The following is a 134,944-nucleotide window of genomic DNA, read 5'->3' on the forward strand; positions in this document are numbered from 1 at the left end:
CGGTCCTGTACATCATCTACCAATCAAACTTGTAACTCTTTACTTCACCCCTCCCTCCTGCCAGTTTCACTTATCACATTGTGGTTCTTCCTCCCCTCCCCTGCCCCACTATTTTTAATATTCTGAGTCATTTTCTTTTCCAGTCGGCCGTGCTCTTTTCCTTCAATGCTGCCTGCCTGGCCTGCTGAGTTCCTCCAACACTTTGTGTGTGTTGCTTGGATTTCCAGCGTTTGCAGATTGTCTCTTATTTGTAGCCCTTTATTGTTCAATATTACAATTAATGATATATTCTCTTAGACAAGTACTGGGGTGGGTAAATCACCTTTTGCAGATGATGGAGCTTTATGGCGGTGGCAATTTTAATTTAGCTGTATATAGGATACAATTAGTAATTAATAAGGTCGAACAGTGGGCAAATAGATGGGGTATTAAACTTTCAGTAGCTAAAACACAAGTTATGTGTTTTACAAAGAGGATCAGTAGACCTGCACTTCATTTGAAATGACATGGTAAACTCTTCAAGCATCAGTGGTAAGATATCTCAGCCTGTAGCTGGATAATAAGCTGATATGGAAGCACCATGTCAGTAAAATAATTGACAAATGTTGAAGGACCAATAAATATTGTGATGTACTGGGTGGGGGTATAGTCAACTCTTTGAGTGATTATGCAGGAAGTTTGAAGTTAATAACTCATCTCCTTCTACCTTAGGCCACGAACATCAATCACCCCTGTTGTGGACACTTCCTGGAGGCCCAAGATCCGTATGCTCCACGACTGCTGGATTAAGTGTGTAAATGTAGGAGGGGACATTGTTGGAAAATAAATGTGCTAGGTTTTCTAAAATTGACTCCTTCTACTTTAGGCCACGAACTTATCAATTATCCCTCGTATATACAGCATAACTGGTTGCCATCATTTTGGCCTTACAGTGGGTGGAGGAAATCTGTCTTTGCAAAGTTATAATTTGTTCATTTTATTTCAGTTTTGACCAGTCTTGAAATGGGTCAGAGTTACTGCTGGAAGCTCTTTAAACTCTATTTCGTATCCAAAGTATTGGTTTGCATGTCCTCTTCTTATGGGTCCTTGCACATAGAGGTGCTGAGGGATTCAGCGGATTGATTGTTTGGCCAAAAGAAGCTGTTAAAATTTAATCTGTGGAAATGGACCTTCCATTCAGCAAATCAGAAGCTAAGCGTTTGGTGAGGCTAGGAATTAGGGGATTATGGTAAGACTTGTGGGATAATGGGAGACACTTTTACAGAAAACATAAAACATACAACTGTTGGATTGATGGGAGAAGGGGGTAAACAAGAAGAGAAGGAATAATATTGACTCGAAGTAAAAATACTATGCTTAATTAATCCTGATAACTTGTTGGAGAACATCACTCTGGGGTGTGTCATCGTTATGAAACAGTTGAACATATTTTACGATGTGAAGCATATAAGGTTGAAAGAAAGGAAATGCAGGCTGCACTACTAGCTTTGTAGTTGATAGTTTTCATTTTAAAAATTACTAAGTTATGGAAGTGATTTTAATGTAATTCACAATATTGTCTTTCATTATTTACAATTTAGTGTTTTGGGGGTAATATTTAGCGTTCATTGGATAAAGGACAGTCCAGTAGGTGGCGGTAAAGGGGCATTTGAGTCGGTGAAGAGGAAGCAGTAATGGAGGATGCAATGTTTGGGTTGCACTTGTCGCAGTACCCCGGACCGTGGAAACGATTTGACTTTGGCGTCCTGAGTTACCTGATGTTGTTGCTCCCTCATCTTCTGCTGCAGCGGGAACCGCATTGTGTGTTTGGTGCGGAAGGTAGGTCGCCGCCACTAGGGGATTCATCGTAGTAAACAACGAGCGCTGTTGTGTTTCAGCTCGGAATTTTTCCAAATAGGGTCAATTGTTCCAGGAAAACTGTTGACGCCGGATAAGCTTCCTGCGATTACTACCGGGAGTGCAGTCAAATTCCGTGTTACAACGCTCAGAATTGTGGTCACCGAGAAAGCTACTCGGGACGTTTATGGAGGGGAGGCGGGGACAATGTAGTTGTTTACATTTGGTCGGTCGGGCTCGCTATCACGCAGTTGCTTTCCCTTCTTCCCCACACACTCAACCCATGGACTCTCCTCTCCTTCTTTCTTCATCAGGTTGCTGTCCTATCCCAGACAGGTGTCATTGTCTCCACGTAACCCCATCTGCCCACAAACCATGTCACACCTGGCTGCACCGCTCATTTACCAGCTCATGAAACCTCTTTATAACTGGCAATTTCCCCTTTACACCCTGTCTTGACAGAGGGTTACAACCGTAGAACATTACAGCACAGAAACAGGCCTTTTGGCCCTTCTTGGCTGGGCCAAAACATTTTTCTGCCTCGTCCCACTGACCTGCACCCGGACCATATCCTTCCAAACCCCTCTCATCCATGTACCTGTCCAAGTTTTTCTTAAATGTTAAAAGTGAGCTCGCATTTACAACTTCATCTGGCAGTTCATTCCACACTCCCACCACTCTGGGTGAAGACAACCCCCCCCCATGCTCCCTTTAAACTTTTCCCCCTTCACCCATGTCCTCTGGTTTTTTTCCCTCCCCTCACCTCAGTGGAAAAAGTATGCTTGCATTCACTCTATCGAGACCCATCATAATTTTATACACCTCTATCAAATCTCCCCTCATTTTCCTATGCTCCAGGGAATAAAGTCCTAACCTGTTCAACCTTTCTCTGTAACTCAGTTTCTCAAGTCCCAGCAAAATCCTTGCAAACCTTCTCTGCACTCTTTCAACTTTATTGTGGAGCATCAGTGCCCCACAAGGCTGTGTACTCAGCCCCCTGCTGTACTCACCCATGATTGTGTAGCCAAGTTTCCATCAAATGACACCACAATTGTAGGCCGTCTCTTGCGTAATGATGAGTTTGAGTACAGAGAGGAAATTAAGAACCTGGCGGCATGGTGCGAAGACAATAACCTATCCCTCAATGTCAGCAAGACGAAGGAATTGGTTGTTGACTTCAGAAGGAGTAGTGGACCGAATGACCCCATCTACATCGGTGGTGCGCAGGTGGAACAGGTCAAAGCTTTAAGTTCTCCGGGGTGAATATCACAAATGACCTGACTTGGTCTAACCAAGCAGAGTCCACTGCCAAGAAGCCCCACCAGCGCCTTTACTTCCTGAGAAAGCTGAAGAACTTTGGCCTGTCCCCTAAAACCCTAATATTTACAGGTGCACTGTAGAAAGCATTCTTCTAGGGTGCATCACAACCTGGTATGGAAGTTGTCCTGTCCAAGACCGGAAGAAGCTGCAGAAGATCGTGAACATAGCCCAGCACATCCCACAAACCAATCTTCCAACCTTGGACACACTTTACACCACACGCTGTCGGAGCAGTGCTGCCAAGATAGTCAAGGACAAGACCCACCCAGCCAACACACTTTTTGTCCCACTTCCCTCTGGGAGAAGGTACAGGAGCATGAAGATTAGTATGGCCAGATTTGGGAACAGCTTCTTTCCAACTGTGATAAGACCGATCCTGTCCCAGATCTAGGCCGTACCTTCAAAATATCTGGACCTGACTTGCACTACCTTACTTTCCCTTTTCTATTTTCTAATTATGATTTATAATTTAAATTTTTATTATATTTATTTTGATTTGTACTTCAGGGAGCACGAAGCGCAGGAACATATCACTGTGATGATTGTACGCTCTAGTATCAATTGGTGACAATAAAGTATAATATCCTTCCTGTGATTCGGTGACCAGAACTGCACAGAATACTCCAAATTTGGCCTCATCAATGTCTTATACAATCTCACCATGACATTCCAACTCTTACACTCAATACTTTGATTTATAATGGCCAATGTACCAAAAGCTCTCTTTACTACCCTATCTACATGTGACACCACTTTTAGGAAATTTTGTATCTGTATTCCCAGATCCCTCTACTCTACTGAACTTCTCAATGCCCTACCATTTCCCTTGTATGTTCTACCTTGGTTTTTCCTTCCAAAGTGCAATACCTCACACTTGTCTGTATTAATCTGCCATATTTCCAGCTGGTCCAAATCCCTCTGCAAGCTTTGAAAACCATCCTCACTGTCCACACTTCCAATCTTTGTATCATCAGCAAATTTGCTGATCCAATTTACCACATTATCATCCAGATCACTGATATACAGGTGCCCCCTCCCTTTTACAAAGGTAGACCATTCCGATGAAACCTTTCTTAAGCCAAAGTGGCGTAAAGCAAAGAACCATTAATTTATACGGGAAAAATTTTTGTAAAAGCAAAAATCCTCTAATGCGAAAACAGGCTACTAATGTAGGTCTTTTGTAAAAGCGACGTGGCGTAAAGCGGGGGACACCTGTAGATTACAAATAACAATGGACCCAGCACAGATCCCTGTAGCACACCATTAGTCACAGGCCTCCACTCAGAGTAGCAATCCTCCACTACCGCTCTCTGACTTCTCCCATTGAGCCAATGTCTAATCCAATTTACTACCTCACCATGTATACCTAGTGACTGAATCTTCCTAACTAACCTCCCATGTGGGACCTTATCAAAGGCCTTACTGAAGTCCATGTAGACAACATCCACTGCTTTCATCCAGTTTCCTTGTAACATCCTCAAAAAACTCTTAATAGATCTGTTAAACATGACCTACCACACACAAAGCTGTGTTGACTCTCCCTAATAAGTCCTTGTCTATCTAAATACTTGTAGATCCTATCTCTTAGTACTTACTCCTTCCAATAATTTACCTACTACCGATGTCAAACTTACCAGCCTATAATTTCCCGGATTACTTTTAGAACCTTTTTTTGAAACAACTGAACAACATGAGCTATCCTCCAATCCTCCAGCACCTCACCCATGGATACCGACATTTTAAATATATCTGCCAGGGCCCCTGCAATTTCAACACTAGTCTCTCTCAAGGTCTGAGGGAATATCCTGTCAGGTCCTGGGGATTTATCTACTCTGATTTGCCTCAAGATAGTTAGCACCTCCTCCTCTTCAATCTGTATAGGTTCCACGACCTCACTACCTGTTTGCCTTATTTCCATTGACTCCATGCCTGTTTACTTAGTAAATACGGACACAAAAAAAAAACCATTTAAGATCTCCCCCATTTCTTTTGGTTCCATATATAGCCAACCACTCTGATCTTCAAGAGGACCAATTTTATTCCTTACTCACTTATCCCTTACTTTTGCTCTTAATATACCTGTATTTCATTTCATTTTTCCATCATTTTATTGATTTCCAATAAAAAACAAATCAGAGGAGAAGTTTAGCAAACAGATAATGTTAACAGCATACAAACAGCAATAAAGAAAAGTATATATTGTCAAAATCAAATAGGTATAATGTTACGCTGTTATATATAGAGTATAATCAAAAAAGCCACAACTCCTCTTAACAGATCGTAAAAAAATACAAATTTTATTTATACAAGGGAAAAAACCCACTAAACTAAATAAGAACAAAGAAAAAAAAAGGGAAAAAAAAGAAAAGAAAGATTGGGCAGTCCATTTGAGGAACAAATCTTTTAAAAATGGAAAAAGAACATTCTTCCGGTCACCTCCGAACCTTCACGGATAAGGATTTTCCCCAAAGAGAATTAAGAAAAATAAATAAATTAAAATAAATTAAATCATATGAAAATATTGAATAAAGGGTCGCCAAACTTGCTCAAAATTTAAAGGTCTGGCTTCTAATTTTCTCCAAGCTTAAACATGAGATAATGGAGGAGAGCCAATAAGAAATCAGTAGGCGGATTAGATTCTTTCCAGTATAACAAGACAGCTCTCCTAGCTAGTAAAGTTGGAAAGTAGTAAAGAAGCAGATACTCTACCTACTTCCTTTGGGATAATCCCAAAAATTGCCATTAAGTAAATTGGGTTCAACATCCACATCTTTAACTTTAGATAGTGTTCTAAATACATCTCTCCAAAGATTATCTAAAATTACACAGGACCAAAACATATGAGTTAGAGTAGTCACCTCTATGTTACATCTGTCACAAATTAGAAAAATATTAGAAAAATATTAGAAAAATATGCGCCAATTTATCTTTAAACACTTGGGCCCTATGTACTATCTTAAACTGAATTAAGGAATGGCATGTGCAGATAGATGAATTATTAACTAAATTTTATGCCATTGATCATCCGAAAGTGAATGTTGAAGTTCTGTTTCCCAAGTGCGTTGAACCTTATCATTAGACAACATGCGAGCATTCATTAACTCTTTATAAATGATAGCTATTAATAGTTTTTGAAATGGTTCCAGCTGAAAGATAACATAGGTAAAAATCTGAGGAATAGGCCAAGGGATAATCCGGTAAAAAATTACCTAAAAAATTTCTAACCTGTAAATATCTAAAAAAAAATGTTAGAGATGTCATATTTATCCATTAACTGGGAAAAAGACATTAAACAATCCTGTTAGAACAAATCTAAAAAAGTTTTTATTCCCTTAGATTTCCATATTAAAAAAGCCTTATCCAGAATTGATGGTTTAAAAAAATTGGAATAAATATTACTAGAAAGTAAAAAAATACTTTCTCGCCCGACCGACCCGACCCCTCCCATCCCGCGGCTCCTCGCCCGACCGACCCGACCCCTCCCATCCCGCGGCTCCTCGCCCGACCGACCCGACCCCTACCATCCAGCGGCTCCTCGCCCGACCCGACCCGACCCGACCCCTCCCATCCCGCGGCTCCTCGCCCGACCGACCCGACCCCTCCCATCCCGCGGCTCCTCGCCCGACCGACCCGACCCCTCCCATCCCGCAGCTCCTCGCCCGACCGACCCGACCCCTCCCATCCAGCGGCTCCTCGCCCGACCGAACCGACCCCTCCCATCCCGCGGCTCCTCGCCCGACCGACCCGACCCCTCCCATCCCGCGGCTCCACACCCGACCGACCCACCCGACCCCTCCCATCCCGCGGCTCCTCGCCCGACCGACCCGACCCCTCCCATCCCGCGGCTCCTCGCCCGACCGACCCGACCCCTCCCATCCCGCGGCTCCTCACCCGACCGACCCGACCCCTCCCATCCCGCGGCTCCTCGCCCGACCGACCCGACCCCTCCCATCCCGCGGCTCCTCGCCCGACCGACCCGACCCCTCCCATCCCGCGGCTCCTCGCCCGACCGACCCGACCCCTCCCATCCCGCGGTTCCTCGCCCGACCGACCGACCCGACCCCTCCCATCCCGCGGCTCCTCACCCGACCGACCCGACCCCTCCCATCCCGCGGCTCCTCGCCCGACCGACCCGACCCCTCCCATCCCGCGGCTCCTCGCCCGACCGACCCGACCCCTCCCATCCCGCGGCTCCTCGCCCGACCGACCGACCCGACCCCTCCCATCCCGCGGCTCCTCACCCGACCGACCCGACCCCTCCCATCCCGCGGCTCCTCGCCCGACCGACCCGACCCCTCCCATCCCGCGGCTCCTCGCCCGACCGACCCGACCCCTCCCATCCCGCGGCTCCTCGCCCGACCGACCCGACCCCTCCCATCCCGCGGCTCCTCGCCCGACCGACCCGACCCCTCCCATCCCGCGGCTCCTCGCCCGACCGACCCGACCCCTCCCATCCCGCGGCTCCTCGCCCGACCGACCCGACCCCTCCCATCCCGCGGCTCCTCACCCGACCGACCCGACCCCTCCCATCCCGCGGCTCCTCGCCCGACCGACCCGACCCCTCCCATCCCGCAGCTCCTCACCCGACCGACCCGACCCCTCCCATCCCGCAGCTCCTCGCCCGACCGACCCGACCCCTCCCATCCCGCGGCTCCTCGCCCGACCGACCCGACCCCTCCCATCCCGCGGCTCCTCGCCCGACCGACCGACCGGACGCCTCCCATCCCGCGGCTCCTCACCCGACCGACCCGACCCCTCCCATCCCGCGGCTCCTCGCCCGACCGACCCGACCCCTCCCATCCCGCAGCTCCTCGCCCGACCGACCCGACCCCTCCCATCCAGCGGCTCCTCGCCCGACCGACCCGACCCCTCCCATCACGCGGCTCCTCGCCCGACCGACCCGACCCCTCCCATCCCGCGGCTCCTCGCCCGACCGACCCGACCCCTCCCATCCAGCGGCTCTTCGCCCGACCGACCCGACCCCTCCCATCCCGCGTCTCCTCGCCCGACCGACCCGACCCCTCCCATCCCGCGGCTCCTCACCCGACCGACCCGACCCGGCCCCTCCCATCCCGCGGCTCCACACCCGACCGACCCACCCGACCCCTCCCATCCCGCGGCTCCTCGCCCGACCGACCCGACCCCTCCCATCCCGCGTCTCCTCGCCCGACCGACCCGACCCCTCCCATCCCGCGGCTCCTCACCCGACCGACCCGACCCGGCCCCTCCCATCCCGCGGCTCCACACCCGACCGACCCACCCGACCCCTCCCATCCCGCGGCTCCTCGCCCGACCGACCCGACCCCTCCCATCCCGCGGCTCCTCACCCTACCGACCGACCCGACCCCTCCCATCCCGCGGCTCCTCACCCGACCGACCGACCCGACCCCTCCCATCCCGCGGCTCCTCACCCGACAGACCCGACCCGAACCCTCCCATCCCGCGGCTCCTCACCCGACCGACCCGACCCCTCCCATCCCGCGGCTCCTCACCCGACCGACCCGACCCCTCCCATCCCGCGGCTCCTCACCCGACCGACCCGACCCCTCCCATCCCGCGGCTCCTCACCCGACCGACCGACCCGACCCCTCCCATCCCGCGGCTCCTCACCCGAACGACCCGACCCCTCCCATCCCGCGGCTCCTCACCCGACCGACCCGACCCCTCCCATCCCGCGGCTCCTCACCCGACCGACCCGACCCCTCACATCCCGCGGCTCCTCACCCGAACGACCCGACCCCTCCCATCCCGCGGCTCCTCACCCGAGCGACCCGACCCGACCCGACCCCTCCCATCCCGCGGCTCCTCGCCCGAACGACCCGACCCCTCCCATCCCGCGGCTCCTCACCCGACCGACCCGACCCCTCCCATCCCGCGGCTCCTCACCCGACCGACCCGACCCCTCACATCCCGCGGCTCCTCACCCGAACGACCCGACCCCTCCCATCCCGCGGCTCCTCACCCGAGCGACCCGACCCGACCCGACCCCTCCCATCCCGCGGCTCCTCGCCCGACCGACCCGACCCCTCCCATCCCGCGGCTCCTCGCCCGATCGAACCAACCCCTCCCATCCCGCGGCTCCTCACCCGACCGACCCGACCCCTCCCATCCCGCGGCTCCTCACCCGACCGACCCGACCCCTCCCATCCCGCGGCTCCTCGCCCGACCGACCGACCCGACCCCTCCCATCCCGCGGCTCCTCACCCGACCGACCCGACCCCTCCCATCCCGCGGCTCCTCACCCGACCCGAGCCCTCCCATCCCGTGGCTCCTCACCCGACCCGACCCCTCCCATCCCGCGGCTCCTCACCCGAACGACCCGACGCCTCCCATCCCGCGGCTCCTCACCCGACCGACCCGACCCCTCCCATCCCGCGTCTACTCACCCGACCGACCCGACCTCTCCCATCCCGCGGCTCCTCACCCTACCTGACCCGACCCCTCCCATCCCGCGGCTCCTCGCCCGACCGATCCGACCCCTCCCATCCCGCGGCTCCTCGCCCGATGGACCCGACCCCTCCCATCCCGCGGCTCCTCACCCGTCCCGACCCCTCCCATCCCGCGGCTCCTCACCCGACCGACCCGACCCCTCCCATCCCACGGCTCCTCACCCGACCCGACCCCTCCCATCCCGCGGCTCCTCGCCCGACCGACCCGACCCGACCCCTCCCATCCCGCGGCTCCTCACCCGACCGACCCGACCCGACCCCTCCCATCCCGCGGCTCCTCACCCGACCGACCGACCCGACCCCTCCCATCCCGCGGCTCCTCACCCGACCGACCCGACCCCTCCCATCCCGCGGCTCCTCGCCCGACCGACCCGACCCCTCCCATCCCGCGGCTCCTCGCCCGACCGACCGACCCGACGCCTCCCATCCCGCGGCTCCTCACCCGACCGACCCGACCCCTCCCATCCCGCGGCTCCTCGCCCGACCGACCCGACCCCTCCCATCCCGCAGCTCCTCGCCCGACCGACCCGACCCCTCCCATCCAGCGGCTCCTCGCCCGACCGACCCGACCCCTCCCATCCCGCGGCTCCTCACCCGACCGACCCGACCCCTCCCATCCCGCGGCTCCTCACCCGACCGACCCGACCCCTCCCATCCCGCGGCTCCTCACCCGACCGACCGACCCGACCCCTCCCATCCCGCGGCTCCTCACCCGAACGACCCGACCCCTCCCATCCCGCGGCTCCTCACCCGACCGAACCGACCCCTCCCATCCCGCGGCTCCTCACCCGACCGACCCGACCCCTCACATCCCGCGGCTCCTCGCCCGAACGACCCGACCCCTCCCATCCCGCGGCTCCTCGCCCGACCGACCCGACCCCTCCCATCCCGCGGCTCCTCGCCCGACCGACCCGACCCCTCCCATCCCGCGGCTCCTCACCCGACCGACCCGACCCCTCACATCCCGCGGCTCCTCACCCGAACGACCCGACCCCTCCCATCCCGCGGCTCCTCACCCGAGCGACCCGACCCGACCCGACCCCTCCCATCCCGCGGCTCCTCGCCCGACCGACCCGACCCCTCCCATCCCGCGGCTCCTCGCCCGATCGAACCGACCCCTCCCATCCCGCGGCTCCTCACCCGACCGACCCGACCCCTCCCATCCCGCGGCTCCTCGCCCGACCGACCGACCCGACCCCTCCCATCCCGCGGCTCCTCACCCGACCGACCCGACCCCTCCCATCCCGCGGCTCCTCACCCGACCCGAGCCCTCCCATCCCGTGGCTCCTCACCCGACCCGACCCCTCCCATCCCGCGGCTCCTCACCCGACCGACCGACCCGACGCCTCCCATCCCGCGGCTCCTCACCCGACCGACCCGACCCCTCCCATCCCGCGTCTACTCACCCGACCGACCCGACCTCTCCCATCCCGCGGCTCCTCACCCTACCTGACCCGACCCCTCCCATCCCGCGGCTCCTCGCCCGACCGATCCGACCCCTCCCATCCCGCGGCTCCTCGCCCGATGGACCCGACCCCTCCCATCCCGCGGCTCCTCACCCGTCCCGACCCCTCCCATCCCGCGGCTCCTCACCCGACCGACCCGACCCCTCCCATCCCACGGCTCCTCACCCGACCCGACCCCTCCCATCCCGCGGCTCCTCGCCCGACCGACCCGACCCGACCCCTCCCATCCCGCGGCTCCTCACCCGACCGACCGACCCGACCCCTCCCATCCCGCGGCTCCTCACCCGACCGACCCGACCCGACCCCTCCCATCCCGCGGCTCCTCACCCGACCGACCCGACCCCTCCCATCCCGCGGCTCCTCGCCCGACCGACCCGACCCCTCCCATCCCGCGGCTCCTCGCCCGACCGACGGACCCGACGCCTCCCATCCCGCGGCTCCTCACCCGACCGACCCGACCCCTCCCATCCCGCGGCTCCTCGCCCGACCGATCCGACCCCTCCCATCCCGCGGTTCCTCGCCCGACGGACCCGACCCCTCCCATCCCGCGGCTCCTCACCCGACCCGACCCCTCCCATCCCGCGGCTCCTCACCCGACCGACCCGACCCCTCCCATCCCACGGCTCCTCACCCGACCCGACCCCTCCCATCCCGCGGCTCCTCGCCCGACCGACCCGACCCGACCCCTCCCATCCCGCGGCTCCTCACCCGACCGACCCGACCCGACCCCTCCCATCCCGCGGCTCCTCACCCGACCGACCGACCCGACCCCTCCCATCCCGCGGCTCCTCACCCGACCGACCCGACCCGACCCCTCCCATCCCGCGGCTCCTCACCCGACCGACCCGACCCCTCCCATCCAGCGGCTCCTCGCCCGACCGACCCGACCCCTCCCATCCCGCGGCTCCTCACCCGACCGACCCGACCCCTCCCATCCCGCGGCTCCTCGCCCGACCGATCCGACCCCTCCCATCCCGCGGCTCCTCGCCCGACGGACCCGACCCCTCCCATCCCGCGGCTCCACACCCGACCCGACCCCTCCCATCCCGCGGCTCCTCACCCGACCGACCCGACCCCTCCCATCCCACGGCTCCTCACCCGACCCGACCCCTCCCATCCCGCGTCTCCTCACCCGACCGACCCGACCCCTCCCATCCCGCGGCTCCTCACCCGACCGACCCGACCCCTCCCATCCCACGGCTCCTCACCCGACCCGACCCCTCCCATCCCACAGCTCCTCACCCGACCCGACCCCTCCCATCCCGCGGCTCCTCGCCCGACCGGGTTGACTACACCGGCGGCCTAGCTCCTCTCTCGGCGGCCCGACCGGGTTGACTACACCGGCGGCCTAGCTCCTCTCTCGGCGGCCCGACCGGGTTGACTACACCGGCGGCCTAGCTCCTCTCTCGGCGGCCCGACCGGGTTGACTACACCGGCGGCCTAGCTCCTCTCTCGGCGGCCCGACCGGGTTGACTACACCGGCGGCCTAGCTCCTCTCTCGGCGGCCCGACCGGGTTGACTACACCGGCGGCCTAGCTCCTCTCTCGGCGGCCCGACCGGGTTGACTACACCGGCGGCCTAGCTCCTCTCTCGGCGGCCCGACCGGGTTGACTACACCGGCGGCCTAGCTCCTCTCTCGGCGGCCCGACCGGGTTGACTACACCGGCGGCCTAGCTCCTCTCTCGGCGGCCCGACCGGGTTGACTACACCGGCGGCCTAGCTCCTCTCTCGGCGGCCCGACCGGGTTGACTACACCGGCGGCCTAGCTCCTCTCTCGGCGGCCCGACCGGGTTGACTACTCCGGCGGCCTAGCTCCTCTCTCGGCGGCCCGACCGGGTTGACTACACCGGCGGCCTAGCTCCTCTCTCGTCGGCCCGACCGGGTTGACTACACCGGCGGCCTAGCTCCTCTCTCGGCGGCCCGACCGGGTTGACTACACCGGCGGCCTAGCTCCTCTCTCGGCGGCCCGACCGGGTTGACTACACCGGCGGCCTAGCTCCTCTCTCGGCGGCCCGACCGGGTTGACTACACCGGCGGCCTAGCTCCTCTCTCGGCGGCCCGACCGGGTTGACTACACCGGCGGCCTAGCTCCTCTCTCGGCGGCCCGACCGGGTTGACTACACCGCCGGCCTAGCTCCTCTCTCGGCGGCCCGACCGGGTTGACTACACCGGCGGCCTAGCTCCTCTCTCGGCGGCCCGACCGGGTTGACTACACCGCCGGCCTAGCTCCTCTCTCGGCGGCCCGACCGGGTTGACTACACCGGCGGCCTAGCTCCTCTCTCGGCGGCCTAGCTCCTCTCTCGGCGGCCCGACCGGGTTGACTACACCGGCGGCCTAGCTCCTCTCTCGGCGGCCTAGCTCCTCTCTCGGCGGCCCGACCGGGTTGACTACACCGGCGGCCTAGCTCCTCTCTCGGCGGCCTAGCTCCTCTCTCGGCGGCCCGACCGGGTTGACTACACCGCCGGCCTAGCTCCTCTCTCGGCGGCCCGACCGGGTTGACTACACCGGCGGCCTAGCTCCTCTCTCGGCGGCCCGACCGGGTTGACTACACCGCCGGCCTAGCTCCTCTCTCGGCGGCCCGACCGGGTTGACTACACCGGCGGCCTAGCTCCTCTCTCGGCGGCCTAGCTCCTCTCTCGGCGGCCCGACCGGGTTGACTACACCGGCGGCCTAGCTCCTCTCTCGGCGGCCTAGCTCCTCTCTCGGCGGCCCGACCGGGTTGACTACACCGGCGGCCTAGCTCCTCTCTCGGCGGCCTAGCTCCTCTCTCGGCGGCCCGACCGGGTTGACTACACCGGCGGCCTAGCTCCTCTCTCGGCGGCCCGACCGGGTTGACTACACCAGCGGCCTAGCTCCTCTCTCGGCGGCCCGACCGGGTTGACTACACCGGCGGCCTAGCTCCTCTCTCGGCGGCCCGACCGGGTTGACTACACCGGCGGCCTAGCTCCTCTCTCGGCGGCCCGACCGGGTTGACTACACCGGCGGCCTAGCTCCTCTCTCGGTGCCCGACCGGGTTGACTACACCGGCGGCCTAGCTCCTCTCTCGGCGGCCCGACCAGGTTGACTACACTGGCGGCCTAGCTCCTCTCTCGGCGCCCGACCGGGTTGACTACACTGGCGGCCTAGCTCCTCTCTCGGCGGCCCGAGCCCGCCTTCCCACTCGCTGCTGATTGGCACATTCATTCTAGGCTGCAGGCACACAGCTAATACAAGAGCTCGGATTCAGATTTATTTACCAACAAAGACAACCAATAGATGTGCTGAGGCAGCCAGCCAAATGTCACCAGACTCTCCAGCACTAATAGAATACTCAGCAGAAGAACACAGCAGGACTGGGCCTCTGATTTCCCTAGGGGACTTCAGACTTTTATAAAGCCTTGACATCGGATTTTGACTTAAGGACTTCCAATTCCTGAGTCGGGAAAATGAATCTTTAAGTGATTTCGGGATGAAGTAAAGCAGTCATGAGTAGCTTTGGCTGTAACACAAAATGGTGTGACCTTTGCATCTTTCTAACAGTTTAGCTTGGATTGTGTTGTTATATAATTTATAAAGATAGTTTGTCTATATGAAGTTTATATACTACAGTCTGCTCTCACATAGCCAGTGTGTCACTTCACAGTGCTTTTCCTAGTAATGTATACTGACTAGCTTTTCATTTCCTTTTTCTTTTTAAAGCTTTCTGACTGTCACCAGTTTAAATGGTTACATTTTCTCTTCTTACCTTAATCAGACAAAGAATTGGTCGGAGCCCTTGGTTCATCAGTTTTACTGGATCCTAAAGTCAGAGTTGATCTCAACAAAAGTGAAATTCTTTGGATATTCGTTGCCAGCCACAGAAGCCCTCTCACCATTTTACATCACATCCCACATTACGCGAGGTGGGCAGAACCCAGTGAACAGTTCGAGTCCCGTTTGCAGTTTAATCCGTCTAACGGCTCTCTGATAGTGAACAGATTAGACGCCAGAGACGAGGGAGCTTACAGCTTCACTGTGGATAGACAAAGGCTGAAAGTAATCCAATTGCTCCTCTTTGGTGAGTATTGCACTTGTTTGTGATGACGCAATGTATCGTTCACAACAGGATATGTGGTTGTTTCTGGGTTGCTTCGCCCGGTAGAATGTCAGCCACCATAGCTGTGATATACCCTACCATCCCATGGAATAGACTGCTCAGGTTCATTAATGACTGGCCCCAGTGGTACTGGTGAGATGAGGGAAGGAGTGCTGTCTATCATACCCAAGGATTGGGATTTCCTTGTGACAGAGTAAGGCACTGTTACAGTGTGTAAGGAAGTGGAGGGTCAGAATCAGGAGTGAAGGGGACAGAGGATTGTCTTTACCAATCAACTGGACTCTTGAGATCTCACATTTGTTCTTCAGTCACGCTTCATCTACTTGTGCATAAGGGAAACAGCATCATCAAATTTTCTGAAGTCTGAACGAAGAAATGCCATTTTTGTACACAATTGACTTACAGTTACAGATATTGACCATTTGTAAACTCTGTATGTTCAAAATCCTTACTTGCAAGATCAATCACTATTCACAATGAAAAGTTAATAGAAGCTTCAAGCTAACAACCAGTGCTGCATTGGAGTTAGTAAAATAATTGTCCCCTCGTCTCATCTCCTGATACACCCTTATCCGGCCCCCAGCTGTATAAAGGCTCTTCAAAGGCCCCTCTTGCCTGGGTTGCCTGCACACTGTCCATAAAATCTCCTTGCCTAGATATTATCTTAACCCTTGCCTTGCTGCAATTTCCACATATTGAAGGTAAAAAGAGGGAGGCATGGAAGATTTGAGATAAGTTTGGGAAAGTGGAGCAAAAAATAATGATTGGAGCGTTTTCAATCCTCTGTTCTAAATGCATGTCACCAATTCCACTCCCTGCCTACAATTAGTTAAGTCAGCAATGCCTTAGAATAAACTTTTCCATTTGAGATAGCGACTTTCATTGTTGAAATAGAGGTTGGAATTTTGGGAAGGCACCCACGTATTAAGGTTGGTATCTCTGCATTATATTTTAGAAGTCCACGCACTCTAACTCTTTAGTAGCACCTGTGGAAATATATCTGTTACCTGAAGGCTTTATGACTTTATCACTTCTGTCAACTATAATATGACAAAATGCAACCTGTGTGATCCCAGAGTACTTTGCTAGTGTGAAGTTTTTTAGTTTGCAAGTAGGATGCTGTAACGTTCTCCTTCGGGTGTAACAAAACGCCGAATTTAACGTCCGGATAAACCACAGCCAATGCAAACCAGATCGCAGTAAGATTAACCATTTACTGTTCACTCTTCACATTAACATATGGTGAAAACTGTTGATAAAACAATACAAGATTGATACAGTATTTGTTCCTTCCTTAATATCACATTTCAAGTGTAAATACTTGCAAAGGTGACTATAACTACATTACACTAAGGTGCAGTATACAGGGAGAGTTTACCTGCTCCATTGACTACTTTAAATACACTTCCATGCAAACTATCCGCGACTCTTTAACTAACGAAAGCATAAACATTATCTACCGTCGTTACCTCTAACAGGATCAGCATTAACATCTTAGTTCAATATATCGATTATCTATTAACTTACAGCGTTGCTCTCACTGTGATTTCTCATGCCTGCAAAACTGCTTGTGCTCAGGTGAGCCTCGTGGAAAGCCCCCACCCTCGCGCTAATTTCAAACCGGTGTTTTCCCACAAGACGCGGCGAAACCGGATGTGACGTCATCGCATGCCGATATATTTTACATGCAATGAATACACTTTAAACACTTCTAATTCTAACTAGAAAATACTATTGAATGAATTACTAAGCGAAAATATTATAAACTAAATAACTGTCGTAAAGACAGCACACTCCCCGCTTGACCTTCGTAAGGTCACAATGAGCAGAGTACAAAACTTAGTCTCTTAATCAGTCATTGGGTAGAAGTAGAATAACTTCTGTAACTGGCCCTTGGTAAATTTTCACATCGCCTTGGTCGGTAGTCTTCAATTCGATCTTCCTGACATGTCCATCCCCGCTAGGGAATGTAACAGTGATTCTGGCCATTGGCCAGCTGTTGCGGGTGGCTTGCTTGTCCCTGAGCAGGACTAAGTCTTCAACTTGAAGATTCCTTCGGGGTTCTGTCCACTTTCGTCTCTGTTGCAACGAGGGTAGATATTTCTGTCTCCAGCGGGACCAGAACTGATTTGCCAGAGCCTGGACTTGTCTCCATTGCTTTGTGTACAAATCCTTGTCTGAGAAGTCTCCTGGTGGAGGAGGTGCTCCTGCCTTCTGCGTAAGGAGCGTTGATGGCGAAAGTATAAAGGGGTTTTCTGGGTCAGAAGACACAGGTAGGAATGATTGTGCGTTTATAATGGCTGTGACCTCTGCCATTAGGGTGCACAGTACCTCGTGGGCCAATCGGGTGCGTTGCTGCATCTCAGGTTTCCTTTTCCGGGTTTTCCGTAAGGACGTGAACCGTTTGACTGCTTGCTCTTTGTTATCTGGTGAGCGCTGGCGTGGTTCTCTGATTGGCAATGGGGCAACCCCATTATTTGCTTCATCTCTGAAGACCTTGGTGTCTTTGGTTTTTAAAGAAATGGTATCTTGAGCTGATTGTGCAAGTTTGTTGTCATACTTCGTTAGAGCGAAGACTGACTGGCCCAATGACTCATCGCTTGCCTCGCGCTTGTTAACGCCTTGTTGTGCTTCCTTGATGCACGGGACACTCGGGCAGGGTTGAAAGATTGAATGGCGGCCACTCTCTAGCACATTGGTCTTGAGTGTGTTAACCATCGGTTTGTGTACGTCACCGAGACACACCTCTCCTATCACCACCCAGCCCAGATCCAGACGTTGCGCGAAGGGGGCGTCGAGTGGTCCATTGACCTGCTGCCTAACCTTGTGTACCTGGATAACATCTCTTCCTAATAGCAGGAGTATTTCCGCTTTCGGATCCAGTTCTGGGATGTGTTTGGCGATGTGGTGGAGATGCGGCTGGTGTAGCACCGCACTTGGTGTCGGGATCCCAGCGCGGTTATTCATGATTTCATTGCACTCTAAGAGCGGAGGGAGACAGATGACGACTTTACCATCCAGGGACTCGATCTGGATGCCTTCTGCCTTCCTTCCTTGGGTTTCCATGTTGCCTGAGCAAGTTTTGAGGTAGTATGGGAACCGCTCACTCTCAATGTTGAACAATTTAAAGAACTCTGGACTGACTAGCGAACGATTGCTCTGATCGTCCAGAATCACATAGGCTTTGATGGCCTTGTCTTTGGCTCTTTTAGGGTACACCTTAGTGAGGCAGATCTTGGAACAAGAACGACTTGACTGAGCTTGACCGCAAACTTCTGTACAGTTCGTGCTGACAGCTATTGACCTAGAGTGAGCCTCTCCCTCCCCGCCGTCCTGTTGTGGGGGTGAAGGAGCGCTCTCGGTTTGTGGTGACAGGTCGGGATGCATGGCCTCGACGTGATCTGGGCTGCCACATTCCGGACTCTTCACGGCGATCGTACACTCTCTGGCGAGGTGAGAGGTTGAGGAACAGCATCTAAAACATATTCTTTTCTCCTTGAGAAGAGCCGTCCTCTCTTCAAGGGGTTTTTCCCTAAACATTCTGCATGCTTTCAGGGGGTGAGGTTTGTTATGCAATGGACAATACTTGCCAGGGTCGTTGTTAGTCGTAAGGGCTTCGGTCTTGAGCACTGACACGGGTTTATCAATGTTGAAAACATTCGAAACGGATCTGCCTGGCTTGGTGTAAATCGAACTGCTTCCTGGACCTACAAGGCTAGGGTCGTTTCGCCTCTTCGCCTCCTTGCACACAAACCTAGTGAGGAGCTCAAAGGGAGGAAATCGACCATCGTGGTCTTCCTTGTACTCTGAGGCAACAGTCAGCCACTTGTCCTGCAGCCCAAATGGAAGTTTGTCCACAATTGGTCTAATCCCGGATGGAGTATCTAGGAATACTAGACCAGCTGAATAGCCATCTTCTTTGGCGCCTTGGATCTCCATGAGTAAATCTCCGAATTCTCTTAACTTAAAGTGATCTTTGGCTGACACCTTAGGAAAGTTTTCCAGACGTCGATATAGCGCCCCTTCAATAATGTCGGGGGACCCATATCTCTCCCAAAGTCTCTCCCACGCTTCGCTTAAGGCTAGCTCAGGTTTGTTGATGTACACTGAACGCATGCGTCTCACCTGGTCGCGTGATTCTTTCCCCAGCCATTTCGCCATAAGGTCCAACCTTTGGGTTGCACTGAGCTGGACCCCGTCAATCACGTTGGTGAATGTGGAGAGCCAAGCACGGTAATTTTCGGGTTTATCGTCAAACTGGTACAGTCCCGAAGTGACGAGATCCCGTCGTGCTAAATACTGCAGCGTGGGATCGGCTGCAAGCGGCATGCGGGCTGGAGAAGTACGTTGGCGCCCATATGACTGAGAACGCACGTTTCTCATGGAATTTGCCATCCTGGATTCAACCTCCGCGTCTCTTCGCATCGAACTTTCTAACTTTGGTGTCAAAGTATATCGGTTGTCAGCTCTTTCATTCTTGACTTCATCGCGGGGCCGCGAGGGTAAATTCTCTTCCTCGTAGCTGGGGAAGTTATCGAATAGGTATGGAGAGGGGAGACGAGCCTGCCTGTCTGCTTGATATTGTACATAGTCGCTCGTGCGTTCCAGTCTGGTCCTTTCCAAAGCAGAACTTGTTTCGGTCAGATCACGCGACCCTTCAGCTTCTTCTATGTACTCTGCTTCCACCCTGGCAGCTTCTCCTTCTCCTTCTAGCTGCAGCACATGCAACTCTGTCGATATTTTTGTCATTTCCAACTGGGTTTCGGCTTCTCTGGCGGCCCTTTCTTTCTGGATTTCGGCTTCTCTGGCAGCCTCTTCTCTTTGTCTGGCGGCCCTTTCGGCTTCTTTGGTGGCCAGTTTCATTTTCAAAACTGCCTCTTGTTTGGCGTAATGCAGTCGCACCTTGGCGGCTTCTGCCTTGGCTCTTGCCTGTGTGGACTTACTTGATGTCGTTCTACTGCCCTTGTCGCTGGGCGCCATCGACTTGATCCCGGATCGAGCTGACATTGCAGCACTTGGAACACCTGATAACGCCTGGGTGGGCTTACTTGATGTCGGTTTACTGCCCTTGTCGCTGGGCGGCGTCGACTTGATGCTGGATTGAGCTGACATTGCAGCACTTGAAACACCTGATAATGCCGCTTTTTCACTGTAACGTTCTCCTTCGGGTGTAACGAAACGCCGAATTTAACGTCCGGATAAACCACAGCCAATGCAAACCAGATCGCAGTAAGATTAACCATTTACTGTTCACTCTTCACATTAACATATGGTGAAAACTGTTGATAAAACAATACAAGATTGATACAGTATTTGTTCCTTCCTTAATATCACATTTCAAGTGTAAATACTTGCAAAGGTGACTATAACTACATTACACTAAGGTGCAGTATACAGGGAGAGTTTACCTGCTCCATTGACTACTTTAAATACACTTCCATGCAAACTATCCGCGACTCTTTAACTAACGAAAGCATAAACATTATCTACCGTCGTTACCTCTAACAGGATCAGCATTGACATCTTAGTTCAATATATCGATTATCTATTAACTTACAGCGTTGCTCTCACTGTGATTTCTCATGCCTGCAAAACTGCTTGTGCTCAGGTGAGCCTCGTGGAAAGCCCCCACCCTCGCGCTAATTTCAAACCGGTGTTTTCCCACAAGACGCGGCGAAACCGGATGTGACGTCATCGCATGCCGATATATTTTACATGCAATGAATACACTTTAAACACTTCTAATTCTAACTAGAAAATACTATTGAATGAATTACTAAGCGAAAATATTATAAACTAAATAACTGTCGTAAAGACAGCACAGATGCATTTTTAAAGCAGGATGTAAGTTTATGGCAGGTAATGTTTTGAAAACGAGAAAAATGGGACACAGCTGTTGTGGGGGTGGGGGTGAGGGGAGAGAAGCTTCAAAAAGACAAATGGACTCATTTAAAATGGATGGAGATAAGGAAGGAATGCAATTATGGGATGAACAACCCCAAAGACATGAAGTGATGAATTACTGGACTCTGAAAATGTGTAAAAATCTTCTGTTTTGAGCTGTAAGATTGAAGCTACCGACTAATGATTTAACATACAGAGGTAGACTTTCCCTTGTAAGTAATAAACATGCATATGATTTGATCCACTCTGATTTGGTTGGAGTTTGTTATTGTATATTAATTAGAAGCCCTAGCTGGACGGTGCACAACAGAATTTGGAGTTTCCACCAAGATTTGCTTATCTAGGGGCAACAGCAACTCAGAATTGTGAGGGCGGGACTGCCTAAGGCAGGCATGGGCAAACTACGGCCCGGGGGCCATATGCGGCCCGTTAAGCTTTTTAATCCGGCCCGCAGAACTTGATGAAATTATATTAATAAACCTTGTTAATGTTTTTTCCCCGCAATTCTGGCGTTTTCCCAATAGATGACGCACTCTATATACACTTGTGGCGACCCATTTCCTGGCACATCCGAACCGGCTCACAATTAGCTAGCGTTCCGGCTAAGGGAGATAGCCTGCGGGGATTTGCGAGCACAGAGTTTTGGAGCCTCTGCGCCACGGGGGGCAGGTTGAGGGAGGCTTAAAAGTGAGGCTGGGGATTTCGAATAAAGTTTTTTTCTTCGACTGCAGTTACCGACTCCGTGTCGTAATTTTAGCGCTGCATGTAGCACACTTGTTGAGGTGCAGCGTATTACTCCACATTTGCGCTTTACTCTTTGTTCGGCTCGACCTATTTGTGTGAACAGGCGTTCAGCATCATGAACATCAACAAAGCCAGCCACGGACCAGTTAACTGACCAACTCCTCAGATCCATCCTGAGAATCGCCACAACAAAACTAAATCCAGACTTTGATGCGCTGGCTAAAAAGGGAGACCAACAACACTGTTCCCACTGAAATTAAAAATAAGTTTCTTCGTTGTGTTATGTAAAAAATGCATTTGAAAATATTTTTTTCAATAAGCCTTACATGTTACATGTCATTTCTGTTAAGTGATGGACATGAGTAGTGCGCAGGTGCACGTACGTTCTCAAAATAAAAAATGCGCTCCAGGTCAAAAAACACGCTCTACATACTGGCGCGCTGTCACTGTTCTGTCTTTGTGCTGGTCGTTGTTGAGTTTTGGCACAGGGGACAATTGAATAAGAAGGAGCAGGACAAGTAGACCTGCATCTCCTACCGTTTTTGAAATAAAGACAGGCAGGAGGAGAGTGATGATGATAATATCTTGAAGGATAACAGAATTTTCAGTGCTTTAAAATGATAACTGTTACTATTAAAAAAAGCTGTATTTTATTCATTTAATTTTCAGTGTTTTAAAAGTCATTTCAATAAATAGCTAAATACCATGGGACTTCAAAGACAGATATTTTGTTGTAATGCATTTGTTCATTTTCAATTGAAATTTAAGCATATGTTTTCTACATATCCCATGATATTTTATTTTCTCTTATGAGGTGTATTACCAAAACACTCCGTCCATCTGCTCCTGGTCCAGCCCCCCTGTCAAATTTTAGAACCCTTTGTGGCCCACAAGTCAAAAAGTTTGCCAACCCCTGGCCTAAGGGAAACTCCTTGGCAGCAGCAACTGCTGGAAAGTAAGTTTCCTTTCACACCTACGGATGTTCCCCCTTGACAGTCAGTCTTCGGATTTTGACTCGCTTTTGCCCTACGCGTTGCGATCAATGGTTTGGTCTTGAGTGGATCAGTTTCTCTCGTCACGATTCTGACACATTCAGCATGATGACAGAAATTTCGAGTGATAAAAGATGAACAGTTCTACAGGTTGACCTAGCTTCTGGGACACATGACAGAGGAGAGTAAAGGAGTTGGATGGCTCAGCATCAGGGAATCATACGGACCTGTGTCGAGGACACGTGAAATTTTACTGAGATAATATGAGAAAGGACATTTTTCAAACATCCGATAATGAAAGGTTGTCAGGGACACTGGGTGCTGAAACTAAATTCTGAAAAATTTATTAAACTCTACAGGGATGGTGTAGTGAAAACAGGTAAGTTGAAAGAATATAGGTGAACATAAATGGCAAAAAAATGAAGTAAAATGTGGGGCAAGCTGCAGCTTTCCTTGATCCAGAAAGAGAAATTTACTGACTTACAGATGCGGAGAAGTATGGATTCAACTCGTATGTACCAGTTTCAGTTACAATGTATAAAGCTGGTTTAAGAAAAGACTAAACAGGAGGAAGCAGACTGCACCTGAATATCTGCAATGTGCTTGGATCTGAACGTACACTCCTTTTTGCCCGAAGCACAGCAACATGCTAGGGCAAGGGTCGGCAACCCGCGGCTCCGGAGCCGCATGCGGCTCTTTGATGTCTGTGCTGCGGCTCCCTGTAGTTTGTTAGTTTTTGAAATGTAATTCGAAATTTGAAGATTATGGTGATCTTGTACAATCTAAAAACGTTGTGGAGACCCCATTTCCTGGCACATCCGAACCAGCTCACAATTAGCCACCATTCCGGCTAAGGGACATAGCCTACGGGGGTTTGTGAGTACGTGTCTTTTGGAGCATCCGCGCCCACGGGGACGGGTTGAGGGAGGCTTTAAATCAAGGCTGTTTAGTTCGAATAAAGTTACCTTTGACTGCAGCGTCTTTATTTTAGCGCTGCGTGTAGCACACCGCTACAACGTGTTTTTTGTCGCTATTAATATACATCACCACTGCCAATGCCTGACACCCGCCAGTGCGCGCTTTCTTTTAATTCTTCGATCCAAGGTAGGCTACCTATGGAGTAACTTTCAACCCAACGTCTTTTTTTCGGAGTTCAAGATGTTTTTGTTGCATGCAGAAATGTAATTTTGTTTTCTCTGCAGAAGTTCATCAATTTCATAAATGCAACACATTATAGTTTGTTTATACATAGCATAAAGGCAAAAAAAACCGTTGTATGCAGTGTTATTTCATTTTAAATGTCAAACGGGTTTTGTGGCTCCCAGTGTTTTCTTTTCTGTGGGAAATGGGTCCATATTGGCTCTTTCAGTGGTAAACGTTGCCGACCCCTGTGCTAGGGAACAAATGATAAGAGTGCAATATTGACTGTTGTGGGCCTTAACAAAGGGGATCTACACTCACGATCCTAATGTTGCCAGAGAAAAGGAGAATACCCCACTGAATTTGTGTCCTGTTTATGGATGATGTTCCAAGGAGTGGAGTATTTGGATTAACATTAAATCAGAGACTGGGGTAGCAGAAGGGTCAGAATATGTTGGAATTATTGTTAATGTGGGGATGTTACACTTTAAACTTGTGAAGTGATTACATGATGGGGTATAATGAATAACTTCCAACATTCCTTTGTTTTAACGTATTAAGGAAACACTTTTCTTCAATTTTAAAACATAAAATCATAGTAAGACTAGAATTAGGCCATTTGGTACTTTGAGTCTGCTCCAACATTCAATCATGGCTGATCCTTTTTCCCCTCCTCAGCCCCCCTCCGTGGCATTCTCCCTGTAACCTTTGATGCCATGTCCAGTCAAGAACCTGTCAACCTCTGCCTTAAATACACCCAGCGTTCTGGCCTCCATAGCTGCACGTGGCAACAATTCCACAAATTCAACAACCTCTGGCTAAATAAATTTCTCCGCATCTCTGTTTTAAATGTAAGCCCCTCTATCCTGAGCCTGTGCCTTCTTGTTCTAGATATCCTCCCTCGCCCCATGGGAAACATCCTTTCTACATCTACTCTGTCTAGGCCTTTCAACATTTGAAAGGTTTCAAAGAGATCACCCCTCATCCTGAATACTGAATTCCAGCAAGTACAGACCCAGGGCCATCAAACATACCTCGTATAACCCTTTCATTCCCAGAATCATCCTTGTAAACCTCGTCTGAACCCCCTCCAATGCCAGCACATCTTTTCTAAGATGCGGAGCCCAAAACTGTTCACAATACTCAAGATGAGGCCTCACCAGTGCCTTATAAAGCCTCAGCATCCCATCCTGCTCTTGTATTCCAGACCTCTTGAAATGAATGCTAACATTGCATTTGCCTTCCTCACCACCAACTCGACCTGCAAGTTAACCTTCAGGGTGTTCTGCACAAGGACTCCCAAGTCCCTTTGCATCTCAGATGCTTGGATTTTCTCCACATTTAGAAAATAGTCCGCACATTTATTTCTACTACCAAAGTGCATGACCATGCATTTTCTCAGCAGGCCAGGCAGCATCTATGGAGGAAAGTAGATTTTCCAACATTGTATTTCATTTGCCACTTTCTTGCCCATTCTCCTGTTTTGTCTAAGTCGTTCTGCAACCTACCTGTTTCCTTCAACACTACCTGCCACTCAACCAAACTTCGTATAATGTGCAAACTTGGGAAAAAAACCTATTCCATCATCTAAATCATAAATGTACAGCATACCAATCCCCGTAGAACACTACTACTCTCTGGCAGCCTTCCAGACAAGGATCCTTTTATTCCCACTCTCTGCCTCCTACCAATTAGCCAATGCTCTAACCATGCCAGTAACTTTCCTGTGATACCATTGGCTCTTAACTTTGTAAGCAGCCTCACATGTGGCACCTTGTCAAAGGCCTTCTGAAGGTCCAAATATACAACATCCACTGCATCCCCCCTTATCTATCCTATTTGTAATCTCCTTAAAGAATTCCAACAAGTATGTCACGGAAGATTTTCCCTTAAGGAAACCGTACTGTCTTTGTCCTATTTTGCCCTGTGTCACTCCATAACCTCATCCTTAATAATTGACTCCAGCGTTTTCCCAACCACTGAGGTCAGGCTAACTGGTCTATAATTTCCTCTCAGCGGCCTCCATCCTTTCTTAATGAGTGTAGTGACTTTTGCAGTTTTCCAATCCTCTGGCACCATGCCAGGGTCCAATGATATTTGAAGATTATTACTAATGTCTCCACAATTTCTACCACCAACTCTTTCAGAACCCTAGGGTGCAGTTCATCTGGTCCAGGTGACTTATATACACTTATGTCTCTCAGCTATTTGAATACCTTCTCTGTAATATTAACTGCACTCACTTCTCTTCCCTCACACCCTTCAATATCTGGCACATTGTTAGTGTCTTCCACAGTGAAGACTGATGAAAAATGCTCATTTAGTTCATCTGCCGTCTCCTTGTCCGGTTATTATTTCTCCAGCTACATTTTCTAGTGGTCCCATATCTGCTGTAATCACTCGTTAATTTTTCATTGTTATTTATTCATTGCTATTAATAAAATATTTGTAAATATCAATCAAATTCTATTAATAAAATAATATTACTTAGTTTTTTAAATTCTAACTGAATATTTTGGCAATGGTTTAACCGTTAGGAACAAGAGATTTTCTGACATGGTGTAAAGTGTGGATGGTTTGCACCTTTTAATTGTGTGAAGAGTGGACGCATGCGAGTTCACAAAAGAGGGAGCGAGGGCAAAGGCTGTTCTGTGTTTGCTCAGACGATACTGGGAGGAAGTTTTAATTAATCTTGTGCTTCAGTTCAAAAGGTGATCAAGTGAAATATTTCACTCTGGAGTAAATTTGCTTTTGTGTTTTACAATATGTTAATGTGTCAGGGCCCCATGTAGCAGCTCCGCCACAGCTTTGGTTCTTTGTAAAATGTGTGAAAGCTTTTCACAGTGAGAATTAACTGTTTATTTAGTTTTGCAGTTACTTGTAGAGTTCTGAAGGAAGAACAGTAAAAAGATGGATTTTTTTGTTCTGTCTGTGCATTTTGGTTCGTGTTTCTTTATTTGCTTTCCACGTAATTGATTTTGCAGAAACCCGGGTTCCGGACTGGTTATGTGGAATTTGGGTTAAGGAATTGGAAATCCGTACATCTGTGTTTCGGATGTGTGTTGCCCTCATTTCAGAGTGAAATGGACATTTGGGAAATTGATCTTTGATAGACAGTTAAATTGAAAATCTGAAATTAACAATTTTGGAAAGATTGGATTATTTTGGGCGCAACCCTAAAAGTTGCTTTACTAACAGGACTGCTTTCTCTTATAGAGCATAAGTGACACTACTCAAAACTTTTGACATTGATTTTGCATTTGAGATTCCTTGGAAAATAATTTTGATGCAATCAGTATTTTGTCATGTAAATTGCAAATGGAAGAAGGTAAGGAGTTTTTGGGTGTTCTATTGTAATGGAGTACGTGGATGGCCTCCTGTTGACCTCCCCAAGCAAGGAAACTTGGGACCAGTACTGCCTCTACCTTCTACATAAACTAGCTAAGAAAGGTCATAAAGTATCAAAGTAGAAACTACAGATCGTACAACCAGAAGTGACTTATCTGGGACATGCCCTATACCAGGATACAAGGTCAATGGTCAATTGAAGTAATAGTCAAAGCACTGCTACCATTAACTGAGAGGGAAATGGAGCACTTCCTGGGGATGGCCAGGTATTGTAGAGAATGGATTTTAGATTATGCCTCTATTGTAAGGCCCCTCCAGAATATATTTCTTCCCAGACATTCAGATCTGTTATGCTGGACCCCGTAAGCTGAGCAGGGATTTGAATATATAAAAGAAGCAATAATATTTGCCCCAGCTTTCGACATCTCTGACTATAGTAAGGAATTTCTCTTTTTCGTTCATGATAAGAATGATTTTGCTCAGTCCGTTTTGACTCAGGACCACGAGGAAAGACAAAGGCAGATTGCTTATTTCCGTTCTCAGTTAGACCCAATAACCAGAGGTCTACTGGGTTGTCTTCCAGCACAGCACATGACTCCCAATCGCCTCACTCATGTCCATGACTCACATTCAGTGGAAGCGTTACGGACTCGCTGTGCACACAACACCCTACCCCCACTAGACAAACTAAGTTATTCACAAATCCAAATGTTAGAATTACTCAAAGTGTAACTCTTAACCTGGTCACTCTTCTCCCCACTGCTGTGAAACTGTTACATGAGAAGTAGTAAAACCCCGTGTGGACCTTACTGATACTCCTATTGTTAATGCCGATTAAATTTTCTTTGTTGATGGCTGGGCTTTTCATAATGATATGGGAAAACCATGGGCAGGATATGCAATTGTTTCCCTCACCCATGTTGTGTAGGCAGCAGCCTGCTTAACCATATAACAATTACAGCACGGAAACAGGCCATTTCGGCCCTTCCAGTCCATGCCGATGCCTACACTCACCTAGTCCTACTGACCCGCACTCAGCCCATAACCCCCCATTCCTTTCCTGTCCATATACCTATCCAATTTTACTTTAAACGACAATACTGAACCTGCCTCTACCACTTCTACTGGAAGCTCGTTCCACACAGCTACCACTCTCTGAGTAAAGAAACTCCCCCTCGTGCTACACTTAAACTTTTGCCACTTAACTCTCAAATCATGTCCTCTTGTTCGAATCTCCCCTACTGTCAATGGAAAAAGCCTATCCACATCAACTCTATCTATCCACATCATTATTTTAAATATCTCTATCAAGTCCCCCCTCAACCTTCTATGCTCCAAAGAATAAAGACCTAACTTGTTCAGCCTTTCCCTGTAACTTAGGTGCTGAAACCCAGGTAACATTCTAGTAAATCTTCTCTGTACTCTCTCTATTTTGTTGATATCTTTCCTATAATTCGGTGACCAGAACTGTACACAATACTCCAAATTCGGCCTTACTAATGCCTTGTACAATTTTAACATTACATCCCAACTCCTGTACTCAATGCTCTGATTTATAAAGGCCAGCATACCAAAAGCTTTCTTCACCACCCTATCCACATGAGATTCCACCTTCAGGGAACTATGCACCATTATTCCTAGATCACTGTGTTCCACTGCATTCTTCAACGCCCTACCATTTACCATGTATGTCCTAATTGGATTATTCCTACCAAAATGTAGCACCTCACATTTATCAGCATTAAACTCCATCAGCCATCATTCAGCCCACTCTTCTAACTGGCCTAAATCTCTCAGCAAGCTTTGAAAACCTACTTCATTATCCACAACGCCACCTACCTTAGTATTGTCTGCATACTTACTAATCCAATTTACCACCCCATCATCCAGATCATTAATGTATATGACAAACAACATTGGACCCAGTACAGATCCCTGAGGCACACCACTAGTCACTGGCCTCCAACCTGACAAACAATTATCCACTACTACTCTTTGGCTGCTCCCATCTAGCCAGTGTTGAATCCATTTTACTACTTCAATATTAATACCTAACGATTGAACCTTCCTAACTAACCTTCCGTGCAGAACCTTGTCAAAGGCCTTACTGAAGTCTATATAGACAACATCCACTGCTTTACCCTTGTCAATTTTCCTTGTAACCGCTGCAAAAAATTCAATAAGATTTGTCAAACATGACCTTCCACGCAGAAATCCATGCTGACTATTCCTAATCAGACCCTGTCTATCCAGATAATTATATATACCATCTCTAAGAATACTTTCCATTAATTTACCCACCACTGACGTCAAACTGACAGGCCTATATTTGCTAGGTTTACTCTTGGAACCCTTTTTAAACAATGGAACCACATGAGCAATATGCCAATCCTCTGGCACCATCCCCATTTCTAATGACATTTGAAATATTTCTGTCAGAGCCCCTGCTATTTCTACACCAACTTCCTTCAAGGTCCTAGGGAATATCCTGTCAGGACCTGGAGATTTATCCACTTTTATATTCCTTAAAAGTGCCAGTACTTCCTCCTCTTTAATTATCATAGTTTCCATAACTTCCCTACTTGTTTCCCTTACCTTACACAATTCAATATCCTTCTCTTTAACGAATACTGAAGAAAAGAAAACTCCCCCATCTCTTTCGGCTCCACACATAGCTGTCCACTCTGATTCTCTAAGGGACCAATTTTATCCCTCCCTCACCTTTTGCTATTAATATAACTAGAAACCCGTTGGATTTATTTTCACCTTACTTGCCAAAGCAACCTCGTACTTCCTGCACAACAAGCAGAGATCTTTAAACTCACTAGGGTTTGTATACTTGCTGGAGGCCAGACTGCCAATATTTATACTGACTTGTGTTACACCCTGGAAATGTGGGGATTTTTGACCTGGAGGGTGGGTTCCCTATCAAAAAATTCAGTGCACATATGAAACTTATTTGTAGCATTCCATGAGCCTAAATAGGTTGTGATTATTAAGTGTGCAGCTCCTACTGGACAAATGGATGAGTTTTCTAAGTGCAATAAAGTGATGGGTTGTACTGCAAAAGAAGCAGCAAATAGGCTTGTTGTGCTAGAAACAAGCACCCCCTGATGAAACCTCACTCTTTGGAGGACATACAAGCATACTGGTCCACTGCTGCATCGGACCACAGGGCAAAGTTGAAAAAGCTGTTTTTATTTTCAGCACAATGGTATGTGGCTTCACCCAGTGGATGTATTGTAGCTCCAGGTAATCTGGTACCGTGGTCTGCCCAATGTGTTCACAAGTTCACATACATGGGCACGAGGGGAATGATTGATCAAATAAACCAAACTTGGTGTGCCCCTGAAGATACATCTATAGTCAATGTAAGATAAGTGCCTTGCAGAACTCAGGGAAACGGGTACAAGTAACGGGGGTCATACGGGGGTCAAATGTTTTCCTTTACACTTACTGATGGACTTTATTGAATTGCCTCAATGTGAAGGGTATGTATTCGTCATTATTGAGCTGTTTGCACGATGGGTTGAAGCATTTCTTTGTAGAAAGCATGATGCAGTTACAATGACAAACTGTTTGTTAAAGGAAATAATCCACGATTTGGGATCCCCTGGAAACTACCTTGCGACGATTATTTCACTGGTAAGGTCAATAAAAAAGTACGCACAGCCTCACAGGTGGATCAACAAAAAAAGAGTCCTTTCAGTTCAAAGTGGCGTTCCTGAAGATGGGTGACAGCTCACTGGTGGTTCATAAAGCTGGAAACACAGCTATCTATCTATATACTACTAAAACTCTCACGCTGCCTGTTTGTGGCCTTCAATTAGCGCAAACAGTGCATTACAGCAGCACTATTTTTGGCTACGTCGACTTAAAATGTGCTAACTTACGGAAAGCAGGCAAAGTTCAAGGTTATATTTTCGTATAAAATTGTTCATTCCCCAAAATCAGCTGCCCCGATTTCACCCAAGAGCCGATGTCAGCCATGATGGAAATCGGGACGCGACACCACGATGCATGCGCACGGCCAGCCTCAGCAGCGACACCAACTGGAGCAAAAGGGCAGGGCAGCTCTGTTTCGAGTGGCACATACCACCATCAGCATGTGCAGGATTGGGACAGATCTAACTGCCACCCATCGATAAGAGATAAATAAATCTTTTTGTCATGACGTTCTTCTCTTTCAATATTTTTTATCAGTTTCTGCATAAACGAATACAGGGTACAAGAAGATATATATTATAAGTTAAAAAAAAAGTACCAAATACATTGTATTAAAAATACAGTTACAATCACAAAAATCTGTATTCATAAAAATTAAATCAAATCGTAATATTGAAATATAATAACATTGTTATACAGAAAAATAATCTAAACCCACTACCAAAGTCAGAGCTGTTAGGAAAAGCAAGAAAGGGGGAGGGGGGAGACCTTATCATATAATAAAATATATTATTAGCCACCATCTGTACTTTTACAACAAATCAAAGGTTTTGAAAATAACCCAATAATGGTCCCCACAATGTAATCTAGTCTTGACTAGATTAAAAAACTGAACATTGGATCTTCTCTAAATTTCAGCATGACGTAACATCCCCTAACCCGTAATGACGTACTTCGAAACACCCATAAAACCCTTTGCTGCAGTCAAAGACAGCGCTGACTATATCACGTCCATTTAGGAGAGCACCAACCAGATCATCAAGAATAATCAGCTTCCTTTGGTATTAACTGCTTCGTATCTTCCATCCAGCATTAGGGTAAAAAAAAATGCTCAGCCTAATTATGCCATATGGAAAGAGAAGGGTGACATTATGGTCAAGAGATGATGCCAAACATTGTCAGGAAGCTGCAAAGAGAGGGAGAGAACAAGAATTGGATGAGGCCAGGGCCACAGGACTCCAGGATTAAAGAGTCAGGACAAAAATGATGAGAGAGAAGAGACAGGAGGAGAGGCATGCATGTCTCCAAAATGACAATAGGCACAGGAGGAGGAGGAGAGAGGAAGAGACAAGGAGCTGAGAAAAGCACGTCTCTAAGATCAGAGACCAAGAACAAACTGCAGAAGAGATGCAGAGACCGGGCATGAAAGGATTGCACGTCTCTAGGATGACAACAAGAGACACAAGGTTGGCAGATCAATCAGAAATGTTGCCAGCAGAAGGGCCCTTCATTAAACAAGGAGGAGTATTTGCCTTGTTACACGTCTTTCTTCTTCAATTTCCAAAGCAAAGCAATACTAGTAGCATTCAGGAAAATTTAATGTTCATCCTGGTCACATCAGACTGCACTACAATGCAGTCAACCCATTGTCTAATATATTTTATCGATGACACTTTTTCTGTGGAAAATTGTGATAAATGATCACCACAAACAACAAAGAGGCAAGTGAGGATGAGGCTGACCTGAGGGTGCAAGGCTGAGTCGGGGTGAGGTCGAGGTACGTTTGAGGAGAAGTGGTCGGAGTGAAGTTGAGATGCGTTCAAGGTGGCGTCGGTGCGTGTAAAGCTAAGAAAAGTCAGAGTGGAGGAGTTTCGGAACCAATCCACCAAATTCGAGAGCGAGGCTGGACAGGTCAGATAAGGCCAGAACGTGGTGGTGAGGTCCAGTCCCAGAGTGTTTCAAAGCAACCAGGCCTAAATCCTAGTTCAAGGGATGACCCAGTGCTGGAGAATTTAAACACGAGACTTGATGGATTGCAAAGGCCGGGTGCCAGGGGGCGGAGGACAGGGTCCAGCCGGTTCTGCTCACTGCTCTGTGATTTACTCCAGTCGTCACAGTACTGAGGCTGTGGACTGCGTCGTGGTTTATGTCTGCGAGCTTTGTGACAGTTTGCCCTGCTGTGTGATGAACTGAGGCTGAGAAGGTGGGCTTGTCTGGCTTCATTCTGAATGCTGTTGTTTGCTTTTATTGTTTGAACAATTTATGTTTTTTTTCTCTATGCATTAGGTGTTTGCTGGTATTTTTTTAGAGTTTTTTTTTGCATTTCTTGTACTGTGGCTGCGTGTAAGGAGACAAATCACAAGGTTGTATAATTTCTACATACTTCGATAATAAATGTACTTTGAGCATTTCTGTTGTAGCTACCACCCTCAGTCAGCTAGTGGAAAGGATGAATAGAACTATTTAAGAATAAACTCAAAGACTTCTATAGTGGAGAGCATTCTGACAGGCTGCATCACTGTCTGGTATGGAGGGGATTCTGCACAGGACCGAAAAAAGCTGCAGAGGGTTGTAAATCTAGTCAGCTCCATCTTGGCACTTGCCTACAAATTACCCAGGACATCTTTTGGGAGCGTTGTCTCAGAAAGGCAGTGTCCATTATTAAGGACCTCCAGCACCCAGGCCATGCCCATTTCTCACTGCTACCATCAGGTCGGAGGTACAGAAGCCTGAAGGCACACACTCAGCGATTCAGGAACAGCTTCTTCCCCTCTGCCATCCGATTCCTGAATGGACATTGAAGCTTTGGACACTACCTCACTTTGTAATATACAGTATTTCTGTTTTTGCACAATTTTTAATAATCTATTCAATATACATAATTGATTTATTTGTCTATTTACTATTATGTTTTATTATTATTATCATTTTTTTTCTCTCTCTGCTAGATTATGTATTGCATTGAACTGCTGCTGCTAAGTTAACAAATTTCATGTCACACGTCGGTGATAATAAACCTGATTCTGATTCTGAAAAATGTGTAAGGAACTTGCATTAAAGTGGAAGCCAGTGCTGCCTTTGTTTCTGATGACTATTTGAGCCACTGCTAATAGAACCATTGACTTTTCCCCACATGAAACCATAAAGGGATGGCCATGCACCTGATACATCACTGGGAGTTAAGTAGGTGGACGTGCAAAACCTGGATGAGGGTACTCTGAACTATTATATTACCCTTTAAAAAAGAGCATTTCCAACTACTATCAGGAGGTAAAGGAATCCCAGCAACCCGCAGCCGACCCTAACTTCCATGACATTGAGCCTGGAGATTGCGTGGAGGTGCAGAAAGTATTGTTTGGAACCTCAATTTGAAGGAGCATTTCAGGTATTGCTAGTCACCAATACAGCCATCAAAGTAAGAGAAAAGCAGTTGTGGATTAATGCCTCTCACTGTAAGATGGCGCCTAATGACATACAAAATAAAACTACTGAAAGTCCTAATGATGGCAGATGAATTAGCCCTTGTCCTTTCTCTGACAAAGCAAGGAACCACAAACACTTACTTACAAGTACACAAACAGGACCAATCTCTCAAGCTGCACCCGCAGAACACTTGAGGAACTCGGCAGGTCAGGCAGCGTCTATGGAAAAGAGTAAACAGCCGGCGTTCAGGCTGAGACCCTTCGGGATCAGCAGCTCTTCAAGTGGATGTGTTCGTATGGCTGTCCTGGCACACGTAGAGATGGGTGCGCCCCTTTTCCCCATGCCTTTCAATGAAAAAGAGATCAACTGTTACTTTAATTGGTCCAAGCCCTCTGCCCTGCATATGTTTAGTTTCTGGTGGAGGATGGGGATATAAATTTGGAAACAACGAGTGTTTCAGAGGATGGTATACCCCCATACGACAATACTAACCCCAGTGTAAAAGTACTTAGTGTTGTCCCCAGAGAAGGTAACACTTGCCTATGATACTGGTAAAGCAGCATGGGAACTGATGAACTTGACATCAGCTTTGGAAAAGTTAGCAAACAAAACTGCATATGCTCTCGATCAAGCCCAATAAGTAATATCTAAATTGTCAGAATTGCTGGTGGTCCGTACAGTGGCATTGCAAATCCAAGCAGTAGTGGGCCTTGCTTTATCCAAGAAAGGAGGCACGTCAGAATCAGGTTTATTATCACTGACGTGTTGTGAAATTTGTTAACTTTGCAGCAGCAGTTCAATGCAATACATGATATACAAGAAAAAGAAAAAAGTAATAAAATAATAATAAATACATAAATAGATTACAGTATAAGTATATTGAATAGATTAAAAATTGCCCAAAAACAGAAATAAAATATATTTAAAATTGAGGTTTTCAGAGCCTTACCAGGTACTCCATCGGGATCTTCCACCTTGCGAGGCTTCACCGTCTTTAACGACAGCCTAACATCGGCCTGTGAGACAGAGATCACAGGGTCCCCAGGTGCAGCAAGGACCTTCACAGCTGTAGTTATACTCTCCTTTCAAAGCGGACATAGAAGGCGTTATCACAAAGTGACAAAATGAAGGGAATGTGGAAATATATCTGTAGCGCTGAAGTCTTTATGAATTTTTAACTTCTGTCATCTATAACGTGAGAAAATGGAAGCTGTGTGATCCCAGAGTGTTTTACTGATTTGTTGAAGCATTCATCTTGCAAGCAGGGTGTGTATTTTATAGCAGGATTTATGTTTATGGCAGGGAGTGCATAACAGAAAAAATGGGACACAGGTGTCGTGGGGGTGGGAGAAGCCTTAAAGGACAAATGGACTCATTTAAGATGGATGCAGATAAGGAAGAAATATAATTATGGGATGGAATAACCTCAGAGACATAAAGTTGATGAATTACTGGACTCTGTAAACGTATAAAAATGGTTTGTTTTGAGCTGTAAGATTGAAGCCAACAACTTAATGTATGGAGGTGGACTTCCCTTGCAAGTAATAAACAAGATTATAATTTGGTCCACTCTGATTTTGTTGTAGTTTGTTACTGTATATTAGAACACCTAGCTGAATGGTACACTGCACACCAAACATGACACAATCTCCACTACTGATCCCATTAACCTCGTTATTTGACCTCTCCTTCTGACTTGTGAATTGAACTCCCCAGGAAGCTGAATGATTGAGGAAGAACCATAGAGCCTGGCTGATAAAATGTAACTGACACCGAGAACAAGCTCTGAAAATAATAGTGCCTCGTTTTAAATGCCAAATCCTCTGCAACACCCTGTAACAATGAGATGAAACAAGCTACCCTGTTCACCTTTATATTAAAGTGATATGCAAGCAAGTCACCCAGATACAGTGCTCTGAGATGACAGAACAATGTACAGTAATTATTATACCATCAGCTTAATGACATAGAGTCATAGAGAAGTACAACACAAACAATCCCTTTGGCCCATCTAGTCCATGCTGAAACCATTTAAACTGCCTGCTCCTATCAACATAGCCCTCCATACCCCTACCTTCCTTGCACGTAAACAAACTTCCCTCAAACGTGTGCTGTCAGCTCATTCCACACTCACGGCCTTCTGAGTGAAGAAGTTTCCCCTCATGTTCCCTTTAAACCTTTCACCTTTCACCCTTAACCCCAGACCTGTGTAGTCCCACCGAACCTCAGTAGAAAAGACCTGTTGGCATTAACCCTACCTATACCCCTCATAATTCTGTAAACCTCTATCCAATCTCCTCTCAATCTTATACTTTTTAGGGAATACAGTCCTAACCTGTACAATCTTTCCTTATAACTTGGGTCCTCCAAACCCAACAACATCATTGTAAATCTTCGCTGCACTCTTTCAATCTTGTTTACATCTTTTTTGTAGATAGGTGACAAAAACTGCACACAATACTCCAAATTAAGCCTCAGCATCATCTTATACAACCGCAACATAACATCCTGACTCCTGTACTCAATACATTGATTTATGAAGGCCAATGTGCCAAAAGTGTCAATTCAGATCAACGGGTTTACTATACACCATCGGGATAGGTCTAATCCAATTTATTACCTCATTTTGAATGCCGAATGACTGGTTTTGACCATCCTCCCACGTGGGACCTTGTCAAATGCCTTGCTGAAGTCCATGTAGACAACATCCATTGCCTTGCCTTCATCTGCTTTCCTGGTAACTTCCTCAAGAAACTCTGTAAGATTGCTTAGACATGACCTACCACATATGAAGCCAAGCTGACTATCCTTAATCAGTCCATGTCTATCCAAATACTTATATATCCAGTCCCTTGGAATACCGTCCAATAACTTTTCCACAACTGATGTCAGACTCTCTGGTCCATAAATGCCTGGTTTATGCTTAGAGCCTTTTTTAAACAATGGATCAACATTGATGCAAACACAGATGCAAAAAAACTTATTTAAGATCTCCTACATCTGTTTTGGCTCCACAAGTAGATTTCCATCCTCACCTTCCAGAGGACCAATTCTGTCCCTTGCAATCATTTTGCTCTTAACATATATGGAGAATCCCTTAGGATTGCTAGAGCAATTTCATGTCTTCTTTTAGCCCTCCTGATTTCTTTCTGAACTGATTTCTTGCACTTCATAAGCACCTCATTTGTTCCTACTTGTCCATACCTGCTATACACTTTTTTTCATAACCAGGGCCTCAATATCTCTTGAAAACCAAGGCTCCCAGCACATGTAATCTTTACCTTTTATTTCAACAGGCACATACAAGGTTCTATGGGGCATTCCTCTGTTTTTGTGGATGTTTGCAAAGAAAAAGCATTTCAGGATGTATATTGTATACATTTCCCTGACATTAAGTGTACCTATTGAAACCTATGGTACTCTCAAAAGTTTTGCTTTTGAAGGCCTCCCTGCTTACCAAGTAAACAGCCTGAAAACTTTGCCAGAAAACAGCCTGTCCTAAACCACACTTGCAGATAATTTCTGACACGATCAAAATTGGCCTTACTCAAATTTAGAATCTCAACCCACAGACCGGACCTGTCTTCTCACATGTTTACTTTGAAACTAATGGCATTGTGGTCACTGGTTAGAATGTGTTCCTCAATACAAACTTCTGTCACATGGCTTGTCTCAGTCCCTAACAGATCCAATATCACACACTGTCATTGGATCTTCTTTATACTGATGAAGGAAACTTCCCTCAACACATTTGACAAACACTATCCCATCTATTCCTTTCACAGTATGGGATTCCCAGTCATGTGGAAAATTAAAATCACCTACTATAACATTATGTTTCTGGCACCAATTTCTGATCTCTACAGATTTGTTCTTCTAAATCCCTAGGACTAAGCCCATTAACAGGATCATACCTTTCTTGATCAATAGATGAACTCTTCTGTCTGTCCTGATGGAGTACTGCTGTGACGTTTTCCCTGACTAGTAATCCCACTCTGTCACATGTAAAACAATGGGACCCCTGAATATTGAGATGCCAGTCCTGCCCCTTCTGCAGCAAGTGTCACTGATGGCTACAATATCAAAATTCCAGGTGTTGATCCATGCCCTGAGCTAATCTCCCTCTCCTATGATACTTCTTGCATGGAAGTACCTACAGCTCAGAACACTAGTTGTACCATGTTCAATCTTTTGATTCCTGACTTTGAGGAACATCACAGCCTCTCCACTAACTGATTTGGCCCTCTGGTTCCCATCCTCCTGCAAGTCTACTTTAAACCTCACTATTCAGCACAAGCAAACTTTCCTACCAGGATATTTGTCCCCTTCCAGTTACGATGCAAACCATCCCTTCTCTACGGGTCCCACCTTCCCTGGAAGAGAGCCCAATGATCTGAAAATCTTATGCCCTCTCTCCTACACCAACTCCTTAGCAACTTGTTAAACTATATATTCTCCCTAGTTCTAGCCTCACTATCACATGGCACAGGTAGCAATCGTGAGATCATAACCCTGGAGGTCCTGCTCCTTAGCACCTAATTCCCTGAACTCTCTTTGCAAAATATTGTCACCTGTCTTACCCATGTCATTGGTACTTACATAGACTACAACCTCTGACTGTTCACCCTCCCACTTGAGAATGTTGAGGACTTGATTCAAGCTGTCCCAGAACCTAACACCTGGGAGGCAACATACCATCCAGGAACCTCATTCTCGCCCACAGAACCTCCTTTCTATTCCTCTAACTAATGAATCTCCTATCAGCAACAGCATGCTGCTTCTTTCCCCTTCTTTTCTGATTCACAGAACCAGACTCAGTGCCAGAGACCTGACTGCTGTGACTTTTCTCTTTTGGCCATCCTTCCTCACAGTATCCAAAGTGGTACACATGTTGTTCAGGGGGTGGCCTCAGGGGTACTCTGCACTGGCTCCTTTACCCTTTCCCCTTCCTGACTGTCACCTAGTTTCCTGTGTCCTGCACCTTGGGTGTAACTACCTCTCTATATGTCTTATCTATCACACCCTCAGCCTTCTGAATGATCCAGAGTTCTTCCATTTCCCGCTCCAACTCCTTAACACGGATGGTTCGAAGCTGCAGCTGGAAACATTTCTCACAGGTGTAGTTGTCAGGGACACTGGAGGTCTCCCTGCCTTCCCACATCCCACAGGAGGAGTATTCAATTATCCTGCCTGGGATCTCTACTGTTTAAGCTGAGCAAATGTGAAGAAGGTGAGAAAATGAAAAAGAAACCCTATCTGCAGCTTTTCTTTTTCACATTTTCTGACTGGAGCTTCTCCTCACTGTTTTTCACAGCTTCTCCTCACTGTATCCTTGAAGAGTTAAAGCCTTAAAATCACCTCCCTAACTCTGTCCACTCCGACAATGATCGTTGTGACACCTGATCACTATATACTATTCTAAGGTTACACATCATGGATGAGGAGTTCCTTAAACAGTGTAGAAATAGTTAGCTATTACCTTTTGTCCAAAGCTGTTTTGCTTGGTTTTTATATAGGAGGAAGAATTTTGGGGTCGATGTGTCAGATCATAACAAAAATATCCCTTGATCCAACCAGTCAGTCGATATTGGATCTCCTCAAAGGTGATTTCTACCCACATGTTGTGATTAATTAACATTGTTACTTAAGTCTAGTCTCTGTCCTGTGCTGGACTCTCAAGTTGTCTTCAGGTTTAGCCCATCTTCATATGCCTTCTCGGTTAAGATCCTTTCAGTTCCAGGGATGAGGACTTCAGAGCTTCTGTGGTGTTTCTGTAGCTCTGGGATGGAATTGCTAGCCCTGTGCCCGAACTTGGGACCATCCATGACAGAGTTAGTAAGCATTCTAGCGACCAGGGATTTGTAAATCCACTGGCACTTGCATCCCTAGGAGATTGATTTCTTTAAGAAGAGGCCCCACAGTTCCTTCATTTAAGAAGCATTTAATTTGGAACAAGTAGGGAATTGAATCCTAGATTGCCAACCCATTGACAGAAACTACGTTTGATGTGCTTGCTGCTTCTACTTCACCACGCTACCAGAGGGGACAGTTTGCTGCTGTGGACAGTGTTGCCCAGGTTTTCTGCATTTTGGTTGTGGACTTGGGCTATAAAGTTTATTTTTCAGTCTTATAGTTTTTATTTTCTGGTTTTTCCCCTGCGTAATCTTCTCATTTTTGTTTTCTTGTGCAGGGTGGGGAAACTTGGGGGTCGATGTGCCTGATCTGTTTTGCTCGGTTTTTGTGCAGGAGGGGGGATTTGGGAGTCAACATGTCTGTTCCACTTTGCTCGTTTTTTTCTGCAGGGAGGAGGGTTTGGAGGTCGACGTGTGATGCATTTTGCTCGGATTTTGTGTGGGGAGGAGGGTTTGAGGGTCGATGTGTGATGCATTTTGCTCGGATTTTGTGCAGGGAGGAGGGTTTGGAGGTCGATGTGTGACGCATTTTGCTCGGATTTTGTGTGGGGAGGAGGGTTTGGGGGTCGATGTGTGATGCATTTTGCTCAGATTTTGTGTGGGGAGGAGGGTTTGAGGGTCGATGTGTGATGCATTTTGCTCGGATTTTGTGCAGGGAGGAGGGTTTGAGGGTCGATGTGTGATGCATTTTGCTCGGATTTTGTGTGGGGAGGAGGGTTTGGGGGTCGATGTGTGATGCATTTTGCTCGGATTTTGTGTGGGGAGGAGGGTTTGGAGGTCGATGTGTGACGCATTTTGCTCGGATTTTGTGTGGGGAGGAGGGTTTGAGGGTCGATGTGTGATGCATTTTGCTCGGATCTTGTGTGGGGAGGAGGGTTTGGGGGTCGATGTGTGATGCATTTTGCTCGGATTTTGTGCAGGGAGGAGGGTTTGGAGGTCGATGTGTGACGCATTTTGCTCGGATATTGTGTGGGGAGGAGGGTTTGGGGGTCGATGTGTGATGCATTTTGCTCGGATTTTGTGTGGGGAGGAGGGTTTGGGGGTCGATGTGTGACGCATTTTGCTCGGATTTTGTGCGGGGAGGAGGGTTTGGGGGTCGATGTGTGATGCATTTTGCTCGGATTTTGTGTGGGGAGGAGGGTTTGAGGGTCGATGTGTGACGCATTTTGCTCGGATTTTGTGTGGGGAGGAGGGTTTGAGGGTCGATGTGTGATGCATTTTGCTCGGATTTTGTGCGGGGAGGAGGGTTTGGAGGTCGATGAGTCGGATGCATTTTGCTCGGATTTTGTGTGGGGAGGAGGGTTTGAGGGTCGATGTGTGATGCATTTTGCTCGGATTTTGTGTGGGGAGGAGGGTTTGAGGGTCGATGTGTGATGCATTTTGCTCGGATTTTGTGTGGGGAGGAGGGTTTGGAGGTCGATGAGTCGGATGCATTTTGCTCGGATTTTGTGTGGGGAGGAGGGTTTGGGGGTCGATGTGTGATGCATTTTGCTCGGATTTTGTGCAGGGAGGAGGGTTTGGAGGTCGACGTGTGATGCATTTTGCTCGGATTTTGTGTGGGGAGGAGGGTTTGGGGGTCGATGTGTGATGCATTTTGCTCAGATTTTGTGTGGGGAGGAGGGTTTGAGGGTCGATGTGTGATGCATTTTGCTCGGATTTTGTGCAGGGAGGAGGGTTTGGAGGTCGATGTGTGACGCATTTTGCTCGGATTTTGTGTGGGGAGGAGGGTTTGAGGGTCGATGTGTGATGCATTTTGCTCGGATCTTGTGTGGGGAGGAGGGTTTGGGGGTCGATGTGTGATGCATTTTGCTCGGATTTTGTGCAGGGAGGAGGGTTTGGAGGTCGATGTGTGACGCATTTTGCTCGGATTTTGTGTGGGGAGGAGGGTTTGGGGGTCGATGTGTGATGCATTTTGCTCGGATTTTGTGTGGGGAGGAGGGTTTGGGGGTCGATGTGTGACGCATTTTGCTCGGATTTTGTGTGGGGAGGAGGGTTTGAGGGTCGATGTGTGATGCATTTTGCTCGGATTTTGTGCGGGGAGGAGGGTTTGGGGGTCGATGTGTAATGCATTTTGCTCGGATTTTGTGCGGGGAGGAGGGTTTGGGGGTCGATGTGTGATGCATTTTGCTCGGATTTTGTGTGGGGAGGAGGGTTTGAGGGTCGATGTGTGATGCATTTTGCTCGGATTTTGTGTGGGGAGGAGGGTTTGGGGGTCGATGTGTGATGCATTTTGCTCGGATTTTGTGCGGGGAGGAGGGTTTGTGGGTCGATGTGTGATGCATTTTGCTCGGATTTTGTGCGGGGAGGAGGGTTTGGGGGTCGATGTGTGATGCATTTTGCTCGGATTTTGTGTGGGGAGGAGGGTTTGGGGGTCGATGTGTGATGCATTTTGCTCGGATTTTGTGCGGGGAGGAGGGTTTGGGGGTCGATGTGTGATGCATTTTGCTCGGATTTTGTGCGGGGAGGAGGGTTTGGGGGTCGATGTGTGATGCATTTTGCTCGGATTTTGTGTGGGGAGGAGGGTTTGGGGGTCGATGTGTGATGCATTTTGCTCGGATTTTGTGTGGGGAGGAGGGTTTGGGGGTCGATGTGTGATGCATTTTGCTCGGATTTTGTGCGGGGAGGAGGGTTTGAGGGTCGATGTGTGATGCATTTTGCTCGGATTTTGTGCGGGGAGGAGGGTTTGGGGGTCGATGTGTGATGCATTTTGCTCGGATTTTGTGTGGGGAGGAGGGTTTGAGGGTCGATGTGTGATGCATTTTGCTCGGATTTTGTGCGGGGAGGAGGGTTTGGGGGTCGACGTGTGATGCATTTTGCTCGGATTTTGTGCGGGGAGGAGGGTTTGAGGGTCGATGTGTGATGCATTTTGCTCGGATTTTGTGCAGGGAGGAGGGTTTGGGGGTCGATGTGTGATGCATTTTGCTCGGATTTTGTGCGGGGAGGAGGGTATGGGGGTCGATGTGTCGGATGCATTTTGTTTGGATTTTGTGCGGGGAGGAGGGTTTGGGGGTCGATGTGTCGGATGCATTTTGTTCAGATTTTGTGCGGGGAGGAGCGTTTGGGGGTCGATGTGCCTGATCCCCATTTCATTTGGTTTTTGAGAAGGAGGAAGGATTTAGGAGTCGATGTGCTAGTTCTGTTTTGCTTGGTTTTTATGTGGGAGGAGGAATTTGGGGACCAGTGTGCCGGTTTTTTTGTTTTTTGTGGGGGGGGTGCTATTTGAGGGTTGATGATCATGCTGCCTTTCTTTCTTGGTTTCATTGCTACCCAGAGAATTGAAGAATTTCAGAGTTGTTTACTTCAATAATAAAGTGAGTGCCTACTGAGTGCCTCCGGCACTTGTGTGTTGCTTGGATTTCCAGCCTCTGCAGATTTTCTCTTGTTTGCACTTTCTGTGTTTTCCAAGCATGCTGGGTGTGAACTCCTTGGCAGTGCAAACCTGTTGCATGAAAGCAAATCCCTTCATTCAAACACATTTGGTCCAAAGGCAGAGTGAGATCTGTGGAAGTGATTGCAGTTCATTAATCAACATTTCTTTCCTTTCAGAGAAGCTGGTTGAAGCTTTGATATTTTCCAACTCCACATCCCTCAGTTGTGGTTCCACCATCCAGCTCATCTGTAACGTCAGTGGAGATCCTCACCAGTATCAATGGCGGAAAGACGGAGGGGAAATCTCCCAGCCATACCAGCTGACAGACGGTAACAGGACTCTTGTGTTCCTGAAGGCTTCAAGACGTGACTGTGGAATGTACACTTGTGTGGCAACCAATCCTGTCAGCTCCATCCAGACAGACTACACCCTGACTATTCACGGTGAGTTTAATTTATGTATGACATTTTGTGTCTAAACCTTGTGGTTAGCTGGGATTGGTGGGATTTAGAATGCACCCTGTGCTGATTACTACAGCAGCAGAGAATTAAGGTTCACGGAAAGGTGACAGAGCAGCAAGAGGCCATATTGTCCATCAGATCTGTATTGTCTCTTTGTCAGAGCAGTTTATTTATTCTGTTCCCCTGCCCTTTATCCATGGCCCTTCAAATTCTTTTCTTTCATACATGTTAATGGCTCTCCTTTCAACACTACAGTTGAATCTGTTTCAGTCTGAACCGAATTCAGTGCAGGCTCTAGCCAGCTTTGCTTCTCTTGTCAATTATTTCTCTCTAACTCATGACCTTTTCCATCTGCTGTTCTACTCTTCAAGTTTTAAAATCCCTCTTTCAGATCCTCTTGCAACTTCCTCTGTTCCAAGTCAAATAAACACAGCTTCTACCCTCTGCTCACTTACTCAAGTTCATTCCACAACTTATTCTGCACCTGCTCCAAAGCATTCATGCACAGTAGTTATTAAAGTCTGGTACCAAGAATATCTTTTATTAACATCGCTTGTAACATTCCTCACCTTACACTCAAATTATAGAGACCAGTAACCTGCGTGATTTTAGACACTTCCTCAATTTGCTTAGCCACTTTCAACAACCTTTGTTAGTATATCCCAGATCTTTCTCTTTCGAGCAGAAAAGAACTTCATTGTCATTGCTTCATGGTGACAGTGAGAGCGTGGTGCCCTATTTAGAGTTGCATGCTCTGGTGTATGTAGCGACCTCTTCTTCCCACCAGAAATGGAACGTATTCTTGGCATTAAATTTCTTTTGCACCTACCTGCCCACTCCAGCAGCCTGTCTCTGTCTCCTTGAAATGTATTAGCCCCAGTTCAAGGCATCTCCAGGTTTTGTGTCATCTGAAAAGCTAGAATTTGTTCTGTGTGCATCCACTCACAGTCGAGCATCGCACCCTAATAAGTTGTTTTATAAAGCAAAGGTCTCGTATGCCTTCTTTGCACTGCTATGGAGAGAGTGAAGAGCATAAAGTTCCATGATGGATCAAGAAGGCACAGCAGCATCAACTCTTGAAACATGCCCCAATTCCAACAACTTTCCACAGAAGCAGCATCAAGAATGTCCTGTCTGGCTGTATCATTGCGTAGTACAGAAGCTAATTTTTACCGGGAGCATTGTACATGAAGGGCCCGAGCTTTGTTGATGATCCGTTATCACCTACTCTTTCATCTCCTTGTCCCACTACCGTCAGGAAAGAGGTGCAGGACTTTTCACAGTATTGTAGTAATTTTATACATTGCACTGTACTGCTGCCGCAAAGAAAAACAATTCATGACACGTGATTGATGACATACCTGATTCTGATTTGAGTCTCTGTTTTGGACTGACAGTGGGAAGGAGGCAGAGTGAGAGCAACCGTGGTTGGGAAAAAGGGGAAGGGAGAGGGGAGGGTGCGGGAAGTACCAGAGAGACATTCTGTATCGATCAGTAAAAGAATTGTTTAGAATCAAATGACCTTGCCTGGTGTCAGCACCTATGCCAACAACACCCCACCTCCACCATGCTCCTCTGTCATCTGTCCCACACCCCTTTCATGATGTTCCACCCTCACCATTCCCAACATCCTCTGCTCCCACCAGATTTTCAAACTCACTCTCTGTTTCAGGTTACAAATACAGTACTGTGTAAACGTCTCAGGCCCCTTGGCATTAACATCGGGTAGAGCAGGGGAGGGGGAAGGGGGTTCCCTACTGCGCAAGATTGAAAGAAACTCCATCACAGGTACTATAGCCTCCATGGTTTCGAAGACATCTTCAAGGAGCGGTGCCACAGAAACTATTATGTATTGCAGAGTACTGCAGCCACAAAACAACATAAACCCGACTCTAGAAAGACATTGTCCCTCCAAAAGGGTGCACGGCACACAGAAAATACTGACACAATTACCAGACCTCATCCCGATGAAAGAAATGGAAGAAATCAGGTGACAAAGTATGAAGGAACTTAAACCCAGTGTTGAGTCAACATCTGACTCCAGTTGTAGATGTACAAAATGGAAACAGGCCATTTGGCCCACTATGTCCATGCAGACCAGCAGGCACCCAACTGTGCTAATCCCATCTGGCCACACCAACACCCAAAGAAGCAGCCAGTGGTGAAATTAGACAGGAGACCCACGAGGCAGATGAATGGATCTTATCAATTGTATGCTGCTGGCTGGTATTACAATTCAGTATCTTGTCAACACCCCTCAGAGGGAGGGAGGGAGGGGGAGAGAGAGAAAGAAGAAGAGGAAGAAGAAGATCTGAAATCACAGGGCGTGAGGCTGAGCAGGGGTTAGCACATTCACCTCCCTGCAGGAGTTAAGGGCAACAATTTATTCATTGCCACAATCAGCAGCCTTTGCGGTCATTTCTCCAGTGTCCAGTTTCATGGTTTAAATCTATTTTAATTGCAGGCTTTCCCCCTGTGGACATCGCAGTTATAACTCTGTCGATCATCGAACTGATGATTTCTTCATTGTTTCTTATTGATGGTGTTCTTCAGCACAGCTGGAAGCTGGAATTTGACAAAGGTACCTATCATTGGCTAATTAGCATTTAAGTATAAACACACAGGCTTCTCTAAGTAAACTTTGATTAATTTTAACAAGCATTTAGATAGACAAATGAACAGAGAGGGAATGGAGGGATGTAGACCATGTGCGGGCAGGTGGGATTAATTTAAATACCCATCACAGTGGACAGCTGCATTGTGGGCCGAAGGGCCTGTTCCTGTGTGGTACCGATCTGTGTTCCACTGTTAACACAAGCAAGACGGTAAAGGAACAGGACCAGGCATTCTTCCCAACAGTTCCTGTGATCTATGGGATAGAGTTGTCCACTTTTGCCCAGATGTGAAATGGTCCTCTGTGGTAACACAGAACAGCTGGAATGATGCACAAGTCACCTCTGACCCAACTCCAGAGAGGCATTTAGGAAAAGAGGGAGTCTCAAATCATTTGTGTTTGACAAATCATGTTGAATTTTCTTCCAATGTTGAGTAAGTTTAGGTGGTAAGGAGTGACAGAAAGGTGCCTCATCCTGATTGGGGTGCAATGTGTGTGTGGGATAGGCTTGGCTCCCTCAGGTCTTGTACTCATTTCCCTTCTGTCCTTGCTATTTCTTTAAAACTTTGGAGTATCTTTTAATCCTGTGTCTTTCAACACCAGTAGCTGTCAGCTGGGAAAACCCTGCTTCCAGTTTCTGCCGAGATCATAAACAATCCATGGTTCCAAATATTCAAGAACCGCATTCAAGAACCTCATTCTCATTCCAGGTTCATTCAAGAACCTGGAATTCTGCCAAATGACACCAGTCTGTGTTTCGTGTCATTTATTAAGGGGTTTATGCCCTAAGTCTCTGTGGCTTCCTGGTCATGTTAACTATTGAGAGCCCCTTCACCAGACAGATGTTAAACCAAGAAACTGAGTTAAGATATTTACTATGTATAGTCGGCCCTCCTTATCCGCAAGGGATTGGTTCTGGGACCCCTCAGGGATACCAGAATTCGCAGATACTCAAGTCCCTTATTCAACCTGTCTAAATACGGTGGACCTTAGGACCCAGCGGAACCCGATACCTTATTTAACGTGTCTCAGTGAGGTGGACAGTAGGACCCGGCGTCAGAGCTCTGAATCCGCAGTGTTTCTGTTCACGAAAGTAATCACGATTGAAAATAAAGTGGAAATAATAAAGCAATCGGAAAGAGGTGAAACGCCATCGGTCAATGGAAAAGCGTTAGGCTACGTCGGTCAATGATCGGAACAATTTTAAAGGATAAAGTGAGAAAGGCTCTGCCCCGATGAAAGCAAAGCAACACAGTGGTCTAATCATTGGGTTTTGGGGTTTTGGGTTTTTGATCCTCCACATCAACCCGGCATGGTGGAGAGTGCACTCGGGAGTGATCTGTCACTGGATCGAACTCAGGCCATTCCTGAGCCCAGCAATGAAACTACGTTCTTCAGTGTTTTATATGCATAGAAAGGTAAAATATATACTGTATGGTAAGACAAACATTTGACTAACTGACGCTAAATAATACCGGATATACCTGTTAATTAGTAAGAGAACTTTTTTCAATCCCGATCCACGATAACCCACGCACATCTCTCCGTATACTTTAAATCATCTCTAGATTACTTAGAATACCTAATACAATGTAAATTCTATGTAAAATAGTTGTTATACTGCATTCTTTATGGAATAATGACAAGAAAAAAAGTCTGTATGTGCTTGAACAACAAGTACTGGAAGAGCATTTCCAGGTTTTCGCGATTTGCGGTTGGTTGAATTCACGCATGCGGAATTTGCGGATAAGATGGCGGCACGACGCAGCTTGCAGCGGCCACTCTGGAGCTGATTATCTGTTACTTGTGAAGCTGGGTGCCGTGCGCAATCATAACGGACGTGGGAGCAAGGAGGAACATCGGGAAATCTCCAGGAAGACCTTCTTCGTTGCTGCTGCTGCTGTGAGGTCCGGGACTCTGCTGGGAAGAACAGGCCCCCAGTCCTCGGGGTCGCGTTGCCGATGGCTGTTGGCAGGGGCGTCCTAATATGCTCGGCAAAGGTTGGTGCTCGGAGAAGCAGTGCCGGAGAGGATGGTCGTCAGCTTGGAGGTTCAATGGACTCGGAGTCCACTGCAGTCAGGTGGCTTTCATTGTGTGCTGTGTCTGTGAGGCTGAGTCAGGCGGCGCTGTGGAAGTCCATAGCGGGGGTATTCCCTTCTGCTGCCGGTGTGGGATGACGAGTCAATCAGGACCCTGAGGACTTGTGAAAACTTTGATGGTTTCTTTCAAACTTATAGTCTTTTAACATCTTTGGACTATTTTTACTGCGCTGATGGTCTGCTTTTTATCAATTATGTTATTGTTTGCACTGTTGTAACTATGTGGTTTTGTGCAGGTCTTGTAGCTTTAGTTTTTGGTCTTGTTTTGTCTGGTGGATTTGGAGCTCCTTTCTGGGGAACACGCTAAGATGATAGCGCAATATTAATACACAGCAGCCTCTCTGGAGTCTTGATTGGGGATTGCCAATCGTTATGTGGATTTTCTGTAGTCTGTTTTATCATGTGCTTTTATGATATCATTCTGGAGGAACGTTGTCTCATTTTTTAACTGCATTGCATTTGTGGTTTCTAAATGACAATAAACTGAATCTGAATCTGACTGTACTTTATTCCGTGACCTGTCTCCTTTGGTAGAGAATTCCACAAGTTCACTACCCTCTGATTGAGACAGTTCCTTCTTTCAGTGTTAATTGTGTTGCCCCATTTCGTAACACTGTGACTGCTTATTTTGCAGCTCTGTGGCCAGGGGAAGCATTACCGTCTGAACGATAAACCCTTTCAGCAATGAATCTGATGAAGTCTTGTTCACTCCTGTTATATGACAAGTGTGTCCTTCCTTCATCAGAGAAATGAAACCTTGAGCAACACACAGAAAAATGGTGGAGGAGCTCAGCAGGTCAGGTTGCATCAATGGAGAGGAATAAACAGTCGAACTTTGGGCTGAGATCCTTCATCAGAACTGGTCTTGGTTGTTTATTCCTTTTAATAGATACTGCCTGACCTGCTGAGGTCTTCCAGCACTTGCTCTGGATTTCCAGCATCTGCAGAATCTCTTGTGTTTACAATATTCCCGATGCAGCTCATTATATATAATAAATCTATGCATTCGGAGTCAGGTATCTCTACTCCTGAACTGATTTTTTTCTCGTAAGGAAGGACAATGTGCTGTTTGCCTTTCTAATTGCCGGCTGTACCTACACGTTAGCTTTTGGTGATTATGTACAAGGAGATCCCAGTCCCATTCGACACCCTCACCTTTCAGTGTCTCAGAATTTAACAAGTATTCAGCTTTTGTATTTTTTCACCAGGCTGAAGAGAGAAACCATTTCAACAAAAACTGGAAATTCAGAGGTTTTTAGAGGGTGTGGCTGGAAATTTGAAAATATCATGGGAAGGGATCGGAGAGGGAATCTTTTCCGGAAGGGGGGATTTGAAGTGGACTGGAATAGGGGAAGGGAGCAGAGCAAAAGGTAACAGCATCACTTTCTGGGGCACATGACGAGAATCGACAAATGCTGGACCAACAGCCGAATGAATTGAACAAAGAACCAAGTGAAGGAGAGATGTGTGGTGATGTATCCTTATATGTGGGTCACCAGTTATCTCTGGACTCCTTGGGCAACGTTTACCCTTTCTACATGAAGTGTCCCTGCACTCGGATAGTTCAGCCTGCACCGTATTTACATTCTGGACCAGAACACCTGCCATTTCCTCAGAGCATCCGACTTCGATAATGTTCCAATTCTTGGCATTGGAAAAGATTTCATACTCAGAACAGTGTAACTTCAGTGCAGTGGCTAGGGAGGGTTATTCTTCCAAAACAAAATTATTGGGATAAACTGCAGAGCTGATTCATATGGAGCTCTTTCCTCCTCTGGGCACTGGATTCCAGCAAATCTGTCTTTTTCATATCCACAGCCAGCGGATAATGAGATTACACAAAGTGTCAAATAGAAGCTGTTTCCCAGAAGTGTGTTTTGTCTGTACAGATTGTCCACTTGCTGTAAGTCTCAATGAGCTCTCTGCACCAATTCCAATTCCATAGACTGTCATGTGGTCCAGTGCTCTCTCTAAGGTGCGTGTGCACAAATCATTTCCTACTAGTGCACAAAGGAATTTAAACTGCACACGAAACGTTGTCGCCCTCTACCTCGTTAAGGATATTTCACGATCATACACAATTTTGCGGTTTCTGATGCAGACGGTGTTGTAACATGGACTTTGCGAAGATTTGTCTGCAGATTTTAGAACTGGCTGAATTATACTGTTTTTATTGAAGAAGTTATTCAGTGCACATGTTGTCACTGGGCAAAAATTGCAGAGTACAAGATTTTTGCACACACTGGCCGTTTCAGATTAGAGGGGACACTGAACTGGTCTGTTTTTAAACTGGTCAGGTTGCCTCTCCGCCAACAGCCTGACCAAACCTGGATGCAATCCCTATTATCTGGAAAACTTTCACCGTTGATTCCTGTGTTAAATCATTTGTGTGGATCTCACATTTTGACTGTTCTTGATTGTTTCCTTGTAGGACTGAAGAACCTCAGAAGTTGGTTGCTGGGCCTGTTTATCTGTAATGTTGTGTTTCTTGTGGCAATCTTCATTACTCTCGTTTGCTGGATTAGCAGTGAAGGTAGGTGCACAAAATGATTTCTATTTCAATGAAAATGGTCACAGTTGTTGTCTGCAGGATAGTTAGAATGGAATGAGTTGGTAATTGTGAGTCACTTTACCTGGACTACCAGCACCTGCAGTCCTGGACCCCACAGCCAGCGGCAGGAAGCAGTGAAGGTCATTTTCAGGTGCTTACAGTGACAGGATGAGGTTAATGGTGTCAGACAAGGAGCTGTGTTGGCACTACAGCTTTCTGTCAGATTGACTCAAGTGTTGGAATAAAAAGACGCACCACCAAGCTCACCATTGGCAGAGAAATGTGATGTCATAAGTGCTGTCAATGGCGATATTAAAGCAAAAAGAGAGAGGATTAGACCGGGCAAATGTTCAAAACTACAGCAAATAGATGTCATTATCACGAGAGAATGTGCAGATGCTGGGAATCCAAAGCAACACATACAAAGTGCTGGAGGAACTCAGCAAACATCTATGGAAATAAATAAACAGTCAATGTTTTGCAGCCTAAAACTCTTCTTCAGGTCTGGAAAGGTTTGGCGGGGGGGAAGGGAAGGAGGCTGGATGGAGGGTGATGGGTGGAACCAGGTGGGTGGAAAAGATAAAGGTTTGGAGAAGAAGGAATCTGATAGGATGGACCACAGGAGAAAGGGAAGGAGGAGGGGACCCAGGGGGAAGTGATAGGCAGGTGAGAAGAGATAAAAGGCCAGAGCGGAGAATAAAAGAGGGTATGGGGTCAGGAAAAAAATTACCAGAATGAGAAATCAATATTCATGCCATCAGGTTGGAGACTATTCATTAAGTACCTTCCCTTTATCCTCAGGATCCAGGCAGAAATTTCTTCCTTTGTCCTCAAGTAGTCCTACTCTGTCTCTCTCTAGCCTCTTGATGTTAATATAGGTATAAAATGCCTTTGGGTTTTCCTTAATCCTCCTTTCCAAGGATAGAAACATAGACAGACAGTCAGACAAACATACTTTATAGATCCCAAGGGAAAATGGGTTTCATTACAGCCACACCAAGAACAGTGAAGAAATATAGCAATATAAACCCATAAATAATTAAATAATAATAAGTTAATCATGCCAAGTGGAAATAAGTCCAAGACCAGCCTATTGGCTCAGGGTGTCTGACACTCCGAGGGAGGAGTTGTAAAGTTTGATGGCCACAGGCAGGAATGACTTCCTATGACGCTCAGTGTTACATCTCGGTGGAATGAGTCTCTGGCTGAATGTACTCTTGTGCCTAACCAGTACATTATGGAGTGGATGGGAGTCATTGTCCAAAATGGCATGCAACTTGGACAGCATCCTCTTTTCAGACACCCCTGTCAGAGAGTCCAGTTCCACCCCCACAACACTACTGGCCTTACGAATGAGTTTGTTGATTCTGTTGGTGTCTGCTACCCTCAGTCTGCTGCCCCAGCACACAACAGCAAACATGATAGCACTGGCCACCACTGACTCGTAGAACATCCTCAGCATTGTCCGGCAGATATTAAAGGATCTCAGTCTCCTCAGGAAATAGAGACGGCTCTGACCCTTCTTGTGGACAGCCTCAGTGTTCTTTGACCAGTCCAGTTTATTGTCAATTCGTATCCCCAGGTATTTGTAATCCTCCACCATGTCCACACTGACCCCTTGGATGGAAACAGGGGTCACCGGTGCCTTAGCCCTCCTCAGGTCCACCACCAGCTCCTTAGTCTTTTTCACATTAAGCTGCAGATGATTCTGCTCACACCATGTAACAAAGTCTCCCACCGTAGCCCTGTATTCAGCCTCATCTCCCTTGCTGATGCATCCAACTACAGCAGAGTCATCAGAAAACTTCTGAAGATGGCAAGACTCTGTGTTGTAGTTGTAGTCCGAGGTGTAGATGGTGAAGAGAAAGGGAGACAGGACAGTCCCCTGTCGAGCCCCAGTGCTGCTGACCACTCTGTCTGACACACAGTGTTGCAAGCGCACGTACTGAGGTCTGCCAGTCAGGTAATCAATAATCCATGACACCAGGGAAGCATCCACCTGCATCACTGTCAGCTTCTCACCCAGCAGAGCAGGGCAGATGGTGTTGAATGCACTGGAGAAGTCAAAAAACATGACCCTCACAGTGCTCGCCAGCTTGTCCGGGTGGGCGCAGACACGGTTCAGCAGGTAGATGATGGCATCCTCAACTCCTAGTTCGGGCTGAAAACCTACAGCACAATACAGGCCCTTTGGCCCACAAAGTTATGCCCAACATGTCCCTACCTTAGAAATTACTAGGCTTACCTATAGCCCTCTATTTGACCAAACTCCATGTACCTATCTAAAAGTCTCTTCAAAGACCCTATCATATCCGCCTCCACCACCGTTGCTGACAGTCCATTCCACGCACTCACCAGTCCCCGAGTAAAAAACGTACTCATGACATCTCCTCTGTACCTACTCCCCAGAACCTTAAACCTGTGTCCTCTTGTGGCAACCATTTCAGCCCTGGGAAAAAGCCTCTGACTATCCAACGATCAATGCCTCTCATCATCTTATACACCTCTATCAGGTCACCTCTCACCCTCCATCGCTCCAAGGAGAAAAGGCTGAGTACACTCAACCTATTCTCATCAGGCATGCTCCTCAATCCAGGCAACATCCTTGTAAATCTCCTCTGCACCCTTTCTATGGCTTCCACATCCTTCCTGTAGTGAGGTGACCAGAACTGAGCACAGTACTCCAAGTGGGGTCTGACCAGGGTCCTATATAGCTGCAACATTACCTCTCGGCTCCTAAATTCAACTCCATGATTGATGAAGGCCAATACACCATATGCCTTCTTAACCACAGAGTCAACCTGCGCAGCTGCTTTGAGTGTCCTATGGACTCAGACCCCAAGATCCCTCTGATCCTCCACACTGCCAAGAGTCTTACCATTAATACTATATTCTGCCATCATATTTCACCTACCAAATATTTCATGGCCTCTTTTCCCCTGCTTGAGTTTTTCGTAAGACTTTCTTTCTATGTTCTTAAGGCAATGGGTGAAAAGTAGCTGATGGATGAGTTTGACTGGGAAAGAAACATGATCCTTTGTTGATCAAGGATATAAACAACCCAGTGGAGATCACTCCTACAGGAGAAGCTGGGGACACAGAGTACAACAGCAAGGCAAGACAGGAAAAGATACAGAGATCTCAGCCTGGTGACGTACCCTCAGCTGCTGGGTGGTACAGCTCGTTGGGCTGGATGGGCCTCACTTAGTGCTGGGTGAGGAAGGGAACGGGGAAGCTGCCAGAATAGTCTTCCAGACCTGAAGAAAAACCCTGGCCTGCAACGTCAGGGTTTCTTCATTCCCATAGATGCTGCTGTCCTGCTGAGCTCCCCCAGCATTTTGTGTGTGTTACTGGAGGAACCGTGTGGGGCCAGCAGCATCTGCACAGGCATCACGATGGTTAACAATTTGAATTATGGAAGTAGGCCCCTCAGTTCAACTAGTTCACACCAAACTAGATGCCTCATCCGAGCTAGTCCACCATCTTCTAAACTTTCCTCTCCATGCAGCTGTCTGTTAAATTTTGTTACTGTACAGACCAGTTGGAGGAATGGGCAGAAAAATGGCAGATGGAGTTTAATGCGGACAAGAGGGAGGTGTTGCACTTCGGAAGGTCAAATCAAGGTAGAACATACTAGGTAAATGGTAGGACACAGAGGGGTGCAGTAGAACAGAGGGATCTGGGAGTACAGATACATAATTCCCTAAAAGTGACATCACAAGTGGATAGGGTTGTAAAGAAAGCTTTTGGTACATTGGCCTTTATAAATCAAAGTATTGAGTATAAGAGTTGGAATATAATGGTGAGATTGTATAAGACATTGGTGAGACCAAATTTGGAGTATTGTGTGCAGTTTGGGTCACCTAATTACAGGAAGGTTGGAAGAGTGCAGAGAAGGTTTACAAGGATGTTGCCGGAACTTGAGAAACTGAGTTACAGAGAAATGTTGAATAGGTTAGGACTTTATTCCCTGGAGCGTAGGAGAATGAGGGGTGATTTGATAGAGGTGGATAAAATTATGATGGGTATAGATAGAGTGAATGCAAGCAGACTTTTTCCACTGAGGCCAGGGGAGAAAAAAACCAAGGTCATGTGTTAAGGGTGAAGGGGGAGAAGTTTAAAGGCAAACATTGGGGTGGGGGGCTTCTTCACACAGAGAGTGGTGGGAGTGTGGAATGAGCTGCCAGATGAAGTGGTAAATGCGGGCTCACTTTTGACATTTAAGAAAAACTTGGACAGGTACATGGATGAGGGGTTTGGAGAGATATGGCCCAGGTGCAGGTCAGTGGGACTAGGCAAAAAAAAAAATGGTTCGACACACGCAAGAAGGGCCAAAAGGCCTGTTTCTGTGCTGTAATGTTCTAAGGTATCACAATGTCTTACACTGGTTGTGACCCTCTGTCAAGACTGAGGGTGTAAAGGGGAATATAATGAGGTTTCATGAGCTGGTAAACGATCGCTGCAGCCAGGTGTGACAGGGTTTGTGGGCAGATGGGGCCACGCAGGGAAGGGCGGGTGGAGACAAATGACGAGAGTCTGGGATAGGACAGCAAATCTGATGAAAAAGCAAGGAGAGGGGACCGTGGGGTGAGTGCGTGTGTGATAGGCGGGGAGGAAGGGAAAGCAACTGCGCGATAGCGGACTCTCCGGGGGTGGGGTTGGGTGCATAAGGAAATAGGATGTGTTGATCATTAGGAGAAACCAACAGTGCGGGCGGGATGCGTTCAAATTTTCATGGCCCGTCGCACATTATACACTCTCAATAGGGAGCATCAGTTGTGAAATCCCCTGATCGAGCCCCGACCGACCAAACGTAAACTACAACACCGTCTCCTCTCCCCTTTACTCCGCTCCACGAAAGTCCAAGTTCCTATACTTCGCTGTTAATAGTCCCGGGTAGCTTTCTCAGTACCACCGTTCTGAGCGCTGTCACAGCGAATATGGCGTTTGTTTACAACAATTATTCCCCAGTGCCGGCAGATTAAGCTTCGGCACCAGGCACACAAAGCGGAAACGGCCGCTGCAAAGGCAAACGATACACTAATGATAAAGTCGAACCTTCTCCAGGCCAGGGCGGACACGTCACCAGTTACGCAGTAACTTTTTATGTCGGTTAGCAGTGCCACTTAAAAGTGCGATATCGCCTCCAACTGGATTGGAGTGAGGTGTTGTAATAGTAATCATTCTTTATTCATCCCGAGTGGGAAATTCTTTAGTTACAGCAGCAACATTAAAAAAACTTAGCAGTGTGAAGGCTTAACTAATAATACAATACAGAATAATAATATACACAATAATAATGTACCAATGTTCAATAATATTGTACAAAATAATTAAACAGAGACTATTTTACTCCTGTGGCAGAAATTAATTGGTGTATAGGGTTGTCAAAGAGAATTTGAGAAAAAAAACCTCACAACTTGTTTTTCAAATGGACGCTAAATTACCCCTAAAAGCCCTTTAGATCGTAAATGAACGTTTTCGTTAATGAAACGACAGAGGCATTTTCCGTAACAACTCCTTTATGTTAACCACAGAGAACATAAAGCACATGAAATAAAACGTCAGACCAGCCTCTTAAAGTGAATCCCGAACTCAATGACGTTGGTTGTGAATTATGCATGTGTTTCCACCCGTTAGTTACTCGGGCTCGTCCAGAGGTGTGTTGACACACTCATGGTCAGGTCCTGACACCAGGGGCGTGGTAGCAGAATCCCCAAATCTTGTTCGGCCGGTTTAAGGCGATCGACCGAAATATGTTCAGGTTTACCCCTCCTATCTATGATAAAAATGGCAGCAACAAGTTCACCATTGGCACAGAGAAATGTGACATCGTAAGAGTGATGAATGGCGATATGAGAATGAGAATGCTGGAAATCCAAATCAACACACACAAGATGCTGGAGGAACTCAGCGGGTCTGGCAGCATCTACGGAAATGAATAGGTAGTCGATGTTTCGAGCCGAGGTGCTTCTTCGGGACTGGAAAGCAAGTGGGATGCGGGAAGATGCCAGACTACAGAGGTGGGATGAGGGGAAGGCGGATAGCTGGAAGGTGATTGGTGGTGCCAGGTGGGCAGGAAAGATAAAAGGCTGGAGAGGAGGGTAGACCATAGGAGAAAGAAGAAGGGACCCAGGCGGAGATAACAGGCTGGTGAGGGGTGTCAGAGGCCAGAGTGGGGAATAGAAGAAGAGGGAAGGGGGTAATTATTGGAAGGAGAAATGGATATTCATGCCATCGGGTTGGAGGCCACACAGACGGAATGTAAGGTGTTGTTCCTTCACCCTGGGGTGAATCCATCTTGGCACAAGAGGAAGCCATGGACTAACATGTGGATAGAGCAGAGGTGTTTGGCAAAGCATATTTAATCACTGGCATTCACATTAGACTTAGAAAGGATAGAGCAGAGTGGTTTCTAATGGTAAATATCAATCCGATAGCCCTTGAGGGGTGGGGGAGGGGAGGTTCACTGATCACTAAAGCGTCCAAAACAGCTACAGGGGATCATCAAAGCGGCTAATGGATGCTGGCTTCGGATCCGGAGCACTGGAGTTGGGGGGGGGCGGTGGGGGTAAGGGTTGTGCCACTGGAGCACGGGGGTGGGGGTAAGGGTTGTGCCACTGGAGCACGGGGGTGGGGTGGGGGTAAGGGTTGTGCCACTGGAGCACGGGGGTGGGGGTAAGGGTTGTGCCACTGGAGCACGGGGGTGGGGTGGGGGTAAGGGTTGTGCCACTGGAGCATGGGGGTGGGGGTAAGGGTTGTGCCACTGGAGCACGGCGGTGGGGGTAAGGGTTGTGCCACTGGAGCACGGGGGTGGGGGTAAGGGTTGTGCCACTGGAGCATGGGGGTGGGGGGGTGGTAAGGGTTGTCCCGCAGCCAGACAAACCCCTGGTGAGATCACAGCTGTATTTTGACTTCTGTGTGATGTCAATGTAGATTTACTAAGGATTTATTATGAGCAGAGATTACATCCTTCGAGTTTGAACAGCGAGAGGGTGATGTGATGGAAGGTCTCAAGGCAGTATTGGGGAGTGATGGACAGACTGAAGCTATTTCTGGTGCTTGGGGCACCAGGGACTGGGTCACCTGAGCCGGTCAATTTCGAGGTCTATTCTGTTAATTTATTTTAAGTAATTAGTAAACACTTACGTTGTTCAGGAACAGGAAGGTGGGGAAATTCGGGGCCAAGCAGAGTCTAAGTCTCCATTCCATGTTCGAAGGCCGGCGACACCGACGTGGGATATCTGTGGCCAGATGTTAGATGTCTGGCCAGCGGAGAGTGATTGAGGAATCCGTCGCTCCGGTCAGTGTGTTGACGGCAGGATCCAAGGTCAGAGATCCATGCGTGCGGGAGGAATGAACTCCAACACCCCCCTGGGTTTGCAAATCAGTGAGACCGGTGTTCAAGGGCTTTTGTTTGTCATCAAGTCTCCAATGAGTCCAGAGTTCAAGGCTTAATGTTGAGTGTTAAGTTTATCTTGGGATTAATCCTAAGGATCAAGACCCCAGGGCTGAATTGGAAGTCTGGAATTGGAGACCTGTTGGCCGAAGGTAATTCTGCGAGTCTCTGCTGGGGAGGCTGAAGCCCTGTACTGGGATTAAAGAACTCTGTATGCGTGTGGGTGGGATGGAGAAATGGCTCCTGTTTTTGCTGCTGTTGTTTTGTTTCTTGATGTGTTCTGTGTTTTGCTGAGAATTGGTGCTGGAATGTGTGGTAACACACGCAGGTCACCCCAGCACATACTCAGGCCTGTTGTTTGTGAATGCAAACTGCGAACTTCACTATCTGCTTTGATGTACTCATGACAAATAAACTTGAATCACGGGATGCCCACGATAGAAATTGGACTGGGTGCTGCAGATGTCAGTCAGCCTCACATCCCAGCAGGCGATGTTGTCCTCGGTGTCCACACTCCTGCAGAGGAGCTGGACCACGTGAAGATTTGAACTTAAACATCTGTTCTTTTTAGTTGCTGACCAGCTCCCAACCTCCCCCAACAGTAACTGTTGAAGCTTCTTCCCTCCACTCGCCCCAGACCGCGTCTTCAACTGACTCGTAACAAAATGCTTGAAATGCTCGGAGATCTGGCAGCTTCCGTAGAGAGAGGCCTGAACTAATGATTCAGTCAATGATCTAGCATCAGAATGGCAGGTTAGAAATTAGTTTTCTTTTGCAAAGAAGGGCTGAAGGGCTGTGAAAATGAAAGGAAGGTCGGTGTGTAAGGATGGAGACCAGGAGAGCTTCGTGAGTGTCTAACACCTGTCTGCCCAGGGCCAGTGAACATGTAGCCCCAGTAACCATCATCTCCACCACTTTGATACGTTGACCAGAATAGTAGCATACTCAGTGAAAAAGCAACAATTTCAGTGTCCACAGATAGACACAGACACGTGCACAAACTTCAGTGTTAGCTTTGCAGAACATCTCTGGGAGAACAGCAGAGGTTCCAGTGCGGACTCGCCGGCACCCTCTCAGGATAAGCAGATGGAGTACATCTACAGTCTTTAAAGTAATTTCTGTGTCCTCCCAGAAGCTGTGTAAGAAGTATGAGTGTCAGTATTGGGAATGGGATCACTGCATCGCATTGGTTTAATTTCCTGATACGTACTGAGTGAATTGCTGACCATTACTGTGGGATCTTTGCTCCAGGTTCGAAACTTTTCGCAGTGGCGGCTTCCTGCACTGTGCCTCTCCTGCTTTTGATTTTGTTTCTACCACCCTCTGTTTCAAAGCTATTCTCTTTCCAGAAAAATACAGGTAAGGAACAGATAGTTAATTTAATAAAATTTCCAATCCTCTCAGATTATCAGGTCTCTAATCATTACATTTCTCTACTTGACAGTGTTTTGGAAATTGACTCCATTTGGATTTCACATTGTTGTGTTCATCACCTCGATTACATTCTTAACATTAACAAGTAATCCAAACTGTGAGTTTTCCTCTTGCCTTTCGTTATTGATCATAACACTGCAAGCTTCTGATAATCAGTATTTCCTCTGTCTTGTACAATGTCAGCTCAGCTCAAATCCACCTGCAACAAACTGTATGGGTGACATTAAGGATGATTTCCCTCGTGTTGGTTGTTTGCATGCCTTCTGTTGTCCCACGAACACAGATGTGTCCTTCAGAACCACGTAACTTGGTCAGCAGGGTAGGTCCTGTCTCCTTCACATGACTGCCTCCAAGTGGTATTCAGTCTGGGGGAGTCCTGATCCAGCAGCTGAGGTAGATGGCAATCAGGAGGTCTCATTCCTCACATTTGATCATTCTGTGAGAATTCATGGGACTGGGGTCAACAACCTTTTGACCTGCATGTCTTGAATATTGGTTGTTGGGTACAATTCTGTGAGTCCCACTGTCTTGTTATTCACTAATTTTGGCTGAACCACCAGGTGTTAATGGGTTTGACTTTATATGCATTCCTTTGCTGTTTATTTCTTTTGAAGTTTAAAAAAAGTGATTTTAAGTTTGCGATTTGATTGCAATATACTATTAACAAGCAAAATACACATCAGTTTTAAAGGGTGACACAACAAAAGTATATTTAGAATTAGAGATGATAGAGAATAGATGCCATCAGTGTTGGAAAGGGGCAGCGAGAGAAGCTATGGTCAATATGGAGAGACGATAGATCTGTCTCTGACATTTGCCTAGCAAACCCTTTAGAACATCTACTGATTCCCAACCTCCAGATCATGGGAATTGGACAGATTAATTTAATTTTCAGCTTCATTGCTTCCTTGAATTTCATCAAGTTTTGCCATTAACATTTAACAATGTTAAAATGAACAGAATTTATTTCACAATTGGCAACTGAGATGCTACAATTTACAGAGTTAATTAGGTGGCTGGTGTATTGGTTATTGAAAGATTATTGTGAACAGTGAATGGCTCTGGACTGAGAACTTTTCCGAATGTTAATATAGGAGGCTTTTGCTCTGAAATGAAGTAATGTAGAGTTCAAGTGTATGTATTCTACTGATCCCAGGAGACTGGGGAGATTAAGTGGGGACAGAAGTATGATGTTGCCTTTTTCCTAAAGTGCCATGGGTTGCTGATGGAATAATGAGGGCTGGGGTTTTCTTTCCTCGAAGTTTGGCCGGTGTTTTAAACTAAGATTGAGTTATTATACAATATTGAGTTACATTTACAGCTTGAGCAAACTCTGTAAAGATAATCCTCAAAGCTTGTTGAACAAAAATGTTATTTCAAAGTTCAGAGTTCAAAATAAATTTTATTATCAAAGTACACATATGCCACTATATACAACTTAGAGATTCATCTTCTTGTAGGCATACACAGCAAATGTCTAGAATAGAAACTATAACAGGATCAGTGAAAGGTCAACCAGAGTGCAGAAGACAACAAACTGATGATAGAAGCTGCTTTCCTATGACAGTGTTTCATGTGGATGTGCTCACTGGTCGGGAGGGCTTTACCTGTGACGTACAGGTCCAAACCCAGTACTCTATAGAATTTTCCGTTCAAAGGTATTGATGTTTCCACATCAAGCTGCAGTGCAGCCAGTCAATATACTCTGCACTACACACCTGTAGAAGTTTGTCAAAGTTTTAGATGTCATGCTGAATCTCCACAGAGTTCGAAGGATGAGGAGGTGCTGCTGTGCTTTTTTCACAATTGCACTTACGTGCCGGGTCCAGGACAGGTCCTCTGAAATATTACACACAGGAATTTAAATTTGCTCTCCACCTCTGATCCTCGATGAGGACAGGGTGATGGAGCTCTGCTTTCCCTCTCCTTGGCCTTGCTGACAGTGAGAGAGAGGATGTTGTTATGACACCACTCAGCCACTCTCTCTCCTGTATGCTGATTTGTCTGCACCTTTGATTTGCCCCACAACAGTGGTGTCATCTGCAAACTTGAATATGGAATTGGAGCTGAACTTAGCCACACAGTTAAGTAATTAAGTTAGGCTGTTTAAATATTTTAGATGCATAAGACTAGATGAGCTGGTTCTGTGCTTGTAGTTTTCCGTGACTCCGGTCAAAGATGTGGCCTGGCAGCTTGTGTGTCCGAACGGCATTATGTGGGAATTTGTGAAAGCAGGACTACCCCAAACAGGCTCGTCAGTGGGCCGTATCTCTGCTTGAATCTCTCTGGCACCAGTTTATGGGAACAAGTGCAAGTTGGAGATGCTCTGGTACTGAGTAATAATATCAGGGAGGATATCTGAACAGTTTTATACACAATAGAGTCACGAGGCAGAAGAAAGTTAGGTTTAGGAAAGGGGCATTCTGATGTTTAGAGAGCTGGGAAGCAGGGTTTACGAGAAGAATGTCCTGCCGACACTGAGCTGCTTGTTGGTCCTCGTTCACATCTGCTGCTGCCCCGTGCTTGGACTTTTAATTTTACCCCCCATGTTTAATCGTGTTATTGCCACTTTAGCTTTCTCTTTGTACTGCTTCAAATCATACTACGATCTCTGAACCACGACGTTATTTTGTACTTATCGCTGTATTTATTGCTGCGTTTATTATAGAACATCAAACAGTACAGCACAGGAACAGGCCGTTCAGCCCACAAAGTTGTACGGAACCAGCTACAAAGCAAATCAAAATACCTGAACACTAGCCACTCTTAGGGTTATTAACGTGTAACGCTTTGCAGCACACCATCCGTATGATCAGGATTCAATTCCTATGTCTGCTTAGGTTTCCTCCAGGTGCTCTGGTTTCCTCCCACATTCCAAAAACGTACTGCGGATGGTCAGTGCGTGGTGGGCATGCCGTGTTGGCACCGGAAGTGTAGTGACATTTGGCGGGCTGCCACCACAATCCCTCTGAATTGCTTTGACCCAGATGGTGCATTGCACAGCGTGGGTCAATGGACAGGTGCCAAACAAGGCTGCTCTTTTCAGAAAGAAACCGGAGTTGGTGCACGGTCGGAGTTAGGAAGAGAGAGGTGGAGTTCCTGCTTGGGGATGAAAAGAGAGGACCCGTGCTGGGGGAAGCAGAGTCTGTATTTGGTGGGTGCGGAGAGAGGCAGAATCACTGTTTTCGGGGGAGCTGTGGAGGTCAGAATGGGACATAGTGGGACAGCTCGGCTTTGGTGAAGAGAAAGAGACTTATCAGCAAAGTCGAGTGCCGGGTGCCTCCTCCTCTTCCTCTGGGTCTGCCCTCTGTTCTTGACACCCCCATTCCCCTGAAGCGGCCCAGTACCCAGTAGTTGTATCCAATTGGGCCGTACCCAGTACCCTGCAGTCAATAGACAATAGGTGCAGAAGTAGACCATTCGGCCCCTCTAGTCTGCACCGCCATTCTGAGATCATGGCTGATCATTCACTATCAATACCCAGTCCCTGCCTTGTCTCCATATCCCTTGATTCCCCTATCCATCAGATATCTATTTAGCTCCTTCTTGAAAGCATCCAGAGAATTGGCCTCCACCGTCTTCCGAGGCAGTGCATTCCACATCTCCACAACTCTCTGGGAGAAGAAGCTCTTCCTCAACTCTGTTTTAAATAACTGACCTCTTATTCTCAATCCATGCCCTCTGGTACTGTACTCTCCCAACATCTGGAACATATTTCCTGCCTCAATCCTATCAAATCCTTTAATTATCTTAAACGTTTCAATCAGATCCCCTCTCAATCTCCTCAATTCCAGCGTGTACAAGCCCAATCTCTCCAATCTCTCTGCTTAAGACAGCCCTGCCATCCCAGGAATCAACCTAGTGAATCTACGCTGCACTTCCTCAATTGCCAGAATGTCCTTCCTTAAACCTGGGGACCAAAACTGTACACAATATTCCAGGTGTGGTCTCACCAGGGCCCTGTACAAATGCAAAAGGACATCCTTGCTCTTGTACTCAATTCCCCTTGTAACAAAGGCCAACATTCCATTTGCCCTCTTCACTGCCTGTTGCACTTGCTCATTCACCTTCATTGACTGGTGAACTAGGACTCCTAGGTCTCTTTGCATTTCTCCCTTACCTAACTCTACACCGTTCAGACAATACTCTGCCCTCTTGTTCCTGCTTCCAAAGTGGATAACTTCACATTTATTCACATTGAATGACATCTGCCAAGTATCTGCCCACTCACCCAGCCTATCCAAGTCTCCCTGTATTCTCCTAACGTCCTCTTCGCATGTCACACTGCCACCCAGTTTAGTATCGTCAGCAAACTTGCTGATATAGTTTTCAATGCCCTCATCTAAATCATTGACATAAATCGTAAAGAGCTGTGGTCCCAATACAGAACCCTGTGGTACCCCAATAGTCACCTCCAGCCAGTCCGAGAAACACCCATTCACTGCTACCCTTTGCTTTCTATCTGCCAACCAATTTTCTATCCATGTTGAAACCCTGCCCCCAATGCCATGAGCTCTGATTTTACTCACCAATCTCCTTTGTGGAACCTTATCGAATGCCTTCTGAAAATCTAGGTACACAACATCCACTGGCTTACCCTCGTCTAACATCCTTGTTACACCCTCAAAAAACTCCAACAGATTAGTCAAGCATGATTTGCCCTTGGTAAATGCATGCTGGCTCGGCCTAATCCTATTACTGCCATCAAGATGTGCCACTATTTCGTCCTTAATAGTGGATTCGAGCATCTTCCCCACGACTGACGTTAGGCTAACAGGGCGATAGTTCTCCGTTTTCTCCTTCCCTTCCTTCTTGAAAAGTGGGATAACATTAGCCACTCTCCAATCTTCAGGAACTGATCCCGAATCTAGGGAACATTGGAAAATGATTACCAATGCATCCGCAATTTCCTGAGCCACCTCTTTTAGAACCCTCGGATGCAGACCATCTGGACCCGGGGATTTATTAGCCTTCAGTCCTACCAGTCTACTCATCACAGTTTCTTTCCTATTGTCAATCTGTCTCAATTCCTCTGATATCTTATGACCCTGGCCCATTCATACATCTGGGAGATTGCTTGTGTCCTCCCTGGTGAAGACAGATCTAAAGTACGCATTAAATTCTGTTGCCATTTCCCTGTTTCCCATAACAATTTCTCCCAATTCATTCTTCAAGGGGCCAACTTTGTTCTTAACTATCTTCTTTCTCTTCACATAACTAAAAAAGCTTTTGCTATCCCCTTTTATATTCCTGGCTAGACTGAGCTCATACCTGATTTTTTCTCTCCGTATTGCTTTTTTAGTTAAGATCTGCTGTTCCTTAAAACTTTCCCAATCATCTGTATTCTCACTCATCTTAGCCCTGTCATACTTCTTTTTCTTTAATGCTATACAATCTCTGACTTCCTTTGTCAACCACTGTGGCCCCTTCCCCCTCTTTGAATCCTTCCTTCTCATTGGAATGAACTGCTTTTGCATCTTTTGTATTATGCCCAAGAATATCTGCCACTGCTGATCCACTGTCTTTCCTGCCAGGGCATTCGCCCATTTAACTTTGGCCAGCTCTTCCCTCATGGCTCCGTAGTCTCCTTTATTTAATTGCAACACTGACACCTCTGATCTGCCCTTATCCCTCTCAAATTGTAGATAAAAACTTATCATGTTATGATCACTACTTCCTAATGGCTCCTTTACTTCAAGATCACTTATGAATTCCTGTTCATTACACATCACCAAGTCCAAAATAGCCTCGTTCCTGGTTGGCTCAAGCACAAACTGTTCCAAAAATACATCCCTTAGACACTCCACAAACTCCCTACCCTGGGGTCCAGCACCTACCTGATTCTCCCAGTTCACCTGCATGTTGAAATCTCCCATAACGACTGCATTACCTTTAGCACATGCCAATGTTAACTCCCTAATCAACTTGTACCCAATATCCATGCTACTGTTTGGGGGCCTGTACACAACACCCATTAGGGTCTTTTTACCCTTACTGTTCCTCAGCTCAATCCACACAGACTCGACTTCCCCTGTTCCCAAGTCACCTCTTGCTGAGGACTGAATCTCATTCCTCACCAACAGGGCCACCCCACCCCCTCTTCCCATATTTCTGTCTCTACGATAGCACGTATACCCTGGTACACTCAATTCCCAGGCCTGATCCCCTTGCAGCCATGTCTCCGTTATCCCAACAATATTGTAGTTCCCCATTTTCATCTGAGCTTCAAGCTCATCTGTCTTATTTCTGACACATTCAAGTATAGAATTCTTAGCCCATTCCTCCTCTCTTTGCTTAAAACACTGTCTACTGTACCTAACCCAGCTCCTTGAACTTCCATCGGGCTAATTGAACCCTGAATTTTGATGACCTTCTCAAGATCACCCAAACCTTCTACACATTTAACCCCATGCTCCTTCTGACCAACCCTCTGGATCTGGATCCCTGCCCCCTGCACATCTAGTTTAAACCCCCCTGAGCAGCACTGGCAAACACTCCTGCAAGAATGTTAGTACCCCTCCGGTTCAGATGTAGACCGTCCCTTCGAAACAGATCCCAATGTCCCTGGAACAAAGACCAATTATACAAAAACCTGAACCCTTCCTTCCTGCACCATGCTCTCAGCCTCGTATTAATCTGCATAATCATTCTATTCTTCGCCTCACTCGCACGTGGCACAGGTAGCAATCCCGAGATTGTCACCCTGGAGGTCCTGCCTTTCAGCTTCACTCCTAACTCCTTGAACTCTCTAAGCAGGACCCCCTCACTCACCTTACCTACATCGTTGGTCCCTACATGGACCACTACATCTGGGTTCATGCCCTCGTTCTCAAGAATAGCCTGCACCCGATCTGAGATGTCCCGGACCCTGGCACCAGGGAGGCAACATACCATCCGAGACTCCCGATCTGCCCCACAAAATCTCCTATCTGCCCCCCTGACTATAGAATCCCCTAAAACTATCGCTCTCTTCTCTTCCCTCCTCCCCTTTCTAGTTGAGGGTTCAGCCTCTGTGCCAGAGGCAGGAACACTACAACTCATTCCTGGTAGGTCATCCCCATCAACAGTATCCAGTACGGTATACTTATTGTTAATGGGAATGGCCACAGGGGTGCTCTGCTCTCTCTGCCTGCTCCCCCTGCCTCTCTGGACCGTCACCCATCTGCCTACTTCTTGGTGTTTTGGTGTGACTACCTCCTATCTATCTCTGCCTCTGCCTCCCGAATGATCCGTAGCTCATCCAGCTCCAGCTCCAACTCCCTAACTCGGGCTGATAGGAGCTGCAGCTGGACGCACCTTTTGCAGGTGTGGTCATCAGGGACAACTGTGTTGACCCTGACCTCCCACATACTGCATACGGAGCACACCACTGCTCTGACTGTCTCCCCCATACCTGAACTGGATTAATAGAATAAGTCTAAAAAGCACCTAGCGACCTTACCTTCCTCCCCTCAGCGAGCAATCACACAGGCTTACCGAAGTCCCCTTACGCCGAAGCCCACTTAGCCTAAGCCCAGGACTCTGCTTCCACGGACTCCGCTGCCCGCTCTGAAAAGAAGTCCTGCCTTTTAAAGTGCGGGCTCCACGCTGACGTCACTCGCGCCTGCGCAGTTCCCCCTCCTCCACAGGTATTGACCAGGTAGGCTTAAATCCTACCTACACGGTTGAATTCTCTGAGCTCCCAGCCGAATCACAAGCTGTAACTTGCTCCCAATTCAGTCATATCTAACTAGGCAGTACCCAGTACCCTGCAGTCAGATCCAATTGGGCAGTACCCAGTACCCTGCAGTCGTATCCAACTGGACAGTACCCAGTACTCTGCAGTCGCATTTAACTGGGCAGATTAGGTTGGTGGTGCCAATGTCTCCATCATATTGAGGCCTTGAGGAGGGAGGGTGGTGAGGGTACAACAGGGGGTTTAGGGTGACGCCGAGATCAGATAGCAGAGCAGGGTTTTGAGACACTGGAGCAGCTGGTGGGAACTATCTATGGAAGACTCCTGTTATTTGATATTAGATGGATTACACCCACTAATGGTGACAGTCACAGATCACATTCTCATCGCAGTTTGGATAAACAGAGGGCTATGGGTAACCCGAGGTAATTTCTAGACATGTTCGGCACAGCATTGTGGGCCGAAGGGCCTGTATTGTGTTGTAGGTTTTTCTATGTTTCTATCGCAGGTTGTATGTGAAGTGTTCTGAAAGCGCTTTTGGATATGTTCCTGTGTTAGAGATGTGAGTGAGAGTAAGTGTTTGGCAAGGACTAGAAGGGCTGAGATGGCCTATTTCCCAGCTGTAATTGTTATATGGTTATATGATATATTCCTGTGTTAGAGATGTGAGTGGGTGTCAATGGCTTCTCTTTATGCATCTTTAGATCAAGTTTGTGACAGCAGCTTCGTAACCTGGAGAGTATTCTTCGCATCAATGTTGGGCTGTACAGTGTTCTTTCTCCTCCACCTTTTGCTCTGTCAGTGTAAGTATCAAAGTGATTAAACCGTTCATCTCTTTGCTCACTTTCTACGCCAGTGAGTTTCAGTGAAAACTTTCTCCAGGTCTCAGTGTCACTCTGGCTTCTGAAAAGTAGACACTTGCGGTTAAATCTTCAGCACATCACCCCTTTTGTCCCTGAATGGCTGCCAGTAGTTGTCAGGACTCCTGCTCCGGTGATTTCCTGCTGCACCTTCCGCTGGGTAGCACCTGTGTTCCACAGGGGTCTGGGTTAGGACCGATTCTTTTTACATTTGATGTCAGTAATTTGGATGATGGAATTAATGGGTTTCTTGCAAAGTTTGCAGGCGATATGAAGATAGGTGGAAGGGCAGGGAGTTTTGAGGAAGTAGAGAAGCTACAGAAGGACGTATCAGATAAGGAGAATGGGCAAATAAATGGCAGATGGAATACAGTGTTGGGAAGTGTACTGTCATTGACCTTGGTAGATGGAATGAAAGGGTTAACTATTTTCTAAATGGAGAGAAAATACAAAAAACTGAGGTCAAAGGGACTTGGGAGTTCTTGTGTAGGATTCCCTAAAGTTTAATTTGCAGTTTGTGTCTGTGGTGAGGAAGGCAAATGTGATGTTAGCTTTCGTTTCAGGAGGACCAGAATAGAAAAGCAGGGATGTAATGCTGAGACTTTATAAAGCACTGGTGAGGCCTCACGGAGTATTGTGAACAGTTTTGCCCCCTTAGAAAGGATGTGCTGAAACTGGAGAGGGTTCAAAGGACATTCACGAACATGATTCCAGGATTGAATGGCTTGTCATATGAAGAGCGTTTGATGGCTCTGTGCTTGTATTTGCTGGAATTCAGAAAAATGAGGGGTGATCTCATTGAAACCTTACGAATGCTGAAAGTCCTTGATGGAGTGGATGTACAGAGAATGTTTCCCATGGTGTGAAGGTCAAAGCCCAGAGGACACAGCCTCAGAATACTGGGGCATCCTTTTAGAATGGAGATGAGAGGGAATTTCTTCAGCCAGAGATGATGAATCTGTGGAATTCTTTGCCACAAGTAGCTGTGGAGGCCAAATCTTTATGTATATTTAAGACAGAGATTTGTAGGTTCTTGATTGATCAGGGCATGAGGTGATACAGGGAGAAAGCAGAGATTGAGGCTGAGGGGAAAATTCGATCTGCCATGACTAAATGGTGGAGCAGACTCAATGGGCCAAATGGCCTAATTCTGCTCCCATGTCTTATGGAGCTGAAATTATTCCTTGGTTTCAGTCTCCACAGTTGCTGTTCAACCTGCTGAGTGTTTCCATCATTTTCTGTTTTCTCTGGATCGTTGAGTTTGATTTTCAATGTCTGTGCTTTTTTTTAAAGGCATAATTTCTTATTCAGTTCCTTTATAATTTGCCTCACTGCTCAGCCCTAGGAACAGGACTTGCCTTTAACATCTGGAGAAGATATATCCAGAGGAATAGTGAGTGCAGTCAGGTATCTCTGATAACATTGCATATTAAATTTGCATAAAAAAACAAATGATTCATGTATTTTTTACAGATCGAAACCGAGGAACAAGGCAAGGCAGACATACTGAAGTACAGGTACTTTGTTTCTATTAACTCTTGCACTGTTTCAGTGTTCATGTAATTGTAAATTGACTCATTGTCTAACCCCTCCCACTCTCCTATGTACTGTACACACTCTTCAGAATCTTTCTGCTCTGTTTATTATGCCACCGTCTGTCAGACATTGAAACACATGCCCCAGAGTGAGCCTCTGCCTCTGTTAAACTGACAGGTATGTGATTGGATATAATGTAGTGCACGATTTCTCTGACTATCTCATTGATTCCTTGTCTGGCACATTCCTCTTGTAAGTTACAGACGTTATCTCCCAGGCTATACCTTATTGTGCAGTGTGACAGCTTCAGTCTTCTCCCATTGCAACATCTGGCTCCTCCATTTTGCTGCTGCTGTTGTCTGTTTCTCCAGTGTTTGAATGTGAAGATTTCAAGATTCAGTGGAGGTGTTGATCAGCCTAACTGATTTTGTATCTGGTGGTCTTGGTGTGGATGCTACGTAGCCTCCTCTCTGATAGGAGAGGGACATGTGTAGGGTGGGTGGGATCCTTCATGTGATTGCTGGCCTTTTTCTGGCACCTTTCTGTCAATGTATATATTTGTCATCAAGTAACAATTGCATTTTGTTTATTTCAGAAGTTAGACGTTATCCAAGTTGTCACATCAGGTGACCAATCTCTTCAATTAGGATTGGCACCACATTCAGCATCTTCTGATACATGTTAGTGGACTTGCCTCCCAGTGACCTTGATTTAGGCAGGAGCCTGGGAAGAGTTTCTCGCCAACGTCATGAGCTTACCCTGGATGTGAACAATTTTCATTAGCACTGGAATCATTATTCCAGATTCTGAGAAGAAGCAGAGGGAGTCTCTTTCTCTTGGGCTTCTGACAGCTCTCCCCATTTTCAGAAGTTGCAGCTTGTGTACACTAGCAGCTCGTCCACATTCACACCACCCTCTGAGTGAAGATGTTTCCCCACAGGTTTCCCTTAAATATTTAATCTTTGACCCTTAACTTTCTAGTTTCACCTAACCTCAGTGGAGTGAGTTTGCTTGCATTTACCCGATCTATAACCCTCATAATTTTGTATACCGCTATCAAACCTCCACTCAGTTTCCTATGCTCCAGACATAAGAACTCCCAACCTATTCAACCTTTCCCTATAACTTGATTGAGATGTATCAGATGATAAGAGGCTTTGAACATCCAGCTTCTTTCTTCAGGTGGCAATGACTAATACCAGAGTGCAGACTCTTAATGTGATTGGAGCAAAATATAGGGTGTGACGTCAGAGGTAGATTTTTCTACAGGGAGTAGTGGTAAATGCCTGGAATCTCTGCTGGGCATGGTTGTTGTGGCTGATTCGTTAGTGACATTAAGAGACTCTTGAAATGGGCTTATTGATAAATAAAGTTGGGGGATGGTTATTGGCTGTGTAGGATGAAGGGTTTAGACTGATCATTGAGTAGGTTTATATGGGTCCACACAACATCATCAGCTAGATAATGTTCTATTTTAACACCAACTTAAAATTTATACAATATTTTCATAACTCACGTGTACAGAAATTAACAATGACATTAGTGTAAAATTGAGAGAGAGAGAGAAAAAATTTTTTGTCTTAGTGTTAGGTTTTTCAGTTCACTCCAAGATCCTGAGGGCAGTGGGGCAGACACTGTTGTTAAAGTGAGATGTGGGTCTTCATAACTTCGCCATGGTCGGTCCCCAGCCCGCCTGTGAAAGGAGGAGGGTTAGGCATGAGGCTCGCAACCTCATCCTGTAAAAACCCACTGCTACAGAAGACCAACAGAGCTCCAAAGTCCTCATCCCTGGGAGAGGAAGGAAACACCAAGAGACCAAGAAGGAACATCATCCTGTACAGATGACGTGCTTAAGTATGGAAGAAAATGGCACCAGTGAACAACACGGCCAGCAATGACATCTTGTAAATGATTCACAAAGCTGCTACTGTCACTTCTTTTATGTCATCTTTTTCTTTCATATTTAGAACCATAGAACATTACAGCACAGAAACAGGCCTTTTGGCCCTTCTGGCTGTGCCGAACAATTTTTCTGCCTGGTCCCAATGACCTGCACCTGGGCCATATCCCTCCAAAACCCTCGCATCCATGTACCTGTCCAAGTTTTTCTTAAATGTCAAAAGTGAGCCCTCATTCACCACTTCATCTGGCAGCTCTCTGTGTGAAGAAGCCCCCCCCCCCCCCAATGTTCCCTTTAAACTTTTACCCCTTCACGCTTAACCCATGTCCTCTGGTTTTTTTCTCCCCTGGTCTCAGTGGAAAAAGCCTACTTGCATTCACTCTATCTATACCCATCATAATTTTATACACCTCTATCAAATCACCCCTCATTCTCCTATGCTCCAGGGAATAAAGTCCTAACCTATTCAACCTTTCTCTGTAACTCAGTTTCTCAAATTCCGGCAACATCCTTGTAAACCTTCTCTGCATTCTCTCAACCTTATTAATATCCATCCTGTAATTAGGTGACCAAAACTGCACACATTACTTCAAATTCAGTCTCACCAATGTCTTATACAACCTCACCACAACATTCCAATTCTTACACTCAATACTTTGATTTATAAAGGGCAATGTACCAAAAGCTCTTTTTACAACCCTATCTACTTGGAAAGCCACTTTTAGGGAATTATGTACCAGTACTCCCAGATCCCTCTGTTTTACTGCACGCCTCAGTGTCCTACCATTTACCTTGTATGTTCTACCTTGGTTTGACCTTCTGAAGTGCAATACCTCACACTTGTCCATATTAAACTACATCTGCCATTTTTCAGCCCATTCCTCCAACTGATCTAAATCCCTATGTAAGCTTTGAAAACCTTCCTCACTGTCCACTACACCTCCAATCTTTGTATCATCAACAAATTTGCTGATCCAATTTGCCACATTATCATCCAGATCATTGATATAGATGACAAATAACAATGGATCCAGCACTGATCGCTGTGGCACACCACTAGTCACAGGCCTCCACTCAGAATAGCAATCCTCCACTACCACTGTCTGGCTCTTCCATTAAGCCAATGTCTAATCCAATTTGCTACCTCACCATGTACACCTAGCAACTGAATTTCCCAACTAACCTCCCATGCAGGACCTTGTCAAAGGTCTTACTGAAATCCATGTATACAACATCCACTACCATCCACTTTTCTGGTAACCTCCTCGAAAAACTCTAATAGATTGGTTAAACATGACCTACCACGCACAAAGCCATGCTGACTGTTTCTAATAGGTCCCTGTCTATCCAATTACTTGTAGACCCTATCTCTCAGTATTCCTTCCAATAATTTACCTACTACTGATGTCAAACTTACCGGCCTATAATTTCCTGGCTTACTTTTGTTTCTGCTACTTTTGGAACCTGTGATCTATATTTTGGTGTTGTGTTATTGGGCCAATTGGAGTGATCTAGCATTTTGCTGCCAGTGATGTGTTCGGTCATGTTTCATGCGAAGCCTGGAGATGAGGCATGAACCCATGATTGACTCCATTTCTCACCGACTAAAGCTTTGAGGAAAACTGAAATCCTCAATCCGAGTGCGTGCGTAGCCCTGTCGACCTCTTATTACTGCTGCAAGTGACGGCTGGCCTCCCTTTGCCTCTCACTACAGAGGACAGCGCTGCAGCCCTGGGTCTTGGGCATGGTTGAATTGAAGCAGTTTGTGGGTTGGACTCTGCACATCAGGTTATGATGTGTTTCTGGTCGCTCCTTATTTTTTCTTGCTATTTTGGGCTATTTTAATTGAGGTGGCCTGCGTTTAGCAAATGATAGCACCAGATTGAACTGACCTGGATATGCCTGATTTGATTTTGTGTTTTGTTTTATTTAATTTATTTTTGGATTTTTATTTATTTGTTAACTAACTGATTAGTTTATTGGTTGAGATACAGGCCCTTACAGATCTTCGAGCTGCGCTGCCCAGCAACCCACCGATTTAGCCTTAGCCCAATCACTGGACAATTTAAAATGACCAATTAACCTACGAACTGCTAGTTCTTTGGACTGTAGGAGGAAATCTAAGTGGTAACGGGGTTAACATACAAACTCCTTACAGGCTGCGGCAGGAATTGAACTGTACTATAATGCATTATACTAACTATACTATGTGTTGTATAGTAACAGAAAACACACTTCTTTTGTATGTTGGGGGTGGGGTGGTGGTTTAATATTTCTCTTTGAATGGATTCCATGGTGTTTATTTCGCCTGTAGGAAGATGTGCTTGTGTACTGCATACATACTTTGATAATAAATGTGTTTTGAATCTGTGAACCTCTCCTCCATGTTCTCTACCTGAACAGGTGCAGCACAAGACTGTCAGCTTGGTCCCCTGCTCTACTTTTTTTACACTTATGACTGTCTGGCCAAGCACATCTCCAATGCCATGTTCACATTTGCTGATGGCAGCACTGCCATAGGCCGAGAAACCAAGGAGCTGATTATAGACATCAGGAGAAGGAAACAGGAGGTCCATGAGCCATCGGAGGATCAGAGGTGGAGAGGGTCAGTAACTTTAAATTCCTAGGTATTATTATTTTGGAGGACCTGTCCTGGGTCCAGCACCCAAGTGCAATTAGAAACAAATCACTGCAGAACCGTTACTTCCTGAGGAGTTTGTGGAGATATGGCACGATATTGAAAACTCTGACTAACTCCCATAGGTGTGTGGTGGAGAGTATATTGACTGGCTGTATCACAGCCTGGTATGGGAAAACCAGTACACTTGAATGGAAAATCCTCCAAAAGTAGCAGATACAGCCCAGTCCATCACAGGTAAGGCACTCGCAACGACTGAGCACATCGACATTAAACAGTCAATATGCCTGTTCCATTTTGTTCATTTTATTTGTGCAGGAGGTGCGATTTTGGGGGTTGATGTGCCTGTTCCGTCTTTATTCACTTTTTTGTGTGGGAAGGGGGTATTTGGGGGTTGATGATTGTGCTGCCTTTCTTTTTTTTTCTTGGTTTCATGACTGTCAGGCAAAAAAAGAATTTCAGAGTTGAATACTTTGAAAATAAATGAACCTTTGAATGCTGTCACACGAAATCAGCATCCATCATCAGGGTCCCCTGCCACCCAAGACATGCTCTCTTTTCACTATTGCCACCAGAAAGAAGCTACAAGAGCCTCAGGAGTTTTATTACCAGGTTGAGGAAGAGTCAACCCCCCCCCCCCACCCCCAACCAAAGGGGATAACTTTACACAACTGATCATTGAAATGTTCCCACAATCAAATGTTCTCACTGTCAAGGACACTTCATCTCATTTTCTCAATATTTATTATTATTGTTTCTTCTTTTTGAATTTGCACAGTTTGTTATCTTCTTCACTCTGGTTGAACACCCTAGTTGGGTGGTCCTTCATTGACCCTGTTATTCTATCGATTTGTTGATGATGCCACAGAAAATGAATCTCAGGGTTGAATATGGTGACATTTATGTACTTCGTTAATAACATTGTTACGTACCCCGTAACTGGGTGTCTTACCAGCAAAGATAGAAGTGTCCGTTGGAGTCTGGTACTATTTTCAAACAGGGTTTATTAGTAAAATATACAAATCAATATCAACAATGCAAATTACAGATAATACACGTTAGCAATACTAAACCTAAAAGTGTGGGTATAATAATAATCAAATATAAACAAGCTCTGTCGTTGTCTAGGGGTTAATGAATGGTCATATGTAAATATAAAGTTCAGTTCATTTCATTTGTGCTGAGGTAGTTGTTGCTTCTGGGGGGGAGAGAGAGAGGGGGGAGGGGAGAGGGAGAGAGGAGAAAGGGGAGAGAGGGGGAAGGGGAGAGAGAGGGGAGGGGGAGAGGAGAGGGGGGAGGGAGAGGGCGAGAGAGAGAGTGGGGGAGAGCGAAAGAGTGGGGGGAGAGAGAGAGAGTGGGGGGAGAGAGGAGAGAGAGAGAAAAAAAACAGCCAGTCAACCCTTCCTTTACGTTCTTGATCCGTCGATGTGTTGTTGTGGCCATTCAGGTATGACCCCTCTGTCCTTTAGCTAGACCGTTCTTCCGTGGTGGACTCGTCACCCAGGCAAGGGTGGACACACACACAAGCCCCCACCGGCCTCGCTATCATACTATGAGTTAACCTGACAAATCCGTTCGGTCTCCGATGCCCCACACCTTCTCGTGGGTTTCTGATGCTCACTAGTGTGTCTCCTGGTGCGTCTGAGGGGTGTCTCCCCAGACCTCACTTGTATCCCCACTCACGGGGTCTCAGGTGTCAATCAATTTTGAATGGCTTTGTCCATCAAACCAGCCCACTCCGGCTGTCCACTGAGGAATTTTAATGAACAGAATGGTAACAAGTAAACAGCCCTCTCCGCAGCCATAAGTCTTTCAGGAGCCATAACATGGTGGATAAACATGTCTCTCTCTCAGGCTGTTATCAGTAACAGATGTTCTAGCATGTTTTTTCCTTTATCTCTCTTACTTTCTCATGAGCACGTGGAAACAGTAACAGTTTGTGATTCTCCCGGGGGTGGGGGACATAGGCAACTCTGTACCCTTCTGCCCATCAGAGTTGTTCATCCTTCGTAACAACATTTACTTTGAACTTTAATTATTTTATGGGATTGGCTGACCCTGCCAGTCTGGTGATGTCACAGCTTCTGGATTTGGATCTTGCTTAAATTTGGATTACTGTGGTAGGGATGAGAAAAAAGGGAATTTCTTGTTTGGGAATTACCCCATCATAGCCCCAGATCGTTCAAACACCACTGGCCTTTGTCAGTGACTTTATGTGGTTGTGGTCAGGTTTGCGTTCGATCCAATTCTGTCTATATGCTGCCAGCCTTCAAAGTTCAAAGTAAATTTTATTATTATGGTACATAATTGTCATCACATAAAGCCCTGTGATTCTTTTTCCTGCGGGCTTATCAGCAAATCTATAGAATTGTAACTGTAACAAGATTCATTGAAAGATCAAGCATGTCAAGTTATTTCTAGCAGTGATGAGGTAGCCTACAGAGAAGAGGTTAACACCCTGGCACAGTGGTGCCAAGGTAACATCCCCTCCCTCAATGTCCAAAAAACACCTGAACGTGGATTACAGGAGGAATGGAGACAGGCTCACACCAATCAACATCAATGGGACTGTTTCAAATTCCTCGGCATACACATCACCAGTTATCTCACCTGGACTGTGGCAAAAAAAGCACAACAGCATCTCTTCCACCTCAAGACCTTCTACAGGGGCACCTTTGAGAGCATCCTGACTGGCTGTATCACCGCCTGGTACAGGACCTGCACCAACCTTCATCGCTGGGCACTTCAGAGAGTGGTACATACAGCCCAGCATATTTGTGGATGTGAACTTCCCTCCATTGAGAACACTTACAGTGGCAGGTGTGTGAAGAAGGCCTGGAAGATCATCAGGTCACCAGAAACCCCAACCATAAACTGTTTCAGCTGCTTCCCCCTGGCAAACGGTACCACAGCATTAAAACCAGGACCAACAGGCTACGGGACAGCTTCTTTCTACAAGCCATTAGACTCATAAATTCACATGTCTGTACATTGTGACAGTCATAACACAAAGATTTTTACTCCCTCACATTGTGGGACAGATGTAAGATTTAAATAAATAAATATTCAAATAGAGTGTAGAAGAAACTGCAAATGCAAATATAAATAAATACAAATAAAAATGAGAACATGAAATAACAAGTTAAAGAGTCCCTAAATTGAGATCCAATCACAAACAAGAAAATTTGCAAATGGTGGAAATCTGGACAAAATGCTAGAGGAACTCAGCAGGCCAGGCAGCATCTATGGAAATAACAGTCCACCCGAAACATTGACTGTACTCTTTTCCTAGATGCTGCCTGGCCTGTTGAGTTCCTCCAGCATTTTGTGTGTGTTGCTTAAAGTGAGACTTGGTTATGGAAACATCTAAATAGATGGTAAGACAGTGTAGTTACCCCTTTTTGTTCAAGAGCCTGATTGGCTGCAGAGTAGTAACTATTCTTGAACCTGATGGTGCGAGTCCTGAGGCTCTTGTACCTTCTACCTGATGGCAGCAGCAAGAAAAGATCACGGCCTGGGTGGTGAAGTTCTCTGATGGATTCTTTTTTTCTACAATAACGTTACACGTAAATGTTTTTAATGGTTATATAGGTTTTATCTGTGATGGGCTGGGCCGAATCTACAACCTTCTGTAGTATTTTCCGTTCAATGGCACGTGTTCCCATACCAGTCCGTGATGCAGCCATTCAATACACTCTCCACACCGACAGTATGTAATTTTTTCAAAGCTTTTGACGTTATGCCAAGTCCTCGCAGACTGCTAAGGAAGTAGAAGTGATGTCAAGTTTTTTTTTCGCAATTACATTTACAAGTTGAGTTCAAGATGTCCTGAGATTGTAATTTAAATTTCTGACCCTCTCCACCTCTGATCACTTCCTTGTTCTCGCTGACATTGAGTGAGTTTGCTATGACACCACACAGCCGGGTTTTAAAGTTAGAGCTTAAAATTTTCATGGCCCGTCGCACATTATACACTCTCAATATGGAGCATCAGTTGTGAAATCCCCTGATCGAGCCCCGACCGACCAAACGTAAACTACAACACCGTCTCCTCTCCCCTTCACTCCGCTCCACGAAAGTCCAAGTTCCTGTACGTCGCTGTTAATAGTCCCGGGTAGCTTTCTCAGTACCACCGTTCTGAGCGCTGTCACAGCGAATATGGCGTTTGTTTACAACAATTATTCCCCAGTGCCGGCAGATTAAGCTTCGGCACCAGGCACACAAAGCGGAAACGGCCGCTGCAAAAGGCAAACGATCGAGAAACCTGGCGGAACTCCAAAGTGAATCCTCTCCGCAGCCCGGACCCGGGCCAGGGCGGAGAAATGGCGTCGCTCTTTGCTGCTCCTCTGATTTTAATGTCGGTTAGCGGCGCAATATCACCTCCAACTGGACTGGAGTGAGGTGTAGAGAATTGGGTTGGGGGGACCCTCACTTCTTGTCTTTCAAATATACGCTGTTATTTCCCCCCCCCCCCAAGTAAATAAACGTTTTCGTAAATAAAACGACAGAGGCATTTTCCGTAACAACTCCGTAACCGTAACCACACAAGAAAACGTCAGACCAGCCGCTTAAAGTGAACCCCCAACTCAAAATCTGTGGTTGTGAATTATGCATTTGTTTCCACCTGCTCAAGCTCCTCCAAGTTTCACCGAAACCAGCATGTGAGCTGCCCGATTTGGGTCTGTGTTCCATGGGTGGGGGAACAGCAGGTATCTCAGGCTTGACCAGAGTTGTGTTGACACGTTCGTGGTCAGGATTGTGGGGATGCTACTTTGGTGCTGGAATGTGAGAACAGAAGAGGTTTCAGTGAGGTCTCGCCACCACCCTCTCAGGGTATGCAGGTAGAGTTCATCTGCAGTCTTCAAAGCAACTTGTATATCCCCAGAAGCATGAGTGTCAGTATTGGGAATGGGATCACTGCATCGCATTGGTTTAATTTCCTGGTTAGTACTGAGTGAATTGCTGACCATTACTGTGGGATCTTTGCTCCAGGTTCGAATCCTTTCACCGTGGCGGCTTCCTGCACTGTGCCTCTCCTGCTTTTGATTTTAATTCTACCATTCTCCGTTTCAAAGTCAGTCTGTTTCCAGAAAAGTACAGGTGAGGAACAGATCATTAATTTGATAAAGTTTCCAATTCCCTCATTATCAGATCTCTAATAATTACATTTCTGTACTTGACAGTGTTTTGGAAATGGACTCCATTTGGACTTCACATTGTTGTGTTCATCACCTCGATTACGTTCTTAACATTAACAAGTAATCCAAACTGTGAGTTTGCCTCTTGCCTTTCGTTATTGATCATAACACTGCAAGTTTCTGATAATCAGTATTTCCTCTGTCTCCCACAGCGTCAGATCAAACCCACCTGCAACAAACTGTGTGGGCGATGTTAAGGACGATTCCCGTCGTGTTGGTTGTTTGCATGCCTTCTGTTGCCCCACAAACACATAAGTCCTTCAGGACTATATAACTTGGTCAGCAGGGTAGGTCCTGTCTCCTCTGCCTCATGACTGCCTCCAAGTGGTATTCAGTCTGGGGGAGTCCTGATCCAGCAGCTGAGGGAGATGGCAATCAGGTCTCCTTCCTCAGATTTGATAATTCTGTGAGAATTCATGGGACTGGGGTCAATAATCAAGATCATGATCTCTTGACCACACGCCTGCATTCCTTGGATATTGGTTGTTGGGTATAATTTGGAGTCCCACTGTCTTGTTAGTTACTAATCTTGGCTGATTCACCAGGTGTTAGTGGGTTTGACTTTAAATGAAATCCTGTGTTGTGCCAAACCAGTTAAAAAGCAAATCAAGAACACCGGAACACTCGTCCCTCCTCCCTACACAATGTCCATATCCAGCCACCTTCCTCACATCCATGTGCCTGTCTAAACATCCCTTTAAAGTCTCTAATGAATTTGCCTCTACCACCGTATGAGGCAGTGCATTATAGGCATCCGCCATTCTCTGAGTAAAGATATACTATTTACTCCAAGTTTCACACCAGCGAGGAATTGTATATGATAGGTATGATCTGATCAGGAATATTCAACTTGCTGCATGTGAGAGCAAAGAAAGAGATTGCAGGGCTGACAATGACTTGGCAGAGCAAAACTCCAGAGGCTGCCCAGGACTTTGGGGACAGGCAGGGAAGCAGCAGCAGAAAAGGAACCAGAACCAGATTTATCATCACCGGCATGTGACGTGAAATTTATCAACTTAGTAGTAGCAGAACAGTGCAATATAAAACAACTCCTGAAGTCCACAATCAGCTGTTTCATCTTACTGACGTTGAGTGCAAGGTTGTTACTGCGACACACTCCACTAGTTGGTATATCTCACTCCTGTACACCCTCTCATCTCCATCTGAGATTCTACCAACAATGATTGCTTCATCAGCAAATTTATAGATGATATTTGAGCTATGCCTAGCCACACAGTCATGGATATATAGAGAGTAGAGCAGTGGGCTAAGCACACACCACTGAGGTGCATCAGTGTTGATCGTCAGCAATATTATCACCAATCCGAACGGATTGCGGTCTCCTGTTAAGAAGTAGAGGATCCACTTGCAGAGGGAAGTACAGAGATCTAGGTTCTGTAACTTATCAATCAGGATTGTGGGAATGATGATGTTAAATGCTGAGCTAGTCGATGAACAGCATCCTGACATGGGTGTTTGTAATGTCCAGGTGGTCTAAGGCCATGTGGAGAGTCATTGACATTGCATCCGCCCTCGTGGTGATAGGCAAACTGCATTGGGTCTCGGTTCTTGTTGAGTAGTGATAATGGGGGACTTACTGACTTAATGATTATGGTGGTTGTAGCGAGGGTTCCTTAAGGTTGTTATAGTCGTCGGGGGGGAGGGTATTGGAGATAAGCTCCCAATGGTGTGTGCTTCAGATAGCCTCTGACAACCAAGTCCTGCTCCTGGCCTTCACGTGTGCTTAGCTGATAAGCCCTGCAGAACAGTTTCTACTGACAGGAAACGCAAAGGTGGGTTACTGGCGCATAAAACCAGTCGCTTTCGGCAGATGGGCTCGTCAGCTGTGATTGGCAGCTCACCTGGAAGAAAAATTCTGATCTCCAACCTCCACAGGCAACAGGCAGGCAAGCAGATAAGGTGAGAGATTAAAGGGGATGGTGGTGGGGGGGGGGGGGGTTGCATTGCTGGAAGTAATTAAGTTCGAGGAACAACCCCCTATATTCCATCTGTGTAGCCTCCAAGCTGATGGCATGGACATCAATTTCTCAAACTTCCGGTAATTTTCCTCCCCACTCCTTCACCATACCACATCCCGTGTTCCCTCTCTCACCTTGTCTCCTTGCCTGCTCATCACCTCCTTCTGGTGCTCTTCCCCCCCTTTTCTTTCTCCCATAGCCTTCTGTCCTCTCCTATCGACTCCCCTTTCTCCAGCCCTCAAACCAATGAACTTCCCAGCTCATTACTTTCATCCATCACCTTGTGTTTCTCTCTTCCCTCCCCCCACATTTTGGTGTTTCACAGTGCAGACTTCAACCCCAGGCATCTGGACCCAGCCAAGGTAAGCCAGGGTATGCGAAATTATTACCTACAATGCCTCGCCCTTTGAACAAACTACTTAAGCAGAGGCATCTGAAATTCATGAAGGTGATTCAGAGGCCAGGTTTTCAGTGTCACTTCCATTCGTGATATCGTGTCTCATTTCTAGGTGCATGAATTGTTTGTGAGAAAGGACACGGCTGACTTTGGGCTGACATTGCCAAGGTAACCATTTGTAAGTTCAAGCAGCAGGCAATCAACTGCCCTTCTCAAGCCGACAGCCTCTCCCTCTTCCATTTCTGGGTGTCCTTGGGGAGCCTGCAATCTCTGTGGGCACAGTGGGGATTTCCAAGAACCGAGAGCTCCCTCTGACCCGCCCCCAGGAATTGAAGGTTTTGTAGATAATAGAAATTGTATTTTAATTTGAAACCATTAATAAATCAGTGAACCCAGTTATTGTATGTGCTTTTCATTGCTAAATGATGTTTACTTGACTGTGCACTTGTGTATAGTTGAATGATGATTAAGCCTGTACTTTTATGATTAAATAAACTTCTGTAGTTTGTAAGCCGGTCTGAACACAAAATGTGCTGGTGAGATCAGTAAAAGAGACAAGGGGAGGAGAGAACGCGAGTGAATACAGAAGGAATTCCTGGTATTGTTTACAAGGTCACAGATCGGTTAAATGCAGGAAGAGGCTACAAAGGAGAGGCTGAGCCACTAAATGGGAATCGTCCGTCGGTCTCCACAAGGCAGGAGACAAAATCAGGAATTGAAGGGCCGCCATTTGATGTTGGAAGGCCTTTGGGGTTTGATTTCTATAGAATGGGTTCACCACTTTGGAAATTTGGCCAGGGTATGCAAAATTATTACCTACAATGCCTCGCCCATTGAACAAATTACTTAAGCAGAGGCATCCGAAATCCATCGATTCAGAGGCCAGGTTTTCAGTGCCACTTCCATTTGTGGCATCATGTCTCATTTCTAGGTGCATGAATTGTTTGTGAGAAAGGACACGGCTGACTTTGCCAATGACAGTTAAAAGCAATTTCAGGGATATTGGGACGACCTGGGCCACACAGAAACATGGGTTGACAAACAGCAAGTACCTTGATGCAGGAGACAGTGGCCCTGGAAGATAAAGGGTTGGAGCATTAGGTGACCAACAATTAGACATGGGGGTGAAGAAAGTAAAACACTCTCGGGAGTGCTGATCACAGGTTGCAGTCTGCTACGTTTACTGTGAGGGTGGGATAGTGGGCCCGCAGACGACGAGTTCAAGGCACGAAAGTGAAGCCCAGTCAGAACAGAGTTGGAAACTGGCCTTTGACGATATTGATCCATCTATTAGTGGGGCATGTGATTTCCACCTAGAGTGAGTGAAGTGACCTGATTGTTTGGAAAGAAATGGAATGTGCCGTTTATGATATCAGCTCACAGCCTGCTCCCCCAGTCCATAATGGGCACCCACATCAGGAGCGCAGGGCTCAAGTGCAACCAGAACCTGTGCAGCAGCCCTTTGAGATATGAAAACGGGCTGCAAAGTCTCACGTTCCATATAAACGTGGTACACTGACTCCTCCCACTCACAAAATGGACAAGTGGATGGGGAAGAGATTTCCACTGGACCTTCCCCCACCCCCAGACAGTAAAACAGACTGCCAAGGTGAATCGAGTTGGCAGACGAGGGCAAGGAAGTGAGAGGTGTGCAGGAGCAGCCTGCAGAGCCTTCTCGGCTCACAGTAAGTCACGGTGGGCATTGCCACCAGACGGCTCATGTTATGAGGGACCCTCTCCTGAGAGGCATCTCGGGGCTGGGGTCCGATGAGCAATTCCAGCTGACCAGGTGGCAGCACAGCTGGGTCCCCTCGACGCTCTCAAGCCTCCTTGACATCCACCATGATGGGATGGGAACCAATCCCCTTTAAGATTTAGGTGCAAGGGAAATTGCCTGATTGGGAATAAAATTTGTCACTCATGTGAAAGTCCACACTGTACCACACGGTTACAACCGGTAAGCAGAACATTATTGGAGTCTGAAACAGGGTCAGCTGGCCACTTGCACCTGCTATTTTAGTGATAATATAGTTACCGATGTTTAGTGGAGAACATGAGGCAGAGTGCGTCGTGCAAGGGAAGCACAGTTCCTGTTGAGAGGCACAGCCAGAAACTCCTGGCAGCAGCAGGTTGAGGCACGTGGCAGAGATCAGCAGCCGCCCAGACTGATCCCAAGGACAAAAATCTTTAAAAGACATTTTAAAAATAAAAAGATTTAACTTGATTTATCACATACTTGCAACCCTCTCACCGGGCTTGTACACAACTCGGCTAACTCTGCTAATAACCACGTAACTGAGTAGAGAGAAGGCCACCTATCATAAGTATGTACTGAATGTCTAGGGTCGGTATTGAAACCCACTGGGCTTCCTTGACTACGCAAGTCTCGGGAATATGCACTCCAGTCCCACTAAACCCGAGAGCTTGAGACGGCTCTGCCACCCCAAACCCCGGTCTGTGTGGATGCTGTGTAATTTGTAACCCAGTTACTATCAGTGTTAAGTAACAGACATCACATTGCAAATGATTAAAGGAATTATATTTATGAATCTTAACTAAAGGGTTAATAAAGAAACAAAAGTAAAAGGGCCCATTATAATTAAACAGTCAAATGTGCACAAGTTGGAGCTCAAATCTTCCAAAAGTCATATTCACCAACCCTCAGTAGACCCTGGCACTTTGCCCCATCGAATCACAGTCCCCCAAGCCAAATCCTACAACTGCTTCTCTCCAGCATCTTCCCTCTTCATCTCCCACTGAACAAAAGACCCAGCTCACATTCCAAAGCACCCGTTATCTCTAGACATACCCAAACACTTCTTCTACAGCAAGGCCATTATGTTACCAATGAAACCTTTCCCAGATTGTTTGTCTGATTTGGGGTTCAACCAAACAGGCAAATCAGGACATTCCAATCAAGGAACAATGATTGTATGAATGCTGTGCAAATACTTCCCTCTACACGATTATTGGTTGCCAAGAAATGACAGATCAGACACCAGAATAATACTATAAAGAGTATATTTATCATTTTTTAAACTTCATCAGTTAACAGGAAAAGAAAATTAAAAGGGGCCATGACAGTGAAACCAGTCCAACATGCACATAAACGTTGGAGCTCATTTCTGGAGTAGATGGGTGAATCACTTTACTCACTTGCTGAATGCATGTTCTGTGTGAAAGACACTAGTTACAGTTCCAACTTCTCTAAAATATGGTCTCAATGGACTGGCTAATTCAGGAGTTCTGACACTTCCTCTTTTAACTGTTTGTCTGCAGAAAAGCAGTTCTTAGAACTGAGATAACGAACACAAGGTACACTGCAGATGCTGTGGTCAAATCAAGATGTACAAAAAAGCTGGATGAACTCAGCAGATCGAGCAGCATCCGTTGAAAGGAGCAGTCAACATTTCGGGCCGAGACCCTTCATCGGGACTAAAGAAGGAGGGGCAGGGGCCCTATAAAGAAGGTGGGGGGAGGGTGGAATGTGCCAGGTGAAAAACCAATCAGAGGAAAGATCAACGGGTGGGGGAGGGGAATAGGCAGGAGAGGTGAAGATGGAATCTAAGGGGAAAGCACTATGGGTTGTAGAAGAAGGCAGAATCATGAGAGAGGTGATAGGCAGCTAGAAGAGGACACAGAGTGAAAGTGGGATGGGGGAAGGGAATTACCTGAAGTTGGAGAATTCGATGTTCATACCAAGGGGCTGGAGACAACCGAAGTTTGGCCTCATCATGGCAGTAGAGGAGCCCATGTATGGACATATCTAATTATCCATATCCATATTAGTTGTAATATCCATATTACAACTGGGATCTCTCCTTCAAATGGCACTCGGTAGGCCCTTGTGTCCTGCTCCACAGCTCCTGCCAAAAGACCTCAAACCAGACTATTGTCCTTCAGAAACCTGATGCCACCCAGTCCTCTCGAATGTTCCATGTCATCCCACTGGACAAAACGTTACAACACATGCCAAAGCAACCCTGAATGGCTGACACAACATGACTCCTTTAGCTGAAGCCAAAACATTCTCATGAGCAGGATACTCTGCCTTTGCAGAAAAGCACTAAAATAAAATGCCTCTCAGCATAGCAGTAGATATCTTAACCAGGGCATTACATACATCAATACATTTTACTCTGTTTCAATGTTTTGCCTGTGATGGGGATGTGCTGGAGTCAACAAAACAAGCCTACAACGTACTCACCCTAACCCATACATCATTGGAACGTGAGGAAAGCTGAGCAGTCACAGCAACAGGGAGAGTGTACCCTGTGTGCATGGCCGTATCAGGCTGTGTTGAACAAATACGTGGGCACAGAGTACCAATTATGTGCTGAAGTTCCATCTCGCTCTGGTGTTGCAAAGGCCTCATTGCCACACAATGCCCCTGTCAGTCAGACAGTGCAGCACTGCCTGTCCTTCATAGAAAAGTTCTTCCATACAAACACCTTTGACCATATAGCCATCAGACAGTGGTCAGCACAGAACTGCAAGAGGACTTGATTGACACAGTGGGATGGTTCCCAGAGCAGAATGTCCAGACCATCTGGCAGAATGCTTCATCACCAAATGCCACCACCAGGCACCAAAGTATTTCCTGGTCAGAGGTGTGGGGTGCCCTCCCAGTCAGATCCTTCCAGCATACCCAGAACATCACTCCTACAGCATGTTGCCTGCAGGATGACTATAAAGGGGACATGGCAGTTGCTCACCCTTTGCTGGCTGTAGGTTTGTGAAGAGGGTCTGCAGAGAGAGGTGTCACAGCTCATACTGAGCAACTGCTTGACAGGGGACTCTGCCATTTCCACTCCGTCCCCACCCACCATCACCGCTCCACATAGCTGCAGTAACACTTGAGGAATGAATCCTGGCCTTTCCGTTCTCAGAGAGCCAGCAGACCCAACACATGGTTGAGCAGATGCCAATTCTTGCGGTCCTTCATTGTCCTGAAAAACAAAATGCACTTGACTTAAACAGAGTCAGGCAGAGATGGCAAACAGGACACAGGAAAATGATGCCTAGGGAGAAGAACCAAGAGTCACACTTAGTAGATAAGGAACAAACTGGGAAAGATAGTAATCATTCAGAACCTGTGTACCGATGTATCCGGGCGCGGGGGAGTAATCATTCCGAACCTGTGTACCGATGTATCCGGACGCGGGGCAGTAATCATTCAGAACCTGTGTACCGATGTATCTGGGCGCGGGGGAGTAATCATTCAGAACCTGTGTACCGATGTATCCGGGTGCGGGGGAGTAATCATTCAGAACCTGTGTACCGATGTATCCGGGCGCGGGGGAGTGATCATTCCGAACCTGTGTACCGATGTATCCGGGCGCGGGGGAGTAATCATTCAGAACCTGTGTACCGATGTATCCGGGCGCGGGGGAGTGATCATTCCGAACCTGTGTACCGATGTATCCGGCGCCGGGGGAGTAATCATTCCGAACCTGTGTACCGATGTATCCGGGCGCGGGGGAGTAATCATTCCGAACTTGTGTACTGATCTATCCGGGCGCGGGGGAGTAATCATTCCGAACTTGTGTACCGAGGTATCCGGGCGCGGGGGAGTAATCATTCCGAACCTGTGTACCGATGTATCCGGCGCCGGGGGAGTAATCATTCCGAACCTGTGTACCGATGTATCCGGGCGCGGGGGAGTGACCATTCAGAACCTGTGTACCGATGTATCCGGGCGCGGGGGAGTAATCATTCCGAACCTGTGTACCGATGTATCCGGGTGCGGGGGAGTAATCATTCAGAACCTGTGTACCGATGTATCCGGGCGCGGGGGAGTGATCATTCCGAACCTGTGTACCGATGTATCCGGGCGCGGGGGAGTAATCATTCAGAACCTGTGTACCGATGTATCCGGGCGCAGGGGAGTAATCATTCTGAACCTGTGTACCGATGTATCCGGGCGCGGGGGAGTGATCATTCCGAACCTGTGTACCGATGTATCCGGGCGCGGGGGAGTGATCATTCCGAACCTGTGTACTGATGTATCCGGGCGCGGGGGAGTAATCATTCTGAACCTGTGTACCGATGTATCCGGGCGCGGGGGAGTGATCATTCCGAACCTGTGTACTGATGTATCCGGGCGCGGGGGAGTAATCATTCCGAACCTGTGTACCGATGTATCCGGGCGCGGGGGAGTAATCATTCCGAACCTGTGTACCGATGTATCCGGGCGCAGGGGAGTAATCATTCCGAACCTGTGTACCGATGTATCCGGGCGCGGGGGAGTAATCATTCCGAACCTGTGTACTGATGTATCCGGGCGCGGGGGAGTAATCATTCCGAACCTGTGTACCGATGTATCCGGGCGCGGGGGAGTAATCATTCCGAACCCGTGTACTGATGTATCCGGGCGCGGGGGAGTAATCATTCAGAACCTGTGTACCGATGTATCCGGGCGCGGGGGAGTACTCATTCAGAACCTGTGTACTGATGTATCCGGGCGCGGGGGAGTAATCATTCAGAACCTGTGTACCGATGTATCCGGGCGCGGGGGAGTAATCATTCAGAACCTGTGTACCGATGTATCCGGGCGCGGGGGAGTAATCATTCCAAACTTGTGTACTGATGCATTCAGGCACAGATGCAGTGAAACAGGAAGAGATATCATACACTTTTAAAATCAATATATTATAGAATTACCCCAGGACAGAATTCCTTCTGAGCTGTCTGCATGAACATGACAAAAAGAAAGCATCACAAAGAGGAACTGGAACCTGAAGACGTCAGCAAGAGCCCGTGACTCAAGAAAGCACCATAGGAACCCGAAATACTACAAACGACATGTTAGGAACAGCTTCATCCTGGATTCCAGGAAGGGGAATTTCTCGAGTGCTTACCAGATGGCTTTTTCGAGCAACACATGGCTGACCCACTAGAGGATCAGCTATTCTGAATTGAGTGTTGTGCAATGAACCAGAATTAATTAGAGAGCCTAAGGTAAAAGAACGCTCAAATTCACCCTGAAATCTGAGAAGCAGAAGCTAAAATCAGATGTATCAGTATTAGCACGGAGTAAAGCGAATTACAGAGGCATGAGAGAGATAGCCAAAATTGATTAGAAAAGAACACTGGTAGGGATAATGGCAGAGCAGCAATAGCTGGAATTTCTGGAAGCAATTCAGAAGGCACAAGATATATACGTCCCAAAGAGGGAGAAGTATTCAAAAGGAATGATGACACAACCATGAGAACACAACAAGAGAAGTCAGAGCAACATAAAAGCTAAAGGGATGGCATATAATAGAGCCAATATTAGTGGGAATTGGAAGCTTTTAAAATCCAACAGAAGGCAACGAGAATGTCATTAAGGCAAAGATGGAATATCATAGTAAGCTGGCCAATAATATTAAAGAGGATAGCTATGGATAGCTTCCGCATAGCTATGGAAAGGAATAAAATCAGACAAAATGGTAAAGTGCTTAACTGGGGAAGGGCTAACTTTGAAGGGATGAGGCAGGAGCTAGCAAGAGTAAATTGGAAACAGATGTTCAAAGGGGAAAGCACAGAAGTAATGTGGGAGAAGTTTAGGGACCACTTGAGCTGGGTTCAGGATAGGTTTGTCCCACTGAGGCAAGGAAAAAATGGTAGGAAAAGGGAACAGTGGCTGACACGTCAAGAGGAAAAAGGAAGCTTATGTTAGATATAAGAAGCAGGAAGTAGGAGGGGCTCGTGAGAAATATAGGGTAGCCAGGAAGGAGCTAAAGAAAGGACTTAGGAGAGCTTGAAGGGGGCATGAGAAGGCCTTGGCATGTAGGATTAAGGAGAACCCCAAGGCGTTCTATGCGTATGTGAAGAACAGGAGGATGATGAGAACGAAGGTGGAACCGCTAAAGGATAAAGAGGGCAACATGTGCCTGGAGGCGGAGGAGGTTGGGGAGGTCCTAAATGAATACTTTGCTTCAGTATTCACAAGTGAAAAGGATCTTGATCAGGGTGAGGTTGAAATAGAGCAGGCCTGTGTGCTGGATAATGTGGAGATTAAGGAAGAAGACGTGCTGGATCTTCTTAAAAACATCAAGATTGATAAATCCCCAGGGCCGAATATGATACACCCCAGGTTGTTGTGGGAATTGAGAAAAGAGATTGCTGGAGCATTAGCTATGATCTTTGAATCCACTGGCTGCAGGGGAAGTGCTGGAGGAGTGGCGAATGGCAAATGTAGTTCCCTTGTTTAAAAAAGGTAATAGGGAGAAACCTGGGAACTATAGACCGGTGAGTCTTACGTTGGTGGTATGCAAACTACTGGAAAGGATTCTTAAGGAAAGGATCTCCGAGCATTTGGAGAAGTACAGTCTACTCATGAATAGTCAACTTGGCTTTGTGAAGGGAAGATCGTGTCTCACAAGCCTGATTGAGTTTTTTGAAAAGGTAACAAAAGAAATTGATGAGGGTAGGGCAGTGGATGTGGTCTACATGGACTTTAGCAAGGCATTTGACAAGGTCCCTCATGAGAAACTCATCCGGAAAGTCATGAGTTATGGGATAAGTGGAACCTTGGCTGTTTGGATAAAAAATTGGCTTAATAGAAGAAAGCAGAGGGTAGTTGTGGAAGGAAAGTATTTTGCCTGGAGGTCAGTGACTAGTGGAGTGTCGCAGGGATCCGTCCTGGGACCCCTGCTATTTGTGATTTTTATAAATGACCTGAATGCAGAGGCGGAAGGATAGGTAAGTAAGTTTACGGATGACACGAAGTTTGGAGGAGTTGTGGATGGAGCTGCAGGTTGTCGAAGATTACAAGAGGATATAGACAGGCTGCAGAGTTGGGCAGAAAAATGGCAAATGGAGTTCAATCCGGACAAGTGTGAGGTGATGTGTTTTGGAAGGACAAACCAGAAGACTGAATACAGGATTAATGGTCAGTTACTTAACAGTATGGATGAACAAAGGGACCTTGGGGTTCAAATCCATACATCCCTCAAGGTCGCTGGGCAGGTTGGTAGGGTAGTTAAGAAGGCCTATGGGTTGCTCGGCTTCATTAACAGGGGGACTGAGTTCGAGATTAGAGAGGTCATGTTGCAACTCTACAAATCTCTGGTTAGACCGCACTTAGAGTAATGTGTTCAATTCTGGTCACCTCATTATAGGAAGGATATGGAAGCTATGGAGAGGGTGCAGAGCAGATTTACCAGGACGTTGCCTGGATTGGAGAACAAGTCATATGAAGCAAGGTTAGCAGAGCTGGGACTTATCTCTTTGAAGCATAGAAGAATGAGAGGGGACTTGATAGAGGTCTACAAGATTATGAGAGTTATAGGTAGGGTGGATAGTCAGTACCTGTTACCCAGGGCAACAACAGCGAACACCAGAGGGCATATGTACAAAATTAAGGGAGAGAAGTTTAGGGGAGACATCAGGGGCAAGTTTTTTTTACACAGAGGGTTGTGAGTGCCTGGATTGACTTGCCAGGGATGGTGGTAGAGGGTAAAACATTAGGGGTATTTAAGAGCCTCTTGGACAGGCACATGTATGAAAGAAAAATAGAGGGTTATGGGGTAGTGTGGGTTTAGTACTTTTTTTTAAGCATTATATGGGTTGGCACAACATGGAGGGCTGAAGGGCCTGGCCTGTCCTGTGCTGTAATGTTCTATGGTTCTAGGACACCCAAAGTTTCTTCAGACGCATGACGTGTAAAAGGGAGGCAAGAGTGGATCTCAGACAGCAGGAAAACGATGCTGGAGAGAGAAAGTAATGAGGGAGAACAAAATGGTGGATGAACTTCGCGGTGGAAGACGCTAGCAGTATGATGGAAGTTCCAGCTGTCGGGGGTCATGAAATGTGTGGTTACCATTATGAGAGAGAATATTCTAGGGCAGAGGTCGGCAACCTGCGGCTCCGGAGCCACATGTGGCTCTTTCATCTCTGTGATGCGGCTCCCCGTGGTTTGTTAGCTTTTGAAATGTAATTCGAAATTTGAAAATTATGGTGATCTTGTACAATCTGAAAACTTTGTGGAGACACCATTTCCTGGCACATCCGAACCGGCTCACAATTAGCCACCGTTCCGGCTAAGGGAGATAGCCTACGGGGGTTTGTGAGTACGTGTCTTTTGGAGCATCCGCGCCCACGGGGACGGGTTGAGGGAGGCTTTAAAGCAAGGCTGTTTAGTTCAAATAAAGTTACCTTTAACTGCAGTCTTTATTTTAGCACTGCGTGTAGCACACCGCTACAACGTGTTTTTTTATCGCTATTAATATACATCACAACTGCCAATGCCTGACACCCGCCAGTGCGCGCTTTCTTTTAATTCTTCGATCCAAGGTAGGCTAACTATGGAGTAACCTTCAACCCAACGTCTTTTTTTTGGAGTTCAAAATGTTTTTGTTGCATGCAGAAATGTAATTTCGTTTTCTCTGCAGGAGTTCATCAATTTCATAAATGCAACACATTATAGTTTGTTTATACATAGCATAAAGGCAAAAAAAAACCCGTTGTATGCAGTGTTATTTCATTTTGTGGCTCCCAGTGTTTTCTTTTCTGTGGGAAATGGGTCCATTTTGGCTCATTCAGTGGTAAACGTTGCTGACCCCTGTTCTAGGGGAACTGAAAGGTCTAAAGGTAGACAAATCACCTGGACTAGATGGCGTACACCAGAGTTCTGAAAGAGCTGAGGAGATAGAGGAGGCATTTAGTAATGTTCTTCCAAAAATCAGTAGATTCAGGAATGGTTCTGGAAGACTGGAAATTGAAAGTGTTACCCCACTGTTCAAGAAGGGAGAGAGACAGAAGAAAGGAAACCATAGACCAGCAAGTCTGACGGCAGTGGTTGGGAAGACGTTGGAGTTGATTATTAAGGATGAGGTCTCAGGATACTTGGAGGCACATGATAAAATCAGCCATAGTCAGCATGGTTTCCTCAAGGAAAAATCTTGTCTAACTACTATCAGAATTCATTGAAGAAATAACAAGCCGGATAGTCAAAGGAGAATTGGTTGCTGCTGGGCACTTGGATTTTCAGAAGGCCTTTGACAAGGTGCCACACATGAGGCTGCTTAACAAGCTATGGAGCCCATGGTATTACTGGAAAGATTTTAGCATGGATAAAGCAGTGGCTGACTGACAGGAGGCAAAGATGGGGAATAAAAGGAGCATTTTCTGGTTGTCTGCCAGTGATTAATGGTGTTGCACGGTGGTCTGTGTTGGGACGGATACTTTTTACTTCATATGTCAGTGATTGGGATGATGGAATTGATGGCTTTGTTGCAAAGTTTGCAGATAATGTGAAGATAGGTGGAGAGATAGGTAATTTTGAGGAAGTAGAAGCTACAGAAAATATTTTGACGTATAAGGAGAATGGGCAAATAAATGACAGGTGGAATACAGTGTCAGGAAGTGTAAGGTCATGTAATTTGTTAGATGAAATGAAAAGTTTGACTATTTTCTAAATGATTAAATACAAAAAACTGAGGTGCAAAGGGACTTGGGAGTCCTTGTGGAGGTTAATTTACAGGCTGATTGTGGTGAGGAAGGCAAATGCAATGTTAGCATTCATTTCAAGAGGACTAGAAGATAAAAGCGGGCATGAAACGTTGAGACTTCATAAAGCACTGGTGAGACCTCAATTGGAGTATTGGGACCATTTTGGACCCCTTATCTTAGAAAGAACATGCTGAAACTGGAGAGGGTTCAAAGAATGTTCACAAAAATGATTCTAGAATTGAATGGCTTGTCATATGAGGGCCTGTATTCACTGGAATTCAGGAAAGTGAGGGGAAAGACCTAGATGTAGTGGATGTAGAGATGCTGTTTCCTATGGTGGGAGAGTCTAAGACCAGAGGACATAGCCTCACAAAAGAAGAGAGTCCTTTTAGAACAGTGATGAGGAGGAATTTCTGTAGTCAGAGAGTGGTGACTCTGGAATTCTTCGCCAAAGGCAGCTGTAGAGACCAAGCCTTTATGTATATTAAAGGCAGAGGTTGATAGATTTTTGATTGTTCAGAGCATGGAGGGATATGGGGAGAAGGCAGAAGATTGGGGCTGAGGGGAAAATTGGATCTGCCATGATGAAATGGCAGAGAAGACTCGACGGGCCAAGTGGCCTAATTCTGTTCCTGTGGTGTTCCCCTCTATCATCAGATCTCCAAGTAGTCCATGAACACTACCTCACCATTTCTGTTGCACTATTTAACAGTAATTTCTTGCACCATATTGCAGCTACAGAACAAATGTCACAACATACAATCAGTAGCCATCAGATCCCCCCTGCACTGAATAAAGCGGCCATTGAGTGCATGCTGTTCTGCTGCTGCAGTCCCTCCACTTCAAGGTACGTTCAGAGATGTTCTTCTGAACACCACTGTTATAATGCATGGTTATTCCAGTTACAGTGGCCTTCCTGTCAGCTTGAACCAGTCTGGCAGAGAAACTGGAATGGGAATTGTAGGGGCGCAATTACCAGAAGTTCATGAGAGGCCACCCTCTGGTTGGAGGCTACCCAGAGGCAATAAGGTTTTTTTTCCCTTCAACCAGAGGGTGGCCTCTTTGCGGCAGTAGAGGATGCCATGGACTGACACATGGGAATGGGAAGTAGCATTGAAATGGGTGGCTATCGGGATACCATTCTTTTTCAGGCAGTGCTTGGCAAATCCCAATCTACTTTGGTTCTCACTGATATACAGGAGACTGCACCAGAGCCTCTGACTTCCCATGTTGACAAGGCTTTTCTGCCACTCACTGGATGTCTGCTCCATGCTGTAAACTCTAGAGGCTGTTGTGTGTGAAAGTTTAGAAATCTGAGATACTCAAACCACCCTATCTGGCACCAACAATCATTCCAGAGTCAAAGTCATTGAGATCACATTCCTTTTCCATTTCGATGTTTGGTCTGAACAACTGAACCTCTTGATCATGCCGGATTGATTTTCTGCACTGAGTTGCTGACAGTCTTTGACTGATTAGATACTTGCATTAAGTGGGTGATCATGTGTAACTAATAAAGAGACACTGAGTGTACGCCAGTGATCATAAACCTGATTCTGGGATTTCATTGAGTCTGTGAATGTGTGAGAAAGTGATCCAGTGCAAGACCTTTAGTTACTATTTACACTTTATTTACAATCTACACTTAATTTAATATTTACACTTAATTTAATATTTACACTTAATTTAATATTTACACTTAATTTAATATTTACACGTTACTTACCCAAAATCAACACCAACACATACCTTCTCACTTAGTGTATCTGCATCTGTTAATTCTATTATTTTTGCATAGAATGTATAAAATAATCATTTAAAATCCCAGATATTCTGACTATTTGTTCCTCACCCCCAGCCTTTGAACAATTACAATCTACTCTGCTGTTTTCTTTTATCCTATTTCAGAGCATCTTTTTCCTCACACTCGAGTTATAACCAAGTTTTGCACGGGAGCTGGTAGGTACCTGGAATGGGTAACCAGGGACAGTAGTGGAAGCAGGCAGTTCGGTGGAGTTGAGGGAGCTTTGAGATAAACACATGGAGAATGGAGGGAAACGGAGAACAGAGGGATACGGATGCTACACAGGGAACATTTAGTACAAACTGGCATCAAAATCCACACAATATTGCAGGCCGAATGGTCCATCTGGCTTTGTACTGTTCCAAGTACTGATGATCTCTCTGGTTAACTGGTTGGGTCAATCCTGGGTGAGACTCTGGGCAACTAAGGTACTAGAAGGTTTCCTATAGTGAGCGAGACTAAGACTAGAGGGCACAATCTCAGAATAGGGGGGCATTCAGTTACAGCAGAGATGAGGAGGGGTTTCCTTAGCCAGAGGGTGAGGAATCTATGGAACTGATTGCCTCAGACGACTGTGGAGGCCAAGTCATTGGGTGTATTTAAAGCAGAGTTTGAGTTTCCTGATTTGTAAAGGTGTCAAAGGTCACAGGAAAAGGCAGGTTTTGGGGTTGAGGGAGGATAATACATCAGCCATGATGGAATGGCAGAGCAGACTCAATGGGCTGAATGGCCCAATACTGCTCCTGTACAGTCAGTCCACAAGGAATGTGGCAGCAGGCACAAGATAAAAAGTTCTGGACTTCCGTATTTGAGAGCTCATGGCATAACCTGATAAAATCCAGGCTAAAGCAGTTCAGAATTGGCAGAATCCAGTCAGGAACAGAGGGTATGTGTTGGAGTTTCCGCTACACTTCTGGTAATCGAAGTATCAGTGAGTGACAGGGTGGGAAGTCTTCACTGTAAACAAATTCCCTGGAAAGTGATGGAATTCTGGGTAATCTTCTTAGTTACTCCTACATTCCAGAGGACATCAGATACCAGACTAGTCCACATCCGATCACTGTGAAGTGTTTGTTCAAGATTACAAGGCTGCTACCAAATCCCTCATCTGAAAGTGTAGAAAGTGAAAGAGCTCAGTAAGCTGACACAGAGTTCGCACATTGACACACATCTGACGGGGACACGTCCAGTGGAACGTTGCACAGCTGCATCACAATTTGCAGTGCAGGACAGTCACAGCAGAGGGTGCAGTTGGTACAACAACTTTCTAAACCCACAGTCCAAGTTTTCAAAGGATTTAGTTTCAACAGTTGCAGCCTGGTGCACTGTCATCAACATCGGAACACCCAGCCCATCATTAGAAGCTGGAGACACCCTGTACTGCTGTACCTCCCTGTCTCAGTGTGATCACAGCACGGAATCAGAAGCAGCACACCTTGATCCACAGGACTGCAGGGGATAGAGCCACCCCTGCCCGACTGCCAGTGGGGGTGTCAACAACTCAAAGATCTATCCTGGGCCCAACATTTACAAAGACACGGTATGGGTACAGATGTACCGTGGAGAGCATTTGACAGGATGCACAGGACTGCAGGAAAAACTTGCAGGCTTGCAGACTCAACCAGCTCCATCATGGGCATGAACCCACCCACCAGTCAAGAGGCGGTGCCTCAGGAAAGTGGCACCCGTCATTAAGGATGCTATGCCCCGGGACGTGTCCTCTTCTCACTTCAGCCAGGTGGTTTTGGATTCTGAAGACACAATCAACATTTTAAGAACAGCTTCTTCCCTTCTAACATCAGGTTTCCAAATGGTCCAGTAACCCATGAACACTACCTCACTACTTTGCTCTTTTTCCACTTTTTTTTAAATATAAATTCTTCTTGTAAATTTATTATGTCTTATATTGTATTGCCACCACTAAACAATGAATTTCACAATAAACAAAGATAATAAATCTGATTCTGATCATTCTATGTTGATGACTGAGACGTGTAATAACCAAACTCTGTTTGTAAGGGGCTTTTGGGTTTGTATTGCTTTGAGAGAGTTGCAGTGGAGACTGATTTAACGTAGTGCTCACCAGGAAGCTGCAGAAGTATCTCCATAGGTAGAAGAGTTGTGCCGAACCAGCAAAAACAAATCCAAACACCAATTCAACACCCCCCCCCCACATCCTCCTTATACCCACGTGCCTATCCAAACCTCTCCTAAAGGCCTCTAATGTATTTGCCTCCCTCACTGTATCAGGCATCCAAAACTCTGAGTTTAAACAAAAACTTACCTCGTACATCCCCTTGAACCTATCCCCCCCCCTCCCCACATTCAAGGCATGCCCTGTGGGATTAGACATTTCAGCCCAGGGAAAGAGATAATCCCTGTCTACTCTATTTATCCCTCTCAGAATCCCGTAAACCTCCAGATCTACCCTCAGCCTCCAGTGCTCCAGAGAAAGCAACCCAGGTTTACTCAGCCTCTCGTGATAGCACATACTTTCTAAACCAGGCAGCATTCTGGTATTGAGCTGTAACACCTCACATTTATCTGGGTTAAACTCCATCTGCCATTTCTCAGCCCACCTCTGCGACTGATCTCAGTCGCACTGTATTCTTTGCCAGTCTTCTACACTGTTCACAACTCCAGTTTTGATATCATCCACAAATTAACTAAACCATCCATCTACATTTTCATCCAGGTCATTTATACACATTACAAACAGCAGAGGTCCCAGCATAGATCCTTGTGGAATTCCACTAATTACAGACCTCCAGCTCAAAAAAGTTCCTTCAATCACTACCTTCTGTCTTCTAAGCTACTTCTCTTCCTGGGACTGTGTAGGTTTTCCCCAGTAACGCAGTTTCCTCCAATATTCCATAGGTTGAATGCAAACTGATGACTGTAAATTACTTCTAGGGTGGATGGAAAAAGGTGGAAGAATAGATTAGAGGGGAAATTAGCAGGGATGTGGGGTTGTCCTGTGATCTGGCACAGATTTGATGGGGGATCTCATATGGAAACACATGTTCAACCGTGGCTGACAAAGAAAGTTAAGGACAGCAGAAGATGATGCAATTATCTTGTGTACAAGATGAGGCATTGATCGTGTGGATAGTCAGAGGCTTTTTCCCAGGACTGAAATAGCTAGCATGAGAGGGCATAGTTTTAAGATGCTTGGAATTAGGTATAGAGGAGATGTCAAGGGTAAGTTGATTTTTTTTTTGATTTAAAAAAAAAATCAGAGTGCTGAGTGTATGGAATGAGCTGCTAGTGGCAGCAGTAGCAACAGGATCTTTTAAGAGACTCCTGGATAGGTACATGGAGCTCAGAGAAATGGAGGGCAATGGGTAAGCCAAGGTAGTTCTAAGGTAAGGACATGTTCGGCACAGCTTTGTGGGCCGAAGGGCCTGTATTGTGCTGTGGGTTTTCTATGTTTCTAAATTGGTCATGATCTTTCCAGGATCACTTGATTCTCATGGTCCCAGAGGATTGGAAGATTGCAAGTGTCACTCCACTCTTTAAGAAGAGAGGATAGCAAAAGAAAGGAAATTATAAGCCAGTCAGCTTAACCTCAGTGGTTGGGAAAATGTTGGGAGTCTATTATTAAGGATGAGGCTTTGAGGTATTTGGAGACTAATGATAAAATAAGTCAAAGTCAACATGGTTTCTGTAAAGGGAAATCTTGTTTGACAAATCTGTTAGAGTTCCTCAAGGAAGTAACAAGCAGGGTGTGACAAAGGAGAGGCAGTGAATGTCATTGACATGGATGTTCAGAAAGTGTTTGATAAGGTGCCACATGCAGTGGCATATCTACGGTATGGCAGGTATCATGCCATGAGTGCCACTTGAAAGGGGGAGTCACATTGGGTCACAACTGAGCAGTTTCTCTTAAAATCAGTCAAGCCATTGTTGGATAGTGAAAAAAAGAATCTTCTTCAGATGTATCATCTGTCTTTGATTATCACGGGTGAGAAGCACTAGGATGGCCTTATTTCAGAGCATTGTGTAAGAAGACCATGAAACATTTCTTCATGAAGAAGAAAGAAAGTGAAGCTGAAGGACGGAAGAGACGAAAGTTGGAAGTGGAAGAAGCCAAGAAGTCAAGCAAGTTTTTCATGCCCTTCTTTGAAAAGCCCAGAACAAGTAGTTCGACATGGTGGTGATGGTGAGTTTATTGATGAGATTTTACCTGACAAGATTGAACCTGACAACACTGAACCTAGTGAACTGGATGGTGTCAAAGGGCCTCGAACTGTCATACCAGAGGTGATTGAACAGCATGACGTTGGACTTCTGAAATTTGACAAGGATACTGGAAAAGCAATTCTGCCTGAAGCGTTGAGAACAGAAATAATAAAGCTGGGTTTGAACTATTTCCAGAACAATGAGGGGCCTTTCCTACCAACAAATAACCACTCAATGAACAAAAACTTGGTTCAAGAGGAAATTGGGAAATGGTCATGGTGAGGAAGTGACTCGCTCATGGCTGATCTATTATCCTTCTAAACTATCTGCATTTTGTATCTGTTGTCTTCTCTATTCCTGGTCAGGCCATCAATCCTCATTGGAGCAGGAAAGTGGATTCAATCAGTGGAAAGCAGCTGAAAGGATTAGAGTTCGTGAAAATGCCTAGAATCATTGGGAATGCTTCACACAGTGGAAAGCAATTTAGCTGGAAACAGGAGTTATTGACACGTGGTGTGATGCCTTGATGAGAATCCGTCACTGCATAAAATTCCTTGTGACTCAGAACCTTGCTTTGAGAGGACACAGGTCAATTCAACTGAATGATGACTCCAATGTGGGAAATTTCCTTGGCTTACTGAAACTACTGGCATCTTTGACCCTGTCATAAAAAAACACCTCACTCATTTGGAAAGTCATCCTGGATCCACATCTTATCTTTCACTGGGTGTCCAGAACAAATTCATCTGCATGATGGTATCCATTGTTCACCGGAGTTTACTGAGAAGCATTCGTAAAGTACTATGCTCTCATGTTCGACTCGACTCGACTCCTGATCAGGCACACTGTGAGCAGATGTCAGAAGTAGTGAGGTATGTGGAAGTTATTTTGAGGGGAAAACAGTCCGTGTTAGAGAGTCCTTCCTTGGTCTTATTCAGATAAGCCAGAAGGATGCTGAGAGCCTGGCTGAAGACATTGTGAAACAGCTAGAGAAGAATGAAATGGAGCTACAATATTGTTGGTCACAGTGCTATGACAATGCTGCTGTGATGGCTGGACACAGAAGTGGTGTTCATCAAAGAATAAATGAAAAAAACAACCTGATAGTGTTTGTGAATTGTGACAATCACTCAACTCAACTTGATGGGTGTACATGCAGCCAAGCAGGATACAATGATGGTCGCATTTTTTGACACCAAAGCTCTCCCTGTGTTTATCTCTCCTTCAACACAGTGCTGGGAAAAACTCAAACATGTCATGTCTGTGGTTGTTCAGTCAGAGTCCGAAACCAGGTGGAGTGCAAGGACAGAAGCAGTGAAGCCCGTCAACAAGTACGTTGAGGAGATACCTCAAGTTCTCCTGGACAAGATAGACAATGAAAACGAAACCAGTGAAACAAGAAATGATGCAAGGCAGCTGTACAACCGCATGCCGAGTTACGATTTTCTGATTTTGGAAGAAAGTACTCATTTGCAATGACCATATTTAAAAGAGGCTGCAGGATCCTAGCATGAATTTCCACGATGGCTGCCCTGGATTTGAAAGCCCTCCGAGATCATTTTCATGATGAAAGAGAAGTGTTGGTCAGTGAGTCACTCAAAGAAGGAGTTAGTCTCTGTCAAGAACGGAATATTGAAGTTAAAAGATGTCAGAGACAAAAGAAATGAATGGCTGATGAGAACTTGAGAGACGCTGTTGTTAACAGCTAAGGAGGAAATGGAGAGAGTCATGAAGGGAACACTCGACCACCTTCACAGAGAAATGGACGAAAGGTTCGCTCGTTTGCATGACACTGACACCAGGTTTGGGATCCTTCTCGATGTCGAGGGACTGTGTTACGGCGCTGACAGTAACGACCTAAAGAAGTGTGAAAATTTGGGTGAATTGTACAGCCCTGATGTTGATGGACAACAGCTATATGAAAAAAATTTGGATTGCAGAATGTTGCTATCAAGGCAGGTCAACATGAAAATATCAAGACCTGAAGAGCTTCTTGAATTTATTGTTCAGTTTGGAGATGAGAGCATCTTCCCCAATCTTTGCATTGCTATTCAGATAATGCTAACCATCGCAGTTTTCATCACCAGCTGTGAGAGATCATTCAGCAAGTTAAACTAATACTTCTGTATTTGAGAGCCTCCATGGGTCAGGACAGACTCTGTGATCTTGCTCTGCTGAGTGTAGAAAGAGAAGAAACTGAAAAAACTGATCACATCATAGACCAATTTGCATCAGTGAAAGCAAGGAAGGTGCAGTTATAATTTTCATGTAGTGCCATAATTTGTTAATTAAAAGATTAACAAGCTTGACCTGTATTTTTGAGCTGATATTATGGTAAAGTTATCTAAAAGATGGGTGTCAGATGTTTGGACAGGGGCACAATTTCATTTCTTGCCATAGGCGCTATTTTCCCTGGATACGCCCCTGGCCATATGAGGCCACTTAACAAGATAAAATCCTATGGCGTTATCGGAAAGATACTGGCACGGATAGCAGAATGGCTAACAGGCAGGAGGCAGTGAGTGGGAATAAAAGAGGCCCTTTCTACTTGGCTGCCAGTGACTCGTGGTGCTCCTCGGGGGTCTGTATTGGGAATGCTTTTCATATTGTTTGTCCATGATTTAGATAATAGAGTTAATGGCTCTGTGGCAAAGTCTGCTGATGATACGAAGATCGGCAGAGAGGTAGGTAGTGCTGAGGAAGTAATGCAATTGTAGCAGGACTTAGACAAATTCAAAGTATGGGCACAAAAGTGGCAAACGGAATACAGTGTTGGGAAATGTGCGGACTATTATATAAATGGGGATAAGGTTCAAAAAGAGGTGCAGAGGGACTTAGTCGTCCTCATTGCAAGACTCCCAAAAGGTTAATTTACAGGCTGAGACTGTGGTAAAGGCAAATGCAATGTTGGCACTTATTTCAAGGGGAATAGAATATAAAAACAAGGAGCCTTTATAAGACATTAGTCAGACTGCACTTGGACAATTGTCAACAGTTTTGGGCCCCAAATTTCAGAAAGGATGATGTGTTGTCATTGAAGAGAGTCCAGAGCAGGTTTGTGAGGATGACTCCAGGAATGAAGGGGTTAACATACAAAGAGCATTTGGCAGCTTTGGGCTTGTACTCACTGGAATTTAGAAGAATGTGAGAGGATTAGTCCCTCCTCTCGTTGGACCATCCACATACTGATTTAAGAAACCTTCCTGGATATACTTAAACCTCTTACACCAAGGTCCTAGTTTACAGTATATTAGGGAAGTTGAAATCCCCCATGAAAACAACCCCATCATTTTTAAATGTTTCCTGAATCTGATTACATACCTGTTCCTCAATGTCCTGGTAGCTGTTTGGGTGTCTGTAATACAATCCCATCGGAGTGATTGCACCCTTCCTATTCCCAACGGACTCAGTATCTGACCCCTCCATCATCTCTCCTTGAGTGCATCTGTGATAATCCCCGATTTGTGCAACTCCACTCCTCTATCTTTTCTGAAATTTTGAAAACCTGGAACATTAATCACCCATTCCTGCCCCTCTCCTAGAGAAGTTTTGGTAATGACTACATCATAGTTCCATTCATGCTCCAAGTTCATCTTTACCCACAGTACGCCTAGTATTTAAATACATATACACAAACCATCCTGCCCATCATACCTGTTATTTCAATTTTGCTTTCCAATAGTTTTCTGGATATTTATCTGCTGATCCGATCCTTCCCTTACCGAACTGGGGCTCCAAAACTAGTTTAAACCCTCCCGAGTAGGATCAGCAAACCTCCCAGCCAGGATATTGGTTTCCCTCCAGTTCAGGGGCAACTCATCTCTCTTGTATAGGTCACCCCTTCCCCAGATGATCCAAGAACTTGGATCTCTGTCCTCTGCACCAGCCCATGGCACAGAGAGTGAACTGGAGATTACAACCTCAGAGGTCCTCCTCTTCAGCCTCTTTCCCAACTATCTACTCACTGCATAGGACTTCTTCCCATTTTCTGCCTATGACATTGGTGACAATATACCTCTGGTTGCCCCCCATCCCCCTCAAGAATGTCCTGCAGCCACTCTAATACATCACCGACACTAGCACCCAGGAGGCAACACACATTCCTGGTGTCTCTTCTGCAGCTACAGAAACTCCTTCCCCCCCCCCCCCCCCAAACTATCGAGTCCCCTGTATCTATCACACTGCCCAACTTCTCCCTTCCCCGTCGAGGCTCCGAACCACCCACAGCTGCTGTCCGAAGCCCTCACTCCGGGTGTTACCACCTCTTCTAGAATCCCGTCTGTAATATCTCCAGCCTCCCAAATGATCCAGAGCACATCCAACTTCAGCTCCAACTCTTTGACCCGGTCAGTCAGGCGCTGAAATTGTGCACACTTCCTGTGAATGCAGTCACCAGGGAAACCATCAGGTATCCCAAATTCCCACATCTTACAGTAGCATTCCATCTTGACTACTCCACACCAAAAAAGGCTCGCCTCTTCTTAAATGCACATTTACCTGCTCATGCAGGATTCTGTTGAGCCAGAGCCTTCCCACTCTACCACTGGCACACTCAATCAATGGCTGCTCTGCTTGAGACTATTTCTATTTGCAGCTCAGGTCAGGCTTCTGATGCCAGTTTCCACACCTGCACAGCCGAAAATCACCGGCCTTGCCTGAGTCTCCTGAAAGACATGGCTCTGATCCAGTGCTCAATCCTCTTGCCTGAGCTGCAGAGAGGCTGGCGTTACCAGAGTCCACTCTTCTCACACTCACACCTAGCTGCCATAGGCGCTAGAAAGATAGATTGGGCCGTTGGAAAAGGGAAGAGGTGTGAATTAGCTGATTACTCAAAGAGCTGACGGACCCACAACTTCCTATGTCATATCAATTGTAAGAACTCCAGCCCTCCTTTGGCCATCTCGGCTGCAATGCTGACCGATTGTTTTCTAAAGTCCACCAACGTAAGATGGTGAAAAGGTACCCTCAGAAAACCGAGCTTACCAGGTCTTGTCAGGATGTAATCCTTCCTGACGGAGCTGACTGGATTGTGTGCCACACACACGTACGTAGCACTCTCGTGCCATGCATCATTCTGGATCAGGAGAGTCCTGTTGCCATCTCTCATCTGGTCATTACAGCAGACTTGGACTCCATTTTTCCACCACTGATACTCAAGAGGATCCCCATCCACCTTACACGTGAGCTGGATGGCAGAACCGATGAAGATGGTATTGATGACAATCAGATCTTCTGAGAGAGGACCTAAAGGGGAGAGTGTGGTTAATGAATGGTGAACAATTCCAATGAAAACTTACCACCCGGCACCACACCAAACACAAAGGAAAGATCAACACTCTGCAACAACAAGGCAGCACCTTCCAGACCCACAACCACCATTATCTAGGAGGACAAGGACAGCAGATTCCTGGGAACACCACTACTTGGAAATCCCATTCCAAGTCACTCACCATCCTGACTTGTAAATATGTCACCATTCCTTCATTGTTGCTGAGTCAATATTGTGTAATTCCCTCCCTAACAGCACCTTGGGTGCACCTACACCTCAGGGACTGCAGCTCATCATAACCCTCTCATGGGCAACTAGGGATGGACAATAAATGCTGGCTTAGCTGGAGACACTCACATCCTGCAAATGAATAAATTAAAAAATTGAAGTGACTGCACATCACAACAAGTTCCCACCAGTGAGCTCATGGTCAGACCTGTGAGGGGGTGTGTGCCAACTGCAGGGATTTGCCCTCAGCCATGTATCAAGAGGAATTGTTGGATCACTGTTAATGTGGTTTCAAGGCAGAGGGAAGAACAGGGACAGATAAACAGGGGACTGTCCTCGCTCTTCTCTACAAAATATAACAGGACCTTCACTCTCCAAAAGGTAAATAATGGTTCAGAAATTTGCTCAAGTTCTTTAAGGTCTGGACTGCTTTAATCCACCAAGTGTGGGTGTTTGACCTTATTACCAAGGACTCCATCTAGTTCCTAGTTGATACCTTATTATTGAAGGTGGTGTCACGTACCCCCGTGACCGGGTTACCAAACCAGCAGAAATGGAAGGATACGTTGGAGGCTGGTGGTACTGCAACTATAGGTGTTTATTAGTAAACTAAGTAATACAGTATCAAAAATGCAAATATACATATATGGAAGGTTAGCAATGATAAATACAGAAGTGTAGGAATAAGAATCAAAACCAAGCTCTATCGTAGTCTAGGGGTAAATGAATAGCCTTAAGATAATGCAGAGTTCAGTTCAGGTTGAGGTAGTTGCTGTCATAATGAGAGAGAGGGAGAGGGAGAGGGTGCACAATGTTCTTTCAGTGTCTGCCGGTGTCTCAGCAGACTCGTCTTTTTATCTGCCCTGCCGGGGTACCAGCTATCCATCAAGTTCATCACCTGGTGCCTCCTTGCTGTGTCAGCAGGGATCCACACAAACAGGCCAAATGTCCTTGGTGCTAAAGTCAACAATTAGCGAAGAAGCCATAATACTAAATCATCCATGGAGCCATAACTTTAAATCTCTCTCCCATCTGCAGCAGGATGCCTCCCCCCTTCTTCATCTCTCTCTTTCGTTAGCAGCATAGTTCGCGGGGAGGGGGTCAACTCTGGACCCCAACTCCCCATGGCTTGCTCATCACACATAACAGTGGTTACAACATTGGAGGCCTCAATATCCACCCCAGAGTGCAATGTTCTAAAAGTCACTGAAGCCCATTTATAAGTTTGTGACAAACTCTTACCTTTCTCTTTTTTGCTGTGAAAGTACTCTTGCCTGGCCTCAACCTCATCAGAATTACCTGACCCAAGACTAGGACATCACAAGTGAACAAGTCCCGGCACCCACTGACCCACACTCCACTGCCTCCAGCCCTAGCACAACAATGGCTTTGACATTCTCAATTCTCCATCTCAAATTTCTCCAGGATGTCCCCCCCCACCCCTCACCTCGTTTCCTCTGGAACATCCTCCAGACCCAGAGCTCTCCAACTTCCTCCACTCCAGCCTTTTATACAACCCTGACATGCTACCTTCTACCATTCCTGACTATTCCCCAGGAGTCTGGAATTTTCTCCCTCACCTTTCTCTCTTTTGGACATTTCAGCAACCATTTGGTCGCTCGCTAAGATATTTACAAAGATCAACTATTTTTGTTAGAGTTTCTGAAAGGTACTCTGGGCATCATGCTGCATTCAGTTGGTCTTTATGAGCCGTGTCGGATGTTGTGGGCAATCATGGTATTTCTTATTCTTGGTAAATTTCTACGTAAGTGGTTTGTCATTGTCTTCTTCTGTGCAGTGTCTTTACAAGACGGGTGACCCCAGCCAGTATCGACACCCTTCGGAGATTGTCCGCCTGGTGTCAGTGGTCATAGAATCAGGACTTGCGACGTGCACCAGCGACCACCCACCACCTGCTCTCATGGCTTCACATGACCCTGATCTGGGGCGAGGGTGCCAAGTAGGTGCTAAACCTTGCACAAGGGTGACCTACAGGCTAGCAAAGGGGAGGAGCCCTGCCACCCACCTACTAAATTAGCCTGCTATAGCAGTGTGAACTAACAGAACTGACAGCGTAAAGCTGATGGCTTGAGAAACACGTAGACTGATAATAAGCTGTGGGTACCTATAATGTTCGAGGAGATGTGACACCCATTGGATCTATGAAATGCAAGCTCCACTACAAGACCACAAGATAGAGGAGCAGAATTAGGCCATCAAATTAGCGCCAATCTCCTGCCTTCCCCCCACCCCCCCCCCCCCCGTATCCTTTCAAGACCCGATCAATCAAAAATCTATCAACCTCAGCTTTAAATAAAGACTTGATCTCCACAGCTGCCTGTGGCAAAGTATTCCACCCTCTGGCAAATAAATTCCTCCACACTTCCAAGCTGAAAGGATACCCCTCTATTTTACCACTGTGTCCTCTGGTCTTAGACTCTCCCACCATAGGAAACATCCTCCCCACATACACTCTCTCAACGCCTTTTCACCATTCACTAGGTTCCAATGAGATCACCCCTCATTCTTCCAAATTCTGGTGAATACAGGCCTAGAACCATCAAATGCTCTTCATGCAAAGCCGTTTAATCCTGGCATCATTTTTGTGAACATTCTTTGAACCCTCTCCAGTTTCAGCACATCCTTTCTAAGATGAGGGGTCTAAAATGTTCCAGATACTCCAAGTGAGGCCTCACCAGTGATTTATAAAGTCTCAACATTACATCCCTGCTTTGATCTTCTAGTCCTCTTGAAATGCAAGCTAGCATTGCATTTGCTTTCCTCACCACAGACTCAACCTGTGAAATAACCTTTAGGGAATACCGCCAATGACTCCAAAGTCTCTTTGTGCCCCAGCTCTTTTTTCTCTCAATTTGGAAAATAGTCTATCCTTTCATTCCTTCTACCAAAGTGCATGAAAATACACTTCCCAACACTATTCCATCAGGCACTTCTTTTCCCATTCTCCTAATCAGTCGAGATCCTTCTGTAGCCTCTCTACTTCCTCAAAACTTCCTGCCCCTCCACCCACCTTAAAATTGCAACAAAGCCATCAATTCCATCATCAAATCGTTGACAGATAATGTAAAAGAACTGGCCCAACACAGACCCCTGTGGAACACCACTAGTCACTGGCAGCCAGCCAGAAAAGGTTCTCTTTATTCCCACTCTCTGCCTCCTGATAATCAGCCTCTGCTTCATGGGTGTGAGAATCTTTCTTGTAATACCACGGGCTCATAGCTTGTTAAGCAGCTTCCTGTGTGACACCTTGCCAACCATCATCATCATCAGGTGCCGTGCCCAGTTTGAGCTTTGATGGCCATGGCCCACACACTCTTGTTTCGGGTCAAGTGGATCAATTCATTGGTATTCATTTCCATTTCTCTGGCTGCTGTCTCCATCATCATTTGTCATTGCTTTCCTCTTGCTTTCTTCCCTTCAATCTTTCCCATAATTACCGTGCATTCTAACTCCACTTTCCTAATCACATGTCCAATGAAGTTACGTTGCCTTTTCATGATCTCATACATTATTTCTCTTTTTGTGCTTGTTCAGTTCATGGCATCCTCATTAGATATTCGTTTCATCCATGATATTCTTTTCATCTTCCTCAAAATCCACATCTCTGCTGCTTCAATTCATTTCCTCATGTTACTAGATATTGTGAGAAGACAATAGCCTATGCCTCAACGTCAGCAAGATGAAGGGACTGGTTGTTGACTTCAGAAGGAGTAGTGAACCGCACGACCCCATCTACATAGGTGGTGCGCAGGTGGAACAGGTCAAAAGCTTTAAGTTCCCCGGGGTGAATATCACAAATGACTTGATGTGGTCTAACCAAGCAGAGTCCACTGCCAAGAAGGCCCACCAGCGCCTTTACTTCCTGAGAAAGCTGAAGAAATTTGGCCTGTCCCCCAAAACCCTCACTAATTTTTATAGGTGCACCGTAGAAAGCATTCTTCTAGGGTGTATCACAACCTGGTATGGAAGTTTTCCTGTCCAAGACAGGAAGAAGCAGCAGAAGATCGTGAACATAGCCCAGCACATCGCACAAACCAGTCTTCCATCTTTGGACTCACTTTACATCACACACTGTTGGCGCAGTGCTGCCAGGATAATCAAGGACACAACCCACCCAGCCAACACACTTTTTGTCCCTCTTCCCTCCGGAAGAAGGTTCAGGAACTTGAAGATTTGTACGGTCAGATTTGGGAACAGCTTCTTTCCAACTGTGATAAGACTGCTGAACAGATCCTGACCCGGATCTGGGCCGTACCTTCCAAATATCTGGACCTGACTTGCACTACCTTACTTTCCCTTTTCTATTTTGTAATTATGATTTGTAATTTAAATTTTTAATATATTTACTTTGATTTGTACTTCAGGGAGCGTGAAGCGCAGAATCAAATATTGCTGCGATGAATGTACGCTCTAGTATCAATTGTTTGCGGACAATAAAGTATTGTCCAGCATTCTGAGTTATATATATATATAACATAACTGGATAAACGTAACATTTCAGTGCTCTGAGGAGGGTCGTCATGCTTAGTTTAGTGTTGGTCAGTATACTCTTCATTCTCGTAAAGATGTCTTTTGCCATCCCTATTCTTCTTCTGATATCCATGTCGCACCAGCCATCCGATGTCACCCAGCTTCCTAAGTAGCAAAAGTTCTGTACTTATTTTATGCCTTCCCTGTTTATTCGCAGCCTGCAGATAGGATTCTCCTTCTTTTTGGATATCACCATAGATTCTGTCTTTTTGCAATTGAAAGATAGACGCATTTTTGCACTTTCTCAACAATTATATCAATTAAGTTTTGTAGTTCTTCCTCCATACTTGCAATTAACAGTGTCATCTGCATGTCTGAAATTATTGATGTTTTCACCGCCAACTTTGATTCCCAAGTTGTCTCTTTTTTTTGTGATATTGTTTCACTGTACACATTAAACAAATCAGGGGAGAAAACACACCCTTGTCTACCGCCTCTCTTGCTTTTTGTAAACAGACTCACTTCTCCATCTATTCTTACAGCGGCAGTTTGTTCCCAGTACAGATTTCTGATTAGGCGGAGGTCTTCCGAATCTAATTCTACAGTTTGCTAATAGCCTTCTGTAAATCCAAATACACAAAGTCTATGGATTATCCTTTGTCTATCCTGCTTTTTATTTCTTTAACGAATTCCACGAATTCTCAAGTACAGCAATCTCATCCTTGGATGGTCAAAACGTAGGAGTTAAGGTAGAAGAGTGGCACAATGGTATTGCAATTGGCAGAACATTGTGAGAGTTGTAAGATTAGTTTAATTGCCATTGCTACATTCTCCCCATGATGGTGGGGTTTTGTTCAGGAGTTCCGGTTTTCTCCCACACTCCAAACACATACAGTTCAGGGCGAGTTGTGGGCCAGCAGGGCGGTGACACTTGTGGGTGCCCGGCGTAATCCTTGCTGATTTAATTTCACACAGATGATTCCTTTCACCATCCATTTTGTTGTACATGTGACAAATTAATCTTTATATAAAAAACGATTAGTCAAGAGGGATGAGCAAAGATCTGGGAATCCTGATACTCACTTTCTCCCCACCAGTCCCTACTGATCATTTTTCACTATTCCCAGCAGATCTAATAAGATTCTACACCGAACGCATCCCTTTTCTTTCTCCCCCCCACCCCCATTCCAATCCCTTGGCACTTTGTATGGAATCGCTTCCTCCATGGCTCACTTGACCACACATTCATTCCTGTCTAACACTGCCCCAGAGTCATGGTGTTGCAAGCACTCCCCTTTCACTCCCCACTCTCCCCTCCACCCCCATCACACAGATACCAAGAGAACTTCAGCGGAAACAGCCATTGACCTTACATTTGTTCCCATTCGCCGCACTGCATTTGGAGATCATAACCTGGTCTCCTCCAAGCCAGAGGAAGCATGCACAGGCTGTGTGATGGTTTTATGAATCAGTCCATAGCAGTGACCCCGACACTTATAAATCACTATGCCCCTTCTCATCTCCCTGACTGACCTCCAGCCCTATTATTTGGGACAACACAAGTTGGAGGAACACCACATCCTCCACCCGGGCATGTTGCAGGCTGCAGAACTCAATATTGACTTCTCCTCCTTTATGAGAATACATGTTCTTTGTTCTAATGCAAGAGCCATTTCCCCTGCCACACTCCTCTCTTTCACACTGCCTATTGTCTGACCTGCTGGGCACACAAACCACACAAGCAACAAACTGCACTGGCATGATAGCTTAATCTGATCCCAGTGACCAATTGACTTCACTCAATCAGAGAATATTCTGCCCATTGCCCTCCCCCATCTTCTCCGCCACCCAATCTAATGTATTGAATCTTGAAAAGTTTGAGGAGCAAGTTTAGTTACATCAAACAGGGTGAAATGCATCACATGCACTACCAATACACGAGGGAGTGCTGGAGGCAGTCTGCAAGTATTGCCATACATTCCTGCATCAACATAGCATTTCCATAATGCTCGTCAGAACAGCACAGAACAAGCAATAAAACAATCCCCAGTCCTCTCACAACCATGCTCATACAGACCTTTACCCTCCGGATCAGCCTCCAGTGGACTTGGAGATACTAATCTTCGACTTAGCCAGCAGACTCAGCTCCGGCCAGTAGGCCTCGACTTCCCCAGAATTCCAGTTCAACTCTTGGGTCTTGATCCTCGGCATCAATCCCAGGATACCCTGATCATTGAACACTGGACCTCAAACTCTAAACTTGCCAATTCAGGAACCTGGCAATGTCATCAGAGCACGTTCATCTCGACCACTCAGAACCCCAATTCTGGTACCCGCCAACAACTTGCTAACCTGGGGAGGGGGGGAAGCTCATCCACTATTCACCAGCCCTACACCCAACCATGGATGTCCCACCTCCTTGTTGCTGGCCTTCAAATGCACGAGCGGAGTCTTAGGCTCCTGCCTGAGCTCAAATTCCTCCATATTCTGTCTCTAAAACCTAACTAAACACCCTAACTCCCCTATCCTCAAGACTTTAAAAATAAATTCAGGGCCAATAGTCTGTCTTTTGAACATTTAATCTTTCATTCCCCACAGATGTAGCCTTGACCTGAAGTATTTCATCCCCTCCCCCGACAACATCTGGTTTATTTCAGATTTCCAGCTCCTGCAGGTTTGTTTGGATTTTTATGAACTACAGAACCTGCAGTGAGTCATTTTTAAACAGCATTACAAGCAAATGAAAACACTCACGGAAGAGGAACAGCTGTATTATTTTTAGTGTACGATCAGCTGCCATGAAGCTGTAATCTCCTTGGTCCCCGACCTTTAATCCATTTATCATCAGAGAGCCGTTGGATGGAATAAATTGTAAACGTGACCTGAACTGCTCACTGGGCTCTGCCCACTTCCCGTAATCCGGGATGTGATGCAAAATCGTGAGCGGGCTTCTGTGCCTGGCGATGAACGTCCAAATTATTTCCTGCTTGCTGGGATCAGCTTTGACTTTAGGATCCAGTAACACTGATGAACCAATCATTCCATTCATCTGTTCCTGTTCGGCTGGTGAGGACAAGAGAGAGAAAACAAATCACTGAAACTGTTAACAGGGAAGTGAAGCAGATGAGAAAACTACAGGCTACTGATGCACCCAACATCACTAAACAGGTAGAACTTGTGGCCTATATCATCCCTGCTGATAAACTAAATCCCAGAGCCACACATCCCACTAGCTGACATTTACCCAAAGAATATTGCAGAGTGCAGAGAATTCTTACATATAGAACCTGCTTCCTCACCCCCAGCTGCTATTGGCACTGTGTGGGGTTTCACATGAGCCAAGTGTCCAGCAATCCAAAGGTAGTTGATTGCCATGTGTTGGTTGAAGTACAACTGCTTACTTACTGCCCGTTTCACCAGCGAGGTTTAGGGCAGCAATGAAGGTCCTCCGTCTCTGGCAGTGTCCGGGGATTCCTTCAGCTTGTCATTCGCTCAGCTTTCACTGTCAGCCATGACCCAGGAACACCATCGCACACAGATGTAGGATTCTTCATTGCTGTTTCCATAACAATTTTGTTTTACCAGAGTCATTAGCTCTGAGCAGAACCTCCGAAGCTGGAGGACCAGTAGAACCACTCCTAGCCTGACCTCTGTCCTTTGACCTGTTTGGCACTGGTGACCCTACCAAGAGTCAAAGCACAAGACCCTGACTCCAGCCAACAGCGTCATTGAGGTACGCAAGCCTCCAAACCACATCCAAGATCGTGGTCCTCCTGGAGGTCAACAAAATTCTTATGAGTTTAGTACATGTCAGAGGTATTATTATTGAGCGTTAAGTTCCTGGAGTGCATTGCTGAGGGTGGTGTAGAGGCTGATACACTAGGGACATTTAAGAGATGAATTTTCTTTCATCCATGTGCCTATCTGAGTTATGGGTGACAGATTGTTCATGAAGTAGATTCGAAGGTCATTGTGTGTTGTAATTTTAGATCATCTCCCTCAAAAGATAATAGGCAGGCCAACTTTTTTTGAACTAAACTAAACTGTGGAATTCAATACCTAAAACAATTAAGGGATGCAGACTTAGCCGACACATCTAAACACCAAGTCAAAACTGATTTATTTAACCTAACATTTTAACTAATATCTTTGTCTTTTATTTTCCGGTTTCATTTTTTATTGCATTCTCATATTTGTACTTTATCCCACTGTAAAGCACTTTAAACTGTATCATTTGTATGAAAAGTGCTCGATAAATAAAGTTACATTGTGACTACTAGGAATACACAAAATGCTGGAAGAACTCGGGAGATCAGTCAACATCGCAGGTGAAGTAATTGGCGGAAATGTACATAATTCACAACCACCCACATTGTTTTTTTTTAAACTTTTTTTATTGCATTTTTAAATGATTACAAAGTATGAAAAAACAATGTATATAACCCATACCCCCTCCCCTTAACCCCAGAAAAAATTACTTATAATTTAAGAGATAAATATGAAACATTTTTGAAAATTTGGAGCCCTTATTTACAAAAGACAGGATTAAATATATAGATGCTCTGAAGGTGAAACAATTGGTTATTAGGGGAAAGAAATAAATATACATATTAAAGTTATTATGAATTCCATGGAGCATGTGGAGATCTTCCAACAACCAGGCATTCATTCATTCATTCTTTCTTTCTTTTTAACCACCCACATTGTTGAGGTTTTACATTTAGGCCGGTCTGACGTGATGATGTAATTACGTAAAGGACTTTTAAAGCTCGCTTTGGAGTTTAACAAAAGGGATAGCGTTTTTTTAAAACATAAAACGCTGAACTTCGTTTCATTTGCAAAACCTGCAGCATCTATGGAGAGGAATAAAGATGACTGCACATAACCCCCATCAAGGCATGTTTACCTCCGCAGTTTCTCATCTCGATCAAAGATTGTTCACAGTTTGACGCGACACTTTAAAATTTGGTTTAGAGAGTTCCTCCAGCTTTTCAGTGTCTGATGTGCCAGTGTGGCATCACGCGATCTTTGCCCCACTTCCAGCCTAGAACACGGGAGGAACTCCGCTTGTCTGGGGCATCTTTGCATCGGGAATAAACAGTCAATGTTTCAGGCCGGGATCATCCCGTTTAGCTCCCTGACTTCTCAATTAACCAATTCAGGCGATGCGATACTCCGCTCCGCAATGCGCCTTGAAATTTCACCCTGTAGCCGGCAAACTACAGCTTAGCACTCTCCGTAACCTCGCCTCCACTCCCCACCGTCCCACAGTTTTTTTTAAATTTGGTGAAAGGTGTCCTTTGGCCTGCCCGAGACTCGGTCTCCCAGCACGGCGAGACGTCGGAAAGGGTCGCTCCGGAACTCGGTGCAGCCAATACAAAAGGCGAAGTTTTGAGCGAGGCGAAGGAAGGGACTATTTAAAGGGGAAATCACCTAAACTAGTCATGTGAAACGCAATGTTTCGTTTATTTAGCCTCACTAAATGTTCACACTATGTAACGTACTGACCAGGAACCGGAATGTTCTTTGCACCGTTTCTATCTTCGCATATGGAAATAACCGGGAAAACGTGTATCTCGGGCGGTAGGCGGGCGGGCTGAGTTGCTTTCGGATCTTGGCAATTCATTCAATTCAACAGGTTGCCAAGATCGGAGAACGAGTCAACCCAACCTTTATTCGTGATTTTAAGTATATAAAGTCACAGCCTCTTTACATCGGGCACGGCGGAAAACAACACAATCGCACTTGGTCTAATTGTGGGGAGCAGTTTAGTGTTTTAGTATAACACCCAAAGCTCGTTCATTCACACAAAATGCTGGAGGAACTCAGCAGGCCAGGCAGCATGTATGAAAAGAGTGCGGTCGAGACCTCTTCGGCAGGACGGTTTTGACACCGGGTACATTGCATCTCTCACTATAAAGCATCAACCCCATTGAGGTCTCGGCGACAAGCCTCAGAGTCGGGATGAAGAGGCGATTCACCCGGCTGCAGTGGGTCGCAGGGGACCCCACACCCACTCCGACCTAACGCTCCCCATCGCAACCACCCCACGCCCCCCTTCGGGCTTTCCTACCTCCAGGAGGGAGTGCGATACACACGCACAGTGACAGGTGAAGAGCGAGCCACGGCATCGAGGGGGCTTTACAAAGGCGAGAAAATCTGCAGATGCGGGACATGCTGTTCATGTGAGGCCGAAATCTAGTCTGAAGCCGTCCGGTCCCGGGCACTTTTTAAAATTAACAAATTAAACTTGTTAACAACTGAACCACAACTAAACAAACCACGAATAAAAAGTTGCATCAGCCTAAGAACACCCACTTGAGTGATGACATTTAATTCTCACTTTTGCGAGAACTCCAATTGGTTGTCAAGGATGACACCCACTGGAACTTCGAGGAGTTGTCTGTGATTGGCTTTTTAAACTCTCAACACCACACAAGTGTTTCAGATGATGCATGCATGACTAGTCAAGTTTGTTTTCTGCCTACCTGACTGTTCCTAAGATTAAGGTTTGCACACTTGGAAATCTAAAAACGCCCACCTGGACAAGCCGGCGAGCCCTGTGAGGGTCATGTTTTTTGACTTCTCCAGTGCGTTCAACACCATCCGCCCTGCTCTGCTGGGTGAGAAGCTGACAGTGATGCAGGTGGATGCTTCCCTGGTGTCATGGATTATTGATTACCTGACTGGCAGACCACAGTACGTGCGCTTGCAACACTGTGTGTCAGACAGAGTGGTCAGCAGCACTGGGGCTCCACAGGAGACTGTCCTGTCTCCCTTTCTCTTCACCATCTACACCTCGGATACAACACCGAGTCTTGCCATCTTCAGAAGTTGTCTGATGAATCTGCCATAGTTGGATGCATTAGCAAGGGAGATGAGGCTGAGTACAGGGCTACGGTGGGAAACTTTGTCACATGGTGCGAGCAGAATCATCTGCAGCTTAATGTGAAAAAGGCTAAGGAGCTGGTGGTGGACCTGAGGAGGGCTAAGGTACCAGTGACACCTGTTTCCATCCAAGGGGTCAGTGTGGACATGGTGGAGGATTACAAATACCTGGGGATATGAATGGACAATAAACTGGACTGGTCAAAGAACACTGAGACTGTCTACAAGAAGGGTCAGAGCCGTCTCTATTTCCTGAGGAGACTGAGATCCTTTAACATCTGCCAGGAGAAAAGGCCGTTCCCAAAACCTAGTGTCATAAGGCATGCTCCACAATCCAGGCAACATCCTTGTAAATCTCCTCTGCACCCTTTCTATGGCTTCTACATCCTTCCTGTAGTGAAGCGACTAGAACTGAGCACAGTACTCCAAGTGGGGTCTGACCAGGGTCCTATATAGCTGCAACATTACCTCTCTGCTGTTAAACTCAATCCCACGATTGATGAAGGCCAATACACCATATGCCTTCTTAACCACAGAGTCAACTTTTGAGTGTCCTATGGACTTGGACCCCAAGATCCTCCGATCCTTCACATTGCCAAGAGTCTTACCATTAATACTATATTCTGCCATCATATTTGACCTACCAAAATGAACCACCTCACACTTATCTGGGTTGAATTCCATCTGCCACTTCTCAGCCTAGTTTTGCATCCTATCAATGTTCCGCTGTAACCTCTGACAGCCCTCCACACTATCCACAACACCTCCAAACTTTGTGTTATCAGCAAATTTACTAAACCATTTCTTCATCCAGATCTTTAGTAAAAATCATGGTCCCAGATGGATTCCTGAGGCACACCATTGCTCAGCAACCTCCATGTAGAATATGACCCGTCTACAACCACTCTTTGCCTTCTGTGGGCAAGCCAGTTTTGGACCCACAAAACAATGTCCCTTAGATCCCATGCCCTCTTACTTTCTGAAAAAGCCTTGCACCGGTAGATTATCAAATTCCTTGCTGAAATCCATATTCACGACATCTACTGCTCTACCTTCATCAATGTGTTTAGTCACATCCTCAAAAAATTCCATCAAGCTAGTAAGGCACAACATGCCTTTGACGAAGCCATGCTGAATATTCTTATTCATATTATGCCTCTCCAAATGTTCATAATTCCTGTCTCTTAGGATCTTTTCTAACAACTTACCAACCAATGAAGTAAGACACACTGGTCTATAATTTACTGGGCTACCTCTACTCTCTTTCTTGAATAAGGAAACAACATCCACAACCCTCCAATCCTCTGGAACCTCTCCCATCCACATTCATGATGCACAGATCATTGCCAGAGGCTCAGCAATCTCCTCCCTTGCCTCCCACAGTAGCCTGGGGTACATCCCATCCAGTCACGGTGACTTATCCAACTTGATGCTTTCTGAAAGCTCCAGCACATCCTCTTTCTTAATGTCTATATGCTCAAGCTTTTTCATCCACTGTAAGTCATCCCTACAATCACCAAGATCCTTTTCTGTAGTGAATACTGAAGCAAAGTATTCATTGTTACCTCTGCTATCTCCTCTGATTGCATACACACTTGATTGGCCCTATTCTTTCATGTCTTATCCTCTTGCTCTTCACGTACTTGTCAAATGCCTTGGGGTTTTCCTTGATCCTGCCCACCAAGGCCTTCTCATGGCCCATTCTGGCTCTCCTAATTTCGTTCTTAAGCTCCTTACTGCTGGCCTTATAATCCAGATCTCTATCATTACCTAATTTTTTGAACCTTTCGTAAGCTTTTCTTCTTGACTAGATTTACAACAGCCTTTGTACACCATGGTTTCTGTACCCTACCATCCTTTCCCTGTCTCATTGGAATGTACCTATGCAGAACTCTATGCAAATATCCCCTGAATATTTTCCACATTTGTGCCATACATTTCCCTGAGAAATCTTTTCCCAATTTCTGCTTCCAAGTTCCTGCCTGATAGCCTCATATTTCCCCTTACTACAATTAAACATTTTCCTAACTTGTCTGTTCATATCCCTCTCCAATGCTATGGTAAAGGAGCTAGAATTGGGATCACTATCTCCAAAATGCTCTCCCACTGAGAGACCTGACCCCTGACCAGGTTCATTTCCCAATACCAGATCAAGTGTAGCCTCTCTTCTTGTAGGCTTATCTACATACTGTATCAAGAAACCTACCTGAACACACCTAACAAACTCCACCCCTCCGAACCTCTAGCTCTAGGGTGATACCAATCAATATTTGGGAAATTAAAATCTCCCACCACAACTTTGATACAACATCTCAGGTTTCAGCTTTGCAGTGGTCAGATGCGAACACACTTCGGGTATAAATGCCAAGAAAATTGGCTGCTTGAGACAGCAGCACAGCACATTACAATCATGTTAACATAATATATACGTAACTCACATTTGTACAAAAATGAACAATGACACTAGTGCGAGAGTGAAAGAGAGAGATAGAAAAATTATTGTCTGATGTAGCGTTAGGTTTTTCGGTTCAGCTCAAGATCCTGAGGGCAGTGGGGCAGAAACTGTTGTTAAAGTGAGGAGTGGGTCTTCATAACTTCACCATGGTCGGTCCCAAGCCCGACTGTGAAAGGAGGAGGGTTGGGCATGGGGCTAGCAACCTCATCCTGTGAAAACCCACTGCTACAGAAGACCAACAGAGCTCCAAAGTCCTCATCCCTGGGAGAGGAAGGATACACCAAGAAGGTAGACTACACCTGGGGACAGCTTGACAGAGTGGCCCAGGGCAGAGGGCTGTCGAGCTGCTGTCAGCAGCCGATGCCCCTGTACAGATGATGTGCTTATGTAAGTCAGAAGATGGTGCCAGAGATCAACACGGCCAATGGTGACATCCTGCAGATGGTTCACAACTTCCTCTTTCATATTTGGTTCTAATACTGTTGGAGCCTGTGATCTATACTTCGGTGTTGTGTTATCGGGCCAATTGAGTGACCTGGCTTTCTGTTGTCTCCAAGGGAGTTTCCTGAGGTTTCGAGTGTCATGTGCCACCTCAAGACCAAGAACCCTGGAGACGGGACTGATGAAGGGTCTCGGCCTGAAACGTCGACTGTATTCTTTTCCTTGGATGTTGTTTGGCCTGCAGAGTTCCTCCAGCATTTTGCCCCAATTTAATTCTAGCTGAATTCCCAAGATCATAAAGCAACTAACCCAACTACTTACCACCCGAGCTACATATTTTCCGAGAGGAAGTCAGAATGGACTATCTAACTGACCCTTAGAGTTGAAAGCAATTACAAATGCCTCAACTTTGTCTTCTACACTGCTGCAGAGAGGGGAGGACAGAGAGTCTAATAATCCTCATTAGCTGTCTCCTTTCATCAGTTTGTCAATGTATCTTTTCTTCACCTCTATTCATATAGAAAGGTAGAAACTGTTTAGAAAGAATATTTAGGTTCGTGGTCAGTACATTGCATAGTGTGAACTTTGTACAGGCTAAAGAAACAGACATTATGTCATTGGCTCTCATGCGACTCATTTAGGTGATTTTCCTATAAATAGTCCCTTCGTTCACCTCGCTCAAAACTCCGCCTTTTGTATTGGCTGCACCGAGTTCCGGATTGACCTTCCGCAGCCTGAATGTGCCGGTCGCAGCGTTCCCTTTCGGACGTCTCACCGTGCTGGGAGACCACCGAGTCTTGGACAGGCCAAAGGACATCTTTCACCAAATTAAAAGACTGAGGGATGGTGGGGAGTGGAAGACAAGGTCACAAAGAGTGCTATGGGTGCATTTTACCATCTATGGAGTGAAATTTAAGGCACATTGCAGAGCGGAGTAATTGAGAGGTCAGGGAGACAAACGGGATGGTCTCGGCCCCATCCAAAGATGTCCCTGACTTGCTGAGTGTTCTAGGTTGGAGGCAGAGCAAAGCTCACATGATGCAGCACTGGCCAATTGAGACACCAGACACACAAAATGCTGAAGCAACTCACCTTTAAGTGAACCTTTAAAGTGTAAAAATAAAATGTGAACAATCTTTGATAGGGATGAGCAACTGCACAGGTCAACATTCCTTAAACATTATGTGCACATCTCTTTATTCCTCTCCATAGATGCTGCAGGTTTCACAAATGAAACCCAAAACGCCTCACCTCGTTTAAAGAAAAAAAATTGCAATACCTTTTATTAAACTCCAAATAACACATACAAGATGGTGGAGGAACTCAGCAGGCCAGGCAGAGGCAAATTGTTTAAATTTAAGAGACTGGCAGAAGAAGACCTGAGAACTCGAGCAGGAATATAAACCGAAAATGATTCTGTGATGTACTCCGGTCACAGACCACCAAGAGCTTTAAAAACAAGTGGTGGTTTCAGCCCGGCTTTTCCTTCAGCATTTTCAGGAAGACTGGATCATCCCTCCATGGATTGCCCAGCTCTGTTCTCCCACACTACCTGAGTGTTCCCGGTCACCAGTTCCCAACAGTATCATTATATCAATAGCGCAGACACAGAGATAGTTGGCAGATTCAAGTTCCTGGTGTAAATGTCACCAATAACTTGTCCTGGTCCAGCTGCTTTGACCTTCAGGCTGGAAAGTGAACTAGATCCTCTGCTTCTTTGGAAATCTAAGAAAATTCAGCAGGTCCCACTGACTCTGTCCAGCATAGAAAGTGCCTTATCTGGATGCATCAGTTGTTATGGCAACATGGACAAAGCGGTGGAAGAACTCAGCAGGTCAGGCAGCATCCACGGAGGGAAATGAACATTCGATGTTTTGGACCGAGACCCCTCATCAGGTCTGGAAAGGAAGGGGGCAAAAGCCAGAAAAAATCCACAAAAGATTTCAGAGAGTTGTGGACCCAGCGCTGCCCATCACAAAACCAGCCCTCCCTTCCATTGCCTCAGGAAAGCAGCCAATAGAAGACAAAAGAGGTGAAATATGAAGGTAAGCTAGCCACTTTTATTTCAGGTATATAAAGAAAAAGAGAGGTGAGAGTGGATATCAGCGTGGGGGAAAACGATGCTGGAGGGGTATTCACCCCTTTTAATATGACATACCAAATCATCACTGGTGCAGCCAATTAGTTTTAGAAGTCACATAATTAGTTAAATTGAGATCTCCGTGTGTAGGCGAGGTGTTTCAATTGATTGTTGTAGAAATACAACTGTATTTGGAAGGTCCCACTGCTGGTGAGTCAGTATTCTGGCAAAAACTACACCATGAAGACAAAAAAACACTCCAAGCAACTCCATGAAAAATACAAATCAGGAGATGGATACAAAAATTTCACAAGTTCAAGTTCAAGTTGCTTTTTATTGTCATTTTGACCATAAACTGCTGGTACAGTACACAGCAAAAACAAAACAACATTCCTCCAGGACATGAAGCAACACAAAACTACACCAGACTATGTGAGACAGCACAAGGCTCTTCTAGACTATGTAAACAATATAAAAACTGCACTAGACTACAGACCTGCACAGGACTACATAAAGTGCACAAAACAGTGCAGTGCAGGACTACATGATGTGCACAAAACAGTCATTGAATATCCATTGGAGTACAGTTCAGTCAATCATCAACAAATGGAAAAGAGTATGCCACTTTTTTAAATAACTCGAACATCTCACTACACTTCAACAGGTAGTAATCAAATCGGGTTCACTTTAAAAATACCTCATCACCATTTTTATGTTTTGTAGCTTCAAAATAATAAACTAATGCAAATGAAGAGAGCTGAGATATGCGAGTTTTTAAGTGTGTTTACCTTAAGCGTGGCATGCACATATCACATGGTTGCATAATAATTGTGCATTTCACTTGTTTTTACATATAACCCGTAATGAATTATTTGAAGGGTCAGAAGTTCAGTGTGCATTTATTATCAAAATATATGAACTATATAAAACCGTGAGATTCATCTTTTTACAGCAGCCACAAAGCAAATCGGGCAAAAAATCAAAGAAAGCAATCAACTTTCATTTCTGAAGTTCACCAATCAAACAATATATTTACAATATTACTGAGATATTAAATCCCCAACACGTTACACGGATTGCAGAACTCTTGGCTTTGTGGCCAAGTTTGCAGCTGGTACAAAGGTAGGTGGAAGGGCTCTGCTGGGAAGTGTACGGTCATGCACCTCGGTAGAAGGAATAAAGCTGTAAACAGGGAGCACACTCAGAAATCAGAGGGGCAAAGGGCCCGGGGAATCCTAGTGCAGAATTCCCTCATGTTTAACTAGCAGGTTGAGCTGGTAGTAAGGAAGGCAAATACAATGTTAGCATTCATCTCAACAGGACTAGACTATAAAAGCATAGATGTGATGCTGAGGCTGTAAAAGTGTAACATGCTGTCAGGTTTCACTGCTGATGTCACGGCCTCTCTGTCAGGTTTCACTGCTGATGTCACGGCCTCTCTGTAATGTTTCACTGCTGATGTCACAGCCTCTCTGTAATGTTTCACTGCTGATGTCACGGCCTCTCTGTAATGTTTCACTGCTGATGTCACAGCCTCTCTGTAATGTTTCACTGCTGATGTCACGGCCTCTCTGTAATGTTTCACTGCTGATGTCACGGCCTCTCTGTCAGGTTTCACTGCTGATGTCACGGCCTCTCTGTAATGTTTCACTGCTGATGTCACAGCCTCTCTGTAATGTTTCACTGCTGATGTCACAGCCTCTCTGTAATGTTTCACTGCTGATGTCACGGCCTCTCTGTAATGTTCCACTGCTGATGTCACAGCCTCTCTGTCAGGTTTCACTGCTGATGTCACGGCCTCTCTGTAATGTTTCACTGCTGATGTCACAGCCTCTCTGTAATGTTCCACTGCTGATGTCACAGCCTCTCTGTCAGGTTTCACTGCTAAGGCTAAAGTAATGGTATCTCTGTAGCAGCAATGTTTGGATTATGACTAGAGATAACGGGGCATGTTAGCCAATAAGTGGGATGTTGTTCTTTCTTGTGTATCTAGGAGCAGAGATTTTGTTGGGGAGCAATGAAGAGAGAGGACACGAGTGGAGAGAGTTGGTAGACTGCTGGACGGAGTGGACTGAGGAGTGAGGATCTGAGGGTTGGCTACACTCGGAGGAGGATGATGGGAACAAATGGACAAAACCGTGAGCTCCAACATTTGCACAATAGACTGTTTCATGAGAATTGGCCCTTTTCTCTTTTTTTGTTTCTTTACTAACCATATGTTCAAATTACGAATTATATTGTTTAATCACATATTGTGTACTGTTTGTTATTTGGTTGTCCTGAATCCACCCAAACCAGATTTCTTAAGTTTGGTCGGGCTGGGGGCTATCACCCCCTAGATTAAGCTGCTAGTTGAACCGAGGGTTACATAAGGAATTGGTCAGATCATGTTTGAAGCATTGATCATCAATGAGAGACATTGATTGTGTGGATAGTCAGAGGTTTCTTCCCAGGGCTGAAATGGCTAACACGAGAAGACACAGTTTTAAGGTGCTTGAAAGCAGGTACAGAGCAGATGTCAGGAGTAAGTTTTTTATGCAGAGTGGTGAGTGCGTGGAATGGGCTGCCGGCGGCAGTGGTGGAGGCAGATATGGTAGGATCTTTAAAGATAGGTACATGTAGCTTAGAAAAATAGAGGGCTATAGGTAAACCTAGATAATTCCTAAAGTACGTACATGTTCAGCACAGCATTGTGGGCCGAAGGGCCTGTATTGTGCAGCTGCCATCACTCTGTCTGACTTGCAGTCGAGTCATCACCAGGTCGGTAACAATGACTGAAGATGAAAGTTGTGATCCAACTTCTCAGTGGCTTCAACAGGTAAGAAATATCTTTCTCTGAAAGAAATATACTTCACTTGTTACATACAGTAACTAGATATTCAACAGGAACAGTATCGATTCAGACAGTAAATCATAAACACAAACTATAACGTGTGTAACAAGTTATAAAGATGTGACCGTGAGATTCCTAACAAGGCCTGAGAGCTCAGGATTTCCCCTGCCCATCAGTGACGTTCTGTGCTCATTAAATCAGTGTTCAGTCAGCAGTTAAAACAATCTACAACACTGAGCTAAATTAATTACTTGCTGTAGTCCCAAACCTTTGATTTCTTCACAGAGTGAAACAAAATATTGTTCAGTCTTTGTACTAGTTGCACAATTTCTCTCATTTATTCCTGTAAATATTCTACAACCGTCTCTTCAATGTGTGGCTAACATTTCAACAAGATAAAGACTGAGATGGTAAATTGGAGAGAGTTCTTGATCCAGAGCCTACATCAGTTTTGTCAGGGAGATACAGCACAGAAACAGGCCCTTCGACCCATTGAGTCTGTGCTATCTATCCACCACCCATTTAACAATAATCCTCGATTTCTTTAATTCTCCCCACATTCCCATCAACTTACCCAAGATCCCAGCCCTCAGCCACACAACGGGTGCAGTTTGTTCCTCTACCAACCACTCCCGACCCTCGGGATGTGGGAGGAAACCAGAGCTCCCAGCAGAAACCCACGGTCACAGCACGAACATGCAAAGTCCACACAGAGGAGACTAGGGGTCAGGATGGAAACTGGCTCACTGGAGCTGTGAGTCCACTGAATCACGGAGACACCAATTTAACAGAAGATGTTCTCACGACAATAAATACACACACTATTGATGAAGGGACTTGACCCCAAGTAACTTCACACACTCCATCACTGAACTGTTCCCACCTACGGAGTTACTTTCAAGGACTCTTCTCCTCTTTCTTTCCTTTTTTTACACAGTTTGTTGCCTTTTGCACATCGGTAGTCTGTCCGATCTGCTGGGTGTGATCTATTGCGGTTCTTGTATTTACTGCGTATGCTCGCAACATACAGGGTTGTAGATGGAGACATATAATACTTTTTAATAAACATTTACTTTGAACTTATTCCCCCCGATAGGTACTGAGTTAATGTGTTCCTCCAGCATCGAGTGTGTGCGTTAGTTTGGATTTCCAGCATCTGCTGATCTCTTGTGCTTCAGCTACAATAGTTCGGATGTCTGAATACAGCAGCGTTTCCGGGTATGAACAAGTGTGTGGTGTGTGATGTTATAAACAGGATTAAAGATGGTTTAATGCTATTTCCAGTACACATGTGTAAAGGAGGACAAAGCAACTGTTACTCTGGGTCTGACGCAGCACAAAAACGCACAAAACGATAAAGAACACTCGTTTGTTATGTGATGTGGGCAGTCATGGTCTTTTCATGACCACGATTGTTGTAGGCACATTCTTCCCACAGAAGGGGTTTGTCATTGCCCTCTTCTGGGCATTGTCTTTACAAGACGGGTGACCTCAGCCATGATCAGAACTCTTCAGAGATTGTCTGACTGGGCTCAGTGGTCACATAACCAGAACTTGTGATACACACCATATGCTCGTATGGCCATCCACCACCTGCTCCCATGGCTTCACATGACCCTGGGGTGGGTGGGAGAAGGGGAGGCTGAGCAGGTGCTACACTTTGCCCGAGGGTGACCTGCAGACTACCGGAGGGAAGGAGCCTCCTGTGGTGGAGACGTATCCCACCCGACCACTCTGAGATAAAGGACACTAACTAAAATAACAATAAGATAAAGAACACTGTAATAAAAAAAAATAAGGTAACGAACACTATAATAAAAAACAAAATAAATATAAATGCATCCCATAGCTTACATACACAGGACTGATTATATGACGATAAAGTGATGATAGGTACAGGAATGTCTGTACGTAGATGACTGACAGGAATCAATAAAACAGTGGTAGGGTTTGTGGAAGGGTGGGTTATTGGGTGGAGCTGCTAATCAATCCATGTTCCCTTTGGTTTCTGTCTGAGTTATTGAAAGTGTACTCTGAATTTACTCAATCAACCAGCGACATTCTAAGCTCATAATAAATCTGTTAGATCATCAATTAAAAAACCAATAATGTTGAAATAAAAGCAATTAATTACCTGTTGCAGTCTATTTCTTACACCATTTCTATCTGGAATGAAATAAAATGATTCTTAATCCTTGCACTTGTTATTGATTTGTCTCATTAACTCCATTCATGTTACAACATCTCCTATGTTCATTGTCTTCCGCTGCTGTAGCCCATCCACTTCAAGATTTGACATGTTGTGTGTTCACTGATGCTCTTCTGCACACCACTGTTGTAATATGTGTTTGTTTGAGTTACTGTTGCCTGTGACAGCTTGAACCAATCTGGCCATTCTCCTCTGACCTCTCCCATTAACGAGGCGTTTTTGCCCACAGAGCTGCCACTCTCTGGATTTTTATTTGCACCACTCTCTGTAAACTCTAGAGATTGTTAAGCATGAAAGTACCATTTAATCAGCAGTTTCTAAGATACTCAAACCACCCCATCTGGCACCAACAATCATTCCATGGTCAAAGCCACATAGATCTCATTTATTCCCCATTCTGATGTATAGTTTGAACAAAGAATGAACCTCTTTACCATGAATGCATGTTTTTATGCATTGAGTTGCTGCCTCATGATTGGCTGAGTAGATATTAACAAGCAGGTGTACAAGTATACCTAATAAAGTGTATTCAGACAGAGCAAGATAGACAAGATAAAGACTATGGCAGTGAAATGGAAAGTGTTATTAATCAAAATGGGAAGAAGGCCAGAGGCAACATCTGTGTCACTGGAGCTGTGAGGTAGGGACACTGGGATCAACTGCATCACTGGGACACACATTTCACAGAAAATGATCTCAACACTGGTCAGGACATCTGAATACAGCAGCATAATCTAGAAACATAGAAAACCTACAGCACAATACAGGCCCTTTGTCCCACAAAGCTGTGCTGATCATGTCCTTAACTTAGAAATTACCCAGGGTTACCCATAGCCCTCTATTTTTCTAAGCTCCATGTACCTATCCAAAAGTCTTAAAAGACCCTATTAGTTCCACCTCCACCACTGTTGCTGGCAGCCCATTCCACGCACTGACCCACTCTCTGCGTAAAAAACCCACCCCTGACATCTCCTCTGTACCTACTTCCAATCTCCTTAACACTGTGCCCTCTCATGCTAGCCACTTCAGCCTTGAGGAAAAGCCTCTGACTATCCACACGATCAATGCCTCTCATCATCTTGTACACCTCTATCAGGTCATCTCTCATCCTCCGTCGCTCCAAGGAGAAAAGGCCGAGTTGACTCAACCTATTCTCATAAGGGATGCTCCCCAATCCAGGCAACATCCATGTAAATCTCCTCTACACCCTGTCTATAGTTCCCAAATCCTTCCATCAGTGAGGCGACCAGAACTGAGCACAGTATTCCGTGGGGTCTGACCAGGGCCCTATACAGCTGCAACATTACCTCTCGGCTCTTAAACTTAATCCCATGGTTGATGAGGACCAATGCACCGTATGCCTTCTTAACCACAGAGTCAACCTGCGCAGCTGCTTTGAGCGTCCTATGGACTCGGACCGCAAGATTCCTCTGATCCTCCACACTGCCACAGACAGACATACTTCATTGATCCCGAGGGAAATTGGGTTTCGTTACAGCCACACCAACCAAGAATAGTGAAGAAATATAGCAATATAAAACCATAAATAATTAAATAATAATAAATTAATCATGCCACGTGGAAAAATAAGTCCAGGACCAGCCTATTGGCTCAGAGTGTCTGACACTCCGAGGGAGGAGTTGTAAAGTTTGATGGTCACAGGTAGGAATGACTTCCTATGACGCTCAGTGTTACATCTCGGTGGAATGAGTCTCTGGCTGAATGTACTCCTGTGCCTAACCAGTACATTATGGAGTGGATGGGAGTCATTATCCAAGATGGTATGCAACTTGGACAGCATCCTCTTTTCAGACACCACCATCAGAGAGTCCAGTTCTACCCCCACAAAATCACTGGCCTTACGAATGAGTTTGTTGATTCTGCTGGTGTCTGCTACCCTCAGCCTGCTGCCCCAGCACACAACAGCAAACATGATAGCAGTGGCCACCACAGACTCGGAGAACATTCTCAGCATCATCCGGCAGATGTTAAAGGATCTCAGTCTCCTCAGGAAATAGAGACGGCTCTGACCCTTCTCGTAGACAGCCTTTGACCAGTGTTCTTTGACCAGTCCAGTTTATTATCCATTCGTATCCCCGGATATTTGTAATCCTCCCCCAAGAGTCTTACCATCAATACTGTATTCTGTCATCATATTCGACCTACTTTTTATTTTTTTATATTTATTTTTAGATATTCTTCTTACAGTCACCCTGTTAGGCAAACCAGTTTGCAAACAAATGTCTAAATACCAAATCTGATGTGACACAATGGATTGATGGAACTGACACTCTTGATGAATTTACCCTGGGGTTTACATGTTCTCTATTTTGCACAGTTTTTTGTAATGCTATCAGTTTGGGATGATTCACATGAATACATGTGATGTAAGTACCGTGAATGGTGTAAACACATTCCAGTGTTCCCTCGGGTAGGTGTCTGTGACATCATTAGCCCAGCCTAAAAGCACACTCTAGATTTGCCCTGTCCACCAGTGGCATTCTGTACTCATCATAATTCAGTGTTGGTTCATCAGTCCAAAAACATACAACATCGAACTAAAGACAATTAGTTACCTTTGGTGCTCTTTGATACTTCGATTCACTGCAAGAACCTCCACCTCTTTCTAGAATGAAATGAAATCTCTTAGTTCTTACACTTGTTATATGGTTTGTCTCATTTATTCCTTTAAAAAAATCACAACTGTTTCTGTTTTACGGCTGTGCTTTAGTCTATTGGCAAGTGTCTTCCATTGTTACTTGAACAGTAAATGCCGGTGGTATCTCTGGCTAATGGGGTTGGGGAAGGTGCAAGTCCTGACAGTGGAAAGGACAAAACTTTGAGAAATCAAATCACTTCACCTGCCATGTCCTGCGCAGGATTTTAGGGAGAATCTCCTCTTCACTCATTATTCATTGGGAATCTTGACAGTGGCTGGGTGAGGCCAGAACGTAATGCAAAGAGAGATCTTCAGGCTACCCACTTGTTGTCTTCCCATTGGAGACCCAGTATTTCTGACATGAACTTCCACCATTCATTCCCCTCCTTCCCCCGAATGAAGTACACCCCTGCATCTCTGCTAAACTTTCCCTTTACAAACCAGAATCTGCTTCGAGGAAGGTATTCCCAGGTTTAGGCCATGAAATGTCTTGATCGAAAATGACTAAAAGATCCCAGGATGCTAATCAATCTACAAGCATCATGGGAGCCACAGCCCAATGAAAGTAACCAAAACTCTGTCGAGTCGTCTCCTTCAAACCCAGTCACTGAATGACGAAGGTCCCATGATTGATCTCTGTGTATCAGTAGGTATCTCAAATCATTTCCCAGCCGAGATCACGCTCTCTTCTGCTGTTGGATGAATAACAACCCAAGTCCTACACAAAACACCAGTCATTTAGTCCTCAGTGTAAACAACAGTAATGTGTGATAGGAAGGATCAGAACCCTCTCATGTGAGTCAGTACTGCTGGAGCTGGACCCAGTGGCAGACACCAATAACAGCAGCATACATCTTGTGTTAAATACGCTTAACTCTTCAATACTTACTGAACCGTACTATTAAAGAAGCAGAGATCATCACAACAACCACGACCAATGGGACCACTGTGCTCCAGGTTAGATGTGATATGTGACAATCTTGATCTGAAAAAGGTCAAAAGTCACATTTGAATAATCAAAGCAGAACCAACAGCAACTGATGTTACACTGCAGCTTCACGCAGAACTCGGATTTGGAATGGAACCACCAGGACTGTTGGTGAGACATTCGCTCAGCATCTCAATGAGAAGAAAGAGAGATAGACTTTGGGGGGGGGGGAGGGATTATTTAGACATTCAAGGAGGAGACTCCTGAACTTACAGAGTTCAACACACAATTGTCTGTAGTGAGACAAAGTTCAAAGTAACATTCATTATCAGAGTACATGCATGTCACCACATACACCTGAGATTCTTTTCTGGTGGGCAGACTTAGCAAATCTATCCATAGAACAGTAACTTTAAACAGGGTCAACGAACAACAGACTGCAAATGCAAATAGAAATAAATAGCAATAAATAATGAGAGCATGAAATAACAAGATAAAGAGTCCTTAAAGTGAGACATTGGTTGTGGGGACACCAGAAACAGAAGGAGTGTAGTTTGTTCAAGAGCCTGATGGTTGAGGGGTAGTAACTGTTCTTGAACCTGGTGGTGCGAGTCCTGAGGCTCTTGCACCTTCTACTAGACGGCAAAGGGAGAAAGGAGCATGGCATGGGTGGTGAGGATCTTTGATGATGGATGCTGCTTTCCCACGGAAACATTTCATGTAGATGTGCTCAATGGTTGGGAGGGTTTTACCTGTGACTTACTGGGAGGAATCCAGTACCTTTTGTAGCATTTTCCATTCAAAAGCATTGGTCTTCCCACAACAGGTTATACTGCAGCCAGTCAGCACACTTTCCACCACACATCTATAGAAGTTTGCCAAGGTGTTTGATGACATGTCAAATCTCTGCAGACCACTGAGAATGAAGAAGCCCTGTCATGCTTTCTTTGCATTTATATTTGTATCAGGTTCTCTAAGATAGTGACACCCAGGAATTCAAAGTTACTGACCCTCTCTACTTTTGATCCTCCAATGATTACTGGCTCATGGTTTCCCTCTCCTGAAGTTAACAATCAGTTCCTTGGTCCTATTGACACTGAGTGAGAGGTTGGTGTTAGTACACTACTCAGACAAATTTTCAATCTCCCTCCTGTCTGCTGATTCATCACCACTTTTCACACAGACCACAATAGTGTCATCAGCAAACTTGTATATGCTGTTGGAGTTGTACTTAGCCACACAGTCATTGGTGTAAAGTGAGTAGAGCAGGGGGCTAAGCTCATATCCCTGCAGTGCTCTGTGCTGATAGGGATTGTGGAGGAGTTGTTTTTGCCAATCCAAACTAACTGCGGTCTACAAGTGAGGAAATCCTGGATCCAACTACACAAGGGATATTGAGGCCCAGCTCTTGAAGTTTACTCATTAGTTTTGAAGGGATGATGGTGCTAAATGCTGAGCTGGAATCAATAAAGAGCATCCTGACGGATGCATCTTTGCTGTCCTGATGTTCCAGGGTTGAGTGAAGAGCCAATGAAATGGCATCTGCTGTGGACCTTTTGCTTCAGTAGGTAAATTGGAGTGAATACAATTTGCAGCTGAGACAAGAGCGGATATGCTTCAACAGCAGCCTCTCAAAGTTCTTCATCACTGCGGATGTAAGTGCCGCTGGGCAATAGTCATTGAGGAACGTTACCATGCTCTTCTAGGGCACTGGTACGATTGAAGCCTGTTTAAAGTAGGTGGGTACCTCACACTGCCAGAGCGAGGGGTTGAAAATATCCGTGAATGCACCAACCACATGGTCAGCACAGGTCTTCAGTACTCGGCCAGGTACTCTATCCAGACCAGATGCTTTCCTTGAATTCACTCTTGTAGGCATCCAGCAAGCCACCTTCAGATACTGACATCAAATGATCATCGGGGACTTGGGAGTGTACAGTGTTTCCCCCCTGTTCTGGTGATCAAGGCGTTCAGCTCATCTGGAAGTGAAGCTCTGCTGCCTGCTATACAACAAGGTTATGGCATTCAAACCCCGCCTTAGCTGTCGAGCATCCCTCGTTGATTCCAGTCTCATCTGGAATCTCCACTTCGCCTGAGAGATGACTTTCCGGAGATCATACCTGCACCTCTTGTAGCATTCTAGATCTCCAGACTTCAATGCCTCTGATCTGGCTCTTAGCAAACTCCAGATTTCATGGTTCATCCCGGGCTTTGTTTGGGGCAATAAACACTGAACATTCTTTTTTGGGGACACACTCATCTACAGCTGTTTTAACAAAGTCTGTTCTGACCCTAGTGTACTCATTCAGACCTTCAGATGAGCACTTGAACACGGCCCAGTCCACTAACTCAAAGAAATCATGTAACCATTCCTCTGCCTCCCTCAACCTCCTCTTCGTTGTCTTGGTTTTTAGAGCCTTGCTTTTTAGGCTGTCTGTATGCAGGTGGCAGGAGCACAGCCGATTTGCCAAGATGCGGTCTTGTGAAGGACCGATAGGCATTCCTTATCATCGTGTAGCAGTTGTTATGACCTCTGGTGAAACAGGTTACATGCTGGTCACAGCTGGGCAGGGTTTTCTTCAAACAGAATATAATTTGAAATGTGTCAGTTGGGCTGCTTTCGAAGCAATGAAGCTCGGGGATGCAAGAGGACGTAATGTGACGTTTATTAAATATGTCAGACAGACACTGAAGTAGACAAGATGTGGAAGGATACGGCCCTAATGGGATGAGTGTGAATGGGTAAAGTGGTTGAAATGGACTTGGTGGGCCGAAGGGCCTGTTTTGTGTTGTACAACTCTGTAATGTGAGGGGAATCCTCCTCTTCTCGCAAAGTGTCACAAGAACTGTGTTCACTGGATTTTCAGGCACCAGCTAATATTAACCATGATAACGATTGACTGAGCCCTCCTTCCCTGCTCCGATGAGAAACATCTGCCTTCATCTCCTTGAACGGCCACAGACAAGGCTCCCTTAGTCCGTGAGCCAGTGCTTATAAAGGGATCGGAGGTGGAGATTGCCAGTAACTTTACATTTCTGGCTGTTATCATATCAAAGGATCTGTCTGGGAATTTCAAAGAAAGATCTGCCATTTCAAAGAAAGCCCAATCACACCTCTACTTTCTGAGAAATTTGCACAGAGCTGGCATATCATCTGAAACTCTGACAAACAGAGACCATTGCATTATGATGTGTGTTCTCCTGTCACACAGAGATGAACTCTTGTATATGAAGATTGCATTTGCTGGGAAAGGTTTTCTGTAAGGATCCTGTGACAGCAGAGCTGAATGAGTCTGTTTGAAAGGGTGTTCCACTGCTTGTTCGGTAGGTCATGGAGAGGATGTGCCTGATTGTCCATTGTGGATAACAGATTTCTCAGTGACCTCCTCTCCACCACGAACTCTAAAGAGTCCGGGATGGATCAAGTACGGATCCAGCATTTTGATGAGTTTATTTAGTCTTTTTGTATCACCAGCACCATTGCTGCTCCCCCAACATAAAGCTGTAAAGATGCACTTGCTGCAACAGACTGAGAAAAGATCTCCAGACCACTGTTGCACACACTGAAGCATCTCAGCTTCCTTAGGAAATAGAGTCTGCTCATCGTCTTCTTGCAAATAGCCTTGCTGTTGGTTTTCCAGTCAAGTCTGTTATCACGGTGAACACCCAAGTATTTGTACTCCTCCACCAACGCAACTTCATTCCCAGAATGTATACAGGAATGTAATCACTAACTTCTAGATAAATAAATTCCTCTGCATCTCTGCTCTAAAGGGATGTCTCTCTATTCTTAGGCTGTGCCATCTGGTGCTGGACTCATCCACTTTTGGAAACGTCCTCTCCACATCCACTCTGTCTAGGCCTTTCAATATTTGATAGTTTTCAATAAGATCCCCCCTCATTCTTCTAAACACCAAAGACCACAGACCCAGAGCCATCAAATGCTCCACAAACATTAACCCTTTCATTCCCAGAATCATTCTCATTAACCTCCTCTGAATCCTCTTCAGTGCTAGTACATCCTTTTTAGATAAGGGTTACAATATTCCAAATGCAGTCCAACCAATACCTTATAAAGCCTTAACATTATATCCAGGACGATAGCCTTTCCTGTCCTCTGTCACTTGGCTGTTTGTGGAGGAGATGCCAGAAAGCTGAACACAATCCATAGAATTAAAACAAAAGACAATGAAAGGCTGTTGGTAAACTCACTGCTATGCTGAATCTCCTCAGCAACACTGACGATGGAAAAGATGAGCACAGGGATCAATCTCATGATGCCACAGACGTCAATCAAAGCTCGCAAATCTGGTAAGTGCAAAAGGGGGAATGGATTAGAAGAACAGTTTCAAGATTCACAAATGGGACTTTTTCTCTATAAATCATCTTCTATTTACCTGTGCAGACTAAGAACTTTCTGGTACACTGGCAGCCCAGATTCCCAATGGTGATGGTCAGGCACATGTTCAAAGGCAGCAGGACAACCACAATGAACAGGGCAACCACAGATGCATCGGCAGCTCCTGGAGTTATCACCCACAATAAATGAAGGGAAATTAAGAGCACATAAGGTTAGCAACTTACCAGTTAGCAACTCACTCATATTTTATACACATCAGCTCTGGTTGTATCTGACAGTGGGACAGTTTAGT

At 46.1% G+C, this 134,944-nt stretch overlaps 2 protein-coding genes across 14 annotated transcripts; one reads left to right on the forward strand and one right to left on the reverse strand.

Annotated features, from left to right (window-relative positions):
- Positions 1 to 1,632: 1,632 nt before the first annotated feature.
- Positions 1,633 to 82,782, forward strand: LOC132394525 (uncharacterized). Of its 9 annotated transcripts, XR_009512351.1 has the most exons (15): positions 1,634 to 1,818; positions 14,805 to 15,107; positions 43,822 to 44,088; positions 46,571 to 46,687; positions 51,251 to 51,352; positions 60,021 to 60,128; positions 60,214 to 60,300; positions 68,583 to 68,681; positions 70,078 to 70,131; positions 70,212 to 70,255; positions 74,578 to 74,779; positions 79,805 to 79,912; positions 79,996 to 80,082; positions 80,163 to 81,930; positions 82,499 to 82,782. XR_009512351.1 is itself a non-coding variant. In XM_059970798.1 (11 exons), exons 1-11 carry the CDS (start codon positions 1,674 to 1,676, stop codon positions 70,957 to 70,959), a joined length of 1,416 nt encoding a protein of 471 aa, XP_059826781.1. In that variant the 5' UTR covers positions 1,634 to 1,673; the 3' UTR covers positions 70,960 to 74,716. The 9 variants fall into 9 exon arrangements, 2 of the variants coding, with proteins under 2 accessions (XP_059826781.1, XP_059826783.1); XR_009512350.1 differs by having other exon boundaries at positions 79,996 to 81,930; XR_009512356.1 differs by lacking the exon at positions 14,805 to 15,107 and having other exon boundaries at positions 1,633 to 1,818; positions 79,996 to 81,930.
- A 2,198-nt stretch (positions 82,783 to 84,980) lies between these two features.
- Positions 84,981 to 116,049, reverse strand: LOC132394524 (carcinoembryonic antigen-related cell adhesion molecule 1-like). 5 transcript variants are annotated; one of them, XM_059970796.1, is made up of 4 exons: positions 115,873 to 116,049; positions 112,554 to 112,862; positions 104,795 to 105,055; positions 84,981 to 87,335 (listed from the first exon to the last, which is right to left on the reverse strand). In XM_059970796.1, exons 1-4 carry the CDS (start codon positions 115,982 to 115,984, stop codon positions 87,328 to 87,330), a joined length of 690 nt encoding a protein of 229 aa, XP_059826779.1. In that variant the 5' UTR covers positions 115,985 to 116,049; the 3' UTR covers positions 84,981 to 87,327. The 5 variants fall into 5 exon arrangements, with proteins under 5 accessions (XP_059826779.1, XP_059826777.1, XP_059826776.1 ...); XM_059970794.1 differs by lacking the exon at positions 84,981 to 87,335 and adding an exon at positions 88,790 to 96,737; XM_059970793.1 differs by lacking the exon at positions 84,981 to 87,335 and having other exon boundaries at positions 104,002 to 105,055.
- Between the last annotated feature and the right edge of the window lie 18,895 nt (positions 116,050 to 134,944).

The sequence above is a fragment of the Hypanus sabinus genome, chromosome 5, assembly GCF_030144855.1.
Source record: "Hypanus sabinus isolate sHypSab1 chromosome 5, sHypSab1.hap1, whole genome shotgun sequence".
Classification (NCBI taxonomy): domain Eukaryota; kingdom Metazoa; phylum Chordata; class Chondrichthyes; order Myliobatiformes; family Dasyatidae; genus Hypanus; species Hypanus sabinus.

What these genes read in the sequence shown, in the direction of transcription:
- LOC132394525 (XM_059970798.1), top strand. Translation starts at nt 1,674, where the DNA reads ATGGAGGATGCAATGTTTGGGTTGCACTTGTCGCAGTACCCCGGACCG. An exon ending in AATCCAATTGCTCCTCTTTG is followed by an intron (nt 15,108 to 43,821) that starts GTGAGTATTGCA and finishes CTTTCCTTTCAG; the next exon opens with AGAAGCTGGTTGAAGCTTTG. An exon ending in TTGCTGGATTAGCAGTGAAG is followed by an intron (nt 51,353 to 60,020) that starts GTAGGTGCACAA and finishes TCTTTGCTCCAG; the next exon opens with GTTCGAAACTTTTCGCAGTG.
- LOC132394524 (XM_059970793.1), bottom strand. Translation starts at nt 115,984, where the DNA reads ATGAACAGCATGTCCCGCATCTGCAGATTTTCTCGCCTTTGTAAAGCC. An exon ending in TATCGCACTCCCTCCTGGAG is followed by an intron (nt 112,863 to 115,872) that starts GTAGGAAAGCCC and finishes TGTCCTCACCAG; the next exon opens with CCGAACAGGAACAGATGAAT. An exon ending in AATACAGCTGTTCCTCTTCC is followed by an intron (nt 105,056 to 112,553) that starts GTGAGTGTTTTC and finishes TCTCCCCTTTAG; the next exon opens with GTCCTCTCTCAGAAGATCTG.